At 31.8% G+C, this 133764-nt stretch overlaps 1 protein-coding gene across 3 annotated transcripts; it reads left to right on the top strand.

Moving 5' to 3' along the window:
- The first annotated feature begins 3472 nt into the window (after nt 1-3472).
- On the top strand, nt 3473-73484 carry Dd (CTD nuclear envelope phosphatase 1-like protein dullard). 3 transcript variants are annotated; one of them, XM_075380940.1, is made up of 7 exons: nt 3473-3706; nt 29690-29731; nt 52939-53005; nt 54356-54546; nt 57833-58061; nt 62978-63139; nt 69681-73484. In XM_075380940.1, the coding sequence occupies exons 1-6, from the start codon at nt 3608-3610 to the stop codon at nt 63121-63123; spliced, it is 774 nt and encodes a 257-aa protein (XP_075237055.1). In that variant the 5' UTR covers nt 3473-3607; the 3' UTR covers nt 63124-63139; nt 69681-73484. The 3 variants fall into 3 exon arrangements, with proteins under 3 accessions (XP_075237055.1, XP_075237056.1, XP_075237057.1); XM_075380941.1 differs by lacking the exon at nt 29690-29731; XM_075380942.1 differs by lacking the exon at nt 29690-29731 and having other exon boundaries at nt 3473-3697.
- The last annotated feature ends 60280 nt before the right edge of the window (nt 73485-133764 follow it).

The following is a 133764-nucleotide window of genomic DNA, read 5'->3' on the forward strand; positions in this document are numbered from 1 at the left end:
TTTGCACTTCCTGTTTATAGCATTTCTTAATTTCCGATAGTTCCTTTTACTTTCTTCATCACTAACATTCTTATATTTTCTACGTTCATCCATCAGCTGCAATATATCGTCTGAAACCCAAGGTTTCTACCGGTTCTCTTTATTCCGCCTAAGTTTGCTTCTGCTGATTTAAGAATTTCCTTTTTAACATTCTCCCATTCTTCTTCTACATTTTCTACCTTATCTTTTTTACTCAGACCTCTTGCGATGTCCTCCTCAAAAATCTTCTTTACCTCCTCTTCCTCAAGCTTCTCTAAATTCCACCGATTCATCTGACACCTTTTCTTCAGGTTTTTAAACCCCAATCTACATTTCATTATCACCAAATTATGGTTGCTATCAATGTCTGCTCCAGGGTAAGTTTTGCAGTCAACGAGTTGATTTCTAAATCTTTGCTTAACCATGATATAATCTATCTGATACCTTCCAGTATCGCCTGGCTTTTTCCAAGTGTATATTCTTCTATTATGATTTTTAAATTGGGTGTTGGCAATTACTAAATTATACTTCGTGCAAAATTCTATAAGTCGGTCCCCTCTTTCATTCCTTTTGCACAGCCCGTATTCACCCACTATATTTCCTTCCTTTACGTGTTTAATTGCTTCATCAATCTCTTCGTATACACATTCTACCTCATCATCATCATGGGCGCTTGTAGGCATATAGACGTTAACAATCGTTGTCGGTTTAGGTTTTGAATTTATCCTTATTACAATGACTCTATCGCTATGCGTCTTGAAATACTCCACTCTCCTCCCTATTTTCTTGTTCATCACGAAACCTACTCCTGCCTGCCCATTATTTGACGCTGAGTTAATTACTCTAAAATCACCTGACCAAAAGTCGCCTTCCTCTTCCCACCGAACCTCACTAATTCCTACTATATCCACATTTGTCCTACCCATTTCCCTTTTTAAATTTTCTAGCCTACCAACCTTTTCCAAGCTTCTAACATTCCACGCTCCGACTCGTAGAATGTTATTTTTTAATTTTCTGGTGACCCCTTCCTTAGTAGTCCCCACCCGGAGATCCGAACGGGGGACTATTTTACCTCCGGAATATTTTACCAAGGAAGGCCTCCATTATTGCTATGTGAAAATGCAGAGAGCCACATTTTCTTGGAAAAAAAGCAGTTGTAGTTTTCCATTGCTTTCAGCTGCGCAGTACTCAGAGGACTGAGTGATGTTGATACGGCCGTTTAAGTCGTCCTGACTCACGCCCCTAACAACTACTGAAAGAGCTGCTGCCCTCTTTCAGGAATCATTCCTTAGTCTGGCTCTCAACAGATACCTCTCCGATATGGTTGCACCTTCGGTCCAGCTACTCTGTATCCCTGAGCACTCAAGCCCCCTCACCAACGGCAAGGTCTCATGATTCATAGAGGAACACTAGTAAAACAAAAAAATTGGAAATTGGAAAAAATTTTTCTCTGTTATTGGAGGAAAGTAAGCTAGAACAGATAGTCATTGCGTTATTTGTCAAATTCGTTTTTTAGTGTTATTTGTATGAAGAAGTTAGACCGAGCGCAGGTGGCTTTGTCAAGTGCAGAGGGCTGGATGAACATTCAAAATTTAAGGATTTCTGTGCCCAAGACGAAGTTTATGCTTCTCAATGGTGCAGACAAATATCATACAGTCGTAACCCCAGTATTAAGTATAAAGGCTGTGTAATCAGTCGAGTTCGAGTTCATAAGTACCTAGGTGATTTGTTTGATGAGAAATTGCTGTTTAGCAACCACATTAGGCAAATAGCTGCGGACGCCGTCTCTATGATGCACAAGCTTAGGAGGATTGCTCGAAAGGATTACGGACTGTCAGACTGTCATTTGTACATGGTGTACAGAGGTATCTTCGAAAGTATGACCTCTTACACGGCGTCTGTTTGGGCGGATAGGTTGGATAGAAATCGAGCACTTTCAAAATTTAAGGAGTGCCCAGCACAGAGCCTTAATTATATGTACTGGTGCTTTTAAAACAACCTCTTATGAGGCTACTACTGTATTGGGAAAGGCTCTCCCAATCGATTTAGTGGTGAAAGTTCGGGCGGCCATGTGGAAATTGCGAAGAGGCAGGAAGGCCGAGGTATTTGGGATGTGGTATCGAGCCGAGCCAGTACCAGAGTGGAACAGTGATCTCAATGCATCAGTTCTAAATTTTGAACAATTGCCCATCTCCCACCTTTGGAGGAGGCTTTACAGCCTTTCAATGAAAGCATGGCAGCAAGAATGGCATGCCATGACTAAGGGAAGGTCCTTGTATAGATTTATACAGAATCTGGGGGGATGGTATGCCTCTCCTTTGTATGCCGCATTGTCGGATCGTGTGGGAGTTCTTCGAGGAGGTTGCGTTGTTCAACCAACATCGATAGATTAGTTAAGGGTAAAGTATAATGATTCCTACCATGCTGCTGTGGGAAGCTAATCCAGAGATAATGGCTGGCCACCAGCCAGATAAAGTTCCAAGTGCTTTAAATGGTGGACAGGTACTAGCTGGCATTCAGCGACCGAGGGGTGACAGCAAATTACTGTCTTTTAATATAATAACAAGGGATGCGCCTCCCTGGTTTAGTTTTATTGTATGACAAGTGAGCGGTTGGGACACGTAAGCAGGTGGTATATGGCACCTCACTTAGTCTGCTCATGCTGTTAGGTAAGCTCACTAGGAGCTACTAGATTATTGGTCGCTAAACTGTTTTTGGCACGGACATTTGGTTATATGCTCTAGGGCGATCAAATGGAGTGGTGGTGGGAGAAATCCCAGTTAACCAATTAACCAATTAACTAATGAGGAAGTTAGAAACAAAATATCTACTGGAAAAGTAATAGGATTTTTTTTTAAAATTAGATGCATTCCAGCAGCATTAAGAAAGAAGTTTGTCTGATATATAATATGAAATGTAGTGTTTCATGGACAATCAGAATGAGAGAAGAGAAATGTTAGAAAACTTTAAGTGGTGAAGAAGAATGGAGTAAAATGGATGGATAAAATGATTTAAAATAGAGGTCGGAAACTTGATGATGATAAAAATGGCAAACATTTTTGTCATATGTTATATTATACGGAAGATAAAAAAGGGTTAGAAACGATTTGGACTTCTAAAAAGTATCGAAGCTGTAAGAAGATATAGAAAAATTAAGTGTGATGCTCAGGGTAGTAAAAAATGTAGGATATCCTGTTGACACAATCACAATAGATTTACAGAAGAATTTTTCTTTCTAATTTTAAATTTTGCGCCTTTTTGTTATAACGGTTTTACAGTGGTAAATTGGAATTTAAAGGGTAATTAATATTAATACAAAATGTTAACTTTATAAATTCTATTATTTATTGTTTAACATTTATTTTGAAAGTTTTGAATTTTTTTTAATTATGTTGCTTATTTGATTAACGTACAATTTGTAACCTAGCAGCTACCGCGCAGGTCTAGCGAGTATGGGTCGATCATGGCGAGTCGTAGCTTGTAAATTTGCTGTTAGGATGTGATCAGTTTTATTGTGGTAAATATAACGTGTTAGTGTATATTTATTGTTTGAATATTCTGTAATATAAGTGTACAAAATAATTTACAAATGCTGAAACAATTGCAAATGGGCCTCCGTGCGTTTTTATTATTAGCATCAAGAGTGTGGACTTTTGTTTGTTTTCTGTTAAAAAAGCAGGTTAGAGCTGTAAGTAATTGGAGAGTTTTATCTTATTTTTAAGGGTTTGTTTTGTGTTTATTAATCAATATTTTGTTCTAAATTATGATAAAAGTGTTACTTTAAACGTTTTATCTTTATTATGTTTTTATAGTTTTTGTTGACAAATTTTTCCAATTGGATATTGCACTTTTACATGCTATTAGTCTTCAGAAAACGTATTTTATGGATTGTTTTAATGAATCTGAAGTTCGTTATCAATTACGGCGGTTTTTTCAGAATTATAAATTTGATATACAGATTTTTTAAATTTCAGTTTGATAGAACGAAAAAATAGCTTACCTAGGTCCTTATGTGCACTTCAAAGTTTCGTGTAGAATTTAATTCTAAATTTATCCAAGTAATTGCACAGTTTTTACAGTATTGTTGAAATCGTAATTTAATATGTATTTTTTATACATGATTTTTAACTGTAACTAGTTTTCAAAGATATCTTACAGAATTTTTAATAACATTTTGTTAATCCCCAATATAAATCACAATTTGTCTGTAGTTTACCCACGAATTTGCTGTTGTAATTCTTAATGTTTGTAAAAACATCATTTTAAAAAAAAAATTTACTGTGGTTATCCAATGGTGATTTTTAGGCGGTCTGATGAACTGGTATAATTACATTTTAATTTCAGTTGCATTATATAATGTAGAACCTCAATAAATCAGAGCAACTAAAACTTTCTTGCTAATGGAGAAAATAACTGGCTTGCAGAAAGTTTTCCTTAGGTACAAAATGTTAGTAATGATTCAAAGTTTCCCTCGTTATGATATAAAAATAATGTTAGTTTTTATGACTTTAATTTGTTAGTAAAATAATTCAGATATGCTTGTATTGTTTACTTAAATCACAATTATGATAAAGAGATGTTAAGGTACACATTTAAAAAAATGATCCCAGTTAAATTTTTTTTACTGTAAAACATCAGCTCTTACAAATATTTGTAATTGTATTTATTAATTTTACATCTTTTTTTTAATTTAACTTATTGTTGTACTTGTAATCTATTATGTGAACTGTAACAAATACTTTCGTTTTTTGTTTGTCAATTGTCTATATTTATTTATTTAAAGAGTGGTTTTAGGTTAGGTTATGTTGAAATATTTTATTTATTATTTTATAAAACTAAAAAGAAATTTTCTTGCAATTTTTAATATTTCAGATTTTAACGCTTTAATTATAACAAAAATATCTAATTTGTTAAAATAAAAAAGTAATATTTTGTCAAGTAAAACCATGCTGTGATTTAAAGCCATGTTCTTATCTTTATTTATTTATTTTTGTATTATAAGCATAATTTTTATTATAGAAATGGTCTTCTTATCTAAAACTTATGCCCTAGCCTTAAAAGTCAGAATCACTCTTCATTTTACCCTCTGAATTGGAAAAATATTCATTGGATAATTTAAATGCTTACAGAAAATTTTTATTTGATTTGTAGCACTTTAATAAAACATTAAGCTTGCTATCTTTATTAAATATTTATTATATATACACATTGAAAGTATAACGCAATCTTTTGAGGCTCCCTAAAATGTTGGAATGAATTTTCTGTACATTGTTTGGCACTTTTTAAGTGTGAACCTTATAGACTGATGTTTAGAAAATTAAAAATGTTAATTTATCCACATGTTTATATTTATGAATGTGAATTGCTTAATAAAAATAATTTTTATTAAACAATTATTCTTTAAAAAAATAGCAATATCCAGTACTATAAAACCTTTCGTGTAATCCATCACTATATTTTAGCTTATGAAAAAAATGCCTTATTGCAATTACATTTTTAATAAATTACCATGTTGGCAGGCACTTATTTTTCTTGATTAATGAATTGTTTGATTAACATTATCTTGATTTCTGTTTAATGTTTCTACAGCTATAAATTATTTACATTTATCTCGGTTCATGCTTCTATTTTAAATCTATTAGTATGTTAGCTTTGAGTTATGGAAAGTTATTCAGTTTATATAATGTAACCTCCTTAATTGTTCGATATATAGGAAAAAAGAATTGATTCTGTTTGATTGGCAAAAGAGAAAGAGCAGAAAAATTACTAATTACAAGTTCAGACATTATGTATTTTCAATGTGTTTTGGACTATAAGATCACAGAATGAGAAATCTTGTTTGTATTTGCATCTTCTTTTATAACAAGTTGAAAAATATGGCATCTTTTTGAATCGTACTGTTTTGAAGTGTGTTTGTTCTAACAAAAATCACTTTACTTGTTTTTATTTTTAGTACTGTAGATGTATTATCATAATTCAAGGATAGAATGTTTTTATTAGAATAAATTATTTTAACGGTTGTTATTATACAATACAATACAACAGTCATTGTTCTATATTCTTTAAAACTTGTTTTTATAAGTTTCTCTCTTTTTTAATATTATTTTTAGTAGATTGCTCTGAATTATGAGCACCTTATAACACATGCTTACAGTGAAAGCATGCCCATAAATATGGAGAAATAACTAATGTGGGGGTTGTAACAGTCTGTTGTACAATTAAGACTTGTTCAGTTTTTTGATTTTCTAGGATATAAATATTTAATTGGATTGTAACACTACTTGTAGACGAAGGTGCTTTAAATATATTATAACCACGATAAAAATGTGCAAAATAGTGTTACCAGTTTTATATTGTCAGGAAAAAACGCTCTGTATGATCACTTATATTAATTCACTGTTTTGTAGTAGAAAGTGACCAGTCTGTGATGTACTTTCTCTGAGAGTGATGATAGTTATACAACCAGTTTCCATGGTGAATGTAGTAAAGTCATTTTTCTTTGTAAGGTTGAATATCACCTGCATTTCAGTGGGTTTGTCATGCTGATACAAAACAGTATATTCAGATCAGGAAAGAAAGCTATAGAAAATTATTTAAGTTCTCGTTTCTGTTATAAAGCTTGGTGTGAAATGCTTGTTCTTGAGGGGTTGGTTTTGTCATTCTTGATAATGACATTTGTATAGTTCATTGTAGCCTGCATTCGTAGATACTTCTGTTACATATCCAGTTAATAGAAAAATTGTTTCATTTTTAAAAAAATTGTATTATAATCGTTAGCTCTGGTTGTTTTTTCCAAGAGTTCCCGTTATAATAGAGTAACAAAATTCCAAGTAGAAGAGATCAGTATCAGATATATTAGGAACTATATTATTAAAATAAATTTATGTAAAAACAAATATTTTATGATGACATATATCTCCGTAGAATTAAATATTAGCCGCTAGATCTAGCAAACAGTGTGATTAAGATGGCAGTGTGAGAATCTTCATTTGAAATAATGAAATAATTTCAAGGCTGGCATGGGATGAAGGAAGATATTTTTGATAGCAGAAAACAAAAAAAATGGTTTTTTTTTATACTTTTTTGTAGTTTATGCCTTTTTTTGTTTTCCAAGCCAAATTAAAAGGAGGACACTTTGTTTAGTTCATAAGGTCCTGTACAAACAGGAAAAGCACTTGTACATATAAACACTTGTTTGAATGTTGTTTTTAGCAGTTTTAATGGCTACATTATTCATCAACCCCTTTGAGTAACAAAATAAATTTTATATGGTTTTAAAGTACATAAAAAGTACTTGCTGCTGTAAAGATTTTAGATTTTTGCTACTTATTGCACATGTGGTTTTTGGGCTCTGAATATGAGACCAAAATCGTAAGATTCAAATCTTACGATTTGGTGGTCATTTTTATTAATGAAGGTCACTTGGTAACAGTCCAATTTTTTTTATAAGTACTACTAGTACCTAAGAGTTAAAAAGTAAAAAACAGGCCTGTTATTCTAAGCCCTTCATTATTTATTTTGGGCCCAAAATTAAAAATAAAAATGTAAATGTAAGTTCAGTAAACATTACATTACAATATTTGGTTATGCAACAAAATGAATCTTGAGTACACTAAGATGGAAGTTCCATCTTTACTCTTTCCAAAAAAAGCCCTTTTTAACCCCCTGTACGATGTAAAATAAGAATGCTACAGCTCATGGACAAAAATGGCTGTTTTTACCCGTTGGCAAATAGTCTATTCCTCAAGAAAATTTTGTTTTTAGATATAAAAACATATTTTTTGTCTACTACAAGGTCGGTAGTTATGATATACTAAATTTCATCAAAATAAAATACAGTGATGCACTGATCATTTGTTAAATTAAAATGGAATACTAGTGCTATGCACTAGACAGGAAAGGGTAGCTATAGCGGTAACTCTAGAAGGGAAAGTGTTGTAATCGGTGCAATTTGGGCGTATGTGATTTTCACTGGATCTTGATGTTTTGACACCTAATGAATCCAAAAAACCGGGTGTTAATGTTTGTAGGTATGTGTTTGGTGTCTCACCCTTATATCTCCAGAACTGCTGGACCGATTTTGACCAAACTCGGTCAGATTACTTCTGCATATGGGGCATTGATGCCATTCAGTTTTCAAAAAAGGTCGAGGGGTGAGGCTGTAGAGCACGGTCACCTTTAGTATCTGAAGATTTCACCTAATTAGGGTCTTATTTTTCTTATACGCATTTGTTAACGATTTAAAAATAATAATATTTGCAAAAAATGGTTTTTCAAAATTGCACCCTCACCCCAAAAAATTCTCTAAAATAATGGCTAAGAGGGTATACTGCGTCAATAGCGCCCTATGTCATCACAAGGACCACTAGTGAGGCGCTAACGTACAGCTGTTGTAGAAAAATATATTTAAATTAAGTTATGTATGTGCGTGTAAGCCATGCATCAGAAGAAAGCTGCATAACAGGAAAGTTCTACAACTGTGTTGTCAGCTTTTTTATATTTTAGTTAGTATTTCTTTACGGTCAAATCTTCGGTAAAGTCGTGTGCTGAATAAATGGTAAGCGGTTTTTTTTATACGTAGACTGTAATCGCGATGCCGATTCAGAGTCTCTAGGTTTATTTCTCACCGGCAACAATTTAGAACAGGAATGTATAACCTTCAACAAAAAAATCTTTGTTCAGCGATGTTGTGATGTTCAAACAATTCTATATATAGAATACGCAGAATTGGCCTATAAATTTTATCTTGTGTCGATAATTTTTTAGTGTAGAACCCATTACCTTGAAATACTTTCAAAATATCTGGTTGATAATCTTCTTTAATAAAGTCTGATACAAGTTCTGCTTATTTGTTGAGGTTGTTGACTTTGAGGTCCTTGGTTTATCATTTATATTTAATCATTCTGAATAAAAAGATGTAGCTTACTAAACTACTGTCTACTGCCTGTTCACTGCTTGTTTTGCTTGTAGACAGACTGTAGACAATTTTGTTCAAAGAACTTTAAAGTTCTGTCGAGTTATTGAATAGTAAAGTTTCACTCTTAAAATACAATCGTCACAGAACCTGTGGTATAAAGAGATACCATTTGTAACGCTTAATAATTCAAAATGGTATACGATGTATACCAGTAGAGTATTCACCACAAATCTACACACACTCTCTCTCTGTCTGTCTCTCCCTCTCTCTTTGATTACTCAAACTGTCAGTTTCATTAAAGAATCACTTTTCAACAGAATTATATACTAATGTTGATTTTTTAAAATTTAACCTGTAGAAGGGAGTTTAAAGGGGTAGTAACAGTGAAAGACAATAATTGCGGTTGTAGGATTTAAGATATTTGTTTCAGCCATGAGATTGGCACAGAATATAATGGATTAGTTCGTCAAACCAGTCTCATGAAAGAGATGAAAAATAAATTTGAGTGTATTTTGGTTCATCTTTATTATGTTTGTGCTTATCATTTAACATTGCATTTTTTTAAATCAGGATTGTTATAACAACCATCAGTGTTTTATTAATTAAAACGTATTTCCTATGTATATGAAAAAATAAATAAGCTTCTATTAACCTTATAAATTGGTTTATTTACTCGATTGCTCCTCTGAATTTAAATAATTATGAACTAATTTTGTAATAGGCAACTAATTTTCAGATTTCCTTTTTTTTTACAGTAATCTTAATTTGTTATATATATATATATATATATATATATATATATATATATATATATATATATATATATATATATATATATATATATATATATATATATATATATATATATATATGAATAAATTACTTAAAAGTTTTGTAATGTCATTGAACTCGGATGGAATAATGTGTATTATGTTTTATAAATCGTATTTTTATTTGAAAATTAATTATTTTTTGTGTTTGTTGACAGTATAACATTTCCTGTTTATGTTAAGTTAGTCATATCATGTTAATATAATATATTTAAAATGAACATTAACATAAATAATTTTTTTGTTCGATTTATTGATTTTGAATTCGCTACCTTTAATATTAATTTGTTTTTTAATGGTCGCATGTAATAATAGAATTAATAGTTATCCTGACAGAATGGTATATATTACTATTATTGTTTTCTTCATATGAATTTGTTTGATGAAGAAAAAAATACACAGTATATTTATACTCCGCACGTGTATGCGAACGCGCGTTTTAATTTTTTATGATTCTATTTTCCTGTTTAATTTCTTTTTATTGTTTAATTATAATTAATGACCGATTTTGTAGTCTGTTATACCCAAGAAGGCCTTCTGTGTTACTTGTAATTTTTAATGAATTAGATCCTGTGTACTGTACTTTTTTCCTGTTTAGCCTCCGGGAATTACCTTTCAGATAATACTTCAGAGGATGATATGTATGAGTGTAAATGAAGTGTAGTCTTGTACAGTTTCATGTCGACCGTTCCCGAGACGTGTGGTTAATTGAAACCCGACCGCCAAAGAACACCGGTATCCACGATCTAGTATTCAAATCCGTGTAAAAATAACTGGCTTTACTAGGATTTGAACACTGGAACTCTCGACTTCCAAATCGGCTGATTTGGGAAGACGCGTTCACCACTAGATCAACCCGGTGGGTCCCGGTGTACTGTACCGACTGACGTCGATTGTATATAATACAGACGATATTCGTTTTAACACCTCCAGTAGATTTTAGGATGAACGATTTACGGGATTTTTTATACTTCCATGTGCCGTACAATTCTGTAGATAGGTGAAATTATTCCTTTAGGAACCACGCACCTGTTCTCCTGAGTTGTTCTTCGTTAAAATTTCCGGAAGAAAAGCAATTTATTATCGATTTATATGTTACAATCCCCTATTTCGAGGAAAACTGATTCGATATTCCATGTAGACAGTAAAGTGTGTCTTGTTTGGAAAGGATTTTGAGGTTTTCCCTGGATGCGGTTATATATGTCTCATATTGCAATTTAAAGCTAAATCGTTCTTTTTCATCGAATATTACCTTTCCATTTTTTTGTGAACTTCCCCAAATTTTGATTTTGTGGGTATAGGTTGGACTTTACCGAGACCTGTAAATCCAGTCTATCTGCGGTTTTACTTGGTAGCAGGACGCCGTGTGGATCGACTCGGGGATTAAGTTTCCTGTTCAGCAGCCAATTAATCTTAAGGCCAAATTGATTATCGTCGAAGCTGGGATCTGTTGATTCCAAGAAAATGTTAAGCTGTTCGGTTCATCTAAGATGATTATCACTTGATTTAACTATTTAAAGATTTTACTGTTATTTTCTCTTCAGTCTGGTTGATTATTATATTTTTTTAAGGTTTTTGTATATATATATATATATATATATATACACACAGTGCTAGTGCATCTAGTGCTAGTAGTTTCATTCCGGTATACCCCCTACATCCTACATCCCTAACAATTTGTTTTACATATTCCAAACGTGGCCTGCCTACACAATTTTTTCCTTCTACCTGTCCTTCCGATATTAAAGCGACTATTCCAGGATGTGGCCTATAAGTCTGTCTCTTCTTTTAACTATATTTTTCCAAATGCTTCTTTCTTCATCTATTTGCCGCAATACCTCTTCATTTGTCACTTTATCCACCCGTCTGATTTTTAACGTTCTCCTGTAGCACCGCGTTTCAAAAGCTTCTAATATTTTCTTCTCAGATACTCCGATCGTCCAAGTTTCACTTCCATATAAAGCGACGCTCCAAACATATACTTTCAAAAATCTTTTCCTGACGTTTAAATTAATTTTTGATGTAAACAAATTATATTTCTGACTGAAGGCTCGTTTTGCCTGTGCTATTCGCCATTTTATATCGCTCCTGCTTCGTCCATCTTTAGTAATTCTGCTTCCCAAATAACAAAATTGTTCTATCTCCATAATCTTTTCTCCTCCCATTTTCACATTCAGCGGTCCATCTTTGTTATTTCTACTACATTTCATTACTTTAGTTTTGCTCTTGTTTATTTTCATGCGGTAGTTCTTGCGTAGGACTTCATCTATGCCGTTCATTGTTTCTTCTAAATCCTTTTTACTCTCGGCTAGAATCACTATATCATCAGCAAATCGTAGCGTCTTTATCTTTTCACCTTGTACTGTTACTCCGAATCTAAATCGTTCTTTAACATCATTAACTGCTAGTTCCATGTAAAGATTAAAAAGTAACGGAGATAGGGAACATCTTTGTCGGACTCCCTTTCTTATTAGGGCTTCTTTCTTATGTTCTTCAATTGTTACAGTTGCTGTTTGGTTCCTGTACATGTTAGCGATTGTTCTTCTATCTCTGTATTTGAACCCTACTTTTTTTAAAATGCTGAACATTTTATCCAGTCTACGTTATCGAATGCCTTTTCTAGGTCTATAAACGCCAAGTATGTCGGTTTGTTTTTCTTTAATCTTCTTTCTACTATTAATCTGAGGCCTAAAATTGCGTCCCTTGTACCTATACTTTTCCTGAAACCAAATCGGTCTTCTCCTAACACTTCCTCCACTCTCCTCTCAATTCTTCTGTATAGAATTCTAGTTAAGATTTTTGATGCGTGACTAGTTAAACTAATTGTTCTGTATTCTTCACATGTATCTGCCCCTGCTTTCTTCAGTATCATGACTATAACACTTTTTTTGAAGTCTGACGGAAATTCCCCTTTTTCATAAATATTACACACCAGCTTGTATAATCTATCAATCGCTTCCTCACCTGCACTGCGCAGTAATTGTACAGGTATTCCGTCTATTCCAGGAGCCATTTAAATCTTTTAATGCTCTCTTAAATTAAAATAAAAAAGTACATTTTAAAGTACATTTTTACACTCTTACAAATACAGTTTTAAAATTGTGCGCATTTTTTAATTATGTTTACCGAAATTTTAATCGTTTAGAAGAAAAAACGCTGTCTGTAATGCTGACGATCTACCTTAACTACTAAGTAGGTAGATTTAAAATAAATTCGTGTAAAATTTATAAATCAATTTTGAATAATTGTACTTATTATTAATTGTTAATTTTGGTTTAAAAAATTACACGTTTTCAATTTTTTTTTGGAATAAGTTGTAGTAACTTTTTAAGTTTAAAATAACACAAGATTTTTTAATTATAAACCGTCGTTTATATTATAATATTAGTTTTATTATTATTATTGTTAGCCTACGGTTTGGTTTTGAGTTTTGTTTTAAAAGGTATAACTCGGTTTAGTTATAGTATATTAGCATTTGCCAACTGCCAACTAGAAGTTTTAAACTCGTTATGTTATTGACATTTAGCCAATTTTTTGTTTTCTTTTTTTTTGAAAGTTGGCATATGCGATTCTAAAACTACTTTAAGGTGATTTTCTTGTTATTTCTATTATAATTTTATTATTATTGTTTATAATAATAATGATAATGATTATTAATATATTTTTTCTGCTTTATTATTTATCTCCTTTTTTTTAAACGGCTTATATGAGTTTGATTTTACAATAATCATGTCGTAAAAATTTATTGCTTATTATCTTAAATGAATTATTCTCCACTCGTGAGGTAACTGTATTCTTTATTTAATTGTAAATGCGGCAGCATTATTTTACATTTTCAATCTATCAATTAATACTTTGTTATTTTAATCTACGCGATAAGTAGATAGACCTGTAGTACTTCCAATAAAACCTGTCGAACAGTTTTTGGTTTACTAGGGTAACTGGACCCACCACGGGTCCAGTGGTGGCTAGACCGACCCGCTAGACCACGGGTCGGTCTAGCGGTGAATGCGTCTTCCCAAATCGGTTGATTTGTAAGCGAGAGTTCCAGCGTTCAAGTCCTAGTAAAGGCAGTTACTTTTATACGGATTCTAATGCTAGATCGTGGATACCGGTGTTCTTTGGCGGTCGGGTTTCGATGAACCTTACATCTCAGGAACGGTCGAACTGAGACTGTACAAGACTATACTTCATTTACACTAATACATATCGTCCACTGAAGTAGTACCTGAACGGTTATTTCCGGAGGCTAAACAGGAAAAAGAGAGAGTATTCTTAGCGAACATGATTCTGTTAAATAGTGTAATGTGGACATTCCTTGTACGCCTATTAAATTACATTTACGCATTTTTAAAAAAATAAAAGTATATTTTATTTCATTAAAAAAACTTCTGATATTTTCCATAATTTTGTTTTAGTTATTATTGAATTATTATTCATCGTAAACATTTTTTTTACAATGAGAGGTTAAAATGATTACTTAATCAGTATATTTAAATTAAAAAAAAAGAGATAAAGTCTGAATCGAACCGATGTGCCTTCCCCTAAGATCCAAATATTTCATAATTAAAGTTTTATTTGGCCGTAAATGTGGAACCGTTGAAAATAAGTACCGCTTTTGATATATCGTTAATAGCTCTCGATGAGAGCGTATTACTGCAGTTAAGAAAAAGTCCAGAATCCTAATTTTTTGGGGTTTTGAGCTTTTTTTGGACATGTTTGGTTCAGTCGATTGCAATCAAAAGGGGAGGTGCACAACTAGATGTTACAACAGTCCTAAATCGAAAATTTCAACATCCCACTGCTAATCATTTTTGAATTAAGCGAGATGCATACGTATGTACCTACAAAAGTCATGCGGAAAGTAGTCAGAATGGATTGAGGGGTGGTCAGTATGGATATTTCCGTTGAAATCTGGAAACCGAAATTTTTCACCGATCACACTACTTCCTTAACTTCATACGAGGAAGTAAAAATGACATTGAAAGATGAATTTCCACCGGTTTGAAACAATTTGTATAAGTTACACAACATAGTTGTGTAAAATACGTATTTTGCCGTAAGAGTTTTCACGATTTAAATTTGAAACGATTCGATAGAACGGACCATCTTAAGTATTGCAACTTGCTGCTCAAAAATATTGTCGATTGACAGATAGACCTGATGCAGTTTTTAATGTCAGACGCGGTCTGATTTTATTTATCTGGGCATTTTAATTCGCACATCACCAGATATTGGACGATTCAAAATCGTAACTCTATGTTTGAGCTTCCATTTCAGGATAAGAAAATCGACGTGTGATTTACTGTTTCTGGTGATTGTTGAGCGAGGCAGGCCGATATTTTTCGATCGGGTTGTCGATACAGAAGTGTAATGTATAATTATCAAAGTAGTCTACGCTCATCGAACGGTGAAAAAGAGTAGGCTTCTTCCGGAAGGACGCAGCAACGATCGTCACAAATGAAACGGCCCGTATTCATGTGGCTTTTTCAGATCAGTCTTTCGGCAGAAGGCGATTTCCCTGATTTATGTAGTCGCTATTTTTTTTCGGTGTGTTATTTGAAGAATAAAGTTTATGAATTTAACAATCGAATCTCCAAATTGTTGAAGGTGAGCATTCAACAAGAAATTTATGGCGTCGACTGAATTTATGTCAAGCGATTCAGGATGATTTCTCAAGTATAAAAGCGAATTGTTGTGCCGGGTGCTTGATTTGAAATGTTTTCGTAAAAAATACGGTAAATATGTAAACTTTTGCTAATGTAGATACAGAATTTAATTTACGTTTTAATATTTTTCATTTCATTAGTAAAATGTTAATGTCGCGACCGCGTTAGTCTGTAGCGGCTTCGTTTTAAGTTGCACATCCGGTTTAATCTACTCGTACCGGTCGGCTCATCATTAGTTACACGCCCTTTAATCGTAATATCGTCATCCGCAAGAAAATCACCTTTTGTATCGCAAAATATATACCGATTACAGCATGATCCACAAGATTGTCGTGTCGTCGCTTATGCTGACGACGCGCAGCTGCTCGTTGAAGGGGATTCGCGCAACGAGGTAGAGTTCCTTGCCGCTCGTGCTTGCGAGACGCTCCGACTGTGGAGTCTTCGACGTAAGATGATTTTCAGCCCGGAGAAAACCACAATGATGTTCTTAAATGGCCTGTCTGGGCTCACCTCACGGTTTTTAGGTATTGCGCGGACATTTTTCTGCGGGTTATAGGCGGTATGATACGCAAAGCGTACGTATATATGTATACCCGATAATGAAATAGAATTAGGCAAAGAATTAGATCGGATTAAATTTACGGCTAATCGTAGTGAATTAATATAATTTTTGTAGTAAACGTAATTAAAAAAATACGATGTAAAGTGTGTAAAAAAAATGATACTTGATTAAAACTGTTTGAAAAAAAAAATACAAGAAGATTAAATTTTGGAGATACATTTCTTTGTTTCATTACTAATAAAAATTATGTATTTTAAACCGATAAAAATAATTTTATAGAATATTTAAATAATAATAAAATTGTCATAAATTTAACGGTAATTGGTATTTATAAAATTTATTTTATCGCGTTTAAATAAATCGGCACTTAAAACAACTATTTTTAGAAATTTTAAGATCGTTTAAAAATAAAAGAAAGCATTTCTGAGCGTCGCACACATGGACATACTATGTTACAAATACAGAGAGTAATCTAAAAATATTAGACGTAATAAAATAATATTAAACGTCTACGTTTACAAGTATAAACGTAAACGCACAGTTGTAAATGAACCGATAAATTTTGAGCGCTGTGAATTTAAATCGGTTAGTTAATTGTTTTAAGCGCTAGTTTAACTTATCGATATTTTATTCGGTTGATCATTATAACTATTAGTTTTTATGTGCAACGATGTAACCGATACAGAGTGAGCTACGTGAAACCGCCACCCAGCACTATTAATGAAACTTTCACGGCTTGCGCGACTAGTGGATGTATATGTTACCACCGACTGTTGCTGCCGTTTGTCTGGTGGTTACGTATCACTGCAGTATACGTTTTGTTGCGGTACAGTTGCGTTTGTGTAAAACGCTTTATTTAATCTAGGAGAGGATAGCTATAGTCGAGGCCTATATTCGTTCTGGATCGTTTGAAGAATCGCGTCGAGTATTCGTAGAAAAAATTCCTAATATCTATCCCAGCGAACAGTAGTATACACGATTTAGTCAAAAAATGGCGTATAACAGGTTCGGTTACAAATGTAAAACGAAATAGGCAGCCTTCCCCGGGATTCCACAGGCCATTGGCCGTTATCGAGAGGAAGGAGAATTATTGCAGGTCCAAAAACATTACTACGCAAGTTATCCCGGTGTTCGATACGCATCTTGTCGTAAAGTTCTTCACGAATTAAAATTGAAACCGTACCGCGTTAACAACTGCGCGACAACTGAAGGAAACAGACCGGTACCGGAGGAAGTGGCCTCCATTTTCCCCAGAGTTGTCTACTTGCGATTTTTTACTTCGGGGCTACTTAAAAGAGAGAGTTTATGCATATAATCCCTACAATATTGATGACCTGAAGGTGAAAATTCAACAAGAAATCGACGCAATTGACAACAGCGTTTTGCATCAGATGACTTGTCAATATGATCGATCGACCACAAAAGTGCATCGATGCTCACGGTGGTCATTTTGAACATCTTTTGTAACAGTAAGGTAAATAAATGCAACATTTAAATTATTTTATGTTCTTATGTAATTTATCCGTATAATTTATAAAATTTATTTCTTTTTCCTGTTTAGCCTCCGGTAATTACCTTTCAGATAATACTTCAGAGAACGATATGTACGAGTGGAAATGAAGTGTAGTCTTGTATATTCTCAGTTCGACCGTTCCTGAGATGTGTGGTTAATTGAAACCAAAACACCAAAGAACACCGGTATCCACGATCTAGTATTCAAATCCGTGTAAAAATAACTGGCTTTAGTAGGACTTGGACGCTGGAACTCTCGACTTCGAAATAAGCTGATTTGGGAAGACGCGTTCACCACTAGACCCACCCGGCGGGGTTGGTCTAAAATTTCATTCCAACCTACAGATTCTGCAGCGGTTACATTATGGTTTCGTTTTATGCTGTTCACACTGTATATCGTGTCGGGTTGTTTATAACTATTACGGTTTTGGCCCGTAAAGTACATAAGTATGTACATATATATTTTTTAATATACCAAAATAACGGAAGGAGGGTGTAATACATATACCCTGACTGTATTTTCGGTGTTTAAAGAAAATGTTATTAAATATAAACTTGTTTAAAAGTAGGTACTTAACCGACTTAAGTTCACCGGAATATATTGTACCTTATTTCTTTTATATTTTTGAAGTTATATATTTCTTTTGGCGCGTTAGAAGAAACTGATCAGAGTGTATTTTTAGCAGGTTACGGAAGTTAAGTGCGCCGATGTAACACATGCGTGTTACATCGGCGCATGTGTACGTGCGGTAGTTTCTAATTTAGTCAGTCGTTCGATACAATTAAGCGATTAGCACGTGTTGTAAACATAACATATATCGAGTCGTAATAAATATATATGTATATATACGGATTTCTAAAGATGATATTTTAAAGTGTGATTATTGCTGTTTATATTCATAAAAATTTATTTATACTGCAGCGTATATTTATATATATATTTTTTTTATTTATGAAAATTTTGTGTAAAGATTTGAGGTAGGTTATATTTATGTAAGTATTATTTTGTACGAGTAAAATTATGGTTTTTAACGACAAAGAAAATAACACGTATCAGATAAATTGTTGATTTTGCATAAATAATTTTAAATTTATCAAAAACAAAATTTTTGATGAAATAAAACTATTTGTATCATATTTTTCATATCATAAGCCGCTGATAACCCTCGTGCCTATTCAGTCGTAATCCGAAGAACGAATGGAACTTTTTAAATCGTATAAAATAAATATTTAATTTAATTTAAGCGTTATTTATTCAAACTTTTATTCACGGTCTATCGATCGTTCGACTCGGTTCAGATTTGTTTGAACGCGTAAAAAATTCTTTTTTTTATTCACTCCAAAGAAGTATAACTTCTTACGTGGGTTACATAAGTATACACGAGATATATTTTTTTTATTCGTTGAGCCGCTTGCTTTGAAGATTTCAATTTGTTTTTTGTTTGATTTTCAGGTGCGTGTGCATGTTATACTTATTGCATATTTATGTTGTTTAGACGTTCAATTTTAAATGCGTATTTCTTCTTACTATTATTATTACATATATATATATGTATATTTTTTTTTATTCATTACGGTCCGGTAAGGAGCGCTGTTAAATACCGGTTTAGTATTTCCTTTTTTAAGCTTTTTCTCTTCTCTGATTAGGCGTCAGAGAATTCTGTTTTCTTTATTAAATCTTGGTATATCTTGATATTCTGGGCCGTAGCCGTGTATTCTTGTCTGTCATTAATCTGTTCCATTCGTATGTTGTGTTATTTCATGCAGAAGAACCCCTAACTCATTTTCCAAACAGGAAAGCTCCAAGTCGCACGTCAAAGAATGCAAAAGAGTTGTTCAAAATCCTAAACATTCGAGTGCTCTCTTGGCCAGGGAATTCTCCCGACCTGATTTCCGTTAAAAATTTACGGGCCGTACTAAACGGAAGACTTGGGAAAATGAATTGTAGCACGAAAATTTACCTTATTAGTTCGGGCATACAAGTTAGGTTTCGAGACGAAGAAATCGAAAATCATTGTTCTAAGTTAGTGGAATCGATGCCAAACAGGATTATTGAGATACAAAAACAAAGGAGGACATGTAAACTGTTAAATATGGGCAAGTTTACTATTAAACATTTTTTTCTGTTAAAAATACTGTGCTTGGATTAATTTGTTCGCCACTGTAAATATATATATGTGTGAAACATTCTAAAAAAATGAAAAACAAATTTTTGTTCTCTAAGATTATCTTTTGTACTGTTTAATTAAAATATTTAATGATTATTAATTACCTCTAATGTCCATTAATTTTTTGAAGTTGAGTCACGCACAATGATTTTCTAATTTCACTGTGTATATATATATATATATATATATATATATATATATATGGATACAAGAAAAGTATGTATGAAATGTCAAAATGTAATTCCCAGAACGGCCTTGTAATGTAGCTTGTGTGTTGGAATAATGCGAGTTTATACTTATTTTTAAAAATAATATAAACCAATATCCCGTCAACGGGTAATCGAAAACAATAAATGACGACTGAAATGGATGTGACATTTGGTAAGTTCTGATATAAAATTAAATATGGATTGACGGGTGATAAAAATTCTTATTATTGAAATCTGATCTTGAAGATTTATTGAAATTTCAGAGGGAAAGAACTGAGAATCGGCCTGACAATTGAATCACCATTGTAAAGACGATGCGCCGGTCGGAGTTTGCTCGTGCATAAAAATTGATTCGGGGAAAACCGATGGTTCTCAATCGATGACAAATTGATCAAAATCGATCAATTATTGATCGATGACAAAGATTCAGCGTAATATGATGAAGGAACTCGAGAACATTTTGGTAAAAGAGTTATTTCCTAGGTTTGCTTTCAAATATGAGAACACCGTTCAAATCAGTAGCGTTTAAATGTAAAAGAGGGTTACCTACTTTGTAGGTAACAACTATTAATCTATAGTTGTAGTTATGAACACGTGTTTTACTTTCCCGTCTATATAGCATTGCACCAGACTATTACTCTAAAAGGGAAAGTACTGTAATCGGTTCGATTTGGGCATTTGAGGTTTTGACACCTAAGGAATCCCCAAAAACCGGAAAAAACACGTTCCGGACGAAAACGAACACGAAAAAACCGGAAAACACGTATGTACGTTTGTTCGTTGTTAGCCTCTAAATCAACCTATCGGGTCGGTCTAGTGGTTAACGAGTCTTCCAAAATCAGCTGATTTGGAAAGTCGAGAGTTACGGCGTTCAAGTCCTAGTAAAGCCACTTATTTTTACACGGATTTGAATACTAGATCGTGGATACCGGTGTTCTTTGGCGGTCGGGTTTCAATTAACCACACATGTCCGGAACGGTCGAACTGAGAATGTACAAGAATACACTTCATCTACACTCATACATATCATCCTCTGAAGAATTATCTAAACGGTAGTTACCGGAGGCTAAACGGGAAAAAGAAAGGCATATAAATCTGACGATTTTCTAGTAATTGTCATATTGGCACCACTGTCAATGAGAAGGCGGGAGTGTTGTACATCGACAGGTCTGTTCATGCTATTTCAGTAGCCAGCATGTCGCGGTCGGGTGAACAACAAGCGTTTGTGATTAAAGCCTATTTTAAAAATAACGACTCTGTTATTGTAACACAGCGTTTTTATTTCGCAGACATTTCAATTTAAATCGACACGCGTCTGTTCCTGGTAGGAATACGATATTGTTGCGGGTGAAGAATTTTAGGAACACATCATCCGCTTTAAAAATGAAACCGACAGGACGAAAACGGACTGTGAGAACGCCTGAAAACAGTAACCCTGTAAGGTTACCTGTTACGCGGTCTCCACGACGTTCAGCAGCGAGACGTGCCGCTGCGCTAGCCGTTTCTGATCGAAGTGTACGACGAATAATTCACGCCGACCTGAAATTCCATCCGTATAAGACGATGTTAGTGCAGCGACTTAACGCAAACGGTCGGGCGTCTCGAAAAGCAGCTTGCGAGGTCATCCTAGAAAATATCCACCGGGATGCCGTTATTCTTTTAAGTGACGAGGCGCATTTTCATCCGTCAGGATTTGTGAACGAACAAAATTACAGTTATCGGGCTTCGCATAATCCACGGCAAATTATTGTAAAACCACGTCGCAGTCGATATGTTACAGTGCGGTGTGCGGTTTCAAAGTTCGGCATAATCGGCCCGTATTTTTTCGAGGAGTTAAATCGCAGAGTAACAGTAACGTCTCGTCGATACACGTAAACGCGTCGAATGAATTTCTGCGAACGAAACCGAATGACTTTCAAGGACGTGAAATTTGGTTTCAAAAGGACGGTGCCGCCGCCAGTACGGCGAGAATGCCAACGGATGTTCTGCGAGAAACCTTTTCTGGACGTTTGATTTCCCGATTTAGCGATATTCCTTGGCCGGCGGGTTCACCCGATCCGGCTGTTTGTGATTTTTTCTGCGGGGGTATCTCAAACGTAAAGTCTTCAGTAGTCGACCGCAGTCGATCGCAGAATTCAAGGAGTCCATTCGACGAGAAATTGAAGCGGTTCCACACAAGTGATGATCGAGCGAACAATGTAAAATTTCAGAATGAGGTTGTGTGTGAGGAGTAATGGAAAACATTTGGACGACATAATATTAAAAAAAAAATCTATATAATTCGCTATAAATTGCAAAAATTGATCTTTAATTTGATATATTAAATGTTTTTAGTACGAAACAGTTTAATTATTATCCTTCAAAAATCGTCAGGTTTATATGCCGGACCCTGTATATTTATTGTTTCATCACGATTTTGTGGTCGTTTGTATGTAATTAAGAATAAAAGTCCAGTAGGAATTTAGGAACTTTTATTTTTTATATTTTTCTTAACTTTTTCATCTATTATTTATTTATTTATTATCTTTTTTCAAACGTTTATACGTAGTAGTTATACGCGTGAAGTTTCAAGTTAATTCTATTTTTTTTTTTTTTTAATTTAAAAGTTAAAAATTAAAATTGAATTTCATTGATCAATGTAACGGGATTAAATCTGACTTAAAGTTTACAGTTTTTAATTCATTTTTGATCGTTATCTTTGTTTATCTATCTCTGTTTCTTTTTATCCAATATAAATATTATGTAATTGTGTGTAAATTATTACATTATACGGTTGATTTTTCTTGTATCTGTCTCCCCCGTTCTCTCTCACACACTCTCTCTCTCCCTCTCTGTGTGTGTGCGCGCGCGCATGCGTTGGAAAGCATTTATTAATCCCTACATATCACTTAATGTTATTTGTCTAGTAATTATTTTTATTTTTAGGCGTACAGTAGTAACCTGTGCATACGTTTGTTTTATTTGTTATCTGCATATATTATTAATAATAATAAAATTAATTGTCGATAATTATCGTATTTAAGCAAGACTTGTGTTTTTTCCCCGCCGTTTTTCTTATCTGTCGTCTTAAAAATAATGTCATATATTTATAAAAACTTGTTTCTTTTTAAATACTTACATGTGTTTATTATAACTTTTTAGAATTGTTTATTATCAGTCGTTGTAAAGGTTTGATAGCGTTATCGTTATTTCCTTTTCATTGCCGGCCTTTATTTTAATTTTTAAAAAAAAATTGCTTACGTCTTCCGGGATAATTGTACTGTAAATTTTTAACGTTTTACTTAAAAAATAATCCGGCGCTATTAGTTTTATATATTTTTGCTTGTCGTACGTATAGATGACCTTGGAGACGTACTGTAGAGATAATATTATCGCTTCGCCCGATTTCTCGCGTTGTATTGTTAATGGGAAATGTTATTAAGCCCGTTGTTTGTCTTAAGATAGGATCGGTGAATTTGCATCGCGGGACGCTTATATTTTGCAGTAGACCTTAACGAACTTTGCATCGATTTGTTCCAAACGAAATTCCTGGACGCTCTTACGGTAGATATGGAATATCTTGTATAACATTTGAACGAATATGGGTTTTAAGTATAGGTCTATACGTCGCTAACCGGATGTATAAACGTATAATTTTATAGGTCGCCGAACAAATTACGCTGACATTTCCGGTTAAGTCGCTTTTGCAGTTTTTTTTTCAGCGGGTTAATCTATGTCGTTCGATCTGCTAAAGTGTCGCTGTATATTTTTCTTCTCTCTAAAGCCGAGAGTTTAAATCGTTCAAGAGCTATACCCGATGGATTCAGAAAAACGCGTGACCTTTTGTATTAGCGTTTTAAGGATTTCACTTATAATAATGCGATTAATTTTTTTTTTCTGATTCGGCTTAATTTTATTTAAACCGATATGTTTCACAAAATATTTACTTTTTGGCCGCACCAAATCTTAACGTAGTTTTACTTTTATCGGTGAAAGAATGTGCCAAATCTTGGCAACAGATTGTTCGAACATCGCGAAAAATTTCGGTTTTCAGATTTTAACGGAAATATTCATTTTGACTAGTTTCGGTGGCGTGACGTCTGTTCGTATCTCGCATAACTCGAAAACGATTAACCGTAGGGTTTTAAAACTGTATCGATCCGTTTGAAGTATCCCGAAAAAACATAAGACGGTTGTTTGACCGATTCAAATAAAATTGAAACTTTATTTGTTTACTGCACGTCTCAGAACCTTAAAACTGTTTTTTGTTATTTAAGCGATTTACCTGCGGCAACCGTTTTTGTTACCTATTTTTGTGTTGTAAGGGTTTGCGGAAAAAGTCATAACTAAAAAACTATTGGTCCTGGAAGGATGAAACAAAAAGCGATTTATCCGTATTTTCTCAAGGTAAAAAATCGGTCCAGCGGTTTATTTACCTATCTTTCTCTTTCTATAAGAAAATTATCGATAAAGTTGAACGTGAAAAACCGTGTAATTTCACTTTTGGTAATCTTTTACAAGAGGCAGGAACGGCGTACACAGTTTGAATTATTTTTTTATATGTAGGTATATGTTAGCAGTTTTACCATAAATAATATTAATGGTGGTGATATACTTACCCCTAAAGTTTTAAGAATTTTTGAAAAAATTCAAATTTCGGTTTCAAATAACTCTGATGGGACTGGTGATAAAATTCTCAAATTTGCATAACTTGCTGTGTTTTGTAGATTTTTTTGGCAAATAAAAATGTTTCTCGTGTATTGTACTAATAAGAACTTTATAACCTCTCAAAAATCATTCAAAACCTGTTAAAACGATACCATTTTGACTCGCTAAATCAGATATATCGTTAAGCGGTACTTATTTTCACCCGTTCCAAAGTTATAGCCAAATAAAATTCTAATTATTTAAATATTTAGATCTTACAAAGGGAAAGCACATCGGTTCGAATCCTACTTCGTCTTCTTTTATTTAATTTAAATATATTGATTTATTAATTATTAACCTCTGATTATACAAATATTTGTACGATAAATAATAATTCGGTAAAGAAAAATATCTAAAAATACCAGAAGTTATTAGTGAAATAAAGTAATATGTACTTTTAATTTAAAAAAAAATGCGTTTATGTAATTTAATAGGCTTACAAGGAAGTCGTGTTGTACGCATCAAAATTTTTTTTCTACATAACTGTTAAATGAGTTTTGTTGTATTTAATTCTTTAATTTGTAATCACGGTCGAAGTTATTCAATTTCATTAACGGTTTCAACACGATCAGTGTCTTATGTCAAACGGAATGATTATGAAACCTTGGAAGTTTTTCAAATAATTAATTTTAAAAAACCTTTGTTCTCCTCCCGTACTTTATATACTTTTCTTTCTTTTTACTTCGTTGTACGAAATAAAGGAAGAATTGCGATGACGAAATATTTGGGTTTTCAGATTTCAACGGAAATATCCATTTTGACTAGTTTAGGCATGATGTGTCTGTACGTACGTATGTATCTCGCATAACTCAAAAACGATTAGCCGTAGGATGTTGAAATTTTGGATTTAGGACTGTTGTAACATCTAGTTGTCCGACTTCCTTTAAGATTGCGTTCGACCGGGCCAAAAGTTTCCAAAAAAGCTCAAAATTCAAAACGATTTGGATTTTGGACTTTTGGCGTCTTTTACTGTAATTCTAAGAATTTTTTTTTCCCAGTATTATTGTTTACATATTACTCCGGAGCACTTTTGACCGCGAAAAATTCATAACTTATTTCTTTGCCGTGGAGACAGAAATATAATAATGATGTAAAAGGATTAATCTTTTTTTTTCTGTAACGGATATCTTTAATTTACAACTTAGCTTCCTTGGGGATGAAGAAATAACGAATATTTTTAATATTTTAACCTTCAAGGGGCTAGGGCTTCGGTCTGTGGCTTAAAACCTTACGAATGTATCCTGAACGATTGGAGAGAGATGAAATATCTGTAAAAATCTTCTTAGTTATACCGAGAAACACGGTTGATCGAATAGTTTTCTCGTTTAATCCTCTTCGTCGTTATAAAGGGTGGAGCAGAGGAAACGCATGATTTTAAACCGCTACCGGCGAGTGGGGATATTGACTTTCGGCTCCGACTACGCAGTTTCAGTCGCTTTGGAGCGTAAAACGTCTTGTGTTTGCCGTTTAAGCGGTTTTTCTTTTAGAAACAACGATTCTGCGGTCACGGTTCAACGTCTTTTCCGTCAAAACTTTAATGTCAAACGTCGAGGTGCGGTTCCAGATAGAAACATCGTACTCCGACGGGTCGAGAAGTTTAGAAGTACCGGGTGTGTGATGAAGAAAGAGCCGCTTGGCCTTTCCCTGTTCAGTTCGAACTCCGGAAATGTGGACGGAGTGAGAAGGGCGGTTCTTGCTAATCCGAAACGATCCGCTAGGCGACAGGCTGTAGCGCCGGGTATGTCACGTCATTCGCTTCGTCGCATCTTATACGGTGATGTCAGATTTCATCCGTATAACTATCGTCCAGCGGCTGACCGAAAGGGATTTTTGTGAAACGCAAAGAATTTTGTGGCGTAACGAACGCCATTCTTACGGAAGATGCAAACGCCCTGGATAATGATGAGTGACGAAGTCCCCGTTTCCATCCGGATAGCTGTGTTAACGTACAGAACTGTCGGTACTAGGCGTCTGAGAATTAGCGTGAACTACACCGAAAACCTCTCCGCAGCTCAAAAGTAACAGTGCGGTTCGGTGTCTTCAACGTAGGGATTTTGGTCCTTTTTTGAAGGAGGGAACCGCAGTTACAGCGACATCAGCGCACTACACCGATATGTTAAACGATTTCTCGCGTCCAGAACCGGAAAGGCATCGGGTGAACGCGAGAGAAATGCGGTTGCAACAAGACGGTGCCGCAGCTGTCACGGCGAGAGTATCGACCGAAGCGGTTCGACAAATCTTTCCCGGGCATGTCGTTTTACGATTTTGCGATGTTTCTTGGCCCCCACGCTCTCGCGATTTATCGATTTGTGACGTCTTTTACGGGGCTAATCGAGCGTGTACGTGAAGAAGGCGCACGTAATCGAAAACCTGAAAATTTCCACTCGTCTAGAGCAGAGGTTCCCAAACTTATTTTTCTCACAGACCGCTTTCAAACTTTTGCCGGTTCCGGTTGACCCCCTGCGGCTACATTTCTACCGTATTTCCGGTCGACGGAAAACGTGAAGATTAGATCCGACTGTGAAAATTTGCGTTACGGCTGAGTTACAGGAACTAACGGCATCCGAAAAAAGTTAGAATCGATCGGTTTAATTTGCGATCGACTGTGCTGCGAGTGGATGTCAAAAAAGTAAAGTCGGCCGATCAAAAAAAACGCTTCCATCCGACTTTACATTTATGACATCTACTCGCAGCACAAGAAAGCGATCGATTCTCGCATATTTATCCTTGGCGATCGCATTTATATTAGCGAAGAATCAAACAAGTTCATGCAAGATTGCTAAGCGCACACACCGCAAGTCGTATTTCGTCCCTTTGCACGTCTGAACATTATCTGCCTAGATCGATACGCGAAGTCGAGCCGACATTTTAGTTCTTCACTATCGAAACCGGATGAATTTTCGTGGACCCCCGCTCACGAATTGCGAACCCCCATTTTTTTGTCACGCCAACGTAGACCCCCGTCGAGTTTCCCGTGGACCCCTGGGGGTCCACCCGGACCGCTTTGGGAATCGACGGTCTAGAGATTGAAGCGGTGTCGAATGAAATGTTTGAAAAGCCGTGCAGAGCTTTCGAATTTGCGTCCGACAAGAAGGTCATCTTATTGACATTATTTTCCGAACGTAATTAGGGTATGTTGATTTCAAAAATGCAATAAAATATTATTTAATGTAAACCTTTTTTTCAACAATTAAAACAACCGAGGTTATTCGGTTTCCTCTGCTCCGCGCTTTATAATATTGTTGATTTACCGTACGGACTGTCTTTAATAAACATTATTAATCGCTTGCTTCTCATTTACTACTATTTTTACGACTACGATAAGTGATAAAAAGAAAACTATTTTTACGTTTCATTTAACGAAGTAATGTTGTATTTATTATACGATTTGCGGTTACAGTTTTTTTTTGTAAGCATTTTGCTACGTTTTTGGGCGAGTTCATTTTTCAAGCAAGGTATTAAAAGATATTTAAATGTTAACTAGTAGATTTACTTTATTGATTTCTAACTATACCGACTCTATTTATGTTGAATTTTCCTTTCGGTTCATAAATCAGCCGGTCAGTTATTAACGCTTTTAATATTATCATGACTTAAGCTGTTTATTTATTCACGACGTTGACATTTTTAGCGAATCGGTAATTACAAACTATTTTTGCTGTGAATGAATAGTATATATATATATATATATATCTATATGTATATAAGGAAAATATTTTTCTATAAATGCAATACGAGGCCGGCTGTTTCTCTGTAGCTATTATGAATTGCAGTTCGTCATCAGCAACACAAAAAGTTTCGTGGAAATAACATTTTAAGAAAGGATTCTTTGTAATTGTCTAAAATATTTTTCCCTTTTATATTGTACAACTCTTATTTTTGTACGGCCTTTTTGTTCTTTTGTATTCGGTTTCAACATGTATATAGCTATAAACTTTTATTGTTGTTGTCTTTGTGTTTTTTTTATTTTTATTTTTTATTAAAATTTAAATATTCGTTACAAATAATTGTGAATTTTTTTTCATTCGCTTGGCAAATGTGTACAGTATAAAAATCGAAGTCTGTCTACAGGTTTAGATGTTAATTCCTGTACAGCTCATTTAATCATAACGATTTATTTTTGCAGTATCCTAAGGTAGATTTGCGGTCTAGATCTTCTTTGTCTTTTTCCCTGTCGTTATAGCTTTTTTTCTTCTGTTTATCCGAGTCGGTCTAATATTTTTCTCTCCCTGTAATTATCCAAGCGGTGCGTTTATATTTTGACTTATAATTTTACGATCGACATAATTTTTTTCCTTTTTTCTTTAGGACTCCGTAAGTTGCGCTCGTGACAATTCTTCATCGTTTTTAAATTTTAAATATAATCGGTTAACATTTAATCGCCTTTTTTTGTTACTTTCCTGACGGATATAACTAGAATAAATAAATTCAAAAAAATAAAAAGTCTTATATTTTTTTAATACTATGTTTTTTAAATTGTGATACAACCGTTAACAAAATGAAAACAAAACGAATAATCAGATGTTTTACCAAATCTGGACGCAAAGTACGCCTATGAAATTACGTAATTTTATTTCGTTAATAACTTTTGATTTTTTCATTTTTTAATTGTTAGTATCGAATTATTATTTATCGTAAAAATCTTTTTACAGTCGAGTTAAAAATTATTAATAAATCGATAAATTTAAATTAAAGTTAAAAACAGGGGAGATGAAGTCCGATTCGAACCGATGTGCCTTCCCCTTATAAGATCCAAATATTTCAGTAAAATTTCATTTCATTTGGCTATAACTCTGCAACGAATGAAAATAAGTACGGCTTATGATATATCGATGAGGCCTTATTACTGCAGTTTAGAAAGAGTCCAAAATCCAAATATTTTTGGATTTTTGGACTCCTTAAAATCCAAATATTTTTGGATTTTTGGACACTTTTGGTCCGGTCGATTACAATCAAAAGGGGAGGTGCACAACTAGACGGTACAACGGTCCTAAATTTTTATTTAAGTATCAGGATCGAAACTTTGAAAAGAATCTAGAAAAGTTTTGAATTTTAATACTAATTAGGAATTTATTGTACGCATGAATAAGTGCACTGATGTCTTTATGTTTCTTTTAGATCGCTGGAGAGTCTTCAAGAGAGTATTATATCACATTTCAGGTATTATGATAATCAGAATTAAATTTAAAAAAAAAAAAACCTAAATGTTGTTTTACGTTGTTTTATGTTGTTTACGTTGATATACCAAAAATGACCGTCTAAAATGTGTATAGTAAATGTTTGAAATTGCACGCCAAAAAAAAAAATTCAGGTGATGTGTAATAAATCAAGGATTGTAATCATCCCGAACGAGTTAAATTTTATTCAGAATCTTTTCACTGAAACGTGTTTAAGGTGTAGTTTTTCTGTAAGCGTTTGCTTATATTTAAATAATTTATTATCTAGTCGTGAAATTACGGATAATTTTTTGATGATTCTTCATATGTATCGCAGGGATCTGTCTAAGGACAAATCTGATTTGTCCTTAGACAGGTGGGTTTTCCCACCCCTATTTTTATAGCACCTGTTTTTTTAGAAGTGCATTCTGAACGTGACGTTTTGCATGAGATATTTCCTTAAATGTTAATGTATAATAATTATTTCTTTATGGTTTTTATAATTATTATCTTAAAGTGTAGTTAATAATTAATTAGCATATATATATATATATATATATATATATATATATACGGTGTGATTCAGGAGGATAAGGCAATACTTTGACAACTCATTCTAGAGGCTAAAAATAAGAAAAAAAGGTCATATAAACATAGGTCCGAATACGCTTCGTTAGCGAGTTATATAGAGCGAAAGATTTCGCCCGAGTTTCAGTTCCTCCGGGTAAATTAAGGCTTTCTGAAATTCTGGGAACGTCAATTAAGGGGCAAATTCAATTGTTCCTTATGGTTTTTGAGCTGGGAAATCGAAAAAAATAGGTCCCGCAACTGTATGTCTGTTAGTTTCTAAGATATCCCGTGTAAAACGCCAAAAATAGGGTCAAAAACACATTTTTTGTACGCTTGACGTACAATAACGTTGTTAAATTGGCGATAAATCGTAAATTTTTTAAACATAAATTGTAGAGAATTTAATTGTAAGAAGATTGATGTAAATAATGTCAAAAAAAAAGAAATAAAATTTTAAACACGTCGACTTTTATTAACAACAAAACAGATTAATTTTTAACAGATTGAAAAAACTTTTTCGTTATGTACAGTAGAAAATAACTGGAGGAAGAAAGAATACTTACTGTTTTTTATGATAATGATAAAACGGTGCTTACAAGTAGAATTTCATGCGGTTTAATAACTTTCAAAAATGCCACCGTTGTGTTCAATGCACTTTTCAACGCGTTGTACTAGATTTTGTGTCGCCGGTGTAACGCCGGTATCTTTGCGTTCCTTGATTATAGCTGCAGCGTTGAGAATGCGAGCGATCGGTTCATCGCGTGCGTCTACTTTTTGCTTGTAAACCTCATTTTTCAACCGTCCCTACAAACAATAATCCAACGGAGTGAGGTCTGGGGATCTCGGTGGCCGATTAACCGGCCCTCCACGTCCTATCCATTTACCAGCAAACTTTTCATCAACACATCGACTTACTTCGTTAGTGAAATTTGTAGGAGCTCCATCAAGTCGGTAATGTATTACAATTCGTTTTGCTTACGGGATATTTTTATGCGCTGTAAAATGAATACAAAATTACACTTTTTAACGGTTTTCTGAAATTTTTACGATAAGAATTCGACGTAATACTGCAAACACGATTCATCAGCGAAAGGTTAACTGACAACAATGAGTAGCATTTAAACAAATTGCGATGAAAAAAATCAGTGTTGCCAACTTGTTTTCCGTAGGTCTAAAATTATTGTACCTACTAGACTTCTTTTTTTTTTGTAAAATTTTCTTCTAAGTTTTCGTCATTAATAGAAGTCGACATGTTTAAAATTTTATTTTTTTTCTGTTGACATTATTTACATCGATCTTCTTATAATTAAACTCTCTACAATTTACGTTTAAAAAATGTACGATTTATTGCCAATTTAACAACGTTATTGTACATCAAACGTAAAAAAATGTGTTTTTTACCCTATTTTTGGCGTTTTACATAGGATATCTTGGAAACTATGAAAGATACAGTTCCGAGAACTATTTTTTTCGATTTCCCAGCTCAAAAACCATAAGGAACAATTGAATTTGCCCCTTAATTGACCTTCCCAGAATTTCAGAAAGCTTTAATTTACCCGGTAAACTGAAACTCGGGCGAAATCTTTCACTCTGTATAACTCGCTAAAGAAGCGTTTTGGGACCTATATTTATATGAACTTTTTTCTTATTTTAAGGCTTTAGAATGCGTTGTAGAATGTATTGCCCTATCCTCCTGAATCACTCTGTATATATAATATTAAGATAAATGAGGAAATTTTATCTGTAGATATGCATGTCTGAAAGAGGGAGACAGGTGCGTTTTAGAGAATTGGGGGAATGAAAGCGGGGGTAAAGAGACAGATAGTGTGTGTGAGTATGCGTACATACTTTGTAGGATAACAGGGTATGAAAACACAATTAATTAATTGGCATCATGTCATGAAAATATTGCTCTGATGACGATTAATCATTTCAATTAAATCGACAGATTCTTCTTTCTTAATAATAATATTATTTAATTTACTTTTGATTATGCAAACTAAGATTTTGATTTACGATTTAACTTTTAATATATGTTTGTTTTAGTATTTAAGTTTCTATTTTGCATTCGTGGAATTATTTTGTTAAATATCAGTTTTTTTTTGTTTACGATTATACTATTCTTATAGGTTATTCGATTACTATTTGACTTTGATATGTTAATCTGACTAACCGCTTTTTGTGATATTGACATAAATTGAACTCTAATGAACAAAGTACAGCAGTATTACGGGGACGATAAAAATAATTATAATTTTATCCCTTGTTCAAATTACTATAAATAAATATTTTTATTTATTTGTTTTTTTTTTTTAGTCTGGTACTTTTATGTTTCCCTCTTTTCTATATAATATTACTAGATTACGGACGTTATTCGATCTGTAAATATGAACTGATCTGGCACAAGAGATATCGAACGTAGTTAGATAAAGAATAAAAAGCAAGAAGTCTCGCTTTATCTACTTTGTAGTCATCTCGACCACTAATTTGGCTTTAAACCTGCCCACCCCGCTGGCTAATAGATAAACTTTTTGATACCGGAAGGTGTCAACATGATGCTGGGAACCGGGATGATTGACCCGATACCAACCGGTATCTATCCACAAATAAAGGATAATGAAAGCGGTGAGAAGAGGGAAAGGATGGATAAACTAACCTCCCCTTTGATGATAGCCTTTAATTTGGTTAGTTCATCAATAACGAGTGATTTCTTTGTAATGTTAATTAAATAATATCGATTCAGTTTCACATCATATGAAAAGCCATTACAATTGAAATCGGGAAGTTTCAAAGATGATGACTCATTTATTCGTAGAAATTTGAAAATCAAATATTATCGCTTGTTTTCAATTTAGTTCTGGTTTTATTGTCTCGATGCAGATTGTTTTAAGATGGTTCGCAACCTAGAATAACAATTAAAAAAAAAATTAAAACATTTTTTGGGGATGTAAAAACGATTTTTTTAGGCCAAAAATACAAAACGTCGAACGATTGGAAAAAAATTAATTTCTTAATTCAAACGGTTTTTTACTTCCTTGTACGAAGTAAAGTAAGTATTGCGATCACGAAAAATTTCGGTTTTCATTTTCACCATCCCTAAATCCATTTTGACTAGTTTCGGCGTAACGTTTGTACGTAAGTATGTTTCTAAACGCACCGGGTTGGTCTAGCGGTGAACGCGTCTTCCCAAATCAGCTGATTTGGAAAGTCGAGAGTTACAGCGTTCAAGTCCTAGTAAAGCCAGCTATTTTTACACGGATTTGAATACTAGATCGTGGAGACCGGTGTTCTTTGGCGGTTGAGTTTCAATTAACCACACATCTCAGGAACGGTCGAACTGAGAATGTGCAAGACTACACTTCATTTACACTCATTACATATCATCCTCTGAAGAATTATCTAAACGGTTACCGGAGGCTAAACAGGAAAAAGAAAGGAAAGTATGTTTCTCGCATAACTCAAAAACGATCAGCTGTAGGATGTTGAAATTTTGGATTTAGGACTGTTGTAACGTCTAGTTGTGCACCTTCCCTTTTGATTGCAATCGACTGGACCAGAAGTGTCCTAAAAAGCCCAAAATCCAATTTTTTTTTTTGATTTTGGAATTTTTCTTAACTGCAGTAATAAACAGTCCTCATTGAGAGGTTTTCAGCAACGTATCATAAGTGGTACTATTTTATCGGTTCCAGAGTTAACTTATTGTAATGGGTACCATGTTTAGACATCCGGAAAATTGCGATATATCTTCGAGTTTCACATCCGCCAGATCCTAAAATCACCGTCAGCTCAAAAGTTTATATATATATATATATATATATATAATTTCAGTTTCTTGTGGACACGATAACCGTCCTAATTTTGCGCCAATCACTTTCAAATTGTTCCTTAAGAAAAAAAGTCGACCCAAAATCTCGGTTGAGTTCGTTATCGTTCAAAATCGGACCATGCGGGTGGAAATGGGGTGGCTTTTTCGAAAAAACAAAATATTGCTATAACGTTTTTATTGAGTAAAATATCTAATTCGTTTAAAGTTCCTACGATTCTTTAGAATAAGGGCCTAAAACTTATATAAGTAAAATCTTTTGATATCACCAGCCATCGGCTCAGAATGTGGATAAAATGGGGTTTCGAAGACAAAAAACGCCGTACCTAACTTAATAATCACAATATCGAATCGGCTTAAAGTGATCGTTACTCTTCTAAAGATTTGTCTGAAACAATTTTTTATATGACTGTTCCTTACGGCAAGGGATAACCAAAATGTTGCTGGAATTGTAAGATCGGGCTTGTCTTATGCTAAACAAGTGAAACTTTTTTTTTCGTACAACCGTTATCGTATTGAGTAAATTTGAAGTTTTTCTTAACTTTAAGGTGAACATTTTTTTATCCCCTCCTTAGCACAGGTGAAATCTTTTTTCATTTTAAAAAAAAATTTAATTATGTTGATTTATTAATAATTATTAACGTCAAATTGTAAAAAAAGTTTTAAATAAAAAATAATTCAATAATAATAATAAAATCAGAATTTATTAGTGAAATAAAAAAAAATGTATTTTTCATTTAAAAAAAAAGGAAATGAAGTCGGATTCGGATCGATGTATCTTCCCCTTGTAAGAACCAAATATTTCATTAATTAAAATTTTATTTGGTATTTGGTTATAACCCTGGAACCGCTGAAAATAAGTACCGCTTAAGATATATCATTGAAAAGCTCTCGATAAGGGCTTATTACTATATTAAGAAAATGTCCAAAGCCAGGAAAAGATTTTTGAAAGTATATGTTTGGAGCGTCGCTTTATATGGAAGTGAAACTTGGACGGTCGGAGTACCTGAGAAGAAAAGATTAGAAACTTTTGAAATGCGGTGCTATAGGAGAACGTTAAAAATCAGACGGGTGGATAAAGCGACAAATGAAGAGGTGTTGCGGCAAATAGATGAAGAAAGAAGCGTTTGGAAAAATATAGCTTAACGAAGAGACAGACTTATAGGCCACATATTAAGGCGTCCTGGAATAGTCGTTTTAATATTGGAAGGACAGGTAGAAGGAAAAAATTGTGTAGGCAGGCAACGTTTGCGATATGTAAAACAAATTGTTAGGGATGTAGGATGTAGGAAGTATACCGAAATGAAACGACTAGCGCTAGATAGGGAATCTTAGAGAGCTACATCAAACCAGTCAAATGACTGAAGACAAAAAAAAGTCCAAAATCCAATATTTTTTAATTTTGGGCTTTTTTGGACACTTTTGGGCCAGTCGATTGCAATCAAAAGGGGAGGTGCACAACTAGATGTTACTTTTTTTTTGTCTTCAGTCATTTGACTGGTTTGATGCAGTCTTTTCCTGACATGTTACAACATCTTTAGATGTTAAAACAGTCCTAAATAAAAACTTTCAACATCCTATGGCTAATCGTTTTTGAATTATGCGAGATATATACGTACGTACCTACAGATGTCACGCCGAAAATAGTCAAAATGGATTCAGGGATGATCAAATGGAAATTTCCGTTGAAATCTGAAAACCGAAATTTTTCGCGATCACAATACTTACTTTACTTCGTACAAGGATGTAAAAATCGAGATTTATAAATAATAGTTACTATTTTAATCTGTCCAAAATTATTTTTATTAGTAACTGTATATAGTAAATATATGACTAAGTGTCATAACTATACAAACCCTTAAGCGTTTAGTGTATTTTATTCCATTTTTAGTAAGGGACATCGATCGATGATCTTTGTAAGAATAAATTATCCGATCAAACTAAAAGCGGTTTCCTTACAGGGTGATCGTCTTATATCTTTCCCTTTTTCGTGTTAGCTTCTATAACTCTGGTTCCAAATACGGCACCACAATGTTACATTTTGTTACTTCGTCACCTGATTCTTTATAGGGGTTGAACAAAGCGGTAAGATTGTTTTCAGCGGGCTCGACAAATGAATATTGTTACGTTTTCGAATGTATAAAATGTAATAAATTGCAGACGTTCTTGTCTGATCTCATATTTTATCTAAATTAGGTGCACAAAGAGTACAGAGTAAAATTTTTTATTTGAAAGTTGTTTTATCTTTATTAATATCGGGAGTTGAACTCGAGGATCTTAATATAGTAACCGCCTATATTAAACTGTATACCAACAGGCGTAATAAAAAAAATTTGATATAATTTCTGAATCGCCTTTTCTTTACAATACCCTCTTCTACTTTTTACGTGCGTTACATCTTGTGTAAGTATAAAGTAACCGCATTTTTTTATAGAAAGATATATTTTAAAATGTCGATCGATATAGGTAAAAAGAAAATCGGTTCGTTTCTTGGAAATGTTTACTTTTAATGTTATTACGTTAACATTTACAACGTTACTTATTGTCGCTTTTGGAAATAGGTTTTTATTATTGTTTGTTTACGGTCTGTGTTTTCTTATTCACGCTTGTGCGTGTTGCTGTATTTTTTATATCTACGATATTCGTATTGTTTACATTTAATCGTGTATTTATTCACGCCGTTTTTTAGTTTGTATATATGTCGATTACGTTATCTTTATCTCGTTTCCTTTACGATAGAATTAAAACGCATAATTTCCTGTTTTATTTATATTTAATACATCGCTTTACCGTTGGCTTTAAACTCCGATGGGATTTGTATTATTCGATCGCGGGAATTATCGATTTTGAGTATTAATTTTTTTCTAATCGCGTCCTTAAAAATCGAATTACAACGGTAACACGGTAATTCAAATCCAAATAAACATAACGGTAAGATTTTTTGGATTTAAATACAGGATTTACAGTTTCGTGGAAGGGTTCTCAGATAACGATACGATCACGCCAAATTCACCAAAAAAAGCAGCCGCCCTGTACCTGATTGCCGTACATTTAACCGGTATTTAACGTCGCTTCTGTAGAATTATGAAAAATTGTATCTGTAATCGATATTTCAACCTCCCGATGCCAAATTTCGTTTTTTGCTGATATGCTTATTCGGTGATTATTTTGTCCGGTCCTGGTCGATCGTTCTACTAACCGGAGGAAAAAACTGTTCATTCAACTCGTGTATCCTGTATAATATAAAAAAATAACTTCCTGGATTTTAGCCTGAAAATGCTGCTGGTTCTTCTCATTCTCCTTTAATCGTCGTTGACCAAACCGCTTTTTAACGTTAAAGAAGACGTAGAAGTCATTAGATCTAAGACCGATAGAGGGACAAAAAGATCCACATTAATGTGTAATGTGGAACCATTGTCGCCAGTTACCACTGGCTGTTCAAAAAACATCCGTTTCCTGCAAGTCGCTCTGTATAACGCTAAAAATGATCTATTTTGTAATGTATTTGTATTTTCTTTAGTTTTTAAGATGAAATAATTATTCTGCACTATTTTCCATTGTTAATAAAAACATCTAAAACGTAAAGTAAATTAAACACCGATATACTCGCTTCTTTCATATTTTTCCAGAAATTTTATTATAAACTAGCTGTACCCGCCACGCTTCGCTGTGGCACATTGTGGTTGCACGGATGAGAAATGAGAAACAAAACAAAGCGTACGTTTCGTAGAAGTTTAATTTTGCAATACTTGTGGATATACAATATTTTTTGTTTTTCCACTGTCTGCGTAGATATAAAGGCTATCTGGTTTGCCGACTCGGGAACACGCAACATACAGTTGCCCGTGGGAGAAGCGATCCGCATCTAAATCTAAACCGCACGATTCTAAAGATTGAGCTTGAGCTTTCTCGATTGCGATTGCAAATGCCGATCGAATTGGGAATTGCAATCTTTTAAATTATAATGGTGTATCGGTCGGGATTATGGGTATTCGAGGAATGAGGACATCTTCATCTTTGAAAGGCCCCGTTAAAATCGTCGCTTCCACTACGTTATTCATAAATATCTTAACTGCAACTCGCGTGCCGTCGCAGCGTTTTGGCCGATTAATATTCCGCAACAGGATAATTGCAATTTTTTGATCGAACCGTTGCTAGAATCGATCTAATGAGGAATGTTTTCCCAGTTCCTCCTGGCGCATCCAAGAAGAAGGTCCCCCCGACTCCGTCATTCATCATTTACATTATGCGATCATAAATGCCTTTCTGTCCACGCGTTAATTTGGGAATATTTGATCGGACATGACTGAAGATCACCGATGTTGTAACTCTGTTCACGGCGTAAATCCACATCAAATGAAGCGATCGCAGCTCGGGTGGGTGCGGCATTCCCGATCGACTAAGAACTTTATTTGCAATAGCTGAGCGCTTGTCTTCAATATTTATCGATGCTTCGTTGTAAATGCCTTCTGTAAATTCCACGGTCGTATCGGTATTTTCTAGGCGTACTCTATGCAAAATATCCTCAGTCATATGCGATCGATATCTTTCCCGTAACTCTGCGGGAGATGAAGGGAAGCAAGCGGTCAATATAATTGCGAATAATGCGCGAATTTGGTTTGGATGTGCAGTGTTGCACGCGTCATTAATACATATATCCCACTGTTGGTCGTTTTCTTGGTGAAAGGCGCAGCTCAATCACGACACGATCACACAAGTACCTCGATTAAAGTGAATATTTAATTCAGATTGTATAATAATCTGAATCGGATGGAAGTGGATACGTTTTTTTTTTTTTTTTGTTAATAAACATTGTAATCGGGAATAGGTATTGTTTCACATCTGACTGCGGTTGTCGTTAGCTAGTATGGCGAGTGTTCCCCTCGCTTCCGGCAGATGGCGCGGTCACTGGTACACAGCTGACCGTTAAAAAAAATGTTTTCTCGCGGTCACGGGTATGTGACTGATGCGAAAAATAGATAAAAACAATCTTTGATGCGGGTTATATATCGTGCTAAAATTTGAGCTCAATCGGTACAGAACATTTTGAGTTTTTGAAGCCGTACACAAACGAACTTAACATTTATATATATATATATATATATATATATATATATATATATATATAGACTAAAAAGCGCAAACATTTAATAGGTAAACTTTCTTCTAATGGCTTTTAGGAACGTCCACATACGTTTGCTACATTCCACTTAGAATACCTGGGTTCTGAGATTTTTCATTTTTTAACTCTTCCTAGCGGAGGCATTCCACTAATAGGAATTTCTAAAATTACTATCGCGATACGAATATCCAAAAATCATCTGTTCGTTTGATATATATTTGTTATCTTTATCTATAAATGTTGTAATTACACGTTACCTTTACAGGTATCTCCGTGAAGTGTTACTCTCTCACCAGACAAGGTTGCGATATCAATCGGAACGAATAGCGAACGGGAAGCAGAAATCGAGACAACGTGGTATTAAAATGCGGCTAGGATTTCATTATTAGTTTTCAAAAACCGGGATTACAAATTATTGTGTTTTACACTATTCTTTTAATATTTTTTACGAAAGTTGAAAAGTAAACCGTTTCTTTGTTTGTATAATATCGGGTGGGCTAAAAGTTCGTTCCCCAAACGGAAACCTAAACAAAACATAGATGTAAGAGAAATTATTCAAAGCGTCCTTTTGTTTTTATGCGTTCGTGGCAGCGTTAGTTATTGAATTTTTCCAGTAACGTTTTGTTTTGATGTACAAAATCAACTTGGGTTTTCAGTTGGATGTTTGAGGCGGTTCCGGTCATACGGTTTTAAAAAAATACTGATTTTGAAGATTTCCCCGAACATAAGGCTTCATTCTTCGGCATCCTATCTCATTCAGGAAACGTTTCAAGATAGAGACGGTCTCTAACTTGATTTAATCGTGTTTAAGGTGATGGTCGTCAGTAGTACGATACGTTTACATTCAATCGTTATGTTGACCTTTGACCCCCCCCCCCCTGGCAGCAATTTGACGTTTGAATGTGCGGTTATGTCTTTTAGGATGAACATGTGTCGCCTGTTAAATTTACACCGTCATTAAAGAGTGGATTTACTTCAAAATACATAGTAAAACACGGGTTTGAGATACCTCCAAAATTATAACAAATAACCGACAGATAAAATGAGGTTTAAACTTGAAGGTCTCTTTTCACGGGTTTATTCGAATACATTAAAGAACGTCTAATTTCAATGATGAATGTGCGTTCAAACGTTGAAACGGTTGATTTACTGAAAAATTCATAGTAAAACATATGTTTTAACTGGAAACGGCACGACTAATTTTAATTTTACGACGGTGTAGTCCGTAATTACTTTCAGCGGAAACGGAGTACAAACTTAAAATCTAATTCTTTATCGTATATGTTCCTTCAGATTTGCGAAATAATTTCATATAAAGACGCAAAATACAGTAAATTTATTATAACATGCTATAAACCGTATATGACGTCAGGGGATTCCCTGACGTCAGTTGTGAATCGTTCATAATTAATTGTTTTTTTCTATATATTGTTTTAGGTGGATATTACAATAGCATCGATCTTTAATATCTACTTAATGTAAATTACAGTTTTTCTACACGTGCGCAGTAGCATATTAATAGATGTATGTTAAAGATTTTATATTTTAAGCTAATTGTCTGTACAAATAGGGGTTTTTTAACGCTACAAAATTATGTCAAAACGCTGGGAAACAATTTAAATCACGGTATTGTAATAAAGAATAGAAAAAAATTAATTTATTGAATTTTATAATAATAAAGCCGACGCGAAAATCTGCGCCTCGGCTTTTTAAATGCGATAATAAAGACGAAACGACTAAAATTGTTACCGGTACGTATGTTTAAAAGAAATTAGTACTTATCTGCATTTCGCATACAATAAAGAATGAAAAAAAAAACAACTGGCTGGCTTTCGTGTCAGTTGACTACGGGATGCGGCTGTAATCCGTTCGGCTACAACAGCTAGATGACGTGTAGAGTGAAAATTGTATTACCTAAGTTGCACGTGCAATAATGAAGCGTCGCAACATATCGAGCTCGCCGATATCGTATATGATATTCATTTCTGCAAGTTATCCCTTTCTTTGTTCATCCGGCTGTATAATTAACAATATTACTATCAGAGAAAGCGGTTCTGATTAGTTATGTTTATTTTACCTCGGGTGTTTTACGTGAGGTAATCGAGAACTATTGTAAAACATTCCTTTTTATGGAAAACAGTGCATTATTTATTCGTTAGAAGTTATAATTTATTGTAATAATATTATTTCGTATTCAAAACATTAAACGGTAATTACCGTTTGTATTATCGTTGTTATTTTTTGCGTTTCAATACGTTTGATGTTTTGATAATTAATGCTTTAAATAATAATTATTTTTTTTTAACGGTGTTTCGTTATGATAATCTAATTGTTATATTTTTAATTTAATTTTCTGTCAAGTCGTACGAATATATCTGTGTGTAGATAAGTTGTGCCAAATTTATTGCATAATCTTCAGCTGTCTGAAGACTTATTTTTGGTCCTCTTCCATTTAGTAGCAGTTCTTATTTTTTTATGTTTCCACGATCATTGTTTTTCTTTTTCTTTTTATGAATTAGTAGTCTGTAAAAATAGCATACGTTTATCTTCCAATTGACTTTAACGGCCATGTAGCCTGTTCTATATAATATTACAGTAATATTTTTTAAATTTTAGTTATTTTCCATTTGTTACTTGATCTAATAATATGTGTGTGTGTGTGTGTGTGCGCGCGCGCGCGCTTTCATCCCTAAACCGGTCATGTAAGAAAATGTTGATAACTTATTGCAGAAATATATTTGTTTTATAATATGCTAGTAAAGTTGTATTGTTTAGTTAACACATTACGTAGCGGTTTTCAAGGTAATATAGCAGTTAAGCACAATAGTAAGCTCTGTTTGTTCAATTTTCATACTCTTTGCTATGTTTACGGGATAATAAAAAAATATGAAAATGTTGATACCCGATTGGTTGTTGAAAATCGTTGCGCATTTGTTACGAACGATCTGCTTCTTTGAGCGTTAAAATAATTTGCGATCGGTTGTAGAAACGGAACCGGTTACCACAGTTTTACGGTAAGTTCGTATTAATTACGGGGTATGTCCGCGGTTCTCCGTGGCGGAGTGGTAGCGTTTCGGCCTTTCTGGGTTCGAATCCCGTTTTGGCATGGCATTTTTCATACGTTACAAAATTCAATTTTCATATCGCATTCACAAGTTCGAGCTTCTGTGGAAATACAGGTTATTATAAAAGAATGGTGCGGTTTCAGTAATTCATAGGAAGATTGTAAGGAAATTTCTAGATGTTATATCGGTATACCTGAAAGTCTCCGACCCAAAAGTTTGTTTATTAGCGGTTGTAACCGCAACGTCAATTCTTGTATTGTTGTTGTTGCGGTGAGTTTAACGAGTTACTATGTTCTCGGATAAAGACAAAGCAAAGTGTGTTTTATTGATTGCCGAATTAAAATCCGTAATTTTAGTTCGACGTGAATTCGGAAGATCTCGCCGCACAAAAATAACATAACGCGTCGGTTAAAAACGATTCGAAGAAACCGGATCGGTTAAGAAACAGAAATCGACCGACAGACCGAGTGTACCGGACGAAACGGTCGAACTTATTAGACGATCGGCGATTAGAAGTTCTGGGAAGTCCATCCCCCCGTCGAAGCGTCGAATTAGGTATTCCGAAATCGACGGTTCACAAAGTTTTACGTAAAAAACTGAAATTACACGCTTATAAAATCCAGATGCTGCAGGAATTGAAACCCGATGACGGTGTAAAACGTTACGATTTCGCCGTTTGAAACGTCGGAAAAAATAAGTGAAAACGAATCGTATTTAGACGATATAATTTTTACAGACGAACCTACATTCCACGTGAACGGATGCGTTAACAGACACGATTCGCGAATACGGGGCTCTGAAAACCCACACGCGATTATGGAGAAACAACGCGGTTCGCCTAAAGTTAATATTTGGTGTGGCGCGATGAAAAAATCGTGTAATAGGGCCTTTCTTCTTTGCTGAAAAAAAAATGGAGTTGTTTTTCTTGACACGTTAATCGATTATCGCTTTTCTCAGCCGGACCAACTCGAAAACATTCATCGACTTCATTTCCAACAAGACGGTGCTCCCCCGCACTTCAACGCATCGGTCACGGACGCTTTGAACGAAAAATTTGGAGATCGACGGATAGGCCGGCTAGGACCCGTACTTTGGCCTCCAAGGAGTCCAGACCTGACACCTTGCGATTTTTTCTTGCGGGGGTACATCAAAAGCGTTGTTTATACGCAAAAAATTCGCGACCTAAACCGCCTAAAAAAACAGGATTAATGAAGCGATTACAGCCGTTAACGAAGAAATGTTAACTAATGTTTGGAGAGAAGTCGAGTATCGTTTTGACATTTGTCGAGCGACTAAGGGCGCGCATATTGAAATTTATTAATTATGTAAAAAAATGTTTGAGACGACAAATTTGAAAAATAAAAAAACATAAACTTTAAGTAATTCTGTTTTAATTTAAACCGCGTTCATAAACCGCACCGTTCTTTTACGATAAACCTGTGCAATCGAGCCAAAAAAAAAAAAATTAACTCGTTACCGGCCTTGTACTGTTCAGTAGGTAAAATATTGCTCGATGAGAGTTGGTAGATGCCATTTATCGAGTCATTCTAACGTTATTAGTTTGACGGGGGATTTATTTTATCGTAAGCGGACGTACCTGTTGATGATTCACTTGTTTTTAGGTTAATAACTTTATTAGTGATGGAATGATAGATGCCAGACATTTCGAAGAGGTTTTACAGATATCCACAACGAAGGATGGAGAAAGTATACTCGATCGCGACTGATGAACTCGTTCAAACGGTGTGTTTGTTAAATGTCGTTTCACGATTTCTGAATTTTTAAATAAATTTCCTCAATTTTGAAAACGCCTCTATAAGGTCACGAGTTTTCAATAAGTTGTACACAGGGTCGGTTCCAAATAAACTAATGGATGTAAAAAATGTTCACGGCCGTGAATTACTAGAAGAATTGAGGTAGTGTTCAAGCGCGATCTGAGCTATGCCGGCTGGGCGATCCGTTATCGATTGGATTGCCCGGTCTTAAGTGATTATCATCGGAAAAATTCATACAGATGGGTTGTAAAAATCGGCGCGCTTTATACAGGCTGATTTAAAAACATCGTATTATCGAAAATACTAGAGATAAACAAATTAGTATTTTTTTATTTCTAAATTAACCGTCTGAAAAAGTTTAAATTTAATTTAAAGTAGATACGTTAGAATGTTTCAATATGAGCTCCGTTGGTCGCCCTGTAAACATCCAGCCGATAATCGACTTCTGCCTACGTCCGCTATCATCGCAGCCGTAACTGTGGCTATAGCAGCGGCGATACGTCGTCTTAAATGTTTTACACGCCTCTTAAGGGTGTCAAATCTGGACTTCTCCGAGGCCAAAGCACAGGACCGACCCTACGGATCCAACGATTAGGAAATCTTTCATCGAGAGCGTGACGAACGCCTTGGCGCATTTTGAATAGTTTTTTTTTTTTGAATTCCTAACTGTAAAATTTGCCTATAAATTAATTTTTTAGGGCTTCCTAAACAAATTTGCCGTATACGTTTGACTGCTTGTCAAACCACCATCATATGATGTTTTTATGAGGGAGATCATTGCCATAAATACGCCAGAAAGTTCGTTGAACAATTATAACCGATTTATACTCCATTTACCACAAAAAGCGCTGTGGTTTCTGCTGAACTGTCGCCGCCGCAGAGGCGGATCACGTCTAAAAAAAATCTTCATATTTCGATTATTTTTCGGTTCCCGTTAATACTTTATCCGAGTTACATAGGAAGATATGATTTTTTTTATCGCCGCATCATTTTTCGATGACCTGTACATTAATCCGCCAATACTTCCCTCCACGCTACTGACGGTAACCAAATTACCTTCGATAGGCCAGTCGTTCGAATTTTACCCCGATTGAGCCCACCTTACAAGCCGAACGAAACGGTATAAAATGCCGGGGTACCGAGAAATTCCTTCAGAACTAAAATATTTCAGCAGAATTTTGATCGGGATCGAGGTATGGATCTTAACGTGTCGGTGAAGGGACAGAAGAATAATCCGCTTTATCCAGACCAAAAAACAGCCGGTACTATAGAAATTGAAATTTATAGATTCGTTTAAATTCCGATGCTGTCTTTTTTACTTTAAGGAAGTTTTGGGCTGTGCCTGGAATCAAATATAACCTCTGAGGTTTATAATGAATCGCTGAAAAATGACGAAAGTCAATTTCAAAAAACACGGTACTTGGTGCTCACAAAAATAATGTTTTTCTTCTGGATGATAAGCGCGGTCTCGCTTTTATAGATCCGACAAACAATTTAACTGAGCGGTTTTAAGGGGAAGATTTTCGATCGTTCTTCTACAGATCGGACTTTGTGGGCCGGAGTGACTGTAATCTTTTCTTCGCGGTCGAAGATCTCGCTGATTATTTGGTGTTTTAAAATACGCGAGGTGCTCATGAATAGGTTAATATACTAGCGGACGAATTCTTCGACGAGCGTCCGGGTTGTTTTGTTGTAGACATGTAACTAAACCTTTTTGGAATTTTTCTTTTGTTGTCAAAGACGGATTTCGAATAAACCTCTCGTAATTTGTGTTATGGGTAGTTAGCAAAATATCGAGTGATATTTGGGAAGTCTCCAGATTTTTTAGTGTAGTTTTGCGACCCGTAGACACTACGATCCTTGTTGCATCCGTTGACCTTAAAACGAAAAAATATGGTGGTAGGGGATTACAGTATAAAGGAACCGTTAAAGTAATAGGGCTGGTTCTCTGCAGCTGCCGTTCTTTTCAACGCGAATCATCTGCTCGCACCAAGCGTAGGTGAAAATCTCAGATTTTATTAGTTTACGTTGTTACACTCTTATCGATTTACTCTTCCATTTCTCTTGTTGTATTCTTTACTTCTGTAAAAAAAAAATGAGCTAATTAAAAATGCTGTCGTTACAGTCGATCGTTAAATTCATCCGATTCAAAGGAATTCTTGAAAATATCTATTTCATTAAGAAGTTAGTTTTGCATATTTTCATTTACCAGGAAGTCGCTGGCGATTCTCGTTGTATCATCAAGCGAAATAAATTCGTACAGTAAATTCTAGGTTTGAATTCTATGGAAAATCATATCCGATTTATATTTCGACTTTAAATGAACTCTGTTACAAACTTTTTTCAGTTTTAATCTATATTTATCGTCGTAATGTAATTTTTTATCTTTTGTTAAATATAGAAACGCTTAATTTGTACGTGGATTTAAACGAATGTTATGTATATTTTTGTATGCCGATTTTTTTTACGCCGATTAAAATTCGCTCGGTGTTAAAAATTATCCGTTTCCCTCCTCTATCTTTTTCTCTCTCTCTTTGCGCGTGCGCGCAAATACACAGAGATAAAGAAAGAAAGAGAGAAGAGGGAAGCGGATAATTTCTGTGTGAAAACATATAATTTTCTCTGTAGATGTGGAATAATGAAAGCATTATTATGGAAAGCGACTGCTAACAAAATACTGAGCTCAATTACTCTTACCGTTTAGATTTTTTTTGTGTTATGTTTTTAAGTGTGTTGTACTTATAATTTGTCAACCTCGTACTTTCTTATCTCATTTTAATATTGCAATATTATTTCTGATGTTTATAAATAAATAACTCGCTTTGTATTTATTTTTTTTAACATCTCATCTATTTTAAAATTCTTTCATTTTATACTTTCTCCCTGATTACGTGTAACGAGAAAGAGAGAGGGAGCGAGCGATCGGGGGGAAGTAGAAAACCCTGTTTAGTCCGATATCGTTTTGATAATATATTTTATAATTGAAATGTAACAGGGGAAAAGGGAGGTCGTTGGCTCTGTTCTCAAGTACGTTTAGCTTAGTATCGTTGACCTTGACCGGCTTTTGTTGTCTCAAGTCTTTTTTTCAACTTGACTGCTTTTGACTAAACTTTTATATTTACTGAAATTTATACCAGCGCTATAGTTTTGTACATCTTTTTTTTCTCTTTAATTCCAATATTTATATATCGTAATACAAGTTGAACTCACGAGGTGAGAACTTATCCTAAAAGGAAACTCTCCGTGAAAAATCCCAAAAATATTTTATATCGAATTCGCTGTAATTTCTCTCATTTTATTTTCCTGGCGTCAAAAAACTGAGGTATGGATCTTTTTTGCATTTCTCGGCGTTTCATGACCCAGGACCCCCCCCCCCCCCAAAAAAAAGGCGGGGTAGTGTTCGTACGTACTTATGTACTGTTTTGGCGTGTTTGTTTGAAGCTTGGTAACTTTTGACTGGATAAACTGATTTTGATGAAATTTGGCGCAGTGATTCATGCATGTGGTAATTTGTTAGTAAAATTTTGGCGGTCAAAATTACCCCCACCCTGTGGGGGTAATTTTTTCAGAATTTTACGAACATAACCCCACATTATATTAATTTCAGTTATATGTTTATCTCACCGTTTTTAAAAAGAATTTTATCCCAAAATTTGGAAAAGCTTTTTTTTTATTTTTGCATATATTTTAAACTAATTTTTTTGATGTCTTCTTAGGTGTAGTAGTATCGCAAAATTAATACATCGGGGGAAATATTGTGGACTAAGGGAAAAGACAGAAGCTTAAATATATCGATTTTCTTGGATTTTTCAAAAATTTTTGGTTTATTTTGGTTATTTAATAAACTTTTAGTAATAATACTACTACAAAAAAATTTCATCCCCAGAAAAGAAATTTTAGGTAATCTTTTATCGGTTGTATATTTTTCATTAGGATTATTTTTAGTTTCTTCCATTTAACATAGTAATTGTAGTAAAATCAAAAAAAAATTTTGGAAAGTGATTTTAGAGGTGGGAAGCAGAAAAAAGTAAAATAGATTTTTTTTAAATTTAAACATATAATGATAATTTTTACAGTTAACCTTCATTATAAATTATCCCCTTCTCAACCAAAAAAGAAATCTTGGATACATTTTCCGGGACTTTTTTCATCTATATTTTATTTTTCCACCATATAACAATAAATAACCGATACCAGGAAAGTTTTAGAATTTTGTTGTCAGGTTTTTAAAATATTTTAATCAAATTCACCCATCACAATAAAATTTCCCTCCAAGATGGGAAAATGAATACGGTTTTGTAATTTCATTAAAAATTTCATTAAGTTATGTAAATTTTTATCTCTTAAAAATTTTTTGATATCATCACACATTGATATTTTTTTTTTGTAACTAAGATTTTCTCGCATTTCAGATTACATATCAGTCTTTCTAATAGTTCTTTAACTATTAAATTTGACCAGTAAGACAGCTTATTTTCAAAAAAAAAATAAAACAGCCATAAGCTTCTTTACTGAACGTTCTCGTTTGAATTTCTTCAGTGAAGGAGATTAAGAATGCCACCGTTGCTTTATCTCGACGTTGGAATAAGAAATTCACGTTTTATTTCCGATAACGATGCGATCAAACTATTCATAAACTTCTTTTTCATAATGCTATAAAAATTCACGCCTTGTAGCAAGATGTATTTCCTTGTATGTGTCTGTTAACATCTTCAGCACCCATCTGGCACACAATAAATTTTGTTTTAAATCAATTTTTCAGTCAAAACCCATATGCAAGGTAGTTGGTTAGGCCTATTTTTTTTTTTGTAAGTGTATATTAACATTTAATGAATTTTTCAAAATTTTTATTTGTATATATCGATATGGCTTGATGGATTTCTGTTTATATAACTATTAGCTGTATCAATACAAATTTGTGTAAGTAAATGTAACTTGATAAGTGGTGTTTTGTTTAATTTTTTGTACGTTTTATAAAAAAAAATGTATTTTTTTGAAGAATTAACCGTTATTTATTTACGAGCAGGATTTATTTTTGTTTCTGTGGTGTAGTTAAGTACTTGATTTGTAGCCTAGGAATTCTGTTTTCTGTAAGGTAATCTAAGAAACTAGATCTGATATGGAATGAAAATGAAATTTAATTAACAACGAGGAATGGAATCACTCGAACGATGGATGGACTCGCGGACCGATCGATGTTGTACCTCCAGAGATTGCTAGACGGCAAATACAAGGAATCGGGGTTCGAGTTTACCCAGTTTTTACCGGTCATGTGTGCTTTAAAGCATACCAGTGTGCGTGGACGTTGAGATCTTGTGCAGAGTACAATTATTTAGAGAGCACACGGTGTTCGTGTACGAACATGGGATCTATGCTACAGACCAAACGGATATGGCAGTGTCCATAATGTTTGGGAAGATGGCTGTGGAAAGAAGGGAGTAAATAATAATCTCTCCTGATTCTCATCTCATTTGGCCCTGTGTTCGTATCACAGCAGGTCCGACTCCATTTTTTGAGTAAAGTTTTTATAGCCTTAAGTATACTAAGGTGTTGATGCACTGATTTGATTTCATATTGTATTCATCGGTTGGTTTAGCCTGTTGAGAGACTATTAGTAGAATAAAATCACATGTAGTTAGATGGACTTTGGAATTAACTTCTTTTTTTTTTTGAAACGATATCTATTCATGGATAAATGAATGAATAAAGTAAATGTTAAATTTAATAGAATTTAATACTTTGCATGCTGTTATTGGTTATAAAGAATATTTCATGTTATAATTTAATTTCCCTATTGTTATCATTTTGTTTTATTTTGTGGAATAAATCGATTATTTGAATATTTTTAATGGAAATCATTATTTTGTAAAGAGACTTATTTATTAATGGCTTAGTTTGTTTTTTCGACCTTCATCTGAATTTATTCTTGTTATTTATTTTTTCTCGTCTCACTGTAATAGAGGCTACCTAATTTTAACTTTATTTTGCTTGGAGCGTATCTCATTTAATCAAAATTGTATATTACTTAAATTTTTAAACCAAATAATTTGTTGAATCGTGATTTAATTTTTTTTTTATGGGTGGACATGAAAATTTTCATTTAAATATACCAAATTACCAATTGATAATAATTGTTACTATTGCAGTCTGTAGGGTTGTATAATAGTTTGTAAATTAATACCCTATTTATGTGAATGCCTCATAGAGAAATATATATAATTCTAGGATTCATTCTACTGCTAAAAACAAAGAAAATAGTTCATTTAAATGCAGGTTAGAAACACTTTGTTTTAGGTAGATTTCATAATCTACTTAAAACTAATTAATAATGGGTACTATGATTCGACTTCCAGAAAATTTCTACATATCTTCGCGTTTCAGATTCTCCAGACCCCAAAACCACTGTCAGTTCAAACGTTTATATACACATTTATATATATATATATATATATATATATATATATATATATATATATATATATATATTTCACTTTCTTGTGGACATGATAACTGCTGTAATTTTGCGCCGTCACTTTCAAATTGATAAATAAAATATAACAACTGAAAATCTCGGTCGAATTCGTTAATGGGCAAAATCGGACCATGCGGGTGAAAATGGGTGGTGAGACTTTTTGGAAAAAAATAAAATATTGCAATAATTTTATTATTAAGTAAAATATCTAATTCGTTTCCTACCATTCTCTTCTGGATAAAGGCCTAAACTTATCTAAGTAAAGTTTTTTGATGTCACCAACCATTGGCCCAGAGGGTGGAAAAAATGGGGTTTCAAAGACAAAAAAAAATTATACCTCCTTAATAGGCACAGTATTGAATCGGTTTAAAGTGGTTGTTAGTCCTCTAAACATTACCTAAAACTTTCATCTGAAACAATTTTTGATATGACCAACCCTTACAGCAAGGGATGACCAAAATGTCATAATGACTTGAAATTATGTAAATGATGTGGATACCTCTTTTATGTATATGGTGAGTTTACTGTAAAATGAAATACAAATAACATGACACCTTTAATTAAAAAAGCATATCATTTGTACTTTCAGTATAAAATTGGTGATCAGGATATGACATGGGCGCCTTGTATAGTATGCACTAATTTTTGTTATGTATAAGAGGATGGCTGAAAGGTACACTGAAGGCTTTGCCATTTGGTGTACCTATGGTTTGCCGTGAACTAAAGGATCATGTAACCGATTGTTACTTTTGTTTAAAAATTGTGTCTGGAATTTCTTAAAATCTAAACATACTGTAAAATATCCTTCATTGCAACCTGCAATCAGGCCTGTACCTCAGTTAAATAAATCCAGTTCCTGAGCCACCTGCGAATGTATGTTTTGAAAGCAGCGATGAAGAAACGCTGAAGAAGACAACAGTGATTTTGATTTTGAATTATCTTCCAATAAGCCACATCTTATAACACAAGGTTAGGGATTTAAATTTATCAAAAAATCAAGCTGAACTGTTAGAGTCAAGACTGCAAGGTTGGAATTTACTTCAAAACAATACAAAAATTTTGGGCTTTCAAAGCCGACAAAAAAATTTACTCAGTAGTTTGTTGATGAAAATAATTTGGTTTATTACAGAAATATTGATGAGCTTATGTTGCACTTAGGACAAGTTCATAAACCTGAGGACTGGCATCTTTCCATAGATTCGTCCAAGTATTATTTAAAAGCGGTTCTACTACACAACAGTTACAAATATCCTTCGATACCAATCGCTTATGGTATTAACTTGAAAGAGACATACGATGTGATGAAAGATGTTCTTGAAAAAATAAATTATAAAAAATATAGCTGGAACATATGTGGTGATTTGAAAGTTATAGCTATTTTGTTGGGCGTGCAGTTAGGCTAAACTAAGTACATGTATTTTCTTTGCGAACGGGACAGCCGAGCTAGGGATAAACATTATGTTACCAAAGAGTGGAAGAAACGAGACAACTTAACTTCAAACGGGAAAAATATTATTCATGAGCCCGTAGCTGAACCCAAAAAAATATTTTTACCCCCTCTCCATATCAAGCTAGGACTAATGAAAAATTCTGTAAAAGCAATGAAGAATAGTCCTGGATTTTTGTACATCAGGCAGAAATTTCCTAATGTAAGTGAAGGAAAATTTAAAGAAGGAATAATTGTTGGTTCTTAAATAAAAGAGTTGGTCAAAGATGATATATTTAACTCGATGTTAAATAACATAGAAAGTGCATTTTGGGCTTCACTTAAAGACATTTGCAAAAGTTTTTTTGGTTAAAAAAATCTGACAATTACTACGATGTTGTTAATCAACTTCTTACTTCATACAGAGCTATGGAATGTTGTAATAAATCTTTGAAAATATATTTCCTCTACTCCCTTCTGGATTTATTCCGGTTTCTGAGTTCCAACACTGCTATGAAAAGTGGGAAAACTGTTTAAGTGTTGTGTGGCTTCCCAAGGGAACTATTTTGAAGTGATAGACTCCATTTATGCTTGGATTATAAATAAAAAGTTTTTCTGAATCAGTCTCATTACTTTATTTACAGACCTCGTAAGTAGATCAGGACTATGCAGTACTGTCTATCATTTACAACAATGAACTAGGTTTAATTTTGGCTGGGACAATGTCCTGGTATGTACTTTTATGTCAAATAGTACTGCTTAATGAAAAAAGTCTTAACTAATTGGGAAACCGGTTTCCCCTCTAGGCATACTTACTATGTATACCTGACTGGGATGGGATATTTTTGCCATGTTTATGAGAACTTTGTTTTCCATGTAAGGTTGCTTAAAACTTTCATAAAATGACTTGATTCATTTAATTTTATTTAAAGTTATTAATATTAATATTTTTTTGCAGGTTGTACAACACCAACCAGTTAAATATGAAATTTACCCATTATCACCGCTCTCTAGGCATAGGTTGAGTAAGTATATATATTTTACATATATTTTTTATATTAGTTTTATGCAGATGTAAGTTATGTTTTGACCGTATTGTACAGCTTAATGACTTGATATTAGTACAGTGTCGGTTTTGGTAACAAAAAAAAGTTTGCTAATATGTTTACTATATTTTAATGTTTCATTTTTATTACACCATACTCGTAACTTTATTTTATTTAGTCTGCAATATTTTTTGTGAATATTCTGAATTAATGCTCAATATTTTTGCCTTGAGTTTTAAAAGATTGTTTTTTTATGCAGGATCATAAACTACGGCAATGATGGATGGTGTAAGACATAAAACAGAAATGTTATAATTTAAACATCAAATAAATATTTTATTTTCAATTTTAGTGGAGTATGATAAATTATAAAAAACGAGCTACAGTAATTGGCTTATAGTTAAAACAAAAATTTGCTACTTAGTTAATGTAATTTTGTAAAGCTATGATAACATCAATACGCTAAAAAAAAAAAAAAACATAAGTTTTAAATCGCTTTCTAAAAAGTAGTCAGATGAGCATTAAGTGCTCATCTGTTATTCGTTCTGTTCAGTGGTAAAACAGAAGTCGGTAAACAACACGGTAGTAAATTTCTGGACGTGGCACTGTCAGGTTCCATTAATAATTTTGTTATGTTTGAAGTAATAATATTATGAATGACAGTGCTATGAGAGATTAGTGCTGGGATATCTAGCCTCTTGCCTAAAGTCAAAAATATTTGGACAACTATTGAACTGATAAATGATAGCTACAGTGATTTGGGGCTACAAAGGAAATTTTGGTAATAGAATTCATGGAGGCTGGGTTTACAGTTGAATTCAGATGTTTATTATAAATCTCTGTAGAACTTTAAGAGATCAACTGAAAACAAACTGTGATAAGTGTTGTTCTTCTGCATGACAGTATGCCGCCCCAATTTTCAAGCTAAATAAAGGCTTTACTTGAGAAGTAAAGCCTATTGGGAAATTTTTGACTACCCTGTTACAGCTGATTTGGCATCGAGGGAATTTATCATGTATCTCTTCTGGCTGTATACCTACGTGGTAGTGGAGTTCTTTAATGAACATTACTAAAGCTGGCATCGGTATGATACAATCACAATTGCTGTATTAAAAAAAAAATTGTTCTGGTTCAGAGGTAAATATTTAGCATATAAAAATGCCAAGTCTGACTTGGATTCGAATTCAGAACCATCCTAATGAAAAACAGAGATACCACTGCTTTGTCGTGGCGGTCAGCATAGCAGTAAGTTTTGTATAGTAAAATTTTTTCCTATTTGTTTTAACCAAGGCTAAGGATTTTTAAGTCTGTTAATTTTTTTTTCCACAGGTATAGTTAAGAGAAAAGTATTTGTATTGGATCTAGACGAAACATTGATCCATTCACATCATGAAGGTGTAGTACGACAAACTGTTAAACCAGGCACACCCCCTGATTTTGTATTAAAAGTGACTATTGACAGGCATCCTGTCCGATTTTTTGTGCACAAACGACCTCATGTCGATTTCTTCCTTGATATTGTAAGTTTTTTGTATTTGTTAAAATTTACATTTAAATTTTCTTAGGTTTATATGTTTTTGGTTGACAGTTATTATCTTGAAAAACGCTGTGTTATCTTCAATAATCATTTTTTGTTGCTAATGACACCGATTTCTGCTTGTACTCTGGTAGAATCCATGTCATCTCAGTTATTTTAATGACGTGTTAATAAATATGTTTTAAAAAAATCTTAAATAAAATTGGCTGTGTTGTAAGTTCATTTTTAAAACTCTTAATACATTCATGATCTGAAAATTGTGTTATTGTTTTTAGATTTACAGGGCATGTTGTGTTCTTCTATTGAAAAAAAAATTCAGAGTTAAAAACAATTATTTTACTTAAGATAATGTTAAGGGTTTTCAAAGGGTCATTAAATGTAATAAAAAAATTAAAAAAATACTACAATACTACAATTTTAATATACCCCTCTGTATGTCATTTGATGTACCATTTATTAGGTTATAAGTTATTTTTTAATATATAAAACAAAATTATTATTATTTTTTTTTAATAGTGTTATACACAGTTTTTGTGCGAAATCTTTTGATAGATATCTACCGTGCAAAAAAATTAATCGAAGAAAAAAAGCAGATTGACTTTTACTTAACATATAAAGTAATTGATTCCTAGTTTTAAAATCTCATTTTAGTGTGCTTTTTGAAACACTGTATGGTAGTAGTAGTTTTTTTTTTTTTAAAGATGAGTTGTTTTATAAAATAAAACTGAAATATTTGCAACACTGTTAAAAAAAATTCAGTTTTCTACATCATAAATTTCAGAAATGTGTTCAGTTAATTTATATAATCATAATCAAGCACAGCCAAAAAAAGTCAAAATAAAATTGTGCCCAGGAATCATTAAACACTGATTTTAAGCAAGCATCTATGCTTCTCTTTACATCTTGTGTGTATCTTATAATATTATTTTAATTGAATAAAATCTTTTAATCGAGAAAATTATGAGTGCATAATGTATAAGAACAAGTCTGGATGTGTTGTTTTGTTAAGGATACAAGAATCAACTCTAAAGTGAGGCTTTGACATTTTATAAGTCGTAAAATGAAAAAGCAAAAAAAAAACAAGATGCTTTTTGTTTAATCTTCCTTTGAATGAAAAAATCAACTTAAAATGACACTTTTTATAATTGAGTGGAACGAAAAAGATTTTAAATTTTCACTAAATAATTTTCTAGTGTATATGATCATATGGCAAAAATCCGTATTCTCTTTTTTAAGTTGTGTGATAGATACCACAGTTGAGTGATATCAGAAAAATTACAGTAGAAAAATATTTATTACTATTTATGATTGAATGATATTTGAAGTGGATACTTCAGTTAAGTTATTTTAAATGTTATTTGTTTTACATATGATGTTAAATTATTTAAATCTATTCACTTTCTGTTAAGATGTAGTAATTTTGAAAATTTGTGTGTGTATATGCATATTCGCATATGTATGTTTGTGAATCTTCTTTTACTTACTGTGTCTGCAACATAAAATTTGACAGGAAAACACATCTCTTTGCATTATCTTACTCTTACTTATATTCCAGTTTAATCGATGTGAATTTTGCTTTTGTGCAAAGTATTTGCTCTGCTCTATAATAAACTGATTTCGCTTAGTTATTTTTTCTGTTTGTTACTTTTTTGAATTGTTAATTGTTGATTTTTAAAACTGTTTCTATGAGGGCTGTTTTTTTCAACTTCCGATCTAAGTATTTAAGTCTTCTAAATAAACAAGATATAGGCGGCAGCCAGATCTACATGTCATACGATTGCACCTCCCACCCACCACTACCTCTGCCATTGTCGGCTTCATTGCATCAGTCCGAGCCGAGCTACGAGCAATTGAACATGGTCGCTATGATTGATGCCCCGCCAAGTGCGATACATTTTCTTCAAGCAGACGGATGTAGAGCTGCTGAAATTCGTCGCAGAATAATTTTAGTGTACGGTGAAAACTTTATGAGTGATGGTAGTGTATGGGAATGGAAGGAAGGGTGAATGGACATCCATGACGATGGTGAGCAAAGGATGCAAGTCTGTCGCTACTGTTTTGTCTGTTTGAGCATATTGATGATTTTGCCCGTGACAAACAGAGGTTTACGATAAACGAACTTTCAAGGTCTTTTCTGTACACAATCGAAACTAAAGTCCTAGGATACTGGGAACTGTGTGCACATTGGGTCCCGAAAATGTTGAGTGATGATCACAAAATGTAGTGAATGGCATCAGCCTTAATGTTTTCATGCGTTACGATAATGAGAGGAAGATGGTTTTTTAAGTCTATCGTTACTGGTGATGAGTTTGGATCTAGTATGACAACACAGAAACCAAAGAACAATCTAAGCAGTGGATGCTCACTTCTCCAAACAAGCTGAACAATTTCAAACAGTTACCGAGCAACAAGAAAACAATGGCTATAGTTTTTTGGGACCATAAAGGTGTCTTGTTGGTGGACTTTATGAAGCAGAGGACAACAATAACAAAGGAAGTTTATTGAGATTCTTTACATCACCTCTGCAGAGCAAACCAGAACAAACGAAGAAACTTGCTCATCTACCGTGGTTTTGATCCACGACAATGCACGACTGCTCTGTACCAACATGATGCAAGACCTTCTCAAACAATTCAAGTGGGAGGTTATTGACCATCCACCATATAGTCCAGACCTAGCATCTAGCGATTTTCACCTCTTTAGAGAATTGAAGATATGGTTGGGCGGACAACACACTGCGCCACCAATGAAAAACTTAAGGAGGCTTTCAAGACGTATCTTATTTCCTCATTGGCAGCAAACTTCAAGCAGAGGTCATTGGAAAGCTGGTGTCACAATATATCAAATGCCTCAATCGTTTTGGGGATTATATTAAAAAAATAAGTTAGATACTACTCAACTTTTAGTAATAAAATCATTTTGTTATGTTAGTATGTCTTTTATTTTAATATTCAATTAAAGGTTGAAAAAAACAGCCCTCACACGTAGAAAATGTTAAATTTTTTAAAAAATCTTTAAATTGTATAGTTTTCATTCTAAATTAATTTAGCTTCAGTATTGGTCAGTTAAAACAAATTACAGAAAATACTGTTAATAAAAATTGTCTTTCTTTGCTGAGATTTTAACACAAAATTATATGTCAAATAATAGACAATAGAGGGATAATATTTATTACCCTTCTACCGCAGAGGCCTTGGTTTAAAAGTATCTTTTCGGTTATCACCTATATTATGTTTGAATATAAATAAATTGTTTCATATTGTTTACAGGTATCACAGTGGTATGAACTAGTTGTGTTTACTGCTAGTATGGAAATATATGGTGCTGCAGTTGCCGATAGATTAGACAATAATCGTGGTATATTGAGGAGGCGATATTATAGACAACATTGTACGCCTGATTTGGGTTGTTATACTAAAGATTTATCAGCAATATCGGCCGATTTATCTAGTATATTTATTTTGGATAATTCACCCGGTGCTTACAGGACTTATCCTGGTTAGTAAAATGTAACAATTTCTTGAATTATACTTCAGAAGCAGCAAAGTAATTCGTACATTTGCTGATGTGTTTATTTAAACGATTCTTATAAAACTTTATTTTTATCTACTGGGGTGATGAAATTTAAGTAATGTATATTCAGAAAAATCATCCTTATTAAATTTTAATCTTTTAACAAGATAATAATAATGAACATATTTTAAATAAACAATTTTTTTTAAAATAATTTTCCACCTCAAGCAGCAAGTCTCATGAGCTGTTGTGATTTCAGTGATCCTGTTCTTGTCTCTTCCTGTAGCACATCCATGCATCTGTAGCTGTCCCAAGGGTAATAATCCAAGATAATCTTTGGCAGCTTATTATGATCCATCTATTATAAATGTTGATACCACTATTGCTGGTATTTCTTAATTTTGTAATAAATGATTAATTGAAGATTGCATTAATTGACTTGTAATTTCATCATTATGGAGTATATCCTTTCTGCTGGCACTTAAAGTAGATCTACAAAATCTCATTTCTGCAATTAGGAGGTTCTGTTTTTCTTTCAGATTCATCATCGAAATCTCAAAATTATATTGTCCTGCAGGGCAGTGAACATGTTTTAGAACCTAAGCATTGTCTTCTTCCTCATTTCATTTTTTAAAGATTTATATGTCATTTGATACAAATAACAAAATCATCAGTCATTCTTGTTATTATTGTCTTCTTTTCTAAAATGATGAAGTGTAAAATAAATATGATCAATAATGATCAAATATGTAAAATTTATTCAGCGATTTGATTTATCCAAAATCAAATTGCATCTGATTGGTCGAGAGCCACATAAAATCGTCAATGTTTTATGTACTGAGATCTCTATATGTATTCGTGCTTGATTTTTTGGTAATTCATTCAACATCTGTTGGAGTACATTCTCATTGTCAGATTTTATAGCCTGGTCATCAGTAAATTTATACATTTGCAAAAATTACCTGATAAATATAATAGTAGACGCGCCTAAAATGATCATTTTATCCTTCTACTATTGAATAGCACCATATTTACATAGAAAGTAAATTAAATAGTTGAAATGACACATCTTTGTTAGATATCCACATTCACAAATTCTGAGGCTGCTGTTGTAACACATATTTTAATTGCACAGAGATACCTCTTTTAGATATAACTTCTCAGATCATTTCTTAGCATTCCATTAAAGGTTTAAAACAATTTAAAACTGGTTGAATTAAGCTTTATTCTATAATTTGTTTTAAACAAAAACATTGTCAGTTCAAGGGCATCCTTTTCTAAAGCCTGTTTGTTCTATCAAAATTATTTGTTCATAATTTGTTGCAACAAATTTTTTTTTTTTTACAGATTATGTATAAGATATAGTTTACAGCCCAGTGCAACTTATAAACATTAAATATTAATATTATATTTTAAAAAATATGTATTTTTACATTCCTGGAAATAGCTGTAAATCTCCATTAGCTATAAAAGAAAATATGGTGACTGGTAAACATTTTGGTGTGGGTTTTTTTTTGTTGAAAATCTTGATGTTTCATGATTCCTCTAATTGAAAAACAAAAAACCAACGGAAAATTGTGGAAGGAATTATGAATAAATATACAAGATTGCCAGAAAGTTTTGGGACAGGCCTACATTTCATCGAATCCACTTTTATCCCTAAACTAACAGCATTTCAGTCAATGTTTTTGCATGATGTTATTAAACATCTAATTATGAGTTTTCAGTAAAAATTCCACTGCTCTAACTCTAAATACTTTTGTAAATAGAATGTTTTTTTTGTTTTTAAAACATGGATAAAAAACCTGCTTTCCAATTAAAAAATGTTTTCCTCAAAAGCAGTTTCGTCCTACAGCTATGGAACATTTACTGCATCTTTGTTATGGCATAAATGATCATAAAATAATAATATAACTTGGGGACAAAAAAATTCCTACTCATTTGACCACCTCAAACAAATGGGCTTTGGGGGAGGGGGGAATTCGGTCGTAAAATTGGGGATTTTTGTTTTGTGATAACTCCCAATTGACAACATTTATATCTATTCTAGTTACATAGCTGTTTTCTCCGTGTGTTGTTTGTGATGGATCGGCTGCTTGCGCATTCTCTTATGACCTTGTTGTGTCAGATTGTTGTTTATAATCTCGCTACACTTTTTACTATTTTGTGAAAGTAAATTCTGTAGAGATGGGGATTTATCTGTATCTGAAGATACCACCAAGTGACTAATTATTAGTATGCACAAGTGCGGTAACTCATACTGCAATAGCATCTAAACTTAATATGTCTAAAACATGTGTATAAAACACAGCGAGACATTTTAAGGAAGCTGGCACAATCATACAGCGAGACATTTTAAGGAAACTGGCACAATCATACCTATCACAATGATCTTCCACAGTACATGTTTCAAGCAGAGCTAACATTTTAAAATAACAAAAGAGGTCATAATATTGGAAATTCCTTTTGAACAACAGATATTCAGATATTTTCTACACCAGAGGTGCTTACTTGAATGTCAGATAGTTTCAGTTTATTCTGTTAAATAGTTTTTTTGCTGTTACTGTTTGTCTTTATTTATCGAATGATTCCTCGTAGATCTAGATTTTTTATATTCTATTAAGTGTGTAATCTCATTTGATTAAATATTTATTGATAATGCCTTAAGAAATATGTTATTTTATTCTGTACTGGTTTTATTTATTAAAGTAAACTTTTTCATGTTTGCTTTAGGTTTTATTCATATTTAGTACTTTCTTAAAGATCTTTGTTTTTTTCAAAACATTGTTTTATAAATTATACAGTAAATAGTTACAATATTAGCAGTCAGTAATAATAAATTTAAACCCCCAAATAGCTGGAAAATACAAAAATAAGAAACAACAAAAATATAATTAAAATAACATGTAAAACCCGAACATTAAATTGTACAGAAATAATACATTAGTACAGAATACGCAAATTTATATCTAAACATATATAATTAAATTACGGTATTTTTTTTTTGTCTTCAGCCATTTGATTGGTTTGATGCGGTTCTCCAAGATTCCCTATCTAGTGCTAGTCGTTTCATTTCGGTATACTCCCTACATCCTACATCCCTAACAATTTGTTTTACATATTCCGAACATGGCCTGCCTACACAATTTTTTCCTTCTACCTGTCCTTCCAATATTAAAGCGACTATTCCAGGATGCCTTAATATGTGGCCTGTAAGTCTGTCTCTTCGTTTAGCTATATTTTTCCAAATGCTTCTTTCTTCATCTGTTTGCCGCAATACCTCTTCATTTGTCACTTTATCCACCCGTCTGATTTTTAACATTCTCCTATAGCACCGCATTTCAAAAGCTTCTAATCTTTTCTTCTGAGATACTCCGATCGTCCAAGTTTCACTTCCATATAAAGCAACGCTCCAAACATATACTTTCAAAAATCTTTTCCTGACATTTAAGTTAATTTTTGATGTAAACAAATTATATTTATGACTGAAGGCTCGTTTCGCCTGTGCTATTCGGCATTTTATGTCGCTCCTGCTTTGTCCATCTTTAGTAATTCTACTTCCCAAATAACAAAATTCTTCTACCTCCGTAATCTTTTCTCCTCCTATTTTCACATTCAGTGGTTCATCTTTGTTATTTCTACTACATTTCATTACTTTAGTTTTGTTCTTGTTTATTTTCATGCGGTAGTTCTTGCGTAGGACTTCATCTATGCCGTTCATTGTTTCTTCTAAATCCTTTTTACTCTCGGCTAGAATTACTATTTCAACAGCAAATCGTATCATCTTTATCTTTTCACCTTGTACTGTTATTCCGAATCTAAATTGTTCTAAATTACAGTATAAGAAACAATAAATTTTTTATATACATTTATATATGTATATATTTATTGTTGTAGCGGCAGAAAAGAATTCATATACATGCTGAGAATATGCATGCTGGTGAATATGCATCTCTATAATTTTAATAAATTAAATTATGTTTTTAATTAAATTTTATAAAAAAATATTCTAATAAAGCAGACTTTTTTTTACAAAAGTACTGAACGTGGATAATTAACAAAAGAAGTCAAATAATATTACAAATATTTTTAAAACTTGCTTCATACGTTTTAGTCATACTTCAATCAAATTACTATCATCATTGCATGAGTTTAATTATTGGCTTAATTTGGATTTCAAAAGATTTTTTACACCTGCACCTTTAATTTCCAGCCTTAACTTATATCCTTATAGGGGGGATGTTTGCAAAAATAATGGTTGAATATTGTATTGTCACCCGACCTTAGTAACTGTACAAAATTTCATCAGTAGGTAATGGTCAAGAAGTATGTTACATTAAGGATGCAAGATTTGAGGACAAACTTGAAAAAAAGTTACTGAGAAAAAGATTGCGATTTAAAATAAAGCAAGTAATAAAATAAATTTATTTTTAATAAATAATATATTCTGCTGGTAGGAAGTGAGTGATTTGCTAAATTATTTATTAATATTGATTTTATTATTTTGGCCGTATTTACATCGCTATAATTTCGTATATTTAAATAATTTTCAACTATTAATAGAAATTATAACCAATTCGTCTTTTTTTTTTTTCTAAAGTAGTATTTTGATCAAGGTTCTTTAAAGGTTTCCCTTGAAGCATTCCAATTAAATGTTAAGAGAATTTCTTCTTTTTTTATTTGTAAAGTAATTTACCTTTCATTTCTAATGTAATTTATAATTGTTTTCTGATCGGAGTGAAGTAATTATTTATATGGAAATTTATTTATCAAACCAGTAAACTAGCCTGTAGAATTTTAAGTAATGTAACATTTATATTAGATTAAGATGTATTAATTTCTTAATAATATATTTATTATGTTTCAATTTCTGAATACATTTTTTTTTTTATTTTTTTTAGATAATGCAATTCCTATAAAATCATGGTTCAGTGATCCGATGGATACAGCGCTACTGAATCTGCTGCCAGTACTCGACGCACTCAGGTTTACTCAGGATGTACGCTCTGTTCTCAGTCTTAATTTGCATTTACATAGGCTGTGGTAGCAGCGTTACATAAGAGGTATATATTTATATTATGAATTACTTTACTGAAATTAATCTTTTTAAGATTCATATTATTCCTCTGTACTGTTAAATTATATTTAAATTCTATTAAATAAACCATCTAGTACAGAATATTGAGATAAGACATATCTTATCTTTATTTTTAATGAAAGTAGTTTTGCAGATCGCATTTTCAGCCACAATTGAAATAATGCGGTTATTACATAATAAAAATATAAAAACAAAAAAATACTAAAGCGCTGCTTTTATTAAACTGCAACAGATAGCAGCACTTGTGTAATTTAATATGCAATTATCATTATTGTAGTTTTTATACTTTTAATATGCAGTAACGGAATTATTTCAATCATGACTGAAATGCGGGTTCCCATAAAAGTACTTTCATGAAAAATTAAGGTAAGAATGTCTTATTTCAATATTTCTGTACTAGATAGTTTGTTTAATAAAATTTAAATATTTTATATATATATATATATATATATATATATATATATATATATACACACGTGTGTACATGCATGCATACATATGCGTGTGCTTGCGTATGGGGGTGTATGTGTGTAAAGATCCATGATATGTATTTTAAAGTAGGTTAGTACATGTTGAGAGAGAGCCTTTAAGGAGAAAACACTCTGCCAGTATGAATGTTGATATAGAAAATATTAAAAAATATTTGTATGAGGTGTGTTTTTAAAGTAAGGTCTGTGTTAAAGTAAAAACAACACAAAATTTGTAACTTAAACATGAAAAATACATTTTTATAGTAGTTTTCTTTATAGTTGCATTCAGTTTTAACACATTTTTCATTGTGTTTCATTAACTTCTTTATTCCCTCTTGAAGAAATTCTACTGCCAGTGACTTGCCGCACATAACACCTATTTTTCATTTTGTCGTCATTGTTGAACCTTTATGAAGCCAGTCATTGTGAAGCAAAATAAAATAATTGCTGGTGCTGGGAGCTCAGGGCTAGAGATCGAAAATTTTCCATCAAATTTTTCTGATCACCTGATTTGCTGACATTGTCATACAAAGCCAAACTTCTGCAGGATAACATCCCACGATGTTTTTCTAAGATTTTTTAACTTTTTGCAGTATGAATCAACATTCACAGTAGTTCTGTGATCACTAAATTTGTCAAGAAAGACATCTTTTTTGTCCCAAAAAAACAATAGTCATAAGCTTCTTTATTGAATGTTCTTGTTAGAAGTTCTTTGGTGTAGGGAATGATGAATGCTGCGTCTTGATGTTCAAATAAGAAATTAGGTTTAATCTCCGGTAAAAGTGTGATCAAACTATTCATCACCTTTTTTTTAATGCTCAAAAAAAAATTCATGTGCTGCAGCCAGATTGTTTTTCTTTATGTGTATGTTTGTTAACTTCATCAGTTCACATCTGGCACACAATTTTTTATAGCCAATTTTTCAGTCAAAACTTTGTAAATCAAAGATCAGGAAATACCTAAGAAATGATGAAGCCTGTAAATAGCAGACAGATGTAGATGTGAACTAGCTACATCTTTTTGAAAAACCGCTATTTATGTCATTTGGTAAAAGGTCACATGAGCTCCCATTTGTGGATCCATAGAATTTTCTACTGATTTGTAGCAAGATGTTGAAAGTTAATACCAGAAATATTCTGTATTCATTGAAATGGGGACCGCTACCGTATACCTAAGACAATTGTGCCTGTTTTAATTTACTTATAAACATCATTTAGTAAAGATGGAGCTGAATGATGTGGAATCGCACATAAATACGCTCCTTGGACTCTTAACTTACATTTCTGAAGACCCATTGTATGGATAGTAATTCTACAAACAATGTTTTGTACATTTTGAAACAGCATTCATTTTCTTGTACTATTAAGTTTTGATCTTCTATTAAAATCAGATTTTGTAATAAATTATCTGTGCGTAAATTCTTACGTAAAATTCAGTATTCATTCATAACTCTTTTTTGCAGAATTCAGTAGCGGAATATTTCTGTGTCCAAGAATAAATGTATTAAGTAATAGTGTCAAACGATGATATGCTGTTCTGCAACCAAGTTCCTTATCTGAGATTAATTTCACTTCAGTAGTAACTTTTTCTATACATTCAACTGCTGTTTTGTGTGGAGAGAGATAAAATCATTTCACGCCCAATATTACAATATTGAAGGTGATCTAAATCTTCTTTAAACATACAAAATTGACTTCTTCCTCCCTTAAAACAGTTTCTCTTACTAATTGTAATAATGACATGTTGATAGCACTACTAATAGATGAAAAACTAAAAAATGACTAGTCCTGTGCTCAGGTTGATAAACTCATAGCGATTGGATTGTATATTATATATTGCAGATAACGACAAAAAGTCTTCTTACCTGCAACCATTAACAAATTGCAGTTTATTTATCTATAACGTTTACATTTATTGTAAAATAATTTTTTATTGTTTCAGTACTATTATTAAAACAGTTAAATATGCAAAATTTAATAAATGCACAAATGTAAGTAATATAATACTCAATTACATAAGTTTTGCATTTGGGAAAATAGGAACAATAATTTGGTGCTACAGATGATATCAATTCAATTAGAATAAAGTGAGAGAAACCTAAAAAGAATGCCTTTAATTTGTAAAAACGCCTTACTTTTCTCTGTATTAAAATTAAAGATTACCAGTGTATCGGACCTGTTAGGAAGCCTGAAAAAATTTCTAACGTTCATTGTGATGAAGAAATAATACTATATCAATTAACAAAGCGGTTAATACGTTCATAATGTATTTGAATATCCAAAAAAACTAAAGAAATATTAATTTTTTTAGGCAGATTACAATTTTATGTTTTAATTTCTTAGTGTTCAGCATGATACAATAAAGAAAGACTTTCAAAATACACCTCCATTAAACTATAAAAACCATTCTCAAAAAATTATGTTTGAAGACAATCGTTTTTGTTACAGTATCATTTTTTTGTGCCACGTGAAGGTATCATGAAAAATGGAAATAGAAGAGGAAAGGAATGTTTTACCAGACTTGACAAAAAATTATAACAGATAGAATTCAGTTTTATTCAAAAATGTAGCTGTCGCATTTCAAAAATTATTAATTGATTGAAAATATCAAAACAATTTAAATACAGCATTAGACATGCGGTATAAATGTGAATTCAATTAACAAAGTCATATTTATCCAAGTTTATGTAGAGAGCATTACTGTGAAAATGAACTTTTTGAATAGATTATGTAATAGATTATGTCATCAGTAATGTCATTACTGATGACATTAAGGCTTATCGGTTAGGTTAGGTTAGGTTAGGTTAAACATCACATTAATTCCATAATGTGATGTTTTAATATATTAATAAGGGGCTTAATATAATAAATTTCATACAACGTGAAGTTTCTATGTTTGTGTTAACTTTTCTAAATTGTCTAAATTATTCAACCGGAAGTAATTGCTATTTATATCCTGGTAATCAAGAAGTTGCCTTCTTTTAATACATCAGGTAAGTTATAAGTAACAATATATACTAGGATAATTTAATAATTAAAGAGATGAATGGTAAGAGAGGAATACCTATTAAATAGAATATAGTGAAACTGACTTCAAGTTGGTATCAAACATAGAAAATATCTGCTATTCAAAAAGATTTCTGTTACTAAAACTTCTTTATTAAAATGTGTATTGTAGAAGACAATATATGTATATATGTATTCCTGATCTTGCCGCTAAGGAAGCATGTACTCAACCCGCATTCAATACTTGTATTCTTTCCTCTGATTTTTCAAATTTTATAACACAACGATGCGAAAGGAATGGGAGAATAAGTGGAATATGACGGTAGATAACAAACTACGACTTGTGAAGAACATGATACATCCTTGGTTTTTATCCAGTAGAGAAAGCGGGAAAGATGAAGTTGTTCTTTGTCTTCTATGGCTAGGCCGTACCAGACTATCACAAGTCATCTTATGTTGCTGGTGTGTAACCTCGATATAACTCCTGTTTAACTGTTCACCGTATTCTTGTGGACTTTGGAACTTTATGCAACCTTGCATTGCAGGTTTAAAGTGTCTACCGCAATATGTCATATTCTGAACGACAATGCTACCATGGATTGATAAAGTAATTGATTTTGTTTATCGCTTAGGAATATATTGTCGGTTGTAATACTTTTATTTTTATTTCTGTTTATTTTATTTCTTTTGTTAATTCTTGTTTTTATCATTTATACATTACATTGTTTTTTTCTTTTGTTTGTGTACTGTTTATGTATTCTATATACCTGTTTTTTAGTTAATTTTCAATTTTATTTTTACTTTAGAAGGGGCCTTTATTATCCTCTTGGACTTTGTTGAGGTTTATTTATGTTTATTTAAATTTTATATATTCTGTTTGCTGTTATTTTTTAAATGAAGTTCTGTCAAGTTTCTTTTTTTTTGAAGTTTCAGCTGTGATATTAGTTTTAAGTAAATTTTTTTGGGATGTTAGCTGTGATAGTAGTTGTAAGTTTTTTGTTTTTAATGTCATTTTATGACATCTTTGATCCGGGCAATGGTAACAGAAAAACAAGCTTTTTGCCTAAAAAAGATCCAAGATAAGCTGAATTCCTGTAAAACAAAATTCCTGGGTTCCGTCTCAAAATTAATATTTTTTTTACAAGACAAGACATCCGAATTCACTTATACCTGAAATTAAATGTTGGGTTTCAGCTGAAGATAATGGTTTTTTTAGATTCCATATTAGCTTTTGATGGAACTTGGATTCATCATTTTTAGCTGGAATTCTAATATCAGAGTATGGAATGAAGACATCAGAATTCAGCCATCAGGAGAAAATTCAAAATTTACTTAACCTTCTCCCATCACAATGATCCGTGCTTGATTAGCGCTCCGCGAAAATATGTTGGTATCTGATTGCCTCCCTTCATAGTCTTATGCTATCCTCTTGTGAAAAAATTTCAAAAAATTACAGTATATTAAAGAGATTTAACAGATTCTGACAAAAAACATTACGATTGGATATTTTTTATGCCTGTAACAAAAAAAAATTGAAACAGTACAAAAATTACGATAATTTAATTGCAGAATTTTTTTGCGCATTTCTACCGCGTTTTTTATTAGCAAAATTTTTTTTTTTGCTTTGCGTTTATGAAACAGTTTCCTGATTTTAAAAATAATACTTTCAAACAAATCGCTTGAAAATTGGGCAAAATATGATGAAAAACCCATGTCATAAATCACAGATTTAGTAACAGATGTTAGTAGATTCAGAAAACTACGTTTTATAAAAATCCCCACCACTCAAAAGGCTATTCAGATTGACAAAAAACCATTTTTACCGTATACTGTTATTCATTACGAATCAATATGTGTTACATGTTTATCGATATCATTTGTCAGAAAAGATATTTATAGACCACAAAAGTGGTAGTGTCTAAAAGTGACATATTTATGACCACAAATTCCTTCTTTTTTTTGTGTGCCGTATAACATAATTTATTATGTGTTTCAATATATCGATATGTTGCTACTAAGATAAGCTATTTTTGTAAATAATAAATAAATCCATAATCGTCATAGCAATTATAATACACAAGTCACACACACACACACACATACAGAAGCACATTTCTGAGAAAAAAAAATGGTCATATTCTTTCTAGTCTAAGTAAAACATTTTACATCGTATAAACGTCGTTCAAATTGTGTAATAAAATCGATTCCTTTGTGAATATAAAATAAAATAACCGACTTAGATGCCATATAAAATGATTTTGTTACAGTGTTTTAAAACTGACGCCGTGCATAACCAGTTCCAAGACTAAATGATCTGAAAAGCTTAACAGCCAGTAGAGGTGTGTAACAGTAGAGGTGTAACAGCCAGTAATGGTGTTTTGGGGATATAAAGTTCAAAATTATTGCAATTATTTGGAAGAAGAATGTACAGTCAGCAGCAAGTACTTTTGTGATAATCTAAAATATAAAGCGAAATAGAAGAAAACATCCTGGTTTTCTTTCAAAATGCCTTATTATTTTGCATGAAATGCCTGTTCCCATACAGCTCAAAACTATTCAAAAGTCAGGGTGGGATGTGTTGCCACATCCGCCTTACATTCTGAACTTGCACCAACAGACTTTTTGTTTGTTTGGTCCTTTCAAAGAGTTTTTACACGACACCGAGTTTATGACAACAAGCCGGTCAAGAATGCAGTACAAAAATGTCTTAAACAATGAGGTGAAGAATTTTTTACTACTGGATTAACAAAGCCGACAAAAAATATGCGACAAATACTTAAGTCTCGCTGGGGATTATGTTGAAAAGTAGTATTAGTTCCATTGTTATTGAATAAATAATCATTTTTATGCAGTCATTTGTTTCTTTAATTATTGAATCCTTTGTTCTGCAATGACCATTTTGTTACATTGAAATTTAAGTGGTGTAATTATAGAAGTTTAATAGTTTAATTTTGGAGTAACCGTTTGTTGCATTGAACAATGATTGTTATTGTTTACATTTTTCTTTTATCAATGTTTTTTTTTTTTACAGATGTAAGTAATACCTGTGTCTATGTGGTTCCAGCAGCATCGTCGTACCAACCGTTGTATTCATCTTCATTGCCGTTGTTTATCGCTGTTATCATTATTAACACCTTCTTTGTCATCATCGTCGTTATAAACACCATAATCCAGTTTACAACGTAATCAGAAATATATCGATATGAAAGTGAAGATTGTTGTTTTCGGCACAGGAAGCCAATTAATAATATATTGACAAAGTGTTTTGTTTAGTAAGGTGTATACATATACATGTAAAGTATATATATATATATATATATATATATATATATATATTAGAAAAAAATAATGAAATAATAGATGTACAATTTCTCTTAATTAATTATTATTATTGACTATTTATAGAATGACAACTACTAGAAGAAAAAAATGGTAGTAAATAGGTAAAAAAAAAAACATGGAAAAACAAATTATGTACTTTAAAAAAAAATAATAAAAAAAATGTTATTCAGGCTGAGCCAGTTTGAATTAATAATAGGTAGGCCTGCATTATAAACTTGTTTATTTGGTGCCAGGTCAAATTCGATTACTGTTGATTATGTAATTCTGTTCAGTAAGAAAAAAATCAGATTGATTTATAAAATTTTTAAATTTACATCTGCATAATGTAAAATTATTGATTTTTTTTTTACAATCTAAGTTGTATTATAAAATTATGTTTAAAATTAGATGCATAAGGTTAAATTTAGGATAGAATTTACAAGACGGTTAAAAAAAAAATTTGTGGATAAAATCCACTTAACATAATATTTTGTTTAATTAAGTTCTTAATATTAATTGTAGTAGTGTGTGAAAATTCTGGATTAAATAAATACAATCCAACCCAAGTTATATTTATTATTTTTTTTTAATACGTGTGTATGCATATGTAGAAATCTACGATGTGGGAAATTTTAAATTGTGGATAATAGATGATAAGAACAGTATTTATGAAATTTTCCATTATAGAATGTAAAAAAATAAGTGTTATTTATGATTTAAATGTATTAGTTTATAAAATTGTAATATTATTATATAAAAAAAAATGACTGCCATGTAATATCTGTGAACGTTTCCATTCGGGCTATCGCATTTGAATATTTTAATTATAATTGGATAATTGTTCGGTTCATCTTTGAAGAACATTTAAATAATTTTGTTGTAACGTTTTAAAATCGCAGTAACTAGTAATAAAATACAGCCCTCGATGAGCATAATCTTGTAAAACTTTAAATACAGGTTCAATATTCTGCCTGATGACAATGTGTCAGTAAATGCTGTTGATTCTGCCGAAATGAGCCTTTGACCGCTTTTGATAAGTCTTGTTGTTCAAATTTTTATCGGACATGGAAAGGAAGTTGTTTTTTTAGATTTTACAGTAAATTGAATGATTTCTAATAAGAAACGATTTTCTTGTTGTAAAATCATAATGTAATTGAAATAAAATTTTTAAAATAAAATATGGTAAATGCTAAATTAATAATAATTTCCATAAAATATGGTTTCTGTTTATCATCAAAATTTTAATGACAGCTCATTAAATTTACTTTTTCTTTTAAAGAAAAAAAAAATTGGTCTTCTATCTTATATATCTATTAATATTTAAGAATTAACAGGATTCACTTGGGGGAGAAAGCAGGGTAAATAAACTACTATATTCTGTGAGGTTATAATTTTGAAATATATTTTGTAATGCATTGTTATGCGATGCACTAATGCAGCATAAGGTTTGGAAGTAAATCTTGAACTGCGACTCGTGTTTGGTTCACATGGCCCACCTTTATTCAGATGTGTCATTGGTAGTCTATCTGTTAAATAATCTAAACATGAGATTCTGGTAGTAGAAAGATAAAATATTCCAAATGAATAAAATAAATCTGAATTTAATCGTTGATATTTTTTTTTTTATAGTTTCAAGTAGTTTATTTGTTTATTATTTTCTTTTAATTGTTTCTCACTGTAAATTTATTTAATCGTATTAAAAACATAGGAGAGTTTTATAAAATGAACAAGTATTGACGTTAAAATCAGGGATAAATTGTATATTTATAAAGGGTAAATATTATTTACTTACCTCCATTTATTTTTTCATTTTTAGATTTATTATAATCACGTTAGAAAAATGTGCGTATAAGTTGTGTTAAAAAATCAAGACTGAAATTGATCTCAAAGGATCTAAAGATGTCTCGGTTGAGACGATGTTTTATTACTCAATTTTATATTAATATTGATAATAAATTATCCTATATATGCATAATAAAAGACCATGTATGTATAATACTATTGGCAAATTTTTTTTTTTAAGATGAACAACCATCATATAGACTATTCCAAACAGTATCGGACGTAATGTTTCATTTCATAACAAATATGAAGCTGCATCATAATTCAGTAATATTTTCTAACCTCATTCGCATATCATCACTAACACAGTCATGTCTTACCTTTACTTTTATTCCTAAAATGAACTCTAATTCTGTCGGTTACCTTACCTAGCTGCTTTTATTTGTTTTCACTCAAAATATTATGTTTAAGTATATTATTTTGTCTTATTATATAAAGGAACTAGAGGAAGGAACCGATAAGATTATCAGTCATTTTAGTTGTGGGAAAAAGAAGTAATACATATTGTAGTTGGAATAAGTGACGGGGATGTAGTAGCATTATATAAATCTTTCATAATTGTTCTTAATAAGTTGCTAATATTATATGAATGTTTACACTTAAAATTATCTGTAGAATGATTTTTGCATCGTATTTTGTATGCAATTTAATGTAAATAAGTGGTTTATAACTAAAAATAATTAATAAAGATTATAATAATGTAGGGTGCATTATAAAAATTTGATTGTTTTTTAAGAGACAATAGTTTAATTACTAAACATATTTTTAAATTTATTTTCCCGATGTGTGGTTAGTGTACTGCATTTCTCAGTTATACAATCATTATGAAAAAAAAATTAAGTTTTAAAAATTATATTGTTCGAATGATGTTCACCAGGCAGTGCTTTATGCAGTAGTTGGTAATCGGCTTATGGCCTTTTTAACTTAATTCAAATTACAGGGTTTATTCAAGTATATTTTGGATTTAAGAAACCCGTATAGGAAAAAATCACATATGCCGAGGTATGGAGAATGAAACAAAGCCAAGCAACGTTATCTACATCAAAAGATTAGGCACCCAAGAAATTTCTGTTTGAAATAATCCACTGCAGCGGTAGCTGGGTTTATAGTTGCCCTAACACTTGCTGTTACTAAATTGACTTGCGAGTAATGTATCTCTTTTGAAGTTTGGGTGTCAGGAAATTTTGAAGCGATGGGAGGTAGTTTCCACTGCTTGGTTAACATGCTCGATGTTCTCCGATCTCCTGCTGACCTTGATCTTCAGATTGGTTCTATTTTTAAAACTGAACATTTACTATAAAATTCTGTACTTGTAAAAAAATAGTGTTACAGGATGGAATACGATGTCAACGTTCAGCAGTGAAGTCTAGGCAGAACTGTCACTGGGTAGTAACAGAAGACTCACCATTCTTGAAAAAATTAATACAATGAACACGACTGCACTTCCATTGTTATCAAAATAGCACTGTAGGAAGTTGGCCCTACCTATTTTCCCTTCCATTTACTGCCTGTGCTGTCAGCTAATTAAAACTGTCAAGTTTTTATGTCGCACCTTTTATCATATATTTGCATGGTAAAAAAAAATTGTGTATTTATTGAGTTTAAATATTTTTTAATATGTAATAATGTTAAAAATTCAGTATTTATACAAATATAGTCATTGTTCTTAATATTTTTTTTTTGTTTTATTTTATTCCTAGTTCAGAAAAAACCAATTAGTTTTTACTTAATTTCTTTTTTTTGTGTATATTTTCTCCTTTTTTAAATCTATATCTAACACGGTGATTATGTCTATAAATTTTATTAATAAAAATACAAGTATTTTAACACTGACTACTAACCAAGCTAGGTAATTCACATTTTCTTTTTTTACAATTATCTCCAACAGGACGTAAAAGTAATTTTTTTTTTAGATTTTTTACAGTAAATACCACATACAATATCCTTATTGTACAATATACATGAATAAATTATGTTAAATGAATTCAAAGAGATTTCCTGATTTCTTTGTTTGTTTTAAAATAAGTTCATAATGTAAACTGTAATTGTAAAAATATTATTTAGAAAATGTAATATCAAAGTTTTTTAGAATTTCATTTTTGTTTAAAAAAAAATCATTTCAAATTTGTTTAGAAAACCAGAAACAATAATACAGAGGGGGTCCAAAAAAATGTATTCACTGTTTATAATTAAATAATATCTAAACAAAAAGACTTACACTCACTAATGTAATGTGTAGTTGTAAGATATTAAATTTTTTGTGGTAGGCAGAGCTGGCAATTTATGCCAGTAGTGGAATGAGTCAGTCATATTAGCTAGTGTAGCAGAAGACAGTCGAGTAGTAACAACGGCTGAGGTTCGCTTATTGTTTGTTGCAAGGTTGTGCTGAAGTGGTACTAGAAGTACATTCATGAGGTACAATGCCAGTGGCAGATAGAGTTTGGAACAAGGAAAGATCTGACCAAATGTGAACAGCTACAGGTCCAGCATCCAGTGCTGCGGTGTTGCAATCATTTTGCTCGATCACTGTAAAAATCAGTGAGCCAGGGAGCACGCACATGTGGGTTGAGCCGGTCAAGTGTAAGACACATTCTGAAGAGTGGAAAGCGTACATTCCAAGACTGCTACATGTGATGAATGATGACGACCCAGATAGAAGGATGGAGTACTGTGAATGGTTTCACAGTACAACCATGTACATGGTTGGTGAGGATGAGGAATTTGCAGGGAAGTTTGTGTGGACTGATGAGGCGCAATTCAAAATTAACGGTACTGTGAACAATGTAGGCTCCTTAAAATCAGGAGTCCACATGGTTCAGGAGCATCAGGATTTTCAGGGCTCCTGAAAATCCTCACGCTCACGTGGACAGGGCAGTGAATCTATCAGGGGTTGCTGTGTGGTGTAGTATTTAAGTGCGTGGTTTGATTGATCCCTTCTTCTTTAAGGGTACTGTAACTGTTGGGGCGTATCTTGATACGCTTCAGACAAGGATTTTGCCTGTCATCTAAAATCTGTATGGTGATGAACTTTTTTACATGCAACATGACGGAGGCTCACCTCACTACCATCGAGATATCAGGTTGTATCTCAATAAAACTACCTGGACGTGGGTGGATGGGTTGAGGTGCTGTTGAATACCCACCTTGGTCTCCTGATTTGACACTTCTGGATTTCTACCTCTGGGGGGCCATAAAAAATGACATGTATCGACAAAAATCTGCAACAATCAACGACCTACGTGAAAAAGTCATAGTCATGTGCTGCCATTATGCCAGATACACTAACAGCTGTAGTTTGGTGTGCAGTTTGGCACCATGGGCGTTGTATAGAAGCTGCTGGTGATCATTTCTAACACATACCATAAGCCTTTCTTAGTGCCAAAAATTGTCACTTTAAGTCAGATTTGTCAAGAGATATGGACTAGCAAACAGTGAGTACATCGTTTTGGACCCCTCTGTAGATTTCAAAATATATCTAATGGAAAACATCCTGAATAAAATTTGGTTACATTTTTTTTACATACAAATCCATCATTACATTTGATTTGTTTTGTTCCATATCCTCAATATTTTCATTGTTCACATACTCCTTCATGAAAATTATGATTAATTTTTTCTAATATTTTTCTTTTATCATCATCAGAAAGATTTTGGAATAGTACGGTAAGTGAGAACTATATTGAAAGACTAGACTAAAGCGAGTATTGGCCCTAAATAGCCTTACTTAGTTTTTTAACATTTGGGTTAAAGACCTTTATTAATGAAATCTTTTAGTAAATCATTACATTTATCGATACAGTAACTTACAAATATATCAGGTAAAACAATAGTTGAATATTCATGAGTGAACTGTCAGGTGCCATTTTTGAAAAATCATAAATGTACAAGTGTGTTGGTTAGAGGGTTAAATTATTAAATAAAATATTTTTTTTAATTTGAATGAAAAAATTTAATGCAAAGTATTTTAGAAATGGTTTCAAATATTTTTTAGTGGTGACATTTTTATATTTTTTTGAAATTATAAATTATAAAATAAATTATACTTTTAAGTAATAGTTGTGTATTATATTCTGCGGTGTTGTAAGAGTTGTATAAAAAAGGTTTTGTGAACACCCATTTTTCTCATTTTTTTATCGTCATTTTCCTTTGTTTGCTTTCTGTTACCTACAATATTGCAATCCCTTTTCCTCTCTTTACATCCATTTTCTTCATTAAAGACAATTCCTACATAGAATATCCTCCAATCAAAATATTTTTTACATAATATTCTTTTCTGCTACTCTTTCCCTTAATCGCATTTCAAAATACAATTATTTCTTTTACTGTCCATGATCCAGATTTGTATATATTGTCTCGCACTATACAAAATCATTTGGCATACTTCTTTTTCCATAAAATCAAAAAGGTACTTTGATTAATACTTTTTAAATATCTAGAAGGATAGCGTATGTAATTTAGGTATAGGTTTAATAAGAAAAATGTTGTTTTCTTAGAAGAATATACTGTAAAAAATTAATTTTTGTTAAATAAAATTAAGTCAGTTTATGTAACTTGAATAAAAAACTGGATAGGTTTAAATCCTATACTTTTTTAACCGGCAGGTATATAAACTAATATTAAAATTATATAGAAGTAGTGTATGTTCGGTTAGTTTTTTTTATGTAGCTTTTACTCGATTACATTCTTGCAGTATAAGAACTGGGAATGACCTGCTTAATGAGTTAATCGTAATCGATATGTTAATTATATTATAAAATTAGATATTAATAAATATTTTATCTCTGTGATTTTAAATAAGATTTCTGTTATTATTGTAAAATGATTAAGTATTTATAAAATAATTCTCTTTATACTTATTTCTAATTTGTAATGCGGTACCAGAGTCAAAAAAATAGACACGAGTTCAGGTAACATTAAACTATTATAATATTGTTTATTGATAAGAAGTTTGCCTACAGCAAAACAAAATTTTTTATTTATGTGTTTGTACAGTTTAGTTATATTTATCACCTTTGAACTAGTGTTCTCATACTGTATTCCTAATAGGTTTTTTTTTACTGTAGAAGTATATCTATATATTCAGTAGTAATTTTTTTTTATCTCACATTATTTGGAAACGGTTTCCTTTCAGTGTAGTTTTCATCTTTGAAAACAGAAAGAAATCCAGTCGTCTAAATTCAGATGAAAAGGAGGCCCGTGCAATTTTATTTTTGAAAATGTTTGAATAAGAAGCACATAGAGCACCAAATATTCTCATGGAGCATATAGTGAGTCAACAGAAACTCAAAAAGGCCTTAAACCTTGAAAAAATTCAGTACAGAAAATAAATTGTTGGAATGGGTTTGGAGAAGTATGTAGAATAAAAGACTGTCGTAGCAAACATGAGCGAACAATTATTTAATTTGTTTATTAACAAATTAAGGAAAAAAGTTTTAGTTTTTTGCTTTTTTTTTAATTTCATGAAAAAATAAAAAGCACCGATAAATCTTATATCATAGACTAAATGGATAAATTAATAATTTCATCGATTTTCAATAAATGAAAAACTTGATATTTTTTACTTCCTATTGAAATTTTTTGAAAAACCATCTTTGCCATAAAGTACATGTGTTTTGCCTTACAATTAACAATTAAAATATTTTTTAAATGAATAAACTGAATTAATAATGATCTGTTTTGAGCATTAGCCAAGGTAACACGCTTTTTCTTAAAAAATACAATTTTCAAATGACGATAAATAAACAAATAAAAGCGTTATACCGAATGGAACTAATAGGTAGTAAGCTCAAGACAAAATACTATGTTGAATTTTTAATTTTTTGCAATTTGTTTATTGTTATAAGAATTTTATCAACAACTTACAAATTTTTGCATTATCTGGATTAAAAGGCGATCAGAATTAAAAATAATTTAAAAGATTGACTAATCTATAGCCTCGAGTCTTATGAATCTGTACCTTTTCAATTTTTTAATTATCTAATAGGAACTGAGTTTACCAAAGTTTATTTATTGCATGCCCTCGAGTTATGTGTGGTAGCTGTGGCAAGAATTTGGTACTTATTGTAAAATTTGCTAGCAATTTTAGGTTTTCCCTTAGAAAAAAGTACCCAGGAGGGTGTTATACAAAATTTTCTCAGCTATCTATTGGTGCTCTTTATTTTTACATGCGATTAAAAATAAAGCCAGCCGCTATTGATGAAAAACAAAATAAATTTCCTTAATTTGTTATTAACAAATTAAATAGTTAATCGCTCATGTCCACGCCATGGCGCTCCCTTTTTATTTTATATATTTTTCTAAGCCCATTCCAGTAATTTATTTGCTGTAGTAAATTTTTTTGAGGTGACTTATCTTTAGTGACTCGGTTAACACATATTTTATTTTCTCACATTTCTTTTTCATTTCTTCCCCAAATACTGCTTTACTTCCAAATTAACATTTTATTGATGGCAATAATAATATTGTGTGTAAATCATATGATATTATAATAACTATCATAGTTTATGAACATCTCACCTGATTTGAAATAAAAGATTTCCAATACAAATGTTGCTCATCAATGATTTTTTTATTAGAAAATCATTCCAAGCATGAAATATGTTATTTACATGGTTGTAGATTATAAATTTTAAAAAAAATGTAATAAAAATAAAATTATTTTTAAAATATCCTATTCTACAGTATGATAAGTGGAATTGATAATTTTTTAACAGAATCTTTCGTCCTGTTATTAGAACAAGCTAATGACAACTGATATAAAATAGTGCTTTTTATTAGTTCTATTTTATTTTTACTTTCTCATCGACAAAATAAATGAACAAATTAAATTAACCTGTTTTAAACAGAAATAGACTACTTTTAACGAATTGTAATTTAAATTTTATATAATTTCATTTTGTAAAAGTTTTTGCACGTTCTTTTGGTACGTAAAAATTCATTTATCCTAGAATTAAAAAAGAAGGGTCAATTACATATTTGAATTGATAAATTATATATATAGTTAATTGTAATAATGAAGTAAAAGAAACAAATTTATAGATGTATTTTTAATTTTTGTCTTAGGTTGGTATGAAAAAAGTTTTTTTTTTAATATTAATAGTAATGAAATTATAATTATTTTCATCATTAAAAATTTAAGTAATATTTTACTGATTTTTTGTTTGAAAATATAAATAAATATTTGATTAAATTTAAAATTATTCATTCTCTTTACTTGCAGATCATTAAAACCTAGTAATTATTTTAAGCCCATTCTCAATAGTACACATATATATATATATATATATATATTTGTAGTTTTATTTTGTTATGTAAAACAAATAAATTATTACACGTTATTACAAAAGTATAAATTTGTGAAGAAATTCAGTTCATTGTATTGTTTTATAATTTTACTCACCTCCCTAAATTGCTAATACTGATATTGAGATATTTTTCATATTCATATACACAAGTTTAAAAATGCTTTGTTCATATTCATTTGCTGCTAATGCATTTAATTTGTCACACCATCACATTTTTCATTCTCTTTACTTGCTGATCATAATCGCTTAATGAATTCTTAATTTAAAAAAAAATTTATATGTGGAAATTGCTTGAAATTAAGTTTGGACTTAATGATGTGTAACTAGAAATATCTGATCTAAATTTTTCAACCTAATTATGTGTCATAGATAAGCTGAAATATTACCGATGTAAAATCACAACATTGTTTGTCAGTTGCTATCATTCATGGTTAGCGTGAATAACTGTGGTTATGTACGCAGATCAGTTATGTAATTTTTCCTAATTATTCTGTGCATTATAAAATCTATCGCATTAGAAATACAGGTCATCGAAAAACGTTTCTGCAATTTAAAAAAAATCATATCCCAGAAACTTCTAAGGATAATCAAATGAGTATTTTTTTAAAAATTGACTGACTCAAAAGGTTTTCTACATACCTTAGAATATTCCGGTATGAGCTCTGTCGGTTGCTGTGCAAACATCCAGATGATAATCAGTTTGTGCCCAGGACTGCTGGATCATCGCAGGCTTAACTGTGGCAAAATAGCACCACTGCTATTTTCACCTCTGCTAAAAAATCGGGGATGTACAACATTATAAATGTTGTACAATTTGGGCTTTTTGAAGGCCAAAGCACAGGAACGGCTCTGTGCTTTAAGAAATTATTATGAAATCTTTCAATTAAGAACCTGTTGATCCCCTCGGATAAAGTGTGGGGATGCACCATCTTGTTGAAACATTATACCAATGTTACTTTCTTGTTCAATTTGGTCAACTTGTGGGAGAACATACAGTTTTAGCACGTCTAAATAAACATCCCTGTGATAGATTCATGAAAAAAAAAATAGGCCGATCACATGATCGAATCTCAAACCGCACCTTATGTTTATTATTTTTCGGGAATCTCTGATGTACTCAATAATCTCATCGGGTCACTGAGATCCCTGTTTCCTATAATTATGCCAAAACATTTAAGACAACGGATCACTTCACCGCTATTGCTGTAGTTGTGCCTGCAATGATCCAGCAGACCTGGGCAGAAGTCTATTACCAGCTGGATGTTTGCAGAGTGCCTACACAGCTCATATCGAAACATTTTAAGATACGTAAAAAAAAACTTGTCAGTGAATTTAAAAAAAAAATGATGTAGTAATTTTTGAGATACGATTATTTTAAATTGCTGCAACCTTTTTCGATGACCCTATAATTTTAAAAAAACTATTTTTTTAAATTTTATCAATTTGTTTCGGTGACTAATTATGATACTGCTTAAGTGATTCATATTTCATCTTTAGTAACATTATTTGACAGCCATGTTTTCAACAATGGTAACAGTCGAATTTAATAATTCATCACATTAATGTATAATTAATAAAAAAAATATTTTTGTATATTTTCATATGTTTATGATTTTCCAAGAACATGCACAAATCTTTAAGAAAATTTTAAATTAGTTTAACAACTTTTAACAAGATTACTTTAACAAGAAAATTGTTTAAATAAAAGTTCTCCGTTTTTTGAGATTAACAACTTTTCCAAATGCAATACAGACAAAAAACAATTTTTTCCGGTGAAAAAACATGTTTTTACAACTTCAGTGCCACCTAGTATTTCAGTTTCAAATTATTCAGCATAACTTCAAAGACATTAATTGTAGAGGAGAATGTCCTCTACATTTTTTGTTTGTAAAACTTTTCTGTAAAATGCATAGATTCAGAGAAAAATACATTTCAAAAACTTTTTGAGTCTATCAAAAATCTACGGGAGGGGGATGTTACAAATCTGGAGTTAAGCTTACTTCATCACCCCTAACGTATGGAAAAAATCGATAGGTAAGGATTTTCAAATAAAAATACAAATTGACTGTACTAAAAAGCAATTCCAAAACCTGATGTAGGATTCAGTAATTTTTTTATTTAATCATCAAATGCTTTTTTGAACTACTCTTGATAGAAAAATAACTTTGAAACTACTGCTATGAAATGTTACTCGTTTAATTAAAACTCATTAATTGGAATTTTTGAATTTCAAAAAGGATCATATGGAAGTTAAAAAAAAATAATCCAAATTTCAGTCATAGACTGATTTCATTTTAAAAGTATAATTGTCATATAAATAAATATGTAGACTACAGTGATGGCAAAAATTTGACCTGCGTAATTATTTAATTACGGTGTAATTATATAAATAACGAGATACGCATTGTTTTATTAAATGTCATACATAAATGCTATTGTGTGTTAGATATTTTTCTACTACTTTTTTGTGTTTATGTTTATGTTTCTTATGGTATTCTATTTTGTAATAGGTTCAATTTAGTTTAATTTTGTTAAAGGATGTGACATGTAAATAGAGATAATATTAGTTATGTAAATAACTAGAAGCCGTTTCTCTTTTATTTGGTATTTTCTAAATATTGATGTAAACATACATATAAACAAACATATTGATATAAACAAGGTATCAACCACAATGTATTGTTAATTATTTATAAATGCATAGAACACGTGCAGTATGTCTTAAATATTTTATGATTAAATTAAAGTAATTCTAATTTTTCTTGAACAATTTTAACTATTCCTCACCTGAATTGATATAAAATAATTTTTATTTTTTTAGTATATTAATTTGAAGTAAAATTAAGATGTTCATTAAGTAGTAAATAAAAAATCAAATAAAACAATTCTTGTTCTCTTATCTGTCATGATGATATAAGTTCGTGAATTTTTTTTTAGAAAAATAATGCGTATGTATTTTTTTTTAATGAAGTAATAAATAAATCCAAAGAGCTGTAAAAATGGAATTTATGAACTGTATTTTATTATAGAATTAAATAGCTCATTGTGAGTTATATTTTGGTGTAGTTAGGTTATTCAAAACTACTTTGGAGCTAGGCTTTATCGATTCATGTATTTTTATTCGGTGAGCCTGTATGTTTATTTTTATTTGAGCTAAGATTGAGCCAATTTAAAGATATTGTACCTGAGATTTATGTTAAATGTTTACAATAAAGCATATGAAATACGTTGTCGCTGCTGCTACTCTGCCTTTTTTCTCATTCTGATAATTTTTCATAAGCAATACAGATATAATACATCTATTATGATAGTATGTAGATTTCTATGTTTATTTATACGTTATCAAAAATTAAACTTTGCTTCTGTAATTAATGAACTATGTTATGTAAAAATTGATATTTATTTCTTTATATGTCGTAAAAGTAAAAATAAAAACTTTTCCACAAACTTAATTTTTAAAATTTACAACTATGAATTTACATTTGGTAAATTAATTAACAGATTAACTAACGTATATATATATTTTTTTTTAGTAATTTTTCATTGAAAAATAATTAAAAATACATTTTTAATAAATTAAAATTTAATATCATTAATATTTGTAAATATATATATATATAATTTTTTTTTTGTTTTTGTAAATTATTTATTATATTAAAATATAATTGTATTAAAAAAAAATTTTTTTTTAATAAATTGTTTATAAAATTAAACTCAATTTTATTACCATACCTTCTTCTAAAAAAAAAAATATTTTTATTAAAATTAATTAAGAATGTTTATTATTTTGATTTAAAAAATAAGTTACTGTAAAATAAAATTTTTGTTTTACTTAACCATTCATTGATGTATGTTAAAACTCAATGTTTGAGTCACATGATTTAACAATGAAAATTTAAATATTTCAAACTTCCATCTCTGATGCACCACTATATAAGAGAACTGACTTGGTACTGTCTGACTACCATTTGTTTTAATCTCTGCATACACTAAAACAAGTTCATTCAGAAAACACGTTAGTCTACAGTGAGAGGATTTCAATTTTTACGTCAAAGATGACAAAAGGTGGTATATCAAAACGGCACGTAATTGGTTTTAATACAAATTGTTATTAAAACAAAATGAAATCAAACGGTTTTTGAAATACCTCATTACAGGTGATGAACAAGAGAAAAAATATTAAAAATAAAAAAAAATTGATTGCCAAAAAAAAAAAGTCGCTGACAAACATTGCCCTTTAATATAAGTTAAATTCTAATAAAGGATAATAAATGAGCGTCCGAGTGATAATTTTGTAATTTTTTTTCAAACTTTTTAAACTTATTTAAACATATGACACTGCTACAGAAGTAAATTAATAAAATTTACTACCATAATTCAGTCATTTAATATCGCAGCAGATCATAAAACTACTATTTTTTATACAAATAAATCGATACTTAAAATGCTATTGATTATAAATTTAGAATCATCATATGTATGATTCTTTATGGCCTTGTAGTTACAAGTAAACAAATATATACACGTATTTATATAGCCCAGAGGTTCCCAAACTTATTTTTCTCATAGACCACTTTCAAAATTTTGCTGGTTCCAGTGGACCCCGCAGTTACATTTCTACCATATTTCCAGTCGACGGAAAATGTTAAGATTAGATCTAACTATGAAAATTTGCTTTACGGCTGAGTTCCACGAACTAACAGCTTCCGAAAAAAAGTGAGAATTGATTGGTTAATTTTTGATTGACTGTGCTGTGAGTGGATGTCAAACAGTAAAGTTGGCCGATCAAAAAAAATGCTTCCATCCAACTTTACAGTTTTGACATCTACTCACAGCACAAGAAAAATAATCAATTCTCACTTATTTTAGTTAGAAAATTTCCCATTCTGAGTGGTAAAAAGCAAAAGAAAATTCTTGTCGTAATATAATTAAAATTAAACATTAATAACGTAACGTAATGTAACTTCTACAATGACAATCACAAAATAGTTACAATTTTAATGGGAGGGATGTACTTGATGGATTGACAGCAAATTATCAATATTTGGTTTCAGTTTTGTTAGGAATAAGCGCAAATCTCCCTGTACTGTGATACTGAATCTGCTCCTTTTTTTTTGATAAAAGGTTTGTAACGACGCTAAAACTTTTTTCGACAAGATATGACGAGGGAAACGCTATCAAAAGCTTTCTCGCAATTCCCCACAGTCCAGGATATTTTTCTGGTATTTCTGCCTGCAGCCAAAATGTTTGATACCCTCTTTTAAATTTCACTTTCAGCTCCTCATTAGTGCTAAGCTCGAGTAGCTCCTCTTGTAATATCACATTCTCCACTTTCGTTTCATCAAATGGATTTATGATCCGTGTTGGTATTTCCATCGTCAGAATATCTTCAAATCTGATTTTGAAGTCATCATGCAGGGCCATTAATTGTTGAACGTATGTCTGCTGAATATCCTCATCAAGGCATTCTAGCTGTGACAAGTTTGAAAACTGGGAAAATATGCGCCGACTAATATTTTGCTTCATAAATGTCAATTTTCCAAGAAAATCTGAAATTACACCCTTTGTTTTTATTAAATTGAGACTGTCCCCTTGTAATTGTAAGTTAATGTCATTAAAGTTATTGAACAAATCTGTCAAATACGCGATGTCAGTGTCAAAGCGATCAGGTTTTCTTTTAAATCTGAATCTTTATCTTCCAGAAACTCTAAAACTGATTCAAAATGTGAGTAAAATCTTGTTAAACATGCACCTTTCAACAACCAGCGTACTTCAGTATGCAAGAGCAATCGTTCATTTTCTCGAAGACTCGATCATTTTCATCGCACAATTGGGCAAATAAACGCGTATTCAATGCATTGTTAACAGCATTAATTACAAGTTGAAGCGATTGGTGCAATCTATCACTCAGATTTTTCGCTACTAGGTGTTGTCGGTGGATGACAATGAATTGCAGTTGCCTCTGGTATAATTCTTTTAAGATGGCTTATAAACCCACGATATCGCCTGACCATGGCAGGAGCTCTGTTGCCACCGAAATGACGTTTGTGAATGGAATTGATTTTTCGTTAAAAAAAATCACTCAGGACATTAAATATTGATTCACCTTTAGTGTCCATCTCCAAAGTTTTCGCGAATAGTAGCTCTTCATGAATTTCTTCGTCCATAACAAATCGAATATATGCCAATAATAATGCTTCATTACCAGGTAAAGTTGACTCGTCCAGTTGAATAGAAAAATGAGTTGTTTGCAGATAATTACACAAGAAACTTTCAATATCAGAGCTCAATTTCATCAATACGTCTTTGTTCAGTATTGTTACTCAAAGGAATTCTTTTGAGTATGTCAAATGGAGATTTGTGCAGAACAGTTTTTAAAACCTCTTCAACAGCATAAATAAATAAAATAAAAGTAAGTATAACAAAAAAGCAGGTAAGTACTTACTACTTTTTCCGACACTGGTAAACGCTAACATCTATTCACTTTACTTTTCTTTTCGAAATTCCGGAAACAAATGAGTAACGGTTATCCTTGGCAATCGTATTTGTGTTAGTGAAGAATCAAACAAGTTCATGCAAGATTGCTAGCACACACACCACAAGTCGTATTTCGTCCCTTTGCACGTCTGAACAAGCGTTGCAGACGGCAGCGGCAGCGCTTTGCAAGTCTCGACACATTCGTTGTACTGAATATGGAATATGCAAGTTTTTACAAGTAACAGTCACTGAGCTTCTCAAAACATTATCTGCCTAGATTGATACGCAAAGTCAAGCCAACATTTTAGTTCTTCATTATCGAAACCAGATTAATTTTCGTGGATCCCCGCTTACGAATTGTGAACCCCCATTTTTTTGTCACGCCAACGTAGACCTCATGTCCACAAGTCTCCCGTGGGGTCCAGCTGGACCACTTTGGGAATCAATGCTTTAGAACGACGATTCAATCGTAATGTCGAACTAAGGAAAAAATATAGTGAATTCATGAAGGAATATGTGAAGTTAGGTCATATGAGATTGTTGTCTGAAGGTGCAGAAAATCAATAGCTCGTTTCATCATTTTATTTACCCCATCACACTGTAATAAATGAATCGTAGTTCAACCACCAAACTCCGCGTTGTTTTCAATGGAAGCTGCAAGACTTCAAGTGAAGTCTCATTAAACGACATCCTGTTGGTGGGACCAACAGTGCAGGATGAATTATTTGACATATTACTGAGATTCAGGAAGCATCAATTTGTCTTCACATCCGACATAGAGAAAATGTATCGGCAGATAAGAGTGAGTGAAAATGATGTTGATTTTCAAAGAATTGTGTGGCGAGTAGATTCAAATGAACCGATACAAACATATCAACTAATGACCGTCACATATGGAACAACAGCGGCTCCATATTTGGCAACCAGGTGCTTACAACAATTGGCAACAGTTGAAAAGAGAAAATATCCAAGGGCGTCACAAGTGCTTCAATCTGATTTTTATGTGGATGATCTGCTCTCAGGTGCGGACTCAATAGAAGAGGCAAGAAGGATTCAAGATGAACTTATCACAATGATACAAGGTGCAGGATTTCATTTAAGGAAATGGTGTGGAAATCATCCGCTACTGTTAGATAATATACCCGAGAAGCATAAACAACAGCATTGCATTGGTCCTTGGGCAGATGAATCTCAGCCTATTAAGGTAAATGTGCAGCGATTAATTACCAAAAGAAATGTTTGGAAGAATAGCTTCGTTGTTTGATCCATTGGGGCTGTTAGCACCAGTAATAGTGAAAGCAAAGGCTTTCATGCAGCGACTTTGGGAGCTGAAGGTTGGATGGGATGATCCACTATCAGATCAACTGCAATTATCTTGGAACAATTTTGTATCCGAATTATCATTATTCGAATTGTTGCGGCGTATACCTCGTAAGGTTTGTGCAGCCAATGCGACAAACATACAGATTCATGGGTTTTGTGACGCCTCTACTGTGGCTTATGGTGCATGCATTTATTTGAGATGTGAGTTTGTTGTGATTCGTGATTATGTTTCACGAGGGCTAAGCCCAGGCAAAATTGCTGTTGTAGTAATGTGGTGGAAGGACTCAACTTGGCTTTCCAAAAATAAAGATAATTGGCCTCAGTCAGAATTGAATCAAAACGATGCAGAGCTCAACATGGAATGGAAAAAGGAGAAGTTGACAGTTACGGTACGAGCAAGCAGAAGGAGGGGAATTACTCCAAACAAGGCGTGTATTGCAGTTTTTGTCTGTATGGCAATAAAGGCTGTACATTTAGAGTTAGTGGGAGATTTAACAACAGAATAATTCCTTGGAGCTCTTAAGACGGGGAAAGGTGTCTCAATTGTTTTCGGACAATGCCACCAATTTCATTGGTGCCAACAAGGAACTTGAGGGTCTTAGAACTTTAATTAACAGCAATGATCACAAGGAGAAATTAGAAAGGTGGCTAGCTGAAGACAACATTACATGGAACTTTATACCTCCACAAGCACCCCATTTCGGTGGTTTATGGGAAGCTGCTGTGAAGAACCTAAAATTCCACCTGAGAAGAATCGTAGGCAATGCTACCCTCACATATGAAGAAATGTACACTATTCTAACAATGATAGAAGCATGTTTAAACTCCCGTCCTATTTCTCCTTTATCCAGTGATCCAAATGATTTACTTCCATTAACTCCTGGACACTTCTTAATTGGTGATGTAATAACTTCTCCCGTAGAGCCAGATCTACAATCAACATCAATGAACCGACTCATCAGATGGCAGGTGGTGCAGCGGAATCTTCAACACTTTCGGTCCAGATGGTCAAAAAAATATATCACTGGCCTTCAGCAGAGAGTAAAGTGGCAATCTCAATCTAAAAAACGACCTGGTCGTAATTAAGGAGGATAACTTACCCCCACTTAGATGGAACATGGGACGCATACTCCAACTTCATCCAGGGAAGGACGGATGTGTCAGGGTTGCAACGGTTAGAACTGCAAATGGTGTTCTTAAAAGAGCTATTACTAGACTCTGTCAATTACCACTTCAAGAATAGACTACCATACAAATTTTATAACTTGCATGCATGTTCATTTGAAGGTGGCCCTTCAAGCAAAGTATGTTTGGTATCGTTCGTATGTTTGCTGCATCCTGATGTATGTTGATGTGTGAGTGTAAGGTAGTGGGGGTTCTTTGTGCGTAGTTGGAGTGCATGGTAAGATATTGTGAAAGACGGATGTGTGTGCCATCTTAAGCATTCATAGTGTTAAATGTTACAATATCTTAAATATTCAAATGTTACATAATATTACAATGTCTTAGTAATCATTACAATACAAATGGTATGCAGTCCACTATTGTGTGTGTTCATTTAGTGAAAAAACAAAACAGGAAGTGAAACTCGAGCAATTGGAGTACCTGAAAAGAAAAGATTAGAAGCTTTTGAAATGTGATGCTATAGAAGAACGTTAAAAATCAGATGGGTGGATAAAGTAGCAAATGAAGAGGTGTTGTGGCAAATCGACGAAGAATTATTAAAACTTCATATTTCTTTTCATTATTATTATTATTTTCTTCATAATTACCTCTTTCTAACTAAACCAGAACTTCAGTGACATTAGTTTCAATTCACAGTAATAAAAAAATTATAACATATATAATGTTAAAAAACAAAAAAATAATCAGAGAATTAAAAAAAATATATATATATATATTAAAATCAGGGGCACTTATACACTTAACATTCGATTGGTAAATTATTATTTATACATTTTACATTTATTATAATATGTATATACAAAAAATTACATCTGCCCATAATATTCTAAACCTGCCATTAGCAACCTAATTGGTGTGTCATTTTGCAGTGAACCACGCTTATTCATGCTAGTACAAAAAGGGTGTGATGTATATAAGTTGTACAGGGTCATTCACGGGAACCGGATGTTTTTAAAATAATCATAAAAAATTGAATATTTACTTTATAAAAAAGTTTTATTGGTACTGAAACACTTGTTAAATCAAAGCATTTGTTACTTACTCATTAACGAAAAATTATGTCTGGCAAGTGATGTCCATTTTGGGCAATACATTGTTGTAGCCTTTCACAGTAACCGGCCTCAATTCTTTGCAGCATGTCTACATCAATCTGGGTGACGTGATGACGAATTGCGATGTTTAAGTCCTCCAATGTACACGGTTTATTGCCTTATACATGCGATTTCAGAAACCCCCACAGAAAAAAATCACAACTACTCAAGTCGGGGGACCGAGGAATGTCGCCGAATCTGGAAACGATCTGTCCCGGAAACAAGTTACGGAGAACAGCCATTGTTGCCCTCACTGTAACTTCATCCTGCTGGAATAACACATTTTGAAAATCGATTCCCCGGTTTTGTAACTCAGGGATGAAAAACGTATTCAACATCGCAATGTAACGATCGGCTGTTACAGTTACAGCAGCATCATTTTCTTAAAAAAAATATGGTCCAATAACACTGACCTTTCCTATTGCACACCAGACAGTCACCTTTGGGCTATGAAGTGGTCTCTCGTGAAGCCGATGTGGGTTTCTTTCTGCCCGATACTGGCAATTCTGTTTGCCATTCAGATTAAAATGGGCTTCGTCACCCATTATCAATAACAAATTTTCATTTTCTTCAAAAATGGTAAGCATTTGTCTACAAAATTGTAATCGCCGCATGAAATCTTGCTCGTTTAACTGCTGCACGACGGCTATCTTGTAAGGATGGAAATGCAGGTCTGTGTGCAGAATTCGTCTTACCATACTTGTGCTCATTTGAAGCGCTGCTGAATGCCTCTGAATAGAACGGCGTAGGCTTCTGACGATGGCTTCCCTTACTCGTTCGATGTTCTCCGGAGTGCTAGCAGTTCTTTGGGGACCCGGTGGGTTTTTCTTCAATATTGAACCACTTGTTCGAAGGTTGTTTACCCATCACGATATTGTGTTACGAGAAGGGACACTTGCATTACGATGGATATTAAACTGAGGGTGGAAATCTCGCTGAACAGCAGTTACGGATTCATCATTTCGCACAAAACTGTCATACGCGTACAGGCGTTGGTCTAGCGTCCACGGCTCCATCTCAACAACTAAAATGTAAATGCTATGAACAAAGGAAACGTCAGACACCAGCCACGTGCCCCTCCCACCACGAACACCCGAGTACAACTCACTTAAAAAACATCCGGTTCCCGTGAATGACCCTGTATAACAATTGAAAATAACCAATTGGAATGATGCTTAACAGTTGCACTTGTTGTCATAAATAAGAAATTTCAAGACCTGACCAAATCAATTACATTATAACACTGGGTGAAATGAATAAAATGTAGAATCTAATGTAACTTCTCTCTAAGTTCCTTTGGATGAATTTTCACTTTGGTTCCCAAATAGATGAAAGATTTAAAAGAATACAAGGTCATGATAGAGATGGTTTTCAATTTGTCATATAATTCAACACCTCTATTATATGGGAACATAATTTAAAAAATGAAAAAGTTAATGGAAATACTGAATTTCTATATCTACTTGAATTGTAGAACTGTCTATTTCATCGTTGTTTCTTCATTCAACCTGTTATTTCTGTAAGAAAATTAATTTCTGATAATGACAGATGTCATTATTGATTAAGATGTAGGTATATCTTGGCAATGAACAAATAATATTTAACTTTTCTGTCACCTTTATTTATTAATTTATTTAATAACAAAATACATTAAAATATATAATACAAAATTCAATACAATACAAACATTATACATTTTTAAAAGAAATATAGTTTTGTTGATTCATTTAAACAAAAAAAATATTAATGTTATTTTACAAATTTATTTTAGTTTCAGCAGCAAAAGTTTAAGACCTTGTTGTTAGTAAAAGCATTAATTTAACTATAGTAATAAATCTAATAGATACAGTAAAGAGAAACCTTGAAAATGCAATCCTTAGTTCATGAACACAACAAAATTATAGCAGTTAATTACTGGATTTAAATATTGGATGTTTTGAAAAAAAAAGTTATACTTTTTTACGAGTTATACAGGTGAAACATTTCACCCGAGTTTCAGTTCCTCCGGGTAAATTAAGGCTTTCTGAAATTCTGGGGAAGTCAATTAAGGGGCAAATTCAAGTGTTTTAAGCTGGGAAATTGAACAAAATAGGTCCCAGAACTGTATCTCTCTTAGTTTCTAAGATATCCCATGTAAAACGCCAAAAAACACATTTTTTTACGTTTGACGTAACGTTGTTAAATTGGCAATAAATCGTACATTTTTTAAACATAAATTATAGAGAATTTAATTATAAGAAGATTGATGTAAATAATGTCAACAAAAAAGAAATAAAATTTTAAACAAGTCGACTTTTATTAACAACAAAACCGATAAAAACTTAGAAGAAAATGTTACAAAAAAAGAGAACAGATGTGTCTAGTAGGTACAATAATTTTAGACCTAGGGAAAACAAGTTGGCAACACTGATTTTTTCATCACAATTTGTTTAAATACTTCTCATTGTAGTCAGTTAATTGTGGTAGTGTTAAATAACCTTTCGCTGATCAATCGTGTTTGCAGTATTACGTAGAATTCTTATTGTAAAAATTTCAGAAAACTGTTAAGAAGTGTAATTTTGTATTTATTTTAAGGCGCATAAAAATCAAGTCTGTTAAAAAATGTGAGATTCTGTTTAGAAAAATTCCGTGTATCTTCACTAATGCCGAATAATCTTCGTGAGAACGGTACACTTCCCAGCGCACATATTTCATCTGAACGACAAGCAAATCGTGCTGATGAAGGTGAAAACATTCAGCAGATGGTTCAACAGTCCGGCAACGAGCACACGATTAATTGAAACGCGGCTCAATATTTCACAAAGTAGAGTATGGAGGACATTAAATAATAATGGATTGCATCCTTTTCATATTCAGAAAGTGCAACATCTCCAGCCTGGTGACTATGCCAGCCAGCTGCAGTTTTGTCAACGGTTAATAGGAATCAACATTTAATTCCATTTATGCTATTTTCGGACGAAGCTACTTTCACTCGCAATGGAATAAACAACACAGGAATGCAAATTGGTGGTATGAAGAAAACCCACGTGCTACAGTGGAAAAAAATTTCCAGCAACGATTTTCAGTGAATGTTTGGTGTGGTGTCATAGACGACCAATTAATTGGTCTTTTCATACTACAACATCGTGTCACAGGGAGAAATTATCTGGAATTTTTACATAATGAATTTATTATATTGCTGGAAAATATCCCCTTAGCAAAACGAATTGAAATGTATTACCAACTTGATGGAACTCCTACACATTTCACATTTCTTTTTTTGTAACATTTTCTTCTAAGTTTTCATCGGTTTTGTTGTTAATAAAAGTCGACATGTTTAAAATTTTATTTCTTTTTGTTGACATTATTTACATCAATCTTCAATTAAATTCTCTACAATTTATGTTTAAAAAATGTACAATTTTTACGTTATTGTACGTCAAACGTAAAAAAAATGTGTTTTTTGACCCTATTTTTGGCGTTTTACATGGGATATCTTAGAAACTAAGAGAGATACAGTTCTGGGAACTATTTTTTTCGATTTCCCAGCTCAAAAACCATAAGAAACAATTGAATTTTCCCCTTAATTGACCTTCCCAGAATTTCAGAAAGCATTAATTTACCAGGAGGAACTGAAACTCGGGTGAAATGTTTCACCTGTATCACTTGCTAACGAAGCGTTTTTGGATCTATATTTATATGAACTTTTTTCTTATTTTTAGCCTCTAGAATGAGTTGCCCTATCCTCCTAAATCACCTGTATACACATACATAACATATATATATATATATATAAACATATACATATACCCCACCACCACTAAGTATTGCTTCAGAGGATGAGGTGAATGATTTGTAGCATGTGTGAAAATGCCATGCCTGACCAAAATTTGAACTCGGGACCTTCAGATGAAAGGCCGAGATGCTACCACTCGCACCACGAGGAGCTTTAATTTAGTTTTAATAACAATAAACTTGCATCTGATCACACTAAAATACAATAAATTTGTTTGTACAAAAAGAATGGTGTATGTTTTAATTAAAAATCAACCTGTTTTCTGTGGAACATTGTTTATTACATTAAAAAATAAATAACTTAGAAGGTACACACGAAAATTAATTGATAATACTAAAATTTAAATGAATGTAAAAGTTTTGACTTCACAGACACATCATAAAATCAAAATACATAATTCTGAAATTTTTTACACTATGAAAAAAATATTATTTATCAAACTGTTATTTTTAACAAAATGTTAAATTTATAATATTACAAACATATTTTTAAAACTGAAATTAAAATCAATTGCACTTTTATTAAAACAATATAGTCTATTTCACCAAGAAAATTATTTTTTAAAAAATTGAGAAAAATATTTTTAAATATAACAGTTACATAAACTTGCGACAGTAAAATTTTAGCAATACTTTTTTGAGAACTATTAAAACTGCAAAAAACCAAAGAAAAGCTTAACTGTTTAGAACCGTAACTAAACTAAAAAATTCAAGTCCCCAAATAAACAAGAAGTAAAAAAATCAGATGTCTAAAAAACAATAAACCATTCAGTGAGGTCTCACTTTGCAACTTTAAAAATATGATGATTAGCTAATTAATGTATGATCTATTACAGAAGTTATTTTAGAATATTTGGAAGACAGAAAAAATCCCACATGAATGGCAGTTAACTCTAATTCATACAAAAGTTACAAATATAATTTTTTTTATTAAAAAAAAAAGGAAGGCGACTTTTGGTCAGGTAATTTTAGAGTAATTTACTCAGCGTCAAATAATGGGCAGGCAGGAGTAGGTTTCGTGATGAACAAGAAGATAGGGAGGAGAGTGGAGTATTTCAAGACGCATAGCGATAGAATCATTGTAATAAGGATAAAATCAAAACCTAAACCGACAACGATTGTTAACGTCTATATGCCTACAAGCGCCCATGATGATGATGAGGTAGAGTGTGTATACGAAGAGATTGATGAAGCAATTAAACACGTAAAAGGAGATGAAAATTTAATAATAGTTAGAGATTGGAATGCAAGCATTGGAAAAGGCAAGGAAGGAAATATAGTGGGTGAATACGGGCTGGGCAAAAGGAATGAAAGAGGGGACAGATTGGAATGCAAGCATTGGAAAAGGCAAGGAAGGAAATATAGTGGGTGAATACGGGCTGGGCAAAAGGAATGAAAGAGGGGACCGACTTATAAAGTTTTGCACAAAGTATTATTTAGTAATTGCCAACACCCAATTTAAAAATCATAATAGAAGAATATACACTTGGAAAAAGCCAGGCAATACTGAAGGTATCAGATAGATTATATCATGGTTAAGCAAAGATTTAGAAATCAACTCGTTGACTGCAAAACTTACCCTGGAGCAGACATTGATAGCGACCATAATTTGGTGATAATGAAATGTAGATTGGGGTTTAAAAACCTGAAGAAAAGGTGTCAGATGAATCGGTGGAATTTAGAGAAGCTTGAGGAAGAGGAGGTAAAGAAGATTTTTGAGGAGGACATCGCAAGAGGTCTGAGTAAAAAAGATAAGGTAGAAAATGTAGAAGAAGAATTAGGAGAATGTTAAAAAGGAAATTCTTAAATCAGCAGAAGCAAACTTAGGCGGAACAAAGAGAACTGGTAGAAAACCTTGGGTTTCAGACGATATATTGCAGCTGATGGATGAACGAAAATATAAGAATGCTAGTGATGAAGAAAGTAAAAGGAACTATCGGCAATTAAGAAATGCTATAAACAGGAAGTGCAAACTGGCGAAACAAGAGTGGATTAAAGAAAAGTGTTCAGAAGTGGAAAGAGAAGTGAACATTGGTAAAATAGACGGAGCATACAGGAAAGTTAAGGAAAATTTTGGGGTACACAAATTAAAATCTAATAATGTGTTAAACAAAGATGGTACACCAATATACAATACGAAAGGTAAAGTCGATAGATGGGTGGAATATATTGAAGAGTTATACGGAGGAAATGAATTAGAAAATGGTGTTATAGAGGAAGTTGAGGAGGATGAAATGGGAGAAACAATACTGAGATCTGAATTTAAGAGAGCATTAAAAGATTTAAATGGCAGAAAGGCTCCTGGAATAGACGGAATACCTGTAGAATTACTGCGCAGTGCAGGTGAGGAAGCGATTGATAGATTATACAAACTGGTGTGTAATATTTATGAAAAAGGGAAATTTCCGTCAGACTTCAAAAAAAGTGTTATAGTAATGATACCAAAGAAAGCAGGGGCAGATAAATGTAAAGAATACAGAACAATTAGTTTAACTAGTCACGCATCAAAAATCTTAACTAGAATTCTATACAGAAGAATTGAGAGGAGAGTGGAGGAAGTGTTAGGAGAAGACCAATTTGGTTTCAGGAAAAGTATAGGGACAAGGGAAGCAATTTTAGGCCTCAGATTAATAGTAGAAGGAAGATTAAAGAAAAACAAACCAACATACTTGGCGTTTATAGACCTAGAAAAGGCATTCGATAACGTAGACCGGAATAAAATGTTCAGCATTTTAAAAAAATTAGGGTTCAAATACAGAGATAGAAGAACAATTGCTAATATGTAGAGGAACCAAACAGCAACAGTAACAATTGAAGAACATAAGAAAGAAGCCGTAATAAGAAAGGGAGTCCGACAAGGATGTTCCCTATCTCCGTTACTTTTTAATCTTTACATGGAACTAGCAGTTAATGATGTTAAAGAACAATTTAGATTCGGAGTAACAGTACAAGGTGAAAAGACAAAGATGCTACGATTTTCTGATGATATAGTAATTCTAGCCGTGAGTAAAAAGGATTTAGAAGAAACAATGAACGGCATAGATGAAGTCCTACGTAAGAACTATCACGTGAAAATAAACAAGAACAAAACTAAAGTAATGAAATGTAGTAGAAATAACAAAGATGGACCGCTGAATGTGAAAATAGGAGGAGAAAAGATTATGGAGGTAGAAGAATTTTGTTATTTGGGAAGTAGAATTACTAAAGATGGAGGAAGCAGGAGCGATATAAAATGCCGAATAGCACAAGCGAAACCAGCCTTCAGTAAGAAATATAATTTGTTTACATCAAAAATTAATTTAAATGTCAGGAAAAGATTTTTGAAAGTGTATGTTTGGAGTGTCGCTTTATATGGAAGTGAAACTTGGACGATCGGAGTATCTGAGAAGAAAAGATTAGAAGCTTTTGAAATGCGGTGCAATAGGAGAATGTTTAAAATCAGACGGGTGGATAAAGCGACAAATGAAGAGGTATTGCGCCAAATAGATGAAGAAAGAAGCATTTGGAAAAATATAGTTAAAAGAAGAGACAGACTTATAGGCCACATACTAAGGCATCCTGGAATAGTCGCTTTAATATTGGAAGGACAGGTAGAAGGAAAAAATTGTGTAGGCAGGCCACGTTTGGAATATGTAAAACAAATTGTTAGGGATGTAGGATGTAGAGGGTATACTGAAATGAAACGACTAGCACTAGATAGGGAATCTTGGAGAGCTGCATCAAACCAGTCAAATGACTAAAGACAAAAAAAAAAAAAAAATTGATCCCGAATATTTAAATGTAATTTTAAAGTAAAACTTTTATTAAAAGGCTTCTGACAAAAGTTACAAACATAATTTTTCTCTTTTGTATGAATATTAAGATGTCTTTAAACTAGAAGGATGACTCAAAACCTTTTCTCAAAAGTTACAAATATAATTTTTCTCTTCTGTATGAATATTAAGATGTGTCTTTAAAATGTCTTTACGATTAAATGACTTTTGACAAAAGTTACAAATATAATTTTTTTCCTTGGTATGAATATTTAAATGTAACTTTAAAGTAGAACTTCGATTAAAAGGCTTCAGACAAAAGTGACAAATATAACTTTTCATCTTAGTATGAATATTTAAATGTAATTTTAAAGAAGAACTTCGACTAAAAGACTTCTGACAGAAGTTACAGATATAATTTTTCTCTTTTGTATGAATATTAAGATGTGTTTGTAAAATGTCTTTACGATTAAATGACTTTTGACAAAAGTTACAAATATAATTTGTCCCTTTTGAATGAATATTAAGATGTGTCTTTAAACTACTTCTTAAATGAAATGACTTTTGACAAAAGTTACAAATATAATTGTTTTCCTTGGTGTGAATATTTAAATGCAATTTTAAACTAGAACTTCGATTAAAAGATGTCTGACAAAAGTTACAAATATAATTTTTCTTCTTAGTATGAATATTTAAATGTAATTATAGAGAACAACTTTGATTAAAAGACTTCTGACAAAAGTTACAAACATAATTTTTCTCTTTTGTATGAATATTAAGATGTGTCTTTAAAACATCTTTACGGTTAAATGACTTTTGACAAAAGTTACAAATATAATTTGTAATTTTTGAATGAATATTAAGATGTGTCTTCAGACTACTTTTTAAATGAAATGACTTTTGACAAAAGTTACAAATATAACTTTTTTCCTTGGTATGAATATTTAAATGTAATTTTGAAGTAGAACTCTGATTAAAAGATTTCTGACAAAAGTTACAAATATAATTTTTCTCTTCATTATGCGCAATAAGGTGGGATTTTAAATCATTATCATGAACAAAAGATTTTTGACAAATGTTACTATTATTTTTTTTCTTTTTACCATGAAAGTTAATGGGGTCCTTTACATAACATTTACATCTGAATCTTTCATCACAACATTCACAAACCAATTTCTTTCCTTTCTGGATAGGTAACTTGTTTTTACTAATTATATTCTCGATTAAATTTGCTTCTGTCGTTACATCACCATATGCACACTTACATTCAATGGATTTGTTTTTTATAATTCCCTCATTCACAGAATTATTTACACATCTCTTGCAAGTAATACAATGCTTGGTACTTCCCTTGATGGTTCCTTTCTTGACAGCAACCTGTAAAATTAAAAATAACTAATAATTACAATCACAAATGAAAGGGACAAACATAGCATGGAACAAAAATAGCATCAGTCTGTTTTTTCATGGAGTTCACTCTTACAAGGCACACGTACCTCGACATGCTTGAAAACTTTGCTGTTCCTCAGATTCCTGCAGGATACAGTTTCCAACAAGTTGGTGCTCCACACCACACTTTCATAGAGATGTTACCATGTTCCTGAACAACGCACAATATAACATCTCCAGATATTGTATCAGATGAAAGGTCCAATTCGATAGCCACCTAGATCTCCCAGATATCACTATTTAGGACTTTTTTGCTTGGGGTTTTATTACAAGATGTAACAACGAAAAGTTTGAGATATGTATGATTTAAAAAAAAAACTGCTTAAGGACCAATAATACATAATTAAATAAGATTTAATAATTACATAAGATCCAATAATACTGCAGATGTTCCAAAACATCTGCACAGAGTTAGATAATTGTTCTAGATGTCTCCCAAACAACAAAAGATGCGTACATTGAAGTTGAATAACCTACATTAAAATGTGGAGTTACTGTTTATAAAAAAAAAGAAATTATATTATCTGGTTTTCTTAATTAAGCTGTACACTTTCACACTGTACAATTAGATACTTTTAAACCAGACACCCTGTAAATAAAGTGTATGTATGTATATATATATATGATCAAACTAAGCAAACATTATTTATAATATATAATAATATAATTTTATATTATAAATAATAAGATAAACAATATATATTAGAGAATAATAATACATTTATAATAAATAAAATTAAAATACCACTTACTGCTTGCTTTTTTTTAATTCTTGCAATTAACACTTTTTTGATGGGCATCTCATCATCAATATATTAAAAAAAAAAAATTACATTGAAAAAAGAAGGCTGTGTTCCTCCTTCTTAGTTAGATTGTTAAGAGTTATGAAAGTCAGATTTTTACAATCAGACTATGGCATAACATCCTTCCTTTTTTATATTTTAAATCTTTTTAAAAGGTTTTTAATATATCTGATGAAGTGGTGTGCACCTCAAAAGTGCTAATATGTAAACATATATATATATACTCACATGCATTACAGATTGTGTGTGTTATTACTCTAATCTATTCTTGTCAGTTGTCAACTATTCATCACTGCCATAAGTTTCGTCCCTTGAGTTGTGTTTTTCAAGAAAAATAAAGTCTGATGGATCAAGAAATGGGTTACTATAGTCTAAGCTAATCAGTGTTCTGGCATCTTTTCAAGGAACACATTGAATATTCGCTGAAAAATTTCTGAATGCCAGTATCCCAGCAAAGAGAACTATACAATTCAATTAAAAATAGCATACATCGGGGTTGATTTCAAATTCCTCAACAAAAAAGACGACCTTCTGTTAAGAATCCAGAAGTCACAGTCAATGTTCAAAGAACAATTTCTGTCTTTCTGAAAAATGTATATATTAGTTATCACAATAAAGTGAAGTAAAATGCACATCCATAAAATTCTTCATGATTTAAATTAGAAACCATATCAGGTAATAACTTGTGAAAAGAAACGGAAACATCTTAATGCCAGACCAGCTTCTCTAAAATATTGTCGATGGACAAATAGACCGGACACTGCATTTTTGTAAGATGAGGAATTGTTTCAATTATCTAGGTTAATGAAGGAAAATCCTCACCACACATTTGAGTGTCCGTTTTACGATGAGAAAATCAGTGTACAGTGTGCTGATCTGGAAATCATATAGTGGGAAGACCAATTTTTTTTTACTGTACTGTAAATTCAAAAGTCCTCTGTACAATTTTCAAAAAATTCTACTCTTGATTAACAGATTGCGATAAAAACTGCAGCTTGTTCTAACAAAATGAGAAACAATCTGCTGCACATCAAACGATTTATTAGCACACATTCAAGCAGCTTTTACTGTGAACAGAGGATAATGGCCTCCTTGTTCCCCAGATGTGTCTACTTGCAATTTTTTCCTTTAGGTTTGTTAAAGGAATGGAGTTAATAAATCGAACTCTTACACTATCAGTAACTGGGTAGAAGTTCACAATAAGTAACTGAAGTCATTGACAACATTTTGCATCAGGTGACTCTCAGTATGATTGCTTTAGCATTGTTATATCAGCTCAACAAATAAAAAAATCGATGCAATTAAGTTTATATTAATTATTTATATAAAACAAATGAAATAATGTTAATGTACATATATAAACAGAAAAATCACAAAAAGATAATTCACAATTCAGAAGCCACTAATGAAAATTATTTTTTGCATATATATATTAATATATATATATATATATATTATGTACATTTTGATCAGAATGCAGATAAATCGTGCTTTTTTTGTAATTAGTATTATTTAAAAATTCATAAACAGAGGAATGTTGTTTTTGTAAAAGAAAATTATTTAATTGTATTTTAAATAAATTTGCGTGAAGATTTTTCAAATGATTCAGCAGTTCAGAAGCATAATAAAGAGCCCTTTCTTATAAGATGAAGTATTGTGCTGAGTTATACGAAAACAGTACTGTTATCTGGTTCAATTTAGACGGATATTGTTATTTTTTAAGAATAAGTGACAATTTTTTTTAGCAAAGATATCATATTCATAAATATACACACAAGGATAAATATAAATAAGATATTTAATTTTTTAAACATACGTCTACATGATTCATACTTATAAGCACCAGATAATGATCCCTATAAACCTTATAAGAATGAACCCTAGAGAAGAAATGAAAATAACTCAAGAAGGCAAAAAGAACATTTACTATGAGAAAGGATTGCAAAATATCTGTTTCCAGAAAAAACAAAAACCATGGAAGCGATATTTCTTACCCGAACAGAAGAAAAAAAGTAAAAACCGGAAAATGATGAAGGAGATATGGAAGAAAAAGAAACTGAAACGTGAAATAACATGTATATAGAAAAAATCTGACTTAACAAGCGAGAATAAAACACTACAATTCAACCAAACATGAAACCCAAATCATGTAAACGTACAACACCAAACACTAATATTAATACATTTATTTAACCCCCTTACCAGTTTTTGACAATATTACTCGTCATCTTGATAAAAATTGCCCTTGATGAAATAATTCATCATCCGCTGGGAGATGGCACAGGAGGGTTATAGGAGACATTGGAGAGTGCTCTGGAAGCTCGTATTAAGAAGTAAGTTTGCTATTATTTTTGTGTAATTTTCACTGTTTGCGTCCATGGATGTGACCGTATGTAAATAACAAATAACAGACTTGTTTACTATAACCTAACTTTAATCATATTTTATGTGACAGCAATCTTTGTTATTATTTGAATTACTTACTAGTATTTTACAATATTACTGATATAAAAATTAGATGTTGTAAGTCCAAACATGACCTCATCTTTATGTCAAAAAAAAATACTAGACCAGTTTTCAAGGTTTTACCTGTGGAAACAGACTAATAATTATGAGATGTTTTTGTACGTAAATATTTATATGCTATCAGGAATTATTTGGAAGCCACAAATTGAAAGTTATTACATAAACAAGCCCCAATTTACTACGCCTTTTTTTCTTTTTCTTTTTCTTTTTCCTGTTTAGCCTCCGGTAACTACCTTTCAGATAATACTTCAGAGGATGAATGAGGATGATATGTATGAGTGTAAATGAAGTGTAGTCTTGTACATTCTCAGTTTGACCATACCTGAGATGTGTGGTTAATTGAAACCCAACCACCAAAGAACACCGGTATCCACGATCTAGTATTCAAATCAGTGTAAAAATAACTGACTTTACTAGGACTTAAACACTAGAACTCTCGACTTCCAAATCAGCCGATCTGGGAAGAGGCGTTCACCACTAGACCAACCCGGTGGGTTAAATTTACTACCCCTTCTTCTTTTTCCTGTTTAGCCTCCGGTAACTACCGTTTAGATAATACTTCAGAGGATGAATGAGGATGATATGTATGAGTGTAGTCTTGTACATTTTCAGTTCGACCATTCCTGAGATGTGTGGTTAATTAAAACCCAACCACCAAAGAACACCGGTATCCACGATCTAGTATTCAAATTCGTGTAAAAATAGCTGGCTTTACTAGGACTTGAACGCTGGAACTCTCGACTTCCAAATCAGCTGATTTGGGAAGACGCGTTCACCACTAGACCAACCCGGTGGGTTAAATTTACTACCCCTGGATTTAGAAAACTTTACATCATAAAAGTAAAACTTCTGTCAGGTTTCCTCCATTTTACTGATAATAATAATAATAATAATAATAATAACCAATCTCCAAAAAATACACCTTGTTAACAGATTCGGAAAAGTATACACACCTGAAAAAAATTTAGCGGTTGATGAAAGTTTAGTGCTGTGGAAAGATAGGCTAAGTTTCATTCAGTTTATTAGAATAGAAATGCACACTTTGGCATTAAAATATAAGTTATTTCAGTCAAAAACAGGTTATATTTGTATATAACATGATGGTTAATGTAATTGCAGACACAGAAATTGTAAAAAAACCTAAATCATAGCTATATCACTAATGCTGTCATGACTTTTAGAAACTAGTAACCAGTTAGACAAAGGTTACTGAATTTACACTGACAATTATTACTGCAGCACTGAACCTTCTTTGGCTTTGAGTATGCAAAATACTGATTTAATGGGTACCATTAGAAAATGCAGCCATGGTATTCAAAAAGATATACTGCAAATAATTAAATAAAAATGGAATTCATGCACAGTGTGATAAGGAGGGTAAAATTTATGTTGCTGAAGTGGCAAGATAAACAAGACCTCTTGTTTCTCTTGCTATAATAGTACGGAAAGGAAAGAAGGCAATGGTTCCAAATGTTGTTAATGATTATATACAGGTGGAGTTGATCAGCATTTGATCTCAAATGCTGAGCACATACCCACTGGAAAGAAAAATACAAAAAGGGTGATATTAAAGCAGTTCCACCACCTTTTGAACATGTTTGGCCCTTGTGGTCCTCCCAGTACTTTTTCATACATTTCGATCTTTGAGCACAACCTAGTGTTGAAAATGTTTGTGTTGCGAGATTTTATCTTATGAGTGTGAACGAGTGTCTTTGTTCATGTTAATTTTATCTTAGCTGTGGCATCTACTGATGTAAGGCCAGTTTCCTTCAGATCCTCTCTTATTTCTCTGATACACCCGCATCCTGTCTTGGTGTTTTTAAAAGGAGATTGTACTGTACTAGCTGTTTCAGAACTCTTGAATTTTGCATCCTAATGATGTGTCAAAAGAATCCTCGTTTCCTGTTACACATGGTATCAGCGATGGGTTCTAACTCTTTGTGCATGACTGTTTGGCACAATCCAACACTGCCCGTCTTTCTGATAAATTAATGCAGGTTCTTCAAATTTCCTGGAATCTGTCTGTCTTTGATTGCTCAATCAGGTGGAAGAATGTTTGTTGCATAAGTGGCTTCTGGTTTTATAACTGTGCTGTAGCGTCTTATTTTTCCATTTATTGAGCTAAATTTTTTTTTTTACAAAGTTAATTTTTGAGCTTAGTTATTTTGTTTCTTCTTATTTGGATCAAGGTTTTTTTTGTTTAGGTCGTTTATTATTATATCTCAGAGGTATTTAAATTCATACTATTTTGATTTTATTACTGTTTATGCTTAGTTCTTTTAGTCGTGTTGGTTTTTGGGCTATAATTTCTGTCTTTTTGAATGGAATGTTGAGGCCAATTTTATTTGCAATGTTTTGAAGTTCTAATATCTGTGATATAGATTCATCGACGTCGTTTGCTAGTAGTGCCAAGTCATCGACGAAACCAGGACAGTGTTTTGATTTTTGAGGCTATTTTTACTTTTGGGGAAATTTTTTGAGCCATTCCCTCACTAAAACTTCTAGAGCGCAGTTGAATAATAGCGGTGAGAGCCCATCACCTTGGCATAGTCCTGTTTTGATCTCAAAAGGTTCTGAGAGCTCACCGCTAAATTTTAACTCTATGTATGATGATGATTTTGACTCAATGTATGCAAAGGTCAGTTTTATCATGTTTATTAATTTGATAAATAGTCCACGGTGTCTCAGAATTTTTTGTAAGGATTCTCTGTGGATGCAGTCATAAGCTTTCTTAAAATCTACAAATGTTATGACCACATCTCTTGTTATTTTCCAGTTGTAATTCATTAGTAGCTTGAGACTCATGATCTGGTCTAGACAACTCCTCCAGGCTCTGAAACCTTCCTGGTATTCTCCTAGTTCTTTCTCAAGTTGTGAACCGATCCTGCTGAAGCTTATTCTTGAAAGAATTTTTTATGTTGTGAGGAGATTCCCCTTTTTTGTGTAGCGGATGGATGATGTTTGTCGTCCAGTGTTCTGGTAGTTCTTCACTGAAGCACATGTTGACAAGCTATTGATAAAGTACAATTTTTGCTGATCTTCTGGCAAGTTTCCAAATCTCTACAAAAGTTTGATCTCCTGCTGCTTTGTAATTTTTCATCTCACCTAGTGCTCGGTAGATTTCTTTTATTGTGGGAGAGTAGATATTATCTGGTTGTGTTGTTATTGGGGTGTTAGTGTTGAGGTTTAGGAATTCTGTCAGTTTTAGGAGTGTGTTGAAATATTTAGCTAGGATTTCTGAACAGTTTTTATTATTATGGGCCAGTTTACCATTTTCATTCTTTATTAGTAGGGTTTGGGGTTGGGGTTGGTATTTTTGGAGCCGATTTTTGAAGATTTTGTACTAGTCTCTCAACTGTGTTTAATTGAATTCTTCTATTGATTTCAGTGTGTCTTTATAGTGTTGTCTCTTTATTCTCCTTAGGGTTCGGATGGTTTCTTTTCTTGGTTTTACTAGATTTTAGAAGGAAATTTCTGATTTTTGGGATTGGTAAAATAGCCATGCACGATGTCTCTTTTCACTGTTTTCGTTACCATTAATGTTTTTTACAGGATTTCATTGGAGCTAATTCTTCTGTGATTTGTTTAATGTTATCAACTAGATCTTCGAGTGTACCTGTGACTGTTATTTTTTCTATTGCTTTTTGGTAATTTTCACTCTTGATCAGTTGGGTAGGATTCAATTTTCTTTTAGTTTTAGAGGCTTGGTTTTGTTGCTTTCTTTGAGAAGCGTGGTCTAAGCCTGTGTCTACTCCTCTGAGGACTTTTACGTTGCAGATCTCCTTGAGGTGGTGTTTGTCCATGAAAACATAGTCCAGTTGCCATTCTCCTTTAGTGTAGTCAAGATGTTTCCATGTTTTGAATTTTCCTCTTGAAATATGTGGATTTTGAGATAAGGTTTAGTTTCTGCAGAAATCGATGAGTCTCTGCTTATTTTTGTTTTCTTTAGGATTTCCCGATGATGTCATGATATCTTCTTTCTCTGCCTAGTGAAAACTGCAATTAATTGTTTAAGATGGATGATTTTTGATGATGTTATTTATAGTAAGGTCGAGCAGATCCAAGAACATTTCTGTTTTCTAATGGTCTTTTAGAGAGTTATTTTTATTATTAGTGGATGCATGGGCATTTACTATAGTGTAGATTTTATTACATTTATTTGGGGTGAGTGGTAAGGCTCTTGGGGACTGTAACTTGAATTCTTGTATGGAGTTTATTACTTTCAGGCTGACTAAAAAGCCGTTCCAAACTGTGGGACATTTTTCAGCGCTTTCTATTTCTTTTTGTAGACTCTATATACTGAGATTCCATGGCATTGTCAGTGTTTCTTATTTCTTGCAGACCCATGATGAGAATTTTGCGGTGGTCAATTTGGCCAGTTATTATTTTTAATTTACCAGTCTGCATCAGTGAGAGTAGATTGTATATGGAAATGTAGGTGATTTGCTTTGGTTTGATTTTGGACTTTGTATTTTTGTTATTTGTGTACGTAGTGTTGAGGCATTCCAGTCCTCCGATTGCATCCCACCGGGTTGGTCTAGTGGTGACTTTCCAAATCAGCTGATTTGGAAAGTCGAGAGTTACAGCGTTCAAGTCCTAGTAAAGCCAGTTATTTTTACACGGATTTGAATACTAGATCGTGGATACCGGTGTTCTTTGGTGGTTGGGTTTCAATTAACCACACATCTCAGGAACCGTCGAACTGAGAATGTACAAGACTACACTTCATTTACACTCATACATATCATCCTCATTCATCCTCTGAAGTATTATCTGAACGGTAGTTAGCGGAGGCTAAACAGGAAAAAGAGAGTCCTCCGATTGCATGTTATCTTCTAAATGGCAGCCCACCATATCCAAATGCTGGCTTCTCTGAACTCTGGTGTTGTTTAGTTCAGACGGTGGAGTATTTCTTAAAAGACCTTTCATGGTTGACTGTCAAGGGGTTACCTGTAGTGAGACTAGGTCCTGAGTTACAACTCTAGATGTGATCTAGTGAGGTGTGATTTGATGATAAATGAAGCTATGAAGTTTGTTTAGATTCAGAATTTATTAAACAAAAAATATCATTAAAGATGGGCATGAACCCAAAAACATTTTTTATATATGTGTATATATATGAGTTAAGAAATGAACTGCATGTAATCCAAAATTTACAATTTACAAATAAAGTAATAACAATGAAAAATACAGTAGGATGCCAATTTTCCAGATGCTCAACTGGATTACTTAAATCCAAACTAGGCAATTTAAAAAAAACCAATACATTATTTGAAAAAATAAATCTTTGCTTCAATGTAAATTATTTTTATTAATATTTATTTTACAGAGTTTTTCAATTGACATCTTTGTATTCATTTAGCAAAAACATATAGATACCAGCCTCTGTGAAACTAATTATAAAAGCAAATTTCTACACATTGTACTGTATTACTATATCTCTTTTTTCTTACATTGTACATATGTTCCAAATTTCTTCTCAATTACAGAAATACATTTACTTTTTTATTTTTTTTTACTTAGTGTTTTACCTATAAACATTAAAATGATATCTGCAGTATATATGATAAAACATTTTTAAATTGTCCTTTACAATTATCCAAATTTGGCCATGCAAAGGTCCATCTGGATAATTGGTGTTCCACTGTATGTAAAATCTAATATCCTTACCACTTTATTTTCATCTTTTAAATTTTCTGATTTAACTAAGTCAGTCTCTTCAATTGCTAACGGATCTTTTTCAACATCACCATTACTAATATCAAGAAGCTCCTCTTCCAGTTGTAGTAAATTTACTTGCTGAAATAAAAAAAACATGAATGTTACAAAGTAAATACGTTTATGACTTTTTGTAAAATTTATTAAATAAAAATAAATTGTATCTCTAATTTGCTTATTATTATTATTAGGTGACTTTAATATGCCAAGTTTCGCTAAACGTTATCAAAAAATGCTGCTACTCATCTTACTGACATTAGTGTTAATATTGCTCACGGTGAAATTTTTCATTTATCACAAACATCATCACAGATAACGTTATCTAAGATTTTGAATTCTAATCTTATTTCTTATAAATACTTACCAGATTATAAAAATACTCATTTTGTAATATACAGCATTTACTTAATGAGAGTTTGATTGTAAATAATAATTATTTTTTATATTGCCACATAAGCTCATGTGTGGAACATAGAAACAGAATTTTATAGAATATGAAAAATGTCTTACCTGACTGAGATTTGATATTGATCATGATATAGAAATCTTTGCTGACGAATTACAACTATGTATTAATAATATTGTTGATAGTCTTGTATCAAAAATACTTTTAAAAAAATGTAATTTTCAAAGCGGTTCTCTAGTGAACTTATTATCACAATTTTTAAAAAGAAAAACTTCCATAGGTTTCAAAATCAATATGGATCTACTTATTATCGAAAATTATTTAAGAACAAAGCATATTCTTAGTCATAAAGATTTATTATATACTATTATATAAAAAGGAAGAGGGTTTTTGTTTGTTCGAGATAAACAAAAAAAATACTCGAGCAATGCAACCAGATTTTTACCCACATTTCTCAACATAACTGAGAAGGTTTTTAGATATTACAACGATATATATATATATATATATATACATGAGTATTAGTAGTGATTTGCCAGTTGAAGCACAAATTCTAATGAATTGAATTAATTAACTGTGAGTTTCTATCACTGTGTGAGCTGAATGATTCGTATCATTCAACTGAATAATATTACAAAAACAATAAGAGTAATATTAAATAAATTAAAAAAATTTCTGTTTAACAATAATAATGGGCTTTCTGTGGAGACTGCGTGTGAGGCTAGAGTGGTGAGATATATGAGTGCACCTCGTGGGAGGCTAGACCAATCATTACCTTCAACTGGTAACAAATGGAGTGCCCCTGGGGTACTGTTTTGGGAGGGCATTGTTGTTTTCTTACAATATCTCTACAAACAATCATCTGATTTTCAAATTTCAAATGGGGTATTTTGTTAGAAGGTTAAAGGCTAACTTTTGCATGCACAAAGTACAATTGAAATCTAACAGATCACGATTATTTGGAAATGTATATATATATAATTTTTTTTTTTAAACAATTCTTTTAAGAATCATACTCCACTGCACTATATATAAATATATTTATTTTATTAGATTGTAGCAAATTTTTATTAGATTTCCAAAATACAGAATAAATAAAGTATAATAAATTACCTTATTCCACTATACATGCAGGAGCACTTTCAAGATTTACTTGCATCATCAGCTGCATTATATATTCAAATATTCACCTCAAATTATATTACAAACTTTGTAAAATATAATAACATATACATTTATTTATTTTATTTAAAATTTAAAACCTTTAATCTTTTTTTTAAACTTATTCGGTTAAATAAAAAAATAAAACAAAATTTAAAATATGAAAAATTAAAATAAACATTTAAAATTACATTTAAACATTTTTACATGTCTAAAAATATGACGACGTCAAGGCATAAAATCAAATTAAAATTAAAAATAAAAAAATAAATATAAGTAAAGCAATTATGCATGTTGTCCATTTAACTGAACTTACTTCACTAACTACTTTACTAATTAGTACTTTAATTTTTAATTTAACTGAATAAGTTTAAAAAAAAGATTAAAGGTTTTAAATTTTAAATAAAATAAATAAATGTATATGTTATTATATTTTACAAAGTTTGTAATGTAATTTGAGATGAATATATAACGCAACTGATGATGCAAGTAAATTGTGAAAGCACTCCTGCATATATAGTAGAATACGTTAAGTCATCCTACTTTATTTATTCTGCACTTTGGTTGATCTAATAAAAAATATATATATGTATATTATTGTCTGTTTGTTAATGCATCATGCAAGAACCAGAGAACCAACTCACAAATTACTTTCAAATTTGCAGGAAGGTTATCCCAGAGAAGGTTTTAAGCAATCAACCAACGCCCTAACTCCTTTGAAGGTTAAGATATTAAAAATATTTATTATTTCTTCGCCCTCAAGGTGGATGAAGTTGTAAATTAAACATATTCATTGAGGAAAAAATAGATTAATCCTTTTACCTTACAAGAACATGGGAACTTTTAAATTACTATTTTTGAATATATACTTTTTATAACATTATAATACTGTACAAATATAAAACCCTCTATACTATCATACTTTGAAATTGCACTATCAATAACTAAAAACGAACGTTTACAGTAAAAAACTGAAGTCACTGACAACATTTTGCATCAGGTGTTTCTCAGTATGATTACTTTAGCGTTGCTGCATCAGCTCTGCAGGGCACTAATTTCAAATATCTTTTGTAATAATATGGTAAATATGTTAGTTAACTTTTCCTAATGTAAATACATAGTTAAATTTCATTTCATTAATAAAATTATGTCACAACTGTGTTTAATCTGTATCGGGTCAGGTTTTAATTACTAACCTGATAAATATTCAAATATGACAAGCGAATACAATTAACAACCGATTACCCAGAGTTTATTAAAATGAGAACTCAACAAGTTAAACTTAAACAACTGATCAACAAGTTAAAATACACGCATTTCAGATATCACTGAAGTTTAAAAACAACACTTTTGCCCTCACACATTAACCATTTATCATTCACATGCAATAATTAAACAGAAATAAATAGAATTAAAAAGAATTTTTTTTATAGCAGAACACACTAAAATAGCAAAATATACATAAATAAATAAATATGTATATATATTTAGACACAACATTACAATGAAATTAACATAAGAGAAATAACATTTGTTACAATATCCAATAATTATTAATACTTACATGACCTGGATAAAATTCCACCTCTTCTTCTGTCTTCACAGAGTGTAAATAATTAATTTCAAGTTCATTGGTTTTCATGTTAAGATTAAGCTGCGGTGAAACTTCATCATTTAATGAGATCTCAGATTCCTTTAAAAATAAGATAAAAGGAAAACCCTTACAAATATATGAAAACTAATTAATATTCAATAAATAATCTTTTTTATTCTGACTGGAACTTAATCATACCATTATATAATTATATCCAATCATCATAAAATAAATTATTAATGAAAAAACAAATTATAAGATAAAAAAAGATGCGATTAAAGTCTATATTAACTGTTAATATTAAACACATGAAATAATGTTAAGGTAAATATTTAAACATAAAAAATCATATAAGGATAATTCACAATTTAGAGGAAGCTACTGAAAATTATTTTGAGCTTATATTTAAATATATGTTGATCGGAATGCAGATAAATTAGTATTATTTAAAAATTCATTAACATTTAAAAAAAGATTTTTAATTGTATTTTAAATAAATTGGTGTGAATATTTATCATAATTCATTCAGAAGCAGAATAAAGCCATTTCTTGTAAGCTTAAGTGTTGAGTCAAGTTATGTGAAAACAGTACTGTTGCAAGGTTCAATTTAGATGGATATTGTTATTTTTTTAAGAATAAGTGACAATTGTTTTTAGTAAAAATTGCACATTCATAGGATAGAATAAAATACTTAATTTTATAAATAGAGGTCTAAACCATTGATTATAAAACTTTCGCCAATATTGAAAATCAAAAATTTTCTAGCACCCCCAAAATTTTTAAACTCACCATCTGTTAAAAATAATAATTGCAATTATTGTTTTTAAGATGCACTCTTAAAAACAGTATTTAAATAACCCTTTAATTTCCATATTTACTTGTATCAATACGTTGCTTAAATTGGGAGATATGCAGCATTAAAGACAAAAGTGTCTTTTTCTCTTTGAAGTCAATTATTTCGGTTCAGAAAAATCATACAGACATACAACAGATGAAATTAAGCAAGTTAAGTCTTAAGTTTTCAAACAATTTTAATGCAATTTACTGAAAAACTTCTGTTTCCACCCATGTCCTTGATCAAACACAAAGAAACATTTTTGACATTTTTAAAACTTCTCTTCTCACAGATTTTTTTTTACTTTGATGATTTTTGAAATCTGAAATATACTGTCATAAAGTAGATTACTTAAGCTTTAATTTTTGTTTTATTTGTCCCTCTAAGTATCTTTGTTGCAAAATAATTTGAATGTAATAACATTTTTTTATCATAAAATATCAGCGTCCCTTTAATTTTTTGTACTAGTGTAGTAGGTATTTAATTTTAGTATGAAATATCCAAAATACATCATTTCTGGCTTTTTTAAATCAGCCATCGCCTTCCTAGAGCGTCTGAACATCCCCAATTTTCTGTGGGCCTTCTATCACCCCCCTGAAGGCTTCCAGCGCCCACTTTGAGAACGAATGGTCTACACGATTCACTTAAATACCATATAAACTTATAAACACCATATAATGATCTGACAACCAAATTTTCTGACTTTGAGGGAGTGCCAAGATTTGATATTAAACTTTATACAGGAATATATATAGGCATAATAAACATTTCTTACAAACTGCATACTTCCTACTGATTGTAAAAAAGAAAATCATCTCTACCAGTCAGTATTCAGGTGAAGAATAAATGATGGTAATTATTTTATTGTCAGTCATTGTTTCATGCCAATCTCCATGGCAGAGTAGTTAACATCTCAGACTTTCATCACGAAGTCGGGTTTGAATCCTGGTCAAGCATGTCATTTTCCATACACTACAAAATTCATTATCAACCATGGGTATATGTAAGAGAGTATAAGCCCCTGGTTACTAAATAAAGATTAATAGATAGTATATGATTATGCCATGCGTCTAATATTTTTATATTTTGGGTAATTTTTTTTAACTTTAATAAACTGTGTATAAATAATGAACATTTTTCAGAATAACTAATATAAACCATACTTTTCTATATTTTCCTTTTATTATTACTAAACTATAAAGTAAAGTCTACAAAATTTCTTATAATGATATTTAATCAGCTGTTTAAAAAACTAATAACATACAGGAAATTAACAAAACTGAAAAATTCAAATACCCAGTGGAGCTTATTGAAGTCAACATTTCTGAAAAAGAAGCCATTAGGCCCAAAAGCAGTAAAATGGCTATCCTATCGATTAACTAAGAACACCTGCAGTAAAAATTAATATCAATGTATGCTAAACTAAGGCACTACTGTACAATCATTTGATCGGAAGCAAAATATCCAATTTTTTTTTTTTGGAGGACAAAAAAAGTGCTTTTGTTATAATCACCCCAAAGTTATAATCACAATCAAAGTGGAGTGCTTTTGTTATAATCACCCCAATCTAACAATATAAAGGATAAAAATTAAAAAAATAAAATAAAAATAAAAACTAAAACTTAAATTTTATTGCATAAAATATTACTAAAAACTAATATTACTAAAACTTAAAAAGTAATATCACATATAAGAGAAAAAAATAAAATGTTAAAATACTATAGCTACATTAAAATTAACTTAAGATAAACAGTTAAAAGTACAAGTTAATACCACAGATAAGATGTCACTAAAACTTAAAACTAATCATGTAAATCTTACAACTAATACCACAGTCAGATCTTAACAGTAAAATAAATTTATTTCAAAAAATAAATAAAATATATATATATATATAAAATTTAAATAAAATCCATAACGGGTGTAAACAAAACGCCCCTTCATGGATAACAAAGATTAAAGTTCTAAAATAAAACTGTGATAGTTAAAATAAAATAATAAAAAAAACTTTCACTTAAAAAAAAACAACAAATAATAGAACTATGTAAATATTAGATTTTGTTAAACATAATTATACTCTATAGGAATAAAAGTACCTGATCTACCACTTTCTTGTCATTGCCTAGGATATGGCAAATATTACTGGGTAGTTGCAATGTAAAGCCGCATAACATATGCAATCCACAAGGATGTGAATGTACAGTTAAGCAGCAGTCGCATCTTACGCATAGTGGTGCATTTTCTGCTGACATCAGGTACCTGTAAGGTGCTCTCGTATGTGCTACCCGGTCGGCAGAGAACCAATTCCTCTCATCGAATTTTCCTGTGATAGGAGTCCCGTAGCAACACAGCATCTTTGATATAAAAGTTCATTGTCTACTGTAGCAATCCAGTCATCTAGCCACTTTGTGCAAAGTGTGAATTTTACACAGTTAATCAAGTAGGATGTAGTAACACGAGTAGTGAAAGAGGGTTGACTAAATGCATTTTTATAGCAGCGGAATGTGCACATTCATTACCCAGAATCCCCTCATGGCTAGAGATCCAACAGAAACTCATTTGTGTGTTGTAATGGTTCAACTCGGCGATTGCATTGTAAATTTTGATGACGATAGGATGTCTGGAATAAAGACTTTCTAAGGTTTTGAGAGAACTACACAAGTCGCTGCAAATAAGGATATTTAGGACTTAGGGTTAATGATATTCAGAGCCTTATCGAACATTCAGCAGTAAACACACTCGTAATACAAGGTAGACGAAACATATATGTTCTAGCATTGACAACAAATGCGCAACCAACAGTATCGTTCTGTTTTGATCAATCTGTGTATACTACTGCATCTGGGTTTATCTTGGAGAGAATGTAATGAAAACTTCGCTGGAAGACAGTAGGTGGATGTCTGACATTTGACAATAAACTTCTAATCAACAAAAAAACAAGGAATACTCAAAAGTGTCTTTCAGCCCATCAAAGACAGAAAAGATGCAATAATGAACTTTACATGAACATGGAGAAAATATCAGATTTAATCAGAAAAAGGAGAATCGCCTTTTATGGTCATCTACAAAGAATGAACCCTAACAGGCTATTTATATACTTTAAAAATTTAAAACCTAGTACCAATTGAAACAGAAACAACTGAAAAAGACATAGAAGAAATGAAAACAACACAAGATGTCAAAGAACATTTACTACGAGAAGAATTGCAAAATATTTCAGGTTTCCATAAAAACCACAGAAGAAATATGTCTTTACCTGAACAGAAGAAAAAAAGTAAAATACTGTAAAATAATGAAGGAGATATGCAAGAGAAAGAAGACTGAGAAAGGCAAATAACATGAACATAAAAGAAATTTGATTAAACAAGCAAGATTAAAACTACAATTCAACCAAACATAAATCACCAAATACTGATATTAATAATTATTTAACCCCGTAACAGTTGATAAAATAACTCGTCATTAACTACCTTGACAAAAATTGCCCTTGATACAATAATTTATCATACATTTTATTGTTAAAAAGTGTCTCATCATTATGAATTGACCTCTTTTATTCTGTTTGTTGATGGGTTACTGCAACACGTTGCAAAAGTGTGTGCACTCCTGCTCGAACAAATTCATCTTATCCTTCGAACTATAGCAAAAGACTAAATATCAGTAAAGATGCAGTACATACAATTCTAGCAGAAAAAATGAACCGCCGAAATGTACGCTCTCATTTCATTCCACACTTCTTAACCGAAGAACAAAAACAATTGTGTCTTTCTTGAGCTCAAGGCTTCGTTGAAACTACCGATAGCGACTCAAATTTTTTGCAAACAATTGCAACTGGGGATGAAAGCTGGTGCTTCATGTACGATCCAAAAACAAATCATCAATCTACTGCTTGGTTGAGTCCTGGAGCACAAAGGCTGGTGAAAGTCAGGCAGCAAAAATCAAGAGTGAAAACGATGTTGATTGCATTCTTCAACTTAAAAGGCCTGATTCATCATGAATTTGTCCCAACCGGTCAAATCATGAATTCTAAATTCTATTTGGAGTAATGAAATGCCTGATGCATCACATTCACCAAATCCAGCCCAAGTACTGGAATCCGGGCAGTTAAAACTTTCATGCACGACAATTCCCAGGCACAAATGGCAACAGTTTTAAAATGTTATTACACCGCACGTGACTTATCCCACGTGCCCTATTCACATGACTTAGCTCCAGCAAACTATTTTCTGTTCCCGAAACTCGAAGTTGAAGATGAAATACTGCTTTGTTGATGAAATTCCAGCCACCCAAAGGGCTTGTACCAAGTAGTTGAAGACGATTCCACAATGTGATTTCTCCAGAAAGTTTCTCACGCTCTACTGGCACTGCAACGAGTCTAACTAGAGAAGGGTTCTGTTTACATGGCTGATGTTGGGGATATTACCGATAATGAGCGTGATAAGGGACAGGATTTACAGCCTCCTTTACAAATAGGTAAAAAACCTCGAATACCTGTTGCCAAAAAAGAGACAAAACATTGAGTTTAGAATGGCTCGACATACGATGTTAGCACAAAGCTTTGTAATGCTCAAGTATTTACTGGAACTCCAGGAATAAACTTTCCAATTGATGACCCTAACAATATATTATTCAATGTATTCATTATTCAGATTTTATATGAATAAATTAGTTGATATTCTGTGAAGAAGACTAATCTTAATGTCAAAAATTTCTTTAAAAAAAAATACTAAACCGGTTTTTGAGGTTTCACCTGTGGAAAAAAACTGATAATTATAAGATGCTTTTGTTTGCAGCTGTATATATGTTATCAGCAATTATTTGGAAGCCAAAGATTCAAATTTATGACACAAATCCATTTTTACAACTCTTGGATTTGAAAAAAAATTATCCCATAAGAGTCCAACTTCTGTCACATTTCCTCCATTTTACTGAAATAATACTTAACCATTTCCAAAAAATAAAACCTGTTATCTTGTGAACAGATTCAGAGAAGTATATACACATGGAAAAATTTAGCAACTGATAAAAGTTTACTGGAAAGGTAGGCGAAACTAGTTTAGTAAAATAAAAACAGCACACTTTGGCATTAAGACATGTTAATTCAGAGTCAGAAACTGGTTATATACAAAACTTGATAGTTTATGTAGGTGCAGACAGAGAAATTGTAATAAAACCTAATCACGGCTGCACCACTAATATTGTCATGACATTTAGAAGCTAGCAACCTACTGTAAACTTGCCCCTGAATTTGCTCTGGCTTTAAGTGAGCAAAATTGTTGACTTAAGGGTAATGTTGGAAAATACAGGAATAGTATTCCAAAAGGAATTAAATAAAATGAAATTCATGCAGTGTGTGATAAGGCAGGAAAAATTATGTTGAAGTAGCAACATAAACCAGATGTTTTGTGTTTGACAACTAAACACAAATTACGCTGTGTAAGTAATATTGAAAGGAAAGAAGGCAGTGGTTCCAAATGTTGTCAAAGGTTATTATATTACGAAGGTTATTAAACATATATATATATATATATATATATATTATTCTCTTAATTTGTAAGTTGCAATTTGTTTAACTAGTGAATAATAAAGCTACCCCACCATGGCCCAATGAGATAAGGATGATATGTATGACACCTAAAGAAGGTGAAGTCTTGTACACTCAAATCTCTGCTTCAACAGCAATTCTTTTTTATCGATCTTTATTTTACTGGGTTTTTAACTGACTTTTTTGCAATTCATATAGATAAAACATATTTAGGACTTTCTTAAACTAATTATAAAAGCAAATCTCTACATATTGCATTTTTTGTACCATATTACTCGTTTTTTTCTAACATTGTTCAAATATTCTAATTTTTTTTTAATTTTACCGATATATATATATTTTTTATTTTTTACTTTGTGTGTTATCCATTAAATAGAATGATATGTCCAATAAAATGATACCTAAACAATAAGAATGATATAATAAATATTTTTTAAATTATCTTTTCCAATTATCCAGCTTTGGTCTTGCAAAGGTCCACCTGCATAATTGGTGTTAAACTGTAAGATTGCATAATATAATGCACTTACCACTTCATATTCAACTTTTAAATCTTCTGATTTAATTAAGTTGGTTTCATCAATTGCTGAATAATCTTTTTCAATATCATCATTATCAACCTGTTCTTCTTTCAGTTGTACTAAATCTACTTGCTGTAAAAAAAAAAAGAAGAATGTTACAAAGTAAATATGTTTATGATTTGTTTGCATAATTTATAAAATAAACATAAATTGTACCTAATTCACTCAACACACACATTCACAGAGAAGGCATAGTTAAATTATTATTATTATTATTATTATTATTATTATTAATAATAGGTGACTTTAATGTGCCAGGTTCTTTTGTTAAATATTATCATTCAAATTTAAATGTTAAAAATGCTGCTACTCACCTTACATTTTCTATAAACTGTGATCTTTTACAATCAAATAATTTGTTAAAGTGTTGCGGTAATTCTCCTGATTCAGTGTTTTCTAATCTTAAAAACTTTGGTGTTAGTTAATATTGTTTGGTCAAATTTTTCATAGTGATAATTCAACTTTAGAGATAACGTTACCTAAGATTTTGAATCTAATCTTATATCTGATCAAAACATACCAGATTATAAAAATATAAATTTTGTAAGATTTAAGTTTTAATGAACAAGAGTTCATAATATTCTAAATAATATTTATTTATTTTTAAGTCACCATGTAAGCCTGAAGCTTGTGTGTGGAACATGGAAATGCAATTTTGTAGCATAAGAAAAATACCATGCCTAACTGGAATTTCATATTGATCATGATGTAGAAATTTTTGCTGAGCAATTGCAACTACATATTACAGTAGTCGCTACGAAAGATGGAGCTAGTGAAAGTATAATCAGAAACTCCAATTATTTTTGTGCTAACTGGATTTGGCTGATTTTAGTAAAAGAGTCATTTTTTTGAAAATTAAGGCATGAAAAGTGGATTATTTGCACTTTTTTGAGAATGTCAACTTTGAATTGCTATAATATCCAAACCGATATATAAAAATTTTCTACTTTTTGAAGTAGATTATTTCTCAATAATTGCAATTAAGATTTAACCAAAAACTACTAATGTTCAAGCGTACAGGTTGTTTCAAGTAAAAACATCACATTTCAGTTAACAAAGGTGTAGAAAAAATAAATTTCCATTAATATCAGGCATTAATTTTTATTTGTAAAGTTGAATTAATAAACATTCACGTTTTATAGTGAGGATCATATTAATCGATTTAAAATTGTAGTAATATATGAAGGATTGAAGAAGCAGTCTCAGTGAGTGGTACAGACTCAATATTGATTACAGTATATTGTCACTGTACATTAGCATAAATTAATTGCAATGCCAGTCTTCAGTCTGACAGGTTCATTAAGCCCCTAAGCTGTGACATCTAATAAATTGTATGGATTTTTTATTTCATGTGTTTAGTTTGTTTTGGTTTCTTAACAAGTTTATTTAACGGTGCCACATTATGTCAAAGACAGTTTATAACAGTAGGTTAATTTGTATTTTTTCATCAGGCTGTAAGTTAAAGATTTTTTTTTTATAATTTTTTTGTAACTATCTTAAGTGTAATATGAATGAGATGGAAACACCTTTGTTTTCCAGTCAACATGACCATACAATTAAGAAGTGGTTCAAGAAATTTAATCTAGAATGAATATAAATGTTTTCAAAAGCTATTTGACTTTGAATTCTGTAGTGCGATTAAATTTGATAAAATTCATGAACTCACTACCGAAACATGCCACATTAGTTGGAAGTCAGTACAGAGGATTTGTAAGACAGGTAAGGAATGCGGTAGTAATGACAGTTGTGTTCTGTATTAAATGCCAGGGGAAAATAGGACACGGAATGCAAATCTATTACTGGACGATTTCAACCATCATGTATTGCGCAGACTCATATATTAGCACAACCCCTACCGTTAAGAAGTTCAGAGAAGAAATATGGGAAAAACTAGATATAAAAATATCATCTACAACCGTTCGTCGTATTGTGAAAAAAATTGGTTTTTGTTATAAAAAAAACTGAAGATGGTTGATGTTTCTTGATTGAGAAACCTGAAATTGTATTAAAAAGAATTGAATTTTTAAAGACATTTCAAAAATTAAAAGCGTCATGTGATAATCGACATATATTTTACATTGATGAGACATGGGTTAATGAAAATCATTCTGCTAAATATATATGGCAAGATTAAAAGAAAAATGAGATATTAAAATTAAAATACTCATCAGAAAGGTAGTTGTTTAATAGTATGTCACGCAGGTTTGGCTAAAACAGGGTTCATTAAAGAAAGTATTTACAGTAAATTCTTCAGATTACCATTTAAAAATGAATAGAGACAGTTTTTAAAATTGGTTTACAAATGACATTTTCAGTTACTTACAAGAAGGGAATGTAATAATAATTAATTAAACAATTAAATAAATAGTTTAAAATTGACTACACTTACCAAAATTTAAGAGCTTACCTAATACCAATCACCCAGCCTTTACTTTAGGGCAAAAATACAAAAATTAGACCACAACAACAAAAACAACTGTAAAATTCCAGCAAGTACTTTGAAAAATTATTACACTACCAAGAACTGAAGGTAAGATTTCAATTCCAAAATCTAGCAACATGAACTGAATAATTCAAAAACATAATTAAATAAAAAAAGACAAAATCAGCCAGAAATTAAATAACAAAATAGCAGATGATAACTTGACTGCAGTAGAATTATGGAAAGAATCATGAAAAACCCAGGAAAATAGTGAAGAACTAGCTAGAAGAGATATGGAAAACTAAGAATACCCCTTAAGATTAAAAAAATTAATTAATACATCCACTACATAAATAAGAAGATGAAACAGAAGTAAATCACCATAAAAAGATTTCCCTCTTACATTTAACAAACAAAATCCTTTGAAAAGCACTTCAAAATAGAATTGAATAAATCATAGCTTAGCAACTGAAAGAATAAGAAGGATTCAAGAAAAGTAAGATCATATGTGCACAACAAATCACAAACCTTAAAACAATAATAAGGGAAAAAATGACAAGGCATAAAAATTAAGTAATTGTCTTCATAGATCTCAAAAAGGCATACAACTCAATCTGTAGAACTTCCTTATTTAACATTCTAGAATTTGGTATGGATCTCAATATAATTAAAATTACTAAACAGACAGACTCTCCCCAAACACAAAATCAGAAGTAAAATTCATACGAGAAGTGTCAGAAGAATTGGAAATTAAAACAGAACTAAGACAAGGGAGTGGTTCAGCATCAATTACTTTTATCTGTGTACTAAAGAAAGTAATAGAAATGGGGAAAGGTGAAAAACATTGCAACACACCATTAAATAAAATTGGGTCTGAAACTGAAAGGAATTGGTAAGTGCTTAGCCCATGCTGACAACATTACAATTTTCTTGGAGAACCTCAAAAAGGCAGCTGAACAAGTAAAATACTTAAAATAATTTGAAGGGAAAAGAAAAATAGAGTAAAAACTTGAGAAAGATTCTAGAACCAATAAGAATACAAGAAAATGGATGCAAATTTAGAAATACAAATCTACAAAATACAAATTTATAAATTTAAGAGATCTACAAATACAATAAACCAATAAAATGTCAATCCCATCAGAAAATGAAGAGCCAAATCTTTTTCAATTTCACAAAACACATTTTCAACATTTACAGAAAAAAATAAAGGATATAAACAGATTTCAGTGGTTGTAAATGAAATAAAAATATTTGAAAGAGATAGTACAAACCAGTAAAATTCAGAAAACCAGTAAAAATTTCAAAGAAAAGTAGAAAAAAGAAACAACATTTGATCAGAAGAGAGAAGGCAAAAATAAAACAAAAGAATGAACTGTTGGAAAACCAGGAAAAAAACACACAGAAGAAAGAGAAATGAATGTTAAGTAAAATATTGCCTCAAACGTACAAAAAAAATTAAAAAAGCTTACATGCTCATGTGATGTATTAGTTTCAGTCATATGATGTGGTAAAAAAAAGGATATCATTTGTGGTACATTATCCTGTTCTGTCTCTAATTTAATATTTTTATTAAGAGGCACAGCTTCATTAATAAAAGTATTATTTACAGGCCCATTCATCATCTATAAAAAAAGAAACCAAAAAACAAAAATTAAAATAAATATCCATAATAAAAAAAAATATGTATATATAAAAATACTGTTGAGTGTTTTACTCTTATCATAAACAGCTCTCTTATAATCCTTAATGATTTGCTTTTTGATTATGTTTTATGATGGCTTGAATGAGGTTATATTTGATACTGATGCAAGCTTTCTCAATGAAAAAAAAATAAGAACACAAGAACAGGCGAATAATAGTAACACGACTCCATATGTGGCTCACATTAAATCTCTCTGCAAGGCCATGTGACATGGCCCTTGCTTGGTTCACTGATGCTTTGATCCATAGTAATGTATGTGATTTTTATCATTTGAAATATAATTTTTATTCATTTTTTTGTTATAGCTAAATTTTCTATTTGTTTTCATTTAGTTCAAGATCCAGTTTGTGTGTTATGTTTTTCATTAACTAAATTTCTGTTTAATTTTAATATTATGATGAAGACTGAACAAAGTTCAACAATTCATCGACTAGCTTCTACCAAAGTTTCAAGATGCAATGAATCCTGTTCAGGAAGAAATGTGAATTGTTAAAAAATAATTTTTTCCAGGAGGCAGTTTATCTTTCATCAATGCTGTCCAAAAAAAACACACATCAGCACAGGGTGAAACTTTTCAAATTATACCTTGTCTGTGACTACACATGGAATTTTATGACATATGCTGAAAAAGAAGCAATTTCAGAAAAAAGGGTTCCAGAAAAATGTGTCGGAGCTTGATGAACCATTACTTGATGCTGGATGAACACTATCATGAAAACTGGTAAAGAGTATAGTTGGTTTCTCAGTTACTTGATTGTTATACAAATCTTGTTGGTACATTAACAGCTCATCAAAAATGAAAAACAAATCAATTAACAGAAACCAAACTGAAAAAAAGGTGATGTAGTTACAGCCCAATGTTCAGGTACAAAAAAAAAATATTCAAATGGAAAAATAACAAGGACGTATTAATGATTTTAACAAAATGTAGAGATGAGACGGTAACAAAACAGAAGAAAGGAAATGCCACTGTGAAATGCAGAGAGAGCTTTTGCACAACAGTGCAAAAGCATTTATAGATTTGTCTGACCAAATGAGCTCATATTCCACCAGCCTTCGACATTCAATCAAGTGGCATCTTTTTCTTTTTTTTTTGTCTTCAGTCATTTGACTGGTTTGATGCAGCTCTACAAGATTCCCTATCTAGGGCTAGTCATTTCATTTTGGTATACCCCCTACATCCTACATCCCTAACAATTTGTTTTACATATTCCAAACGTGGCCTGCCCACACAATTTTTTCCTTCTACCTGACCTTCCAATAAAAAAGCGACTATTCCAGGATGCTTTAGTATGTGGCCTATAAGTCTGCCTCTTCTTTTAACTATATTTTTCCAAATGCTTCTTTCTTCATCTATTTACCGCAATACCTCTTCATTTGTCACTTTATCCACCCGTCTAATTTTTAATATTCTCCTATAGCACCGCATTTCAAAAGCTTCTAATCTTTTCTTCTCAGGTACTTAGACCGTCCAAGTTTCACTTCCATATAAAGTGGCATCAAAAAATCATTTTTGAAATCCTGTTTGGACTTCAAATGTTGGTGTTTGGTTTTCATACAACCTTGTTATGAAAGAACAAAAACTTCCAACAGAAACCCAAATATTGAGGGAGGAATTGACTTCACATTTTTTACATTTTCAATATTTTGTAAATAATATTAAAATGAATCATGTGATCTCTCTAAGCCTCACATGGAACTCACTTAAAAAAACTGAAAAACATCAGGAAGCTATGCGAGTTCACATGACCCAAATCAGTTTTTGAATAAACGTGCATATCTATTACACTTTTAATAAATATTACATTTAAACATAACCAAAATGACTTGTTATGAAAGATAAGTCTCATGGTCCTGATGTCAGTTTTATGCAAATGCCTGAGGCTTAAGAGAGCACAGCAATAAATAACTACTGGCAGTCAACATAAATTACACAGAATTTAAAGAATTAAAAATAAAACAGCAAAATTATGTGGAAGCAACTTAGATGTGATATAATGAATGTTAGATATTTAATCATATAATTAAGATAAAAACCTTACAATAAAATATATCCAGATTGGTCAATTTCAACTAATAACAATTTTTTTTAACAAATTATGTTAAAAAAATGAGCCTGATTTTAGAATAAATCTTTTTTTAACATGCCCAATTTTTTTTGGTAACCAATGAAGGTTACCAAAAATGGGGAAAAATACTAATTGAGAAATAATCAGATTAAACAGAATTCAAAAAAATAAACAATGCAAGCTTGTTTTTAAATATGAATGTCAAAAAGCACAAGTTTATGGAACTTTTATTTATTATATTGTCATGTTTGTGAAACAGATTCATAATATTGGGTGTGTATATCTTTGTTTATTCATATCTTAGTTCAACATTATGTTATGCCTTGCTAACCATCATGTCATGCAATTCAAATTATGCATATATAAAGATTTGGTACTTATGTTGTATTAACGCCACCGCAGCTACAGATTAATTTAAAAACAAAGTAGTCAATCGGATTTCGGTGGAAAATGAACAGTCTCTTTATTAATTTTAATAAATGGTTATTTATATTTATTTATTTTATAAATATAATTTAACCAAACTTAACCTACGCTTGCTAACCTTGACTAATTAACACCGTAATTTTTTGAGTATTTATTTAATAAATTCAGTAATTATTGCAATTATTTATTATTTAAATAATCAAAACACGCCTGTTAATTAGCGAGGTTACCGAGCGAAGCGAGCGTAGGTTAAATTTGGTTAAATTATATTTATAAAATAAATAAAAATATTTATTAAAATTAATAAAGAGACTGTTTTGAATCTATGTTAAACTCTATATCGGCCCATTTTCCACGAAATCCGATTGACTACTTTGTTTTTAAATAAACCTGTAGCTGTGGTGGCGTTAATACATAAGTACCAAAGATTTTATTTTAGAAAACTTTAATTCAATAAATAAATTATTAACCTTTAATTAAAACCAGATGATTCTTAGGTCTTCTAGCACTCCTCAGGAAATGGTAGCAGTCACTTTAGCAATAACAGATTTATTCAATTCATCATTTCAAACAACAAATTTTATATTACATATTAAAAGTAAATAAACAAGAGTAGAAATTAATTACAAAGGAGTATTAATATTTAAGTATAATGTTTATATGTTATATATATATATATCTCTTTCAAATATTTATAATTCTAATTATTGTGAGATGCTATATATCCATAGCATATATTGGATACATAGATATATATATATGTATCCAATATATAATACGAAAGGTAAAGTCGATAGATGGGTGGAATATATTGAAGAGTTATACGGAGGAAATGAATTAGAAAATGGTGTTATAGAGGAAGTTGAGGAGGATGAAATGGGAGAAACAATACTGAGATCTGAATTTAAGAGAGCATTAAAAGATTTAAATGGCAGAAAGGCTCCTGGAATAGACGGAATACCTGTAGAATTACTGCGCAGTGCAGGTGAGGAAGCGATTGATAGATTATACAAACTGGTGTGTAATATTTATGAAAAAGGGAAATTTCCGTCAGACTTCAAAAAAAGTGTTATAGTAATGATACCAAAGAAAGCAGGGGCAGATAAATGTGAAGAATACAGAACAATTAGTTTAACTAGTCATGCATCAAAAATCTTAACTAGAATTTTATACAGAAGAATTGAGAGGAGAGTGGAGGAAGTGTTAGGAGAAGACCAATTTGGTTTCAGGAAAAGTATAGGGACAAGGGAACCAATTTTAGGCCTCAGATTAATAGTAGAAGGAAGATTAAAGAAAAACAAACCAACATACTTGGCGTTTATAGACCTAGAAAAGGCATTCAATAACGTAGACCGGAATAAAATGTTCAGCATTTTAAAAAAATTAGGGTTCAAATACAGAGATAGAAGAACAATTGCTAATATGTAGAGGAACCAAACAGCAACAGTAACAATTGAAGAACATAAGAAAGAAGCCGTAATAAGAAAGGGAGTCCGACAAGGATGTTCCCTATCTCCGTTACTTTTTAATCTTTACATGGAACTAGCAGTTAATGATGTTAAAGAACAATTTAGATTCGGAGTAACAGTACAAGGTGAAAAGACAAAGATGCTACGATTTTCTGATGATATAGTAATTCTAGCCGTGAGTAAAAAGGATTTAGAAGAAACAATGAACAGCATAGATGAAGTCCTACGTAAGAACTATCGCGTGAAAATAAACAAGAACAAAACAAAAGTAATGAAATGTAGTAGAAATAACAAAGATGGACCGCTGAATGTGAAAATAGGAGGAGAAAAGATTATGGAGGTAGAAGAATTTTGTTATTTGGGAAGTAGAATTACTAAAGATGGAGGAAGCAGGAGCGATATAAAATGCCGAATAGCACAAGCGAAACCAGCCTTCAGTAAGAAATATAATTTGTTTACATCAAAAATTAATTTAAATGTCAGGAAAAGATTTTTGAAAGTGTATGTTTGGAGTGTCGCTTTATATGGAAGTGAAACTTGGGACGATCGGAGTATCTGAGAAGAAAAGATTAGAAGCTTTTGAAATGCGGTGCAATAGGAGAATGTTTAAAATCAGACGGGTGGATAAAGCGACAAATGAAGAGGTATTGCGGCAAATAGATGAAGAAAGAAGCATTTGGAAAAATATAGTTAAAAGAAGAGACAGACTTATAGGCCACATACTAAGGCATCCTGGAATAGTCGCTTTAATATTGGAAGGACAGGTAGAAGGGAAAAATTGTGTAGGCAGGCCACATTTGGAATATGTAAAACAAATTGTTAGAGATGTAGGATGTAGAGGGTATACTGAAATGAAACGACTAGCACTAGATAGGGAATCTTGGAGAGCTGCATCAAACCAGTCAAATGACTGAAGACAAAAAAAATACAATAAATAGAACAACACCAAAAAAAGTGAAAGGAAAGGCTTGTGTTTAGTGATTTCTGAAAAGGGAAAGTGAAGATTAATCATCTCAGAATTTTTTGAACTGAATGTTTTGCTTGGATTCAAGACAACAAAAAAAAAGGATATCTGATGCAAAATCATTACAGGTTGGATCTGCATGGATCTTAAATTCAGACTGGAAACATAACAAGAATCTAAAATTCATAATTTTTCTTATATACCGAGTAAAGACCTTACTGATATACATAAAAATCAACACATGAAAATTTAATTCCTCATGCATAAGCAACAGATAACAATGAGGACAGATACCATTTAATTAACCAGGGACAGATAAACCCCGTCCAGATATCAAGAGGAAGAATATTTTTTCTTCACATAACACCTTCAAATTATCAAGAGACTATACAGAGTGACAAAGCTTCTGAATGGAAGAAGGTGATACATGAAAAATAAATTTTCTTTATCAGAATCAAATGCGACACCTAGAGAAGAAGCCTCCAGATTGTGGAGTGGTGGATAACTAAGAGGTATGTGCTGTCAAGACTGACTCAGATGACAACATAAAGTGTAAAGCAAGACTAATTGCTATGAGCTACAGTGAACATCCACGGTTAAATTATTTTAACAATTTCAGCCGTGTTTCCCACTTAAAGACAAGTCAGGACAATTCACGATGTAGACTGCTTTCTTCAATGGACAACTAAACAAGAATATGTTCACATACGATAACCTCAAGGAAATGAGATGGAACACCAAAAGTGTACAAATTATTAAAATGTTTGTATGGCCTTAAACAAGCTTTTAATAGTTTGTATAAATGTCTAACACACTTACGTAGATCACATACAACAAGCAAAAAAATTGTGGTGTTTTTTCATCTTGATGGCAGTCTTATTACAGGTCCTTCTTTAATGATCATGGGCCTAATCACAAAATTGAATTCTTGTGGAAAGTTTACAAAGATAGACCAGTCACTATATGCAAAAGATAATTCTACAAAAATATGGGTTTAGCGACAGTAAACCTTAATCTTTCCAATTGAACTTAGTTGAGAACCTGGAAACTCTCTTCTAATCTCTACTGGTGAACATTACAGGTAAATGGTTGGAATCTTAAATTATTTAGTTTCAAGCAAAACACCAGACTTAAGTTTTTCCTTAAATATTGCATCTGGAACACAGATTCAACCAATAAAGTCCCATTTTAATTTGGTAAAAAGAGATTTCAGATATTTGTAATCTATTCCTGATGATTGTATCAGACATAGTAAAACAACCAGTAGATAAATTGAGCCACACAGTGATGCCAATTATATTGGTGACAAAGTCACTCAAAGATCGACTAGTGTAACTCTCCTTAAATACTGTGGTAGATCAGTTGTGTGGATAAATAAATTACAGAAATTGAATCATTCTCTTCTATGGAAGATCCAGGTATAATACTGCAACAATAAAAGGAACCAAATGGTTGGTTTGGCTTGAAATCTACTTAAAGGAAGTTTGTATACTTGAAGTCAATCTAAAGCCAACTCTCTTAATAGATAATCAGAGTACCATTAAATTTAAAAATAAAGCGATGTTCCACAATAAATCAAAACTAAATGCCATTATGTAAGGAAGATGGTGAAAGAAGGAAGGGCATTTAAACTGAAAAAACAAGCAACCAATATATTTACAAATGAAGTTATCTTCTACTTAAAGGAATGAAAACACTCACGTGTATGAAAATTCAATGTGAATTATCGACTTCTGAGAGCTTGAATAAGGTTTAGGAATTAGTTTTATTTATTTGTTTCATAAATTATTTATAATTCTTATTATTGTGAGATGTTAATTTTTGATACTTTTTAATATAATCGACACTTTGCAAAATTATTAAGTAAATTGTGAAGATGGTTTTCTTCCTTTGTTCAGTGTCGCAATAGTTCTTTGTAACCTATCACAGTTTATTTTTGCAAGTTCTACCTGAGGGTAATAAAACGAATGACATTTGCTAGGAGTTACGATGAAACTGATCTGTTTTCCATTAATTATAACATAATTGAAAGCTTCAACAGTCTATCACAAAACAGTGAACTATCAACTGTTCTTTTTTATTGGTATCGGAGAATAACGGATAAGAGAATAAGTATTATAATTTCCAATAAATAGAAAGAAAATTACGGCACTTATGCAGTTTGTTCCACCCCTACGATTTTATTATCGTATACGACATTACTGTTAATGTTTTGAATATTTAAATAATATATAGTAATTGAAATTATTTAAATAAAAACATTACTTTTAATTAGTCGAGGTTAGCGAGCGTAGGTTAAGTTTGGTTAATTTATAATTAAAAGAGCAAACGTTTGGGTTTTTGTTAATATCATCCGATATAACCAGTATATTAAAATTTATATTTATTTATTTTATAAACATAATTTAACCTATGCTCGCTAACTTTAATTAACACGGTTAACGTTTTAAGAAATGACTATACATTATAGAGCAATTTAACATCTCCGTAGTCACCTATACAATAAAAAATATTAGGGTCATAAGTGCCAAAATTACTATTTAAAAACGACAAATAATAATAATATACACACGATACATGAATTTTTTAACATGTTGCTTAAATAAGCGATTTACAATGAACTCAAATGAATTTTCATAGGTTAAAACCACACTACCAATTTATAAATAGAATTTAAATTCTATTAATTTATATAAGAATCGTATAAAATTACTTGGTCAAATAAACAAAAGTGAACACCAACAAAAAATATTATCAGAATATAATTCTCTTACAAACAACGCTTTAAGACATATGGTCACACAATTATTGATCAATGATGCCAATACAAGCAATTTTATACTTCAATACATATATCCTTTCCTTTTTTTTTAAACATCAGGGACCAACATTATATTATTTCTTCAGAGGAATATCGTATGTATATATATATATATATACACACACGATATTGTATAACAGACTTATTAAATAATTTTTCATTCAATATAAAAATTAAACATTTATTGAAATTTTCACAAAATTCTTAAAAGTTATTCATTTCTCTTTCCATTACTGATCACTTTTCTTTAATCCACTCTTCTTTTGCTAGTTTGCCACATTTTGAACATTGGTAAAATAGACGGAGCATTCAGTAAAGTTAAGAAAAATTTTGGGGTACATAAATTAAAATCTAATAATGTGTTAAACATCCGAGTCCGACAAGGATGTTCCCTATCACCGTTACTTTTTAATATTTACATAGAACTAGCAGTTAATGATGTTAAAGAATAATAAATAGGAAGAGAAAAGATTATGGATGTAGAAGAATGATTGTACGCGAATATTAGGTTCAGTATAATTTGTAAGTTGGAGTTTTTTTGCCACTGGAATTTCAACGTTCTGCCAACTAACATTTTCGTTTTGTATGCGCAATAGTGGTAGTGCTTGGCGGGGAGGGTTTGCATCTAAAATCCGTAATATCACTTTCACTCTGCTCAAGAAAAGTCACTCATGTTATCGATAATGTCGACTCTAAACAACTAACGCCGCGCTGATTTCTAAGGATCACTGGCAGAACACTTTCGAAGCCCACGTTTTGTATTACCTTGTAGGTTATTGCTACAATCGTCGCTAACAAGCGATGATTTGCCGTTGCTAAGAGTAATAGCTTGTAGCTGGTCCACAGCAACGCGGTGTGGAAGATTATGTCGCTTATTTAAAAACAACACCGAATAAAAATATTCCTTCTCGAGACAATACCAAGATAAAATTTGAGAAGAAAATTTGTAAGGGTTGAAATTGGACTGAATGAATGAAATATACATTTTATTTTTTTTTAATTAAGATAAAACTAAAGTTCATATTTTAAAATTATAAACTATCAAAACAAATTTTTTTTTTCGAAAAAATTATTTAGTCTGCGATTTATGGATAATCGGGAATTGGTGATTACATATCAGGTAAATCCCGCCGAAATCGGGACATCTGGCAACCATGCTGAGATATGCGAATGTTTCACATAATGTAATGTTATCACTGTAATCACGACTATTACTGTTAATTGTATCTAGAATATATTTTGGATCAGTATCAAATTGTGATGGGTCTGGGAGATTATTTCCCGACAAAGTGAATTGTCATCTACTTGGTATTCAGGTTTTTTCAGAAAACTGGTTAATGTTGTTTGCCCTTTTCGGAATCTCTTAGGTCAACCTCTTTTTCTTTTTGCTTGTTCCCTTTTCGAGCCCCAAATTCATAAATTCTCTTAATGGCCCTGTGATACTGATAAATTCAAATAATGTACAATTAGTAATTTAAATTTTGAATTGCAAAGTGCCAACATATGTTACAATATGTAAAATGTTTAGAGAGAAATTTACAAATACATAACTTTTTTTATTTGAAAAACACCACTTTATTAATCTGAATCTATTCAAAATGTTGTTTCAATTTTGGAACCTGCATAAAAAAACAGATAAAATTAGTACTTTTAATAATTATACATTTTTAATACCAATTGATACATGAAAGGTTATGGTATTAAAATCCAAAATAGCTTGACCAACTACTTTGATCACTGTATAATCATATTGTAAAAAATGCTCTCCAAATCAAAAAATTTTGATATTCATTAGATATTATAACATTCAGTAAAGATAAACTAAAATTTAAAATAACTTTTTTTCAACAAAACCAAATTAGTGATTGTATGTGTAATGTCAGCCTTGAACAACATCAAAAAACTCAAATCTTATAAATAAATGATGTGTACCCCCCCCCCCCACTCCGTATTATAATTTTCTCAAATTAGAGTTGGAGTTTGAAATTTTTTTATGAGAAAAACTTAGAATTTGAATCTTGGTTCGTGTTCAGGGACCCGTTTTTCTTGGAACCCCAGGCATTTGCCAAAGTTGCCCATAGGATAACATGCTACTGTGCTTTACCAGTTTGCCACATTTTCTCCTGAAAAGACAAAGTTGCTGCTACCATGAGACACCTTTTTACAAAAACTAATTCAGTTTAATTTGTAATTTGTTTACGTATACGACTTACATGTAAAATTACTATTGTGTGTTTGTTTAAATGCAGAAATTCAAATTGTATCATTGAATTCATTGTACAACTCTGAGGCTTAGGACAAATCTTACTATAGATTAATATTTCAAAAACTCTTTTGCCAGTATTGTTACATAAAATAACATTATTAAAAACACAATAAGCAAAACTCCTCTTCTTTCCCATTTCTGTTATTTATTATAGTTATATAAAGTATAATGTGATAACTGATATGCAGAGATGTAATAAATCTTATTTTAACATATTAATTTCATCATTATTTTTTAAATAATAAAATGTGAGATTTGAACTGATTATTGCTTAGAAAGTTAAAAATCATGATATTTTATTTCATATTAAATAAAAAACATTTAATAATATTGACTACCTGCTTGTGAACTGTTCTCGTAATACACATAATTGTAGTTTTTGTAAGTATATTAAAACATTTAAAAAATTATCACTGTTTATTCTTTCATTATAAATTTTTCCCCATCCTTGGAATTATTATGAATTTTGGATGAGCATAAAGTTTTGTTTTTCATACATTTAAAACATATTTTGGTACAGTGATTGTAAGCTGCAATTGTAATTTTCAAGAAAATGTCAAAATATCATACCTTATCATTTTTAATTCAGAAAAAAATTAATTATAGCAAATATTTCATTGCAGATTCATTATAACAAAAATTACAACAATATTAATTTGTAATGATGAATAAGAATTGTGTAATTAATTCAAATTGTAAAAAATCACACACACACACATATATATATATATATAGTCTTCAAGCCCATTATAATCTGATAAGTATCAATAACTTACTGAATCAAACAATGAAAAGAGATATATGGTGCTTAAGAGGCATTATAGATATCTTTTCTGTGTAATTCCCTCATATATGGCATTATATTAACTTGTCCTCTCCTTAATTTTTATAGTGGCAGCGACTAAACAGACACAGCCATTTTTTGATGTGTGGCTGAAAATTTATCAGTAATAAAATAATTTCAGAAGATTAAAATATAATCTTTCTGTTAATACTTTGTTAACAGAAGCCTCACGCCTCTGAGAAGCACATCAACAGAGATCTGATGGACTGATACTTCTGTATAATTTGGCAAACTTAAAATAATGAATTTAAGTAAAAATGATTACCAGTAAAGAGAAATGTGTAGAGTTTTAACTTACATGATTTGATAAGAAATTGAGATGTGAAGTGCTCTGAGTGTCACACACGCACTCGTTACACCCGTGCATGTTTATATTTGTTACATTTATAAATACTACAGATTCTCCACCCTGACAACATTGAGTAAAAACGCTCCTTGAACCATATATTTAAAATTATTTTAGACAAATAACACTGAAAAATCTTAAAATGTCTATCTAGCAGAAGGAACTGTCCACTCTCTTACATTGCTTGAGTGAGGATATCTTTTTAACGTTGCCTTATATGTTAACAGATTGTAATTTTGAAAAGAATGAGCTAATTAACAAAAAAAGAAAGGGCAGATTTGGCAGAGGGATTTGATTTACTATTTGTTAATATGTTCCAAAGTCATTTGATATGTAATACTCATACGTGGGAATCATCCTACAAGTCTCCAGCACACTATCAAAATATAAGGAAAGTGATTGAGACTTTTTTATTGTATTAGTTTTGTTTCATATTTATTTAAAATATAATTATTTAATTAAAAACAGTTGTTTTAAACAATTTTTGTTTTTTATTTTACATACAGTATTATTTTCCTTTTTTTTTGTAAATTCTTTTGTCTCTTCCTCCTCTATTTTATATTTTTCAAAGTGGTACTTTACTGATGAACTCTTAATATACTTCCAGTATTTTTAAGTCACATTGGAAGTTATTCAATATGATTTTTCAGAAATGTTTCTGTTAAAAATATCCATCTCTATCCACGCAGCAAAATCAATACGTCAAATGAAATGAACAATGTAATTCTTAGATGAAGGTAACAGGAAGTTTATACGAGGGTTATTTTTTCAAGGTCCGATCGGTCGCGAAATTAAAAAATCTTTTATTTATAACAAGTACTTACATAGTTACGCTATTTCTCTACATAGTCGCCGTTCCGATTTAGACATTTGTCATAGTGTGCTACCAACTTTCCAATACCCTTGTAATAGAACGGAGCCGGCTGTGTTTTTAGCCATGTTTCTATGCTGCTCTGTAGCTTGATGTCTGTGCCAAAATGTTGTCCTCCTGGCCAGCGTTTCATGCGAGCAAAGAGGTGAAAATCGGATGGAGCCAAGTCCGGGCTGTATGGTGGGTGATCAAACACTTCCCAATGAAAACGCTGCAAGAGCTTCT

Source organism: Lycorma delicatula, chromosome 13 (assembly GCF_047948215.1).
Source record: "Lycorma delicatula isolate Av1 chromosome 13, ASM4794821v1, whole genome shotgun sequence".
In the NCBI taxonomy this organism is placed as follows: domain Eukaryota; kingdom Metazoa; phylum Arthropoda; class Insecta; order Hemiptera; family Fulgoridae; genus Lycorma; species Lycorma delicatula.

Excerpts from the sequence above, each read along its gene's own strand:
- Dd (XM_075380940.1), top strand. The coding sequence starts at position 3,608 with ATGCTGAAACAATTGCAAATGGGCCTCCGTGCGTTTTTATTATTAGCA. Across the intron at positions 29,732-52,938 it reads AGTATTATATCACATTTCAG|GTTGTACAACACCAACCAGT; the intron begins GTATTATGATAA and ends ATTTTTTTGCAG. Across the intron at positions 53,006-54,355 it reads GCTCTCTAGGCATAGGTTGA|GTATAGTTAAGAGAAAAGTA; the intron begins GTAAGTATATAT and ends TTTTTTCCACAG.